We start from the raw sequence: 144,179 nt of genomic DNA, 5'->3' as shown, positions 1-144,179 counted from the left end.
TATTTAAGGATCATGAGATGAGACCGAAATTGAACCTTTTGGCCTACATCACCCATAGTGAAACATGGTGGTAGCAGCATCATGCTGTGGGGACTCTTTTCTTCATGTCCTCCGAACAATTGATCTGAGTTGATGAGAAAATGTTAGAGCCAAATACAAGAGAAGAAAAAACAAACAAACTAGTCACAGGTTGGAAAAAAAAGTCAGATTGGGACAGAGGTTCATCTTCCAGCAGAACAACACAAAACATAAGCCACAGTTGCAATGCAGATGCATCTTTTTTCTTCTTCTAAATGCTGCATGTGCATGAAAAAAAATTATGTGTTTCAATGGCTAAGTCAATGGAGACCGAAATTAAATTCAGAATCTGTGACAGTGTTGTGTAATTAATGAAGGTAAACAATGCAGTTGGACGTTAATGGTTATGTGAGTTAAGTTGAAGAGACAGCAGATTTACACTGTTACACAAGCTGTACACTGACTGCTTTAGACTGTATTAAAGTGTCAGTGCTATGCTATGAAAAGATAGGACACAATGTTTACAAAAAACATGAGGGGTGTTGCCTACTCATGTTTATCTCTTTAATTCCTCTACAAATGTATACTCTATTTCTCATGATCTACTAAATCCCAATAAAATGTGTCATTTAATGTAACAAAATATGAAAACAGTCCAGTGAGAAGAAAAATAGAGAAGGCAGCATGTTGTTATGCATGGGAAAGGATTAATTTCACATCTTCTAAGCTCATTTCTGAAAATAGGAATATTAGGATAAAAATCAGGTTTAACATCCTTTAGCTACAAAATCAAACAAAACAAATCAAAATTTGACTTAAGTATAAAAGTAAATGATTTATAAAGAACATGTTAATTCCTCAATCAAACCTTTCGACCTATTGACAAAGCACTACTTTAATACCTCTTAGATGGAAATGTCGTAGACCTAAGATAGTTTATGACAGGTCACTGAATTGAAGAAACATTTTAAAGAAGATTGGAACAATATTTCTCCTCTCCTTATTTAGCAGCAATCCTCTGATTCATTGTTGCTAAATGTTGTTCTAAAAGCTACTCAATCAATGGTTGGAGCATATTTTCCCCCCCATTCTGGCTCTGTTCCTTTGTTGACTGCTGTAGGGGAACGATCTTCATGTGGCCAGGTTCTGAGGGGAGCACTTGTTCCTCTGTGTGCTAAGGATCACAGTTTACAGAGAAGAGATTGGATTTTGTCTTTCCATTTGGGCCACCAGAGATTAGATGAATCTATGTCTGAGGTTTTAATCCTTGTAGGAAGGAGCACCAAGTTGCATGAGGCGAGCTTGTATCCATGTACACACACACACGAGCACATATGTGCACACACACAAACCTACAGACTCACAATTAAGGATCCAGATGCATCTTTTTTTTTTTTTCTAAATGCTGCATCTGCAGGGAAGCATGTGGCCCTCATGGCGCAGGCCCAAGCTGCTTATTGATGGGCAGATTTTAGCCTCCATTTATTTCAGTTAGGCGTTCAATTGTCAGGCCCTCTTTACCTCTCCCTCAGCATATAGAGAGATATATTATAACATGTTTAAAAATATTAAAATACTAATTTTTTTATTCCACTGTTTCTGGTCTTCTTACAGAATTTTATACTGAATATAGACTGAATTAATTGACCGTATTATGCATATTAGTTCATATTTGGCTGCATTAATCTGCCTGAAACAGAAGGACGGAGGGATTTTAGCATAATAATTCAGTTTCTCTACTGTACATTAATATTCATATTTCAAAACTCTGACAATTTGCACCTGCCAGACATCTGTGTCAAAGCAGTAGCCTGTGTGTCATTGCACTTTTCTTTCCTTAACAGACCTGGGTATTTTTCCAAAGATATGCAGAGGTTTTGGTGCACCATTTCAAAATAAATGCTTATCTTTGACAAGCACTAAGTGTAAAAGCTAAGATCAGCAGAGGCGTTTTATTGACCCCAATCTTTATTATTTGGTTCATTCAATTGAGGTAACTTTACCATTTTTTCCGGCTGTAGTTTAGATGGATAACTGATTTAATAGTTCTCTAAAACTGGAGAGTTTCTAGCACACGTTGCATTTTGTATGTAAAGAACGTCACATTAAATTAGAATTTCAAGGAGTGACTACTCATTTATAGATAATTCTTATAGTAGTCAAATGGAGGCAGTTTGCTGGAATTATGTAAAAAATATATATTTATCAAAGAACTGATGCACATAAGAAGCTTCCTGAGAGAGAGGACTTATTTTTTTAATGGAAAAAAAATGTCTGTAGAGATCAACCAAAACCGCAAAGGTATAAAATGACAAAGCAGTGAAATGCTCGGCACCCCACCAGTTCTTACTTCAGGTGTTTGTTTGTTTTTAAAATCTCACACATCTGATTTTTCAAGGCCTCTGATTTGGCTTCACTAATTTCAAACTTTGGTCTGTCTGCCAGAACATGTTTTAAACCTGTCCAGAGACCCAAGGTGCAATATTTTACATGCAGCTTTTCTATTTTCACTATTTGTGATCGTCTTTTCTCCTGGGCAGACAGCATACAAAAAGCTGCAGCAGAAAAATCCTGTGATGTCCACCATGGGAGAGAGCAAGGGCCCTGTTTTTGTCATTTAACTAGGAAGCAAAACCAAAAGGGGGCCGTTGCAGAGTTAAAACTGGGGAGAGACAGAAACAGCAGGGGATTCAGAATATCATCAGAGGTAGAGAGGAAGAAAAGCTGTTTTATGGGGTTTGCAGATGAACAAAGTCTGTATTTACTTTACCATGTGGAGTTTTTGTCCCCAAACAATCATATTTTGTCCATGTTTTGATCATCGCCGGTTCTCCACGGATGGCGGCGGATCTCTGCAATTCTCGATGTCTGTCTGAGATTGTGCACTTTATTGTGCAATGGTGAAAAATAGTTCTCTGCATAGACGGCTCGCTCGTCCTCAGAGGTTGTGTGTCGTGCAATTAGTATGCAACTGAGATGCCTCAATGTGGCTGCAATCTGAATGGAGAAAATGAAAGTTATAGGAAATATGATGTGTTTTCGGAGCCTTGGGACAAAAGGAGCTAATATGCATGTCAGTCAATCCCGCTGGCTGTAGATAAAGCCCGGCAACCACTTTATGCCCGAGTATGACTAAGATATTGGTGTGAACTAAGTGGCCGGCTGCTGTTTTCAGAGTCACTGACCTCCAAAGAGAGATTTATGCAGAGTTGGGAAATGTGAGAGGAGCGAATTGGGATTTTCATTTGAACTAGATGTCATTCAAATGGAGAATAGAGTGACACTTCAATTAACTCTCTGTCCTCAACAAAGTTTACCTTGGTCCTCCGAAAGGCGTAGTGTTTCAGTTCACCCGGCAGGATTAGCTGCTCATACTTCCAATCTCCGACCTGTCAGCACAGTGTCACTGCACTGCAGCTGCTGTTCAAAATGACTGCCTCTGTTTTCTTCTCCTGTATTTCCCTCAGACTTCCACTGTGGCGTGCAACGCCTTCACTGCAGTTACCTTGAAGCGTCCTTTGCCCATATTTACTTATACTAAATTGAGTGTTTTAAGCTCGCCAGCATTAGACAGCTGCACCTCTTTACGGCGCCAGGAAAAAGTATTTGGCCGCTTGCAGACCTCCAACATTTTTTTCATTTGATCAAAATTGATTCTTTCAGATCATGGAACAAATGTTGTTGTGAGACAAAAGATACACAGCAAAAATGCAGAATGCTGTGTTTTTTAAAAAAATTTCTATATTGAGGGAAAAAATTATTTTAACCAACTTGGGATGATGTGAAAAGTAATTGACCTCTTAACCTAACAATTGCTTGTAACATCCTGGCATTGACTGGCCTGGCTATTAAAGGTCATGCCTAAGCACCGATTTAAGTCTGATTTTTATAGTACCTAGATTTTTATTATTTTTTTTCAGCCAGTTTGGTGGACCTTGGATTATCCAAGCTTGCTTGACAAACTCATTACCAAACAACCTTTTTTCAGGATTTCCAGGTAGACAGCAGAATTTATGGTAGTGTGAGTTTTAAGTCCATTTTCTGAAAAACTGTGCATGTTTTACTCCAAAAGTAATGTGATGCATGCCTTCCAACAACTTTGTTTGAAATCTTATCAGTCCAAAGAACATTTTCCAAAGAGTCTTGGCAATCCTCAAGGTGATTTTATTTTGTTGTTGTTGCTAAAACCAGGCCCTGTTGCTTCTGTGTCTCCTACATTTTATAAATACTGGCTCTCAAAGTGGTTTACTGGAAACCCTAGAAATGGCTTTGCAAGCCTTCCCATGCTAATAAATACCATTTGCTTTTCTCCTCCCTGATCAGTTTTATTAACTTTCTTACCTAAGGGCAAGATATGTTGCTTTTTAAGCTCTTGTAGCCTGCTTTATGTTGTCAGACAAGTTCTATTCAAGTAAGCAGACTTGTGCAAGGTTAGTGACAGTGTTCAAAAAACTGCAATCAATTACAGTCAATTCACAAAATAACAAGGAAATACAGAAGTAATCCTTTTTAAAAAAAATTTTTAAGGGGTGAGTACTTTTCACAGTAGGCTTCTGTGAATCAGTCCATTTTATTTAATCAGTTTTTTAGAAATGCAGCCTAGTTACTTTTGCAGGTTTCCAGAATATTGGACATTTTTTTCCTCAGAGTAATTTTCTTTTTTCCAGCATTCCGTCCCTGGGCTGGGTCACACCAGTGGTTTCTGTCTGAATCACAGATGATGTTGGCCCCAGTCAGCCTGCAGCAGAAATACCCCTGGCGCAAGACCAAAGCTTTGTGTCCACAAAGCTTCCTCCACAGCTTCTGGATTAGGTTCTGAAAGCACAGGGACTTCAGGCCAGCTCTTTTCACCCTGGCAGGGTAGGAAAAAAATGGTTTAATAAAAGTTCAAAAAATATAAATGTAAAGGTGGATATTGCAGAATTAGAAGTGGGAGAGGAAAGAAACAACAGAGGATTGAGGATATTCTTTGGACTTCAGTGGAACAGCAGTGTAGCAGAACCAGTGAAAACTGACATTGTTCCAGATGTTGTAGCAGGACTGCTTTGGCTGCCTCCATCTGCTTCTCCCACTGCTGCTGGAATGAAGCACCAACAGACAACTAAAGAATGCGGACAGATGTTTAGCATTATTAAATATAGGCCTACTTTCGCTCAGCAGCATGTTGGAAGCCATCATGGCTGATCTAATCTGCATCTGCAGCCATAGATGCAGTGCGTTCTTTGTTGCTTGAAAAATGTACTGTCACACGTCCACTTTTGGCATCAAAAAAAATTTCTTGTCATCCTTTTTTCATATTTGTTCACTAGTTGCTAACATCAACTTGCTAACAATTCAAAACAATATTTCCTATATGATTTCTCCAGCTGGAAGGAACCTGTCATGCACATTTTTCATGTTTCAATTCCTCCTGCAACATTTCAGTGGAATGGAGGTCTGTGCAGATTCTAATCCTGCTCAGCTTCAACTTAGCTTCACATTTCAGACCAGAACAATTCATTATTATAAAATAGACAAACCAATGCCAATCATTTCAAAAGTTGAATCCAAAATTATTAGGCATCCCAGAAATTGAATAATTTAGCATCAGCTTGTTGTGCTTGTGTTACTTTATACAGGGTTTGTCAAATCCAAGCCAGCGTCTTGCAACCTTTAAATAGGTTTCAGCTTCAGCACACCTGAGTCAAAGAATCATGTGCTTAGCACCTGGACAACTTGACTGCATACTTTGGAGATAATTCCGTCTTTTGATTCAGGTGTGTAGGGCCAAGGGCAATTTTACCCAAAATTCATTTGATGGATGTTCATGAGACGTTTTTGCTTAAAAATGCATCAGTAACTAAACAAAATTCTAGCTTTTGAATTTTAAATAAAAGTAATTTGATCATGCTATACTTTTTTGTTTTCAGTGTTTGTGTGAATGAAGTGGACTTTGACTGTCTTTGACTCAAGAGTATCCGGCTTTGAGGATCTCATACTGGCCCATCCCCAAATATGTGAAATGTGCCGAGGAAAAAAGCTTGAACAAGTCTCCGCTGGGATGTTTTGAGTTATTTACGGATTCTGAAAGTGTGGATTCTAGATTATGTCAAACACATGGAAATAAAAAATGCAAAATGAAGACAATATGATCTTGTGAATGGTGGTACTCAGGAAACCAGATTTCCGAGACAATGGAAAAAATGTGGATTTAACTCATCTACACGTACCGTAGTTTAATTCTAGCTTTCTAGAGCTGAATGTTCCAGAGGTTCGATGCTGCATATGAAATGTTTAGCAGAAATAGTAAATTAGAACAAAAGTGTTGTCAGATGTGATATTTTTCCTGTTCTCACGCTCCACAATTGTTTCCATTATTTTTTTTCCAGTCTTCTTGTCTCCTCCTCTTTTCAGTTGCTTTTGGAAGGAGCAATAAAATCTAACACAGCAAACAATTTCCTAAATGTACTGATAACAAAATGCATGGCGCTTGCAAGACAGCATGCACTGCTTTAATATAAAATTATTGCTCATGTGGCTCAGCATCCATATCTCATATTTATCACTGAATAATACTGACTTTTTGACATGAGTATTGCATCACACGTGTAACCAGAAGATCAAAAACCAGACTGCAAGTGACAAATCCAATACATTTCTTTTTCTTTTGCTCTGAGTCAAAGTGCCATCCTGTATGCAGAAGAGACTCATTCCAGCTGATGCAAACTAACATGTTATATCCTCCTCAGCCTTGTGCAGCAGGACGTAACTCCTCTGTCATACATCTTTAAAATGGCAGTCATACCCATAAATATGGATTCAGTACTCTGAATGAAATGGACCTCAATAGTAACCACTAATAGGCATATTTATACTGAATACCAGTTATGACATGCATGAGTAAATATACCTAAGTGCTGCTGTTGAAAAGTAAATGAAGATGATTCACTGGAGAAAAGTCCCTACATTAGGTGAGGTCTCTCTTGTTTCTGCTGTCTAATCGCAAATGAACAAAATCATCTAGACGTAACTTGCAACTTTGGTTTCTATCTATTTCTATAAGCTTAACTGGTGAGGAGGAGTGACTTCAGTTTTTACTGTAGCTCTTATAGCAATCTGAAGATATTATATTATCGTCAAATTTAAAACACGGGGAGAGGGAAACATCAGAAATAACAACGTAAAGACATAAAGACTGCATGACAGATTAACTACACCTGTGCTGCCAAAGTCAGAAACACTTACCACACTTTGACCATAAGGAAACATTTTGTGGCCCTGCGACATACTGCTGACCTGTCTAGGGTGACCCCGCCTCTCGCCCGGAACGTTATTTGGAGATAGGCACCAGCAGCCCTCCCGACCACACTAGGGACAAGGGTGTAAGAAAACGGATGGATGGAATATTTTATGTGTTAAAATTTTAAAATAGTACTCTACTATCGCCATGAGGAAGCAAGATGTATTGATTCTTTTTTGTTTACAATGTCCATTGTATTTGGCTTGAAAATAACACAATAAAGAGATTCAACAGCATGAAGATGATTCACTGGAGAAAAGTCCCTACATTTTAAACCTTAAGATGCTATTGAGGTTTGGTTATCATTAATAAGCAAAATAAGCTTGTTTGCAGAAAAGAAGCAAAGAATCAAATGTAGGTATCTGATAGTGACCTATTTTCAATAACAACCTTTCTATGGTGTGTCTGTTTCTGCTTTTAAAGAGTCTTTACCACCTTTGATCTGCTGGATTTTTTTCTTATGTCTAAGACTATAAAATAGATTCTTTAAAAGCATTAAAATATTCAAAATGCATCCAAAATAAAAGCTAGAAAAACAAGTGCCAAATTCAGAATCACCAGTGGCAGATTAGAAATGGGTAACATGGCTCACTGCCCAGTGCAGCCATTTACCAGTGGCAGACATCCACAGAAGTCAATCAGATGGATAAATCAAAGCTTGAACAACTTTCCAGATCAAGGTCTTCTCATAAAAATTAAACAGGCCTCAGTTTGATTTTTATGATATTCTTGGTCACTTGTGTTCTTGTAGTCTGTCAAACTCAATGAACATTATCAGAATCCAAATTTGAGTCTAACAATGCTAATTTGCTGAACAGTCATGCCACCTGATCAATTTAAGAATCGTGCTGTAGTATTGTCCTGAAATCCTAGCATAAACCCTGCAGCCCCATCAGTGATTAGTTGACACATAATATACTTTATATTTTTCATGCTTTATAATCAGTGTCATAAAATTGTCACTGAAAGAAAATTCAGCAATGGTTAGGATCTTGACATCAAAACTTCCTTTGGAATGCCAACTTTTTACCAACAATATTTCCTGTAACAAGATAGGAATGCACCTGTTGGGGATGAACACCTAATACTAAATAAGGAGTATTAAATTAGCAATGACAAATTGCCAGTTTCAACCATTTTTGACATGGAAACACTTGAAGCATTGTGAAAAGTTACTGAACAGTTTTAATATCCAAGAATATCTGTGGATAAATATGGAGAGAAAATCTGTTCATTTCCTTCTAATCCCATCATGTTGTCACATTCAGACTCAATTATATGCAGGACAATTTGATCCTAATTATATTACAGTATAAATAACAAAAATTTTAATTCAATAACATTTTAGAATAAATAGTGTCGTCAATTGGGTACATAGTTTCCATGTATTACAGCCCCAGTAAAAATGTGCTAAAGGCCTTAAAACAAATGTGTCATTTTAAGAACAACTCTGAACAGTGAGCTTTGACCTTTTTTTTACCTCTCTAAAATATAAAAAATGAGGACTCAACTGAGGATGAGTCTTCATTCTCTATTGTTTGTTACAGTTACAGTTTTAAAGTTTTTAATTTTATTTGAAATAAAATATTATGGACAAATTTGGGAAAGTAGCTGTTCTTGTAGTTAGTTCCTAATAGATATTGATGGATATGAAACCTCCATGTCCTTTTGGTTTTTTTTCCCACTTTAAAGATGGGAGTGGTTAAACTCATTTCCTTATGTCAAGTCAAATTTATACATATGGACGTGATGAACAGAGAAAGTTAGATGCATTTTTTTAGCCAAAGGGAAACAGGAAGTCATGAATTACTAAATAAGTCACTTAACATTCTGGTCAGCTTAAAAATGAAATTGCAAAGGAATTGCTGAGGATTTCTCACATTTTTAACTTTTGCAATTAAAATTCACTTTGCACTACTTTCTATACATGTCAGAAAATGAGCAATGAGCTCTGTATGTGGACAATTTAGATTCAGAACATGCGTAGTCTGACTCTAAAGATGCTGTTTAAATACAACAACTACTGAAACTGTACTGTCAAGCGACCATTAAAAAATGAGTAATTCATTGCGTTGGGCTGACAAAAAAAATTGAGCTATGGTATTTCCTTTGCCTGTAGGTTATTGATCATCCTCAAACTATTCCAAGTGGCAGCTCACATATTCCTCCTCCTTTTGCAGAGTATCAGTCTCTATCACATCTAAGTGAATAAGCTCAACACCGCTGACCTTCCCTGAGCTAATGACCCCTGTCATCACGATGGCTCCACAGCAGCACTTTTACACCAGGGGGACAGTATAAACATCCGCTCCACTTGAGTGACCCTCAATCACCGCTCCATAATGGCGGTTACCTTGGCACGCTGATATCCGTCATCATCAGTTGGCATTAATTTATCATAAGGGATGAAGCATTAGAATGTGCAGAGGGACAAAGAATAGTACAGCAGTGACAGGAGCTCCCTCTGGTGTGATGATAAAGAGCAGTCAGTGCCTCATGCTGGGCTGGACAAAGCTGGTCTTTTTTGTTTCTTGCCATTTGTTTGTTTTTTAGAAGAATCATAAGACAACACTTTACTTACGTATACATTCCCGGCTTATTTGTATTTCTTCTCTATGTATTGTAATTTATGATAATAAGCCGTCACCATTATAGACTGCAGATGTTTTTCCTCTTAGTACACCTTGTGGGTTTTCAGTTAGTTCAGAGAAGATGTGAGGTTTTCAGGGCAGATGGTTGCCTTGGTGTGAGGGCTTCATGGCAAAACCTCTTACCCCTTAACCCCCCTTTTTTATCTGTCACTGTGGCATCATGCAGCTCCTTGGTGGAGGGCAGCTGACAACCATTCATCCACTCATCAGCGCACACATCATGTCGCAGCTTGTTCTTGGTGTAGGGGCAGGCAGATTAGACCAAGCGTTTGCTCTCGGATTTTCAGATGTTTTTTTCTCCATAATTAAAAACAAAAACAACAGAGAGAGATTGGTTGGGGATAACGCAGGGCTTCTAAATGCATAGAATGAACATGTTGCTTTGGTTTGTTTTGAATCTGGACAGGTTTCCACAATCCTCTATGGCTGAGACTGTGCAGTTAATTGAGGGATTTGGAAAGATGGCATTTCTCATTTAGCAGAAAAAAGTTTACAAGTGATATTAGACAATTACCAAAAATACACATGCATATGAATTTTGAATTAGTCAAGGAGAATCCTTCAAAAATATTTGCTGTTCATGTGCCAAGCAAGGGCAGAGTGGTTAGTACAGCTGCCTGAGAAACAGTGCTGGTTTTAAATCTTGGCAAGGTGTTTGCATGTTCTCTCCATGGCTGCGACGGTTTTCTCTGTTTAATTTGGCTTTATACCAAACACATCCATGACAGGGACACTCACAGTCGTGTCTCTTCAAACTTTGCTATGCATTTGGTGAGATCACATTTAACTCAAACTGCATAAAGTTTTCATGAAGCTGTTGTGAAATTTTAAGACAAATCATTTTTTAAGACTCATCGTGTCAGGATCCATTGGAATTGATTTAGTTATTCTGATGCTTCAGTGCCTTAGAAGGTTTCTGATGTTTTGTTCTTTAATGTGTCATTTGCCATTGCCTTAGTTTTTCACCTTCTCAGCTGTGCTCATTTAGAGTCATTCTCCAGTCAATCACACCAGTTTGTTCTAACTTCCTGCTTCTGCCAACAGTTGATCAGACTCATGTGTTTCACATCGTGATCTACCCTCCCCAAAATTTAGCAATGACCTGTAATGCAGGAGATCAATGCAATCAATTAAGCGAATTCAATGCACATATTATTGTTGTTTGCCGGTATTAATACAAAAGCATAAATCTCAACAATGTGAGAAAATCTTATTTTTGTATTTCTGATGCTACCTATGTATTTATCCTCTTGATATCTCGCATAACTATCATGAAATTGAAATCGGTTCTAGCCATGCAGACAATATTTTACCAAAGCCATAAGTAAGTACAGATAACATGCACATTGTTTAGCAACAATAAAAGCCTGGTGTGAGAGATACCATGGTAAAAACAAAGCTTGTATTGCTTAGAAAATCAAGTCTATACTCTGTCGTTTTAGGGTTTTTTCAAATTAAAGTTGATCAGATAAATTTAGACACGCTAACCTCAAGTTTGATTTAGTAATGCGGTCGGCGGCCTGCTTGACCAGAAGAGAGTGATGCTACTTCTGTTAATCTGTGCTTTACTAGACTTTCCATGCTGCCTATACCTCAGTAATTTAAATTCAAGTACCCACAATGAAATTGTAAAGCATAATTTATCATCCACTCTTTGTTGGTTTCTCTATTGTTCCCTATTAGTTTCAGGTTCCCTCTTGTGGGTTTTCTATCTCCTTTGATTCTTGGTTTTATAAGTTTTGGGCTGTGACTATTTTACACCTGTGTTTGGGTCCTCCACCTCATCAAGATATGACACTTCATTGGAAAAGAATCAAACTCATCTTCATGGGATGGTTTATGTGGCAATTTAATTACAATCAGTGTCTAAAACAGCAAAGTTTTTTCCAACTGGAGGAAAAACTTCAAGAAAACCTACACCATTTAATCTTCCATCTTCTGAGTTTCACAATAAAGGTCTAATGATTTGTTTTATCATATCAAGAAATAATCATTCCACCTTGTAGTTGTAGAAATAAAATACAGATAATTATTTGGTAAATTCTAAATTAAAAAGTTTTTAAAATGTCATCTTTGTTTAAAAATAAAATCAAAAGTGTTTTTTTTTTTAAATCTATATGATTTTAATGTGCAATCCTTTGTTTCCAAAGAGGCGACAGTCCTTCTTGTTTGATCTCCACATGTTGATCTGTCTCGATCACATGGTAGCACCACCTGTTTCCCCATCCTATAAAGGCATTTCCTCTGTGTGATGAGACACTTCCTCTTCCTGTGATCATACTTGGTCAGATAATGCTGTAATCCTCATGTTTTTCATCATATGTCTGTTTCCTTCTACTCACTACTCTCAATAAAGCCATACGTGTTCAGACTTAGAGAAATACATTTGATCTGATTTATAATATGCTCGGCCTGTGTCCTTTAAAAAAAAAAAAAAACTCTGTTGTCTTATTAACCTTTATTGACATCCATAAGCAGCTTTACGTCTCTGTACCTCCATAGCAGGCTTCACTCTGCTTGGTTGATCCAAAACGCTCTGCCCCTTCCGTGGCCTCCAGCCTGTGTCCCTCCTGCTTTTTGACAATGGAGAGAGAGGAGGTCACTTGATGCCTCTTAGAAAGTCAGTTCTTCTCTTTTTTACCTCCCTCATATTCCCTAATATTTTCTACTCCAGTGTCAGTGTTTTTTTTGTTTTTGATTTTTTTTGCTTCCCTCTACTCCCGCCACTTTGCTGCTCTCCCATCTCTTCCAGTTGTCTGTGCAGCCCTCTGGGTGAGGTTGTCCTACCACAATGTAACTAAGCTTGCTCTTCCACTCAGCACCCGCATTATTAAGTACACTGGTTCAAATGCTCGCTAACACAAACAGTAAATTAGCCGATCCCGTGGCACACAACCCAAACTATTTGTAGATGTGGCAAGGACAACTTGCAGAAGTTCAATCATATTGGCTAGAAAGGTTATTTAAGGGACTTTGAATGTTCCCTGCTTATTGTTGCCAGGCAGGCTGGTTTGAATATAATGAAAATGGTGATTTACTGTGATTTTGAATCACAACCAACTCTCCAGTTTACTTGATTAGTCCAAAAAAGGAGAAAACATTCAGTGAGCAGATGTTATGTTGATGGGAATAACTTGTTGATGACAGGAAAGACTGGGCAGATTTGTTGGACATAAAAGAAAGGCAACCCTTGCGTAAATCAACCAAGAACATATGGAAGACCACACTGGCTGCCATTGCTGCCTGTTATGGACAGGAAATTGAATCTATAATTCACCCAGAGTCTCCAAAATTGGACAGAAGAGTCTTTCTTGCTCCAGCTATGGATTCTGCTGTGGCATTCAGATTGTAGTCAGAATTTGCCTTGATTTGCCTGTGATCAATTACAAATTTATTGATGGAACTTGACTTAATGATTGATTTTGTATTGTATTGTGTTTCTGTATTTGTAATGATGTAAAGCACTTTGAAATGCCTTGCTGCTGAAATGTGCTATACAAATAAAATTTGATTGATTGATTGACCAATGTGAAACTCATCATCATCCTGCTTTGTATTAATGATCCAGGCTTTTGTCCAGCAGGATACTACACCATGCCAAAAAGGTTCAAATACTTTCAAAGCTATGTCTTAAACATTACAATGAGTTTTCTCTACTCCAGTGGTTTCCACGGCCACCAGATCTCCATCTAATGGGCAGAGGCACAAATTAAGATTTATTATTAAGATTTATTATTTATCATAGGCAGTGCACTGACACTAATTTCATGACTAAGTTGGTCACTATTGACAGGGATTGTGAAGAGAACATTCATTATGTTCCTCAAAATACAGTTGGGTGGAATTTCACCTCTTGCAGAGACTCCAGTTTCTGAGGGAAGTGAAAGAAGCACCTCCCCCTAGCACAGCATTATTCAGAGTTGTGGTTCAGAGATCATGGCACATAGTTTCTTATTGTAGTACTCCAGCTGCAACATGGCAGAAGGAGAGTCCTGCAGAGGTTAGTGAGGGGAGCTGAGATGGGCCCTACCTTCTGTTCAGAGTCTACTTCCCTGCGGGATCAGGGGTCTAAACTTTCTCTGAAGGCCGCCATGTCCTCTCTATGAACCTGTTTAAACTCCTCCAGTTCTATTTCTCATAGAAACACTGTTTTGTTTCCCTGCAGCTACACCATATTCAACTCTATTATCAGAAATATGCGATGTTCAAATCCTGGGAAACTGTTTTAATAGAATAGCTTGCAGTAAATATCCAGAACTTTTCAGAAAAAATAAGTTTTACGCTTGCGGTTGTACTGCACAAAATGTTAACAAGTAGACACAGTTATCTGCTTCAGACACAGAAAATAGCTAAATTTTCCCTGTTATATTGCGAAAAGGTTCTCTACAAAACCTATGAATCAACTAGTTTAACACATCCATAACCCTCCAAACATCTGTGAGTTTAATTTAAAGCATACCTACTAGGCTCAAGCTCCATAAATCAGCAGGGGAGCTTACCTGATAGAGTCTGAAAAAAAAGTCGGAGTTAGGTATAGGAACACCTAAGATGTGAAACATGAGTGGTCTTAATGGCTGGATCCATAGATTGTTACAGTGTCTTAACCACTGTCCCTGAGCTCATTCCATGTTGTCAAACATAACATTGGAGCAGAGTTTTATTGCATGGCAGCAGAAACACTCTCGCCGGCCAATTTTTGTATCCAGTCAGTTAACTGTTATAATACTGCAAATATTGATAGTGTGGTTTGATATACTGTGAATCTTTATATCATAGATAGTCATCACTGATAAATGCGTGTTATACCCTCAAGCCATTAAGAAAGGTTCTTTAAAGTCTTTTTTTTTTTGTTTAGAATCCATTCCAGGATTTTTTGTTTAGAATCCCGGCCTACAGGCCAGGAGTTTCTGTCATGATGTTTTCATATGTTAGACATCCATCCATCCATCCATCCATCTTCTTCCGCTTATCCGAGGTCGGGTCGCGGGGGTAGCAGCTTCAGAAGGGAGGCCCAGACTTCCCTCTCCCCAGCCACTTCTTCTAGCTCCTCCGGGGGAATCCCGAGGCGTTCCCAGGCCAGCCGAGAGACATAGTCCCTCCAGCGTGTCCTGGGTCTTCCCCGGGGCCTCCTCCCGGTGGGACGTGCCCGGAACACCTCACCAGGGAGGCGTCCAGGAGGCATCCTGACCAGATGCCCGAGCCACCTCAACTGGCTCCTCTCGATGTGAAGGAGCAGCGGCTCTACTCTGAGTCCCTCCCGGATGACTGAGCTTCTCACCCTATCTCTAAGGGAGAGCCCAGCCACCCTACGGAAAAAACCCATTTCGGCCGCTTGTATCCGCGATCTCGTTCTTTCGGTCATGACCCAAAGCTCATGACCATAGATGAGGGTGGGAACGTAGATCGACCGGTAAATCGAGAGCTTCGCTTTTTGGCTCAGCTCTCTCTTCACCACGACGGACCGGTACAGCGCCCGCTTGACAGCAGACGCTGCGCCAATCCGCCTGTCGATCTCCCGCTCCCCTCTTCCCCCATTCGTGAACAAGATCCCGAGATACTTAAACTCCTCCACTTGGGGCAGGACACCCCCCCTGACCCGGAGAAGGCACTCTACCCTTTTCCGGCTCAAGACCATGGCCTCGGATTTGGAGGCACTGATCCCCATCCCGGCCGCTTCACACTCGGCTGCGAACCGCTCCAGCGAGAGCTGCAGATCACGATCTGATGAAGCCAAAAGGACCACATCGTCTGCGAAAAGCAGAGATGAGATCCTAAGGCCACCAAATCGGACCCCCTCAACACCTTGGCTGCGCCTAGAAATTCTGTCCATGAAAGTGATGAACAGAATCGGTGACAAAGGGCAGCCCTGGCGGAGTCCAACTCTCACCGGAAACGAGCCCGACTTACTGCCGGCAATGCGGACCAGACTCTGACACCGGTCATACAGGGACCTGACAGCCCGTATCAAAGGGCCCGGTACCCCATACTCCCGGAGAACCTCCCACAGGGCTCCCCGAGGGACACGGTCGAACGCCTTCTCCAAGTCCACAAAACACATGTAGACTGGTTGGGCGAACTCCCATGCACCCTCCAGGACCCTGCCGAGGGTTAGACATGCTTCATCAATTTCCCCAACGACTTCAACCTGCTGAAGAAAGGTCACACCACAGCATTACGCTGCCACCACCACAGCCGTGGATCTTGGAAATAAAACCCACTTCTTCTAAGTGTGATCTCTTTAATTTGGCAGCAATGGACAGGAAAGGTGTAAGAAACATAGCTAGAATCCACTTTCTATGCTTTATACCAAACTTGAATTACTTTCCTCAACAGTAAATCAGACAAAATTTACAGTCAAAATCTATGTAAGACTTTAGATCATTTATATAGATGCTACAGGTGACCTTGTCCTGTGACCAGTTTGCTAGATGTGACTTGCTGTTGCTCCAGTCGGAAAAACAGCATTATGCCAAGGTTCAAGGTTCAAACTGAACTGAATCACACTGAATCAGGTGTGCTGGCCTCCACAGGGTTGTTTTCATGGGCTGGAGGTAACTGTCTGCTGTTAGAGACAGGCTGTGGATTAGAGGTGGAAGGAAGGTTGGGCGTGGCATTTCTTTTTTACAATTTTTAATCACACAATCGAGCCCACATGTTTCACAGTGGGGATGGTGTGTGTAAAAGGTGATGCATTAAAGTCACACTTCTGGTCTGGACATGCTTGCAGCTCACTGCACTGTGTGCACCTCAGCGTTTGTCCTCTTAACATCTCAGCCATCCTAGAGCAGATGCATCAGACGCCAGCAGCTCCATAAGTTGCATGTGGAGTCAGCAGAAGAACCAGCCATCAGTTCCTGCTCAAGCTCCCCTCAACCGGCCTCCCCCTCCTCCTGCTCCCGCTCTTCCTCATCCGGTTCTGGACCTTGCTGGCAGCCAAGATGAATGATTCATTCCCCAAGTGAAAAGAGCTGACTCATTCCTGCATCTCGGCTCCATATTTCCAAAGTGGATAGAAGCTAAATGGATTTACCAATAGCGTTTTCCCCTCTTGCAAGCTAGTGCAAACTTCTTGATCTGCTGCTGAATGTGCAGGAAGCAGAGGACGGAAATATACTGCTGCAGCTTTTTGCCAAAAGGGGCAGCGGTTAATTATTAGATAAGACGTAATTGTTCACTGAATACAGCTTTATCTAAATTGCTTTGACTTATTTGGTTATTCCCAATTTTTAAAAAAAGATGTGATCATTTAGTAAAGACGCCATTTTAAAGACTTTGCTAAATAGCCAGAGATCTGTTTGTTTTTGTCCTCCAAGATGTTTCGCTTGGAGACTTGGTGCACACAAATACTCACACACTCAGACTCACAGTGTGACATTCTAAGATGAAGGACATTTTAGTTGTGCTCTGCTGCATTGGGCTAATGGTCAATAACAAATTTATTTTCATCACAGTGTGTCAGAGTGTGTATGTGTGAGTCCTTCACTTCCTTCTCTGGCAGTTATTATGGACATTTGAAATTCTGTGCCAGCTTCCAGATTGAGCAGGGGGGGATTACTCATCTGTCTCAGATATTGTGCTCCTTGGTTGTGTCTGGGTTTGCAGCTGACTTAATGAGAGTCGAAGGCTTTGTTGTTGCGAATTTCTCTATTCATCCAAAAAAGAGGAAGAGGAGGTGGTCCACTGAGGAGGGAAGAAGAAAATAAGGTAGCTGCTCTCAGCTCCTCTTCCTGGTGAAAAGCAATGACAACTAATACCTGAGGGCACTTCCTTATCTTCAGCCTGTCAACACAGACAGACCACATCTTTCAGCACAAGCTTTTCTCATCGGGGGGAGAAGAAAAAGAATCAACCATCTACCAATGGGAGTAAGCCCTTTCCCTGAAGACTGTGATGCTCTATCTCCGTCTGTGCCTCTGTAACCTTTATCATACAGTGTTTATGGAAGAATGGTTCCTCGTGCTGCCAAATGCTTAGACCTTCTTTCATTTCCGCATTTCAAAGAAAGGCTGAGATGTTCTCGGCTTAGAGGAAACAGGATGAGGTGAAGAGAGGAAGCACATTGTGAGACAAAAATGAGATTATGGGGGGTGAGAAGAGAAGGCCAGGTACAGATTTAAAAGATGTGCTGACCGTAGGTATGGAGTTATTAGCGCGTGCACATAAGTATGTGTCTCTCTCTCTCAGATATTTTCCAGAGTTCTTTGTAAAAGATCAGATGATGCAATTCTCTGCAGTTCTCACGAGAAGGGTGCCACTCCCAAAAAGAAAAAAAAAGTTTGGATTTATAAAGATAAGATTAAAGAGAGAGAGTGTGCACCCTTGATCATGTGTTCACACCTCAAATAGTCTGCACTCAACAGCAACTCTGAAAAAGACGAGCATTTCTCAACTACAGTCAAATAGTGTGTTGCAGACTGAATTATCCAATCAGTTATGGACAAATTCTTATACACTGCCTGTCATGCATTTGCATAAATCGCAATTTTATGGCATTTAGTCATTTCTTTCATTCAAAACAAGCATTTAAAAACTTTATAGACATGATTTCCATTATTTCTCACGTTACAACCACAAACATTTGCCTCCATCTCCATGGAGTCAATACCTCTAGCTGCAATTCCACCTGCATCTCTGTTTTGGTATGTCACCACAAATTTTCTAGATGTGGTGTTCACTTTGGCTGTATGTCTAGTCTTGGGTCATTGTCCTGCTGTAGGGTTAACCCCCACTCAAGTCTTTTGCATCCTTCAGCAACAATTATAGTCAAGTACAACTAATTTCCCTGTTCTTGAAAAGCATCCCTCATCCTGTTGCTGCCACCACTTTGGTACAGATTGTGTGTAGTGGTGTTAGTCTTCCCACATCTTACATATTGCATTTTGCACATGAAAAAAATGCTTAATTTTGGATGTATATAACCACTGGCCCTTATGTTATACATTTACTTATGTGGCTTTACCCTCTGGGTATTTATCATAACTTGAAGTTCGTGCTATCTGGTGACTGATGTGTAAAACAAGAAAGTGCACATTTTAACTTATCCCTGTAATTGCTAGCTAAGATAAGAGGGATGCTTATGCTTAACCACTTTCCAGATGTCTATCCAGAGCGACTTATGAAATGAAATAAAGAAGGAAGTGTTTGTCAGGTTCTGTCAGAGGTGACAGTGATGAAAATAAAGAGATAGAATGAAAGCATAGAGGAATAATGACATACTGCAGTAGAGCGTGTAGAGAGGTATGGTACAGGTGCTGAGGTAGGAGATGCTCTCTGAAGACTTGGGACTCCAAGAGTTTCTTGAAGACAAACAAAGACACCGCAATTCTGGGGAGTCACCATTGTGGAAAAACGTGAAAAGTGTCTGGATTGTCTTGTGTGCACTACTGGCCTACAATCTGTTGACACTTTGAGAGGCTGAATTGTGATATGAGCTTTAAAAGTTTGCCCTGGTCTGCTCATACTCTTAACTCTCAGATAGTAGTACTCAGTGAGATGCTTCAAGCTTTATAACCCAACACTGCTTTAAGCTTTTTTCCCCAATCTGTTCGTTGTGGTTCCTCAGTCCTCATGCTGTTTGTTTGCACTGAATTGTATTCATAAAGGGGTATCAGGGTAAAAGAGGTCTAAAAAACTTCTAAGGAACAATTAAAAAAAGAAAGTTGAATTTTGCTTCTACTTCACACTTATACACTATGTGTTTTCCATTGCATAACACTCACATGACACATGGGTGTTGGGGTTTCTGTAAGAAAAAAAAGCATTTAATGGATTATGAATAGTATTGTAAAGCTCTACATGTGTTCAAATATAATATTATCTGACATGAATAAACATTGTCTTTCATACATTCTCATAGCTATTTGACCTATTATAACCTAATGTTCAAAGATGCTTCCACATTTGATTTATTCAGCCCAGATAGTCAAAACAAATTAATATCAACGATATTAATTTGTTTCTTCAATAAAACCTTTAAGGATGGTTCCAACTTTTGGACCAATCGCATAGCATTGAGCTAACTGGGGCAAATAATATTCTATACGAGGACAGGACAAAAGCACAAAGAAAATTTTAAAAATCAATACATTGTAAAAAATAAATTATTAAAAAAAAACAAAGATTTAGTCAGATTTAGTCTGAAGCCATCAGAATATGCAGAATCATGATGCTGAACATTTTATGAATCTACCTTTCAGCTCATCTCATCTTCCATTATGAAATCATGCATACTCTCTCTAAACAGAGTTGCAGAGCTCTACGTCCCTCTGCAATTTTGCCTCATAATCTGACTGAGACGGTAAATTGAAGAAATCTTTGTTTTCCACATCTGAAAATCTATTGCCACTATTATAATATAAACTGTGGATGGAACACTGATTTGTGGAAAACGAAATCTAGTTGAGCTGTACTTTAGATCTGAAGTTGGCGCTACCAGCTGCAGCATCATTAAAAACTGCTTCACAGCACACATGAAATAAACCTGGTTTGTATTCTTCATCCATTAAAAAAAAACAAAAAAACACACACACACATATACTCTATACAGCCCATCTCATTGTCTGGTACAAGTTGACAATGAAAGGTTGTTTTGGGGAACCTTGTTAAAAGGGAGTAGGTGAGGGGGAAGGGCATACACTAGTGAACATGTACTTTTAGTCATACGTTTAACCCCTGAATGAAACCACCAAACCACATCCGGGAAATAACCACCAAACCCACATCCGCCTGAGTAGAGAATGGTTGCTCTTTGCATGCTCGCTCCTTTCTTCTTAATTTACTGAAAAACATTATTGTAAATGAAAATCTATACTTACTACACTGTGCTGTGTTAGTTTCCAGGTGAAATATAATGCCGCCTCTTATACAGACACATAAAAGGTTTCCCAAGAAGAAATCGATGACGTGCTGCAGTGTCAATACGCCACAATTAAATACACTGCACACAAAACAGACTTCTGCTGGCAGATGGGGTAAAAGGAAGAAAAATGAAGACACAAAACATGTAGTTCCAGCATTGCTCTGGCCTGCACGAGTATGAGTCAAAACGTCAAAGACAGAGTGAACCGCTCACACGTTCAAGGAATGAATACTTTTGCACAGTATCTTTGTGACCCTGTTTTGCATTTTGCTTCTTCCACTTCACTGACAGCCACTTCTCATGACAACATAGACCTTATGGACTACATCTCACAGCAAGTATTCTGTCTCCAGAGTTCTGAGTGGCTCACATCCTCTTGAATCCCACTCTAATATGATTGGCCGCGGAGTTAATTGTGGAGGTCACAGATGGATGGGGAATTGAAATGTTTCCTTGGAGGCCACAAAAACTAGATCACTGACATGGAGACAGCATTGCTAAAACTGAACTGTTGTCATGATATAAAGACCATTTTTTTGTCCTCTGAAGAAGACCATACGATGATTCAAAATGTCGATATAACTAATCTGTTTTTATTCATACAAAAGGCAAATGAGTGACAGATTTTCTAAACGATTTGTTGTTTGCATTAGTTGTAGTTTACCTCTTAATTTACGTTTGATAATTTGTCTTCATTGTCTTTATTATCCCTCCTCCACAGGAGCCACGAGATTTATTCTTGCTACTGACAAATTCTCAGAAAATAAAACTTTTCTCAGAATTTAACACAAAGTATTAGTCTTACTTCAGCTCTTCATATTTCCCGTGTAGAAGCACCATTGTTCCGAAATCTGTTAAATGATAAAGTTTGCTTGCCTAATGCAGGACAAAGGCACCGGACGGAGCGAGAGGTCATAGTTTGTGTTTTTTATTTTATTTTATTTTTAAATCATGTTTAGACTTCTGCATTCCTTTCCAGAGAGAGGTGAGTCTCATTGCCATGATGAGCTGAAGTAACAGATGGTTGCTGGAGCAAGTCAGGCTTTTCCCCATCTCTCTTTGCTCACAATAACCCCACTGCTGTTCTCATGGTAACACTATCTGCCAAGTCTAAAGGATTGGATTTTCTGCAGGACACATGAGCTCCGAGCTGCAACCATTGGTGGACCCTCTTCTCTCCTGCACCTTCATCCTTCTCTCTGTCTGAGCTGAATGTATTATTTCATCCTTCTAGCTGCCCTCTTTGTCTCCTTTATCAGGCCCCTCCTGTCCTCAGCTCGTCTGTCGACACCGCTTGTTGAGTCAACAGTTCCTTCTCCTCAGTCGCAATTTGTTTCATCATCCAGAAATCCAAACTGTGACCGAGTTTTATCAGTTTGCATGTGTAAATCCAGTTTGGATCTAATCTGCTCCATCTACTGTGCCATTGTTCCTCTCTTTTAGATTCACTCCATCCTCTGCGGGTCGCCTTTGTTGTATCAAGTTCTCCAGGCTGTGCTGATAGTCTTATCACATGACGGATGGTTTCAACTGGAAATCTGAGCTTTCATGGTTCACAGCGGTGATTCTTGCGTGCTTGGTTCCCTGGTCAAACTCTGCAGTCAACCAAACACCCATTTATTAAATAAGAAGCAAAAAATAAAAAAACTTTAAAAAAAAAACATGTTTTGCCTGTAATTTATCAGACATTGAGGAAATTCAGAAACTTCCATGTATGGGAAGATTATTCATGTCATAAACTGCAGGATGGAAAAGAGGTATGATTACATAAGTCAAACTTCATCAGGTGCCTTTTTAGTCTCACAGTTACAAGACAGGTTGTGTATTTGCATATATTTGAGTATGAAAATTTGGTAATAGGATATTGTATTTACACTTACAAAATAGGAATGTTCTTCTTTTATTTTGTTTTGTCAGTGAAATGTCTCTCTGAAATAAAAAAATCCTCATCAAAGGCTTCACAGATCACAAACTGTGTTTAAAGGAATCCATGATCAAGGGATTCATTTAATGTTTGACCAGTCGATAGGTGTGCTTTTTATGCTTGTGACAATCGTAGAACTTCTGAATACCAAGAAAGCATGAAAAAAAAAATAGCTACTGACTTGAAGATTGACATGACGTAATATTAAATAAATATCTAATTTTGAACTAAAGACGGACAAACACAGCCATCACTCTTCAAAAGCACATTATCCTGATGTGTGTTTAAAGTTGGACCGAAATGCTGACAGGAGTTTGAAATGATCGTGATGAAATAAAGCAAACAAAAACTTACAGATGATTCACGAGGAGAGCAGAAACATGGAGCGTGGAAACAGACACAAAAACAAGAAGATCCAATAATGAACAATAAAACCAGTGAAGAAGAAGAAGAGGAGGAAGACGTTGGATGCAGGTGAGGTGACTTAGAATAAACTAAGAAAGTGGATGCAAAGGAATGATTGTATACGGAAAGACCTCTGAAACAATAATGGGAACTGAAAAGATTATGGCAAGAACTAAAGAAGAAAATCAAGACAACGATCAAACAGCAAACACCTTTGAAATTTGCCTTTAATTTGGCAATGTAGAGACTTTTATTTTGGCGCTAAGCTACAAACTTTAAACCAGACAAGTATTACAGCCCCAGGAGGGAGCACAGTCCTATTGACTGGACATGCAAAGTACAGAAAATTACTTCAATGTAAGCCCTACCTGATGTTGTTTAGGTCCATTTCATTTAGTAATGAGTTTTAAAATTTTGGGATGTTTTTTTTTCTTCCTTTTTTTCTTGTGTCGTTGACAAAATAACTATTTCTTGGCTTTACGACCCATCAACAAGCCTTAGACAACTTTCCCTCCCACATCAAAAAACCACCACTGGTGGCTTACGGTTCTTGCACTGCAGCTAGTGTTGCTTGGGGAAAACGTCAGCCACACACCACACTGACTCATACAAACGTTGTTTTTAAGGATATTTGATTCAAACAGACTCAGCGTGGAGTAAAAGACAACCAGCTGTTCTTTGGAGCAACTTAGATCTGGAAACAGTGGCCATCTGTGACACGGTGATTGAACGGGGCGGGGGGTAGTGGGGTAGGGAGGGGGTGACCCATTCCGAATTCAAAACATCTCCAAATCAAATGCGGACCCACACGCTCGTGCCTCTGCCCATCCCCTGCTCCATCAAAGGAGAAATTCAAATGGCGCGAGCTAAGAAGGCAAGCCGGCTCTCTCTGTGCGTCCTGCCATCCAAAGACGTGAGCTCACCCAACCTTTTTTCCCCCCTCTTTCTTCTACTGACGGCATTGTAAATGGAATGAGTCTGGTTGCATTGCTGTATTACGGTGGGATAAAGTATCAGTCCTGGTAATCTTCCGTGGATTAATGGCTTCTTCTTTATCTGCTGCGGCTGCTCCTCTCAGATGTCTGGCCGGGGCCAGGAGCCTCCTGCTGGAATACTAATGACAGACAGGCAGTTCCAGCTCTCCCTGTCCCCAGCTCCAACCCAGTCCACAGGATGTGTGTGTTTTGTGACAGTGTATGTGGAAAAAAAAAAAAAGGGTGTGGGGGGGAGCACATGTGTGAAGTGCATATGCATGTAGATGGAGAAGAGAGGAGACACAGAAGGGGACTACATGCAGTGTAGGAGAGTGAGCGCTCTTGCCCCCCAAGACCCTGTTGGCTTCTTTGTGAGGTTGCTGCTGTCCTCCTTGTCTTGGTTGACACCTGCTTTGCATATGGGAGGGACCAGGAGAGGGGGCACGGTGTTGAAATGAGGGTCCCCGAGGATGTGTGAGAGAAGGATGAGTGATACACATGGGGCTGAGGAGAAAGAGAACAGGATGAGAAGAGAAGGGGAAAAAACATGGAAAACATGGAGATGTCCCAGCATCTGGACCACACAATGTTTCCATTTCCATGTAAGTTGACAGATATTTGGACTTGAGAAAAAAAAGAAAAGGAAAGGAAGAGGGGAGTGGGGGGGGGGGCAGAACGGTGGAGTTATCTCCAACTAAATCTATTCCCTGAGCAAGGTCACATTTACCCCATGCAGTTCCTGAGCTAAGAATATCGAACAGGCCCTTTTTTTGAAAAGGGAAATAACCAACAGTAAATGCCATCTGCTTCCTCAGAGAAGGAAGAAAAGAAAGAGGAGGAGGAAAGAGAAAGGAGGAGGGGTGGTGAGCGACTGAAGCACACCATGTACCAACTACTGGCCATGCCTGTGACAGGAGAAACACAGAGGAGAACAAAGGCTGCACACCATGAGTCTTTATTCATTTCATCTGTTCTCTCGATGGTTCATCGAGAGAACAGAGCCACCAAGAGAATAGTAGTAGTAGTAGAAGTAAAAGTCCAAATTCAGCTAGCTTTCCAAGGTGATATCATAAGCTTCTTGATGATGTTCTCCAAAGATCATCAAACCAGGCCAATGCATTATTTACACACACCTCTAGTTTCAGGACTTTGTATCTTGTACCTCTTGAACTTTTTCCATATTTTCACATGTTCCAATCACAAACGTCCATGTCCTATTTCTTTTCCACTACATGAGTTAAACCAACACAAAGTAGCCCACCATTGTCCAGTAGGAGGATAATGATAGATGCTTTTTATTTTACTCTGATACTTGTAAATAAAATCCAGTGCAACCAATTGGAGGGCAAATGGGATCCAACTGTGTGTCATTTAAGAGTATAAATGAAGCTGTTTTGGGAGGGATCCACATGTTCATTAGATAGGTGAAGGTTATGACACAGAAACACCAACCTATAAACATCTCACGGCACAACTAAGACATGTTGGGGGCGGTGGGTGGTACCTTAGTCAGAAGCAGCCAAGAGGCCTGTACAAAAGACTGTTAATTATTTGTTTTCAGCCCTCTAGTTTAGGTTTTCTTCGTCAAAGTATTTTAGGTGCAGTAATTTATTTCAGCCACTGGGTGGCTTCATGTTCAATTTGTTACAGCTTGTTTATGGATCTGAGTAGAGTGGTGCGGTTCTCAAGGCTGACTTCGTTCATAACTTCTTTCTATTGTGTGCGTCCATTGAATGTAAGTAATACTGTTGCTGATTTAGTTCGGTTTCGTCAATGTCTAAGAGCTGTAGTTGTGCTTTGTTCCGTTGAGTATTATAGTCGTTTGGTGTATTTTACTTGTATTGTTGAGAGCTAAAGTTAGCCGTTTAGCATCAAGCTATTAAGCTCGGTTAATTAGTTGCAGCTGTTAATTGTGACCATGTGCAATTGAAATGCGTTATTTCTCTTGTATGTTTACCGTGTGACACTATTATTTGCAGGGTTTATTATTACTATGTATGTATAATTATTATTTACATTCTCATAGTCAGACATTAACACATTTATTCATTTGTGGAAATTAGGTTTATTTGTGAAAGGGTTTACAGACAAATTCTCATAATTTGTATTTGTTTATCTTTATAGGAAACCACACACACACACACGCCACACACACACCTGTGCCCTTATATGTATAGCTGAACCTCCAGAGCTAATTAAAACCCAAGTAAAGCTCAATTCTGGACTTGGACATTCTCTTCTTTCACTAACTCACCTGAACATATATATCAGCTGTTCTAACCCGACACCCTGGAGTGATTGTTTATCCACAACTGAACCAGCTTCAGTCTTCATTACAAGGCCCATGGTAACAGTGAATGAGCTGTACAAAACCCTGGTCTATTTTCTAGTTTAAATATTGCTGTACACTTGAAATAAGATAAAATTAACTTACTAGTAACCTTTTAGCAAGATATATGAGCTGGTTTTACCTAAATGATTTAATAGTGATGAAAAAGTACTGGTTCCATTGACAGATTATTTCCCTTATAACATGGAAAAATGTATTGTAAGTGAAATTCACTATCCTAGAGGTGAGGCATGATGGTGTCAGCATCATGCTGTGGGAATGCTTCTCTTCAAATGGACTGGCAAGTGTTTACAGGATAACAGAGGCAAAATATGTTTGAATTCCATGATTTTCAGCTTTGAGAAAAAAAAAAGATTGATCTCATTAGAAAAATAAAATACTCTTGGGTTGCAACATTAGAAAATGTGAGGGTTTGTGAACACTTCTGAGCTGTTTTTAAACAGTGATGCTTAACACCAGTGCTTTGAAATACAGATGCAAAGACCTATTTGATTCTCACAGTCTCTGTGCAGTAAAGAACTACTGTAAAAACTGAATGCATATGACAGAACTCTGATCCAAAGACCTTACATGTCTTTCTGCGAACAGATTTATGTTTTCATTAAGTTCACAAAACTAAACACTTTCAAATGTTCTCTGAAGCAAAAGCACATGCCTTACTCAATATGTCCTCACAAATCAGATCGGCAGCTCCAAGAAACCCTTCCAGCCAATAAAAAAAACTAATGGATGACTGACAAGGAAATGATGCTTTATTAAAGCCGAGGCAGAAACTTTGAGATACATATGAATGACTCCTATTAAATGAGTTGACCTGATAAACCTGAGCTCAAACCTCCCTGCATGTTGAAGGGAGGCCCTCTGCAGTGTCTCATCTAGTACCTGACATTTGTAGATTTATGGAATTTTATTTTAAAGTTGTTGCTTTACAATTGGTGGAAAAGTTACTGATACTGTGCCACAATCAGCCTGAAATTACTGCCATATATACGACGTACCCAGGTCACAGCATGGGCAGTTTAGTTTGGACTACAGCTTTTCTCCCCCTGTCCTCTCAGACATCTGCTTTTTCATAGACATGTATGTACACCGAAAGTAACTACACAGATCCAATCCTTCTTCTGGAAGGAGGCTTTGTAAAATGATGCTGTGCTTAAATAAACTTCACTAAGCTTGAATAAAATCTCCCACAAGGTCTGTCTCCTGCTTCTCCTTGAGTGGCTGTAAATAAAAAGCAGAGTTTACTGGAAAGCTTTTCATTAACAGATTGAAATATATATTTTTTATATAATTTTTTTCTGACAGACATAAGAGAAAAACATGAATAAGGAGGAGCTTCATTAGGAATTTGACTAAAATCATAAACAGCATTATGTGAACACAAAAAAGTAAAAAAAATATTAAATGCACAAGTTGTTCTGCTGTGAGCTTTGATTTCAGTTCTAAGTTTTCATGTGCTAAACTATGACTAAAGTTCGAACTAGTCTTTGGACTTTGAGCTTCTTCTGGAGGTTGAACTTGCACAACACTGTCTGTTTGCCTCATGATTTACTGGATTCCATTCATTGTGAAGCTCAGACTTCCCCTTTCTTTAAACACCTGAATTTAACATATTCCCTCCACTTATAAATCTGAACCTTGTTGTGGGGCACCAAGAGACTGGTGCCCCACAACTGGTGTTGAGTTTGATGGTGGGAGAACACTGGGGTTGCCAGTGATAAAAAAAAAACATGGGAACTCCATGTAGAAAGGCTCTTGGATGAGATTGAAACTAGGGACTTATTCCTGCAAGGCAACAGAGCCAACAACTGTGCCACTGTTCAGCTCAATTTCAAATCTATCCATCTGTTCTGTGAAATCCTCAGGGGTTTGTTAGCACACATTAATGAAGGAAACCAAGGAACATGCAAGACAGGTCAAGGATACATTTGGGAAGAATGTGGTAATAAAAGCAAAGCTTCAAAAATCAACAAAGAAAACCAGTATTAATCAGAGAAGCAACTAAGAGGCTCGTGGTATTCAATAAGATCTCCACAGCGCAGATGAGAAAATCATGACAAAATAAAAATAACTAAGGTTATTTATCATCAGCTCCACAAATCTGGCCTTTATGAAGTGAAAAGGTGAAAAAGACAGAAGTGTTGTTTAAAGTTTGCCACAAGATATGTAAGAACAAACAAAACTGAACTGTAAGCAAAATGGAAACTTGAAATTTGAAGAAGGGATTTTCTCTATCCAGCCTGACTGAGTTAGCAGGACTTTAGTGGTACGAAGGAAAATATTCCCAAAACTGCAATGTCACACTCACGCTTAACAGAAGCAAGAAGTCCCGTCAGTTAGAAAAAAAAAAACAATAACATTTTTGTTGTTGGATGAAACATTCTCCATGTTTTTTCAAAGTTTCTATTTTTCATTTCTTCCACAGAAAGACCCAAGGAGCCAGCATGCAATTCACATTACAGTAGCTTCATTTTTTTCGTCGATCTCCTTGCAGCTGTTCTTTAGAAGTCACATCATGAATAGTGGGAAGCTATTTCATCTGCCGTTCAGTTGGAGCGGCATGAAGAGACTTCTCTGTTTGCTCTTGTGTGCCTCAGCGACTGAGAGAAACATTTGTAAGAGAGAGAGATGTCGGATGCTCCTCATTCTCCCTTCACTTTTATCCCTTCCCCAGTTTGTGTTACTTTCTGCTTCTTTTCTTGCCCTCTATCCACTCTTCTCCTTCCTTCTCCCTGACTTCCCTGAGCCTTATCCTGTGTGGTCCCAGTCAGCCGCCTTCATCTCTTTCATCTCAGTTTTAGAAATAATGAGTTTGATTGCATCACCCGCTGAGTAATTTGTCATAACTTTGACTTTAAAAAACATTTACTTTGATCCCCAGATCCCAAAAGGAAAAGTTGTCAGTGTGAAAATAATTGGCGGGTTTACCGCTGCGGATGACTTACAGTATAAAATCCCTTAGTGCATCAGTTGACATGACATCTATGAGGAGCATGAGGTCAGGACAAGACAGATGCACACAATACAACCAAAGATAACATCAGTGCAAGGTAGAGGGAAAAGCAGCACTCAGCTGCTATTGCTGCAGAGCAGGTGCACAGCTACCAGCTAGAGACAGCAGCTTGTAGAACGGATTCAGTCAATTTTCATGTTGTCACAATAAGTCCAGTAACGGACTGGATTCATAAGCGAGTGTGTGCCAATTATAAAAAACACAGTACTTCATAAATGTATTAATTTCACATAAACATTCTTCTAAGTCAGCAAAACCACAGACTTCAATGTATTTCAATGGGAATTTATGTTTTAGCCCAAAACAAAATAGTGCCCAATTGTGTTGTGTAAGGACTTTTAACCTGAAAATCTGAAAGGTGTTGGTGTTCACTTCTCTAGTTTTAATTATTTCCATTTTCAATTCCATTCAACAACCACAAATTCACAATAAATATCAAGGCACTTTATAACAAGAAAAGGCATTTCAATCCAATTATACAGACAGATTCAAAGTCACTTGCATACTTTCCAGCTTGGTCTTAGTGATAAAATGTTGCTGAGGTCAGTTTATTATTCAGATAGTAAAAAAGGTTTTCTTTCTAAAGAAAACAGACTGATTGAATTGAGTCACTGCCTTTCAGCAGCGGTTCTCCTGGACCAGACTATAGTGACAGTGAACAATTGTAATGAAGCATTAACTTTACCGTAATCCCTCATAGATACTGCAACAGAGGAAAAGGAAACTGACCTACTTTTAGTTATTTTGGGAATGTCTTTAAAGGCTTTGTACATAAAAACTGACATTTATGTCTATTCTTCTGCAGATCTACCTCAGTCAGATTGGCTGGAGAGCACAACCTTGAACTCTTGCTACATATTCTCCTTGGATTTGTTCTAGACTTTGAACAGATCAATCTGACATATGAAATATATTTTAGTCTAAACCACAGACAACAACAACCCTGTTGTTGTTGTCTGTGTGTTTAGGCCCTGTTGGTGAACCTCTGCCCCAATTGCAAGTCTTTGCAACCTCTAAGTTCAACTTTAAGGGTATTTTTATAGCATGTTTCAAAAACAACTGTTATTGGCTAAAGTTGTGTATATAAGGTAGCAGAATAACAACAAACTCAGACAGATACCTATTAGAGTGTCTATTCAGTGCTTTACAGATCACCACTAAACTTTAAAATCAATTCCAAAAACAAACAGGGAGCCAGTGAAGAGAAGCAAGTACAGGAGAAATATGTTCATGGTTTTCAGTTTGTGTCAGAAAACGGCCGGGTTGCAGCATTCTGGATTGATTGAAACATGGCAAGTGTGAGTGAAACCAATACATAAAGTTGAAATATTTAAGTTGGGATGTAATAAACTGTGTATAATCTGTTTGAAGCCTTTACAGGACAAAATATAAGTGTGGCATAAAAAACACGAAAGGCTTTCTATGTTACAGTATATTGGAAGTGCTTTGGTTGTCACCTGGTCCGAAAACATGAAGATAGATCAAAGTATTGTATACATATAAATGAAAATAGATGTCATATTCTGTGGCGATTATATCTAAAGGCAGGTTGTAAATAGAAAATGAAATAGGGCCAACAGTAGAGCTCTGAGGAACTCCACCAGTGAGATGGACTGGCGAAGAAACAGCTAAGACCTGAAGAACTCTGGTATTGTTTCCTTTTACCGCCACAATGCTCAAGATGCTGGGGTCAACAGTGTCAAACAGACGTAAGGTCAGAAAACAAAACAGCAAGCTTAATATCCCTTCACAATTCTTCACTTTCTGTTGGTTTTCACATAAAATCCTAAAAATACTTGAAAGTTGGTGCTTGTACATAGACAAATGTATGAAACCTGAAGAAATATAAGAACAATGGGGAGCTGTGATGGTGCAGTGGTAAAGTACAACCCACATAAGGAGGCCTCAGTCAGTGATGTGGACGTCACAGGTTTGATTCCTGGCCTGATGACCTTTGCCGCCTGTCTTCCCCCTGTCTCATGACCTACTTTCCTGTCTAACTGATCTCAAATAAAGGCCACCAGAGTCTATAAAACCTTTAATAAAAGGGAGCACAAATACAATTGGAAAGTATTGTAAAATAGATTGATGAAAGGTTATGTTTACACTTTTGAAGAGTCAAAATGCTTAAGATGTGAGATCAGAATTAAACTTTGGCCTTAGATTCTGTTACTCAAAGATCAACAATGTTTCCAGGCCAGACCTGTTCTTTAAAAGGCGGTAATGCAAGTTTCTGGGATGTGTTCAAATACCCGATAAGTTAGGTTTTATGGGATATTTTCTTAATAAAATTGAAACTGTCTGTATATATAAAATATATAGCAGTATATATATACAGTATATATATATATATACAGAGTATATATATACACTGCTCAAAAAAATAAAGGGAACTACCTCAGGCTACCTCTGGTGAGCACATGGAGGGCTGTGCCGCCCACCAAAGAAATGCCACCCCACACCATTACTGACCCACTGCCAAACCGGTCATGCTGAAGGAAGTTGCAGGCAGCAGACCGCTCTCCACGGCGTCTCCAGACTCTGTCACGTCTGTCACATGTGCTCAGTGTGAACCTGCTTTCATCTGTGAAGAGCACAAGGCGCCAGTGGCGAATTTGCCAATCCTGGTGTTCTCTGGCAAATGCCAAGTGTCCTGCACGGTGTTGGGCTGTGAGCACAACCCCCATCTGTGGACGTCGGGCCCTCATACCATCCTCATGGAGTCGGTTTCTAACCGTTTGTGCAGACACATGCACATTTGTGGCCTGCTGGAGGTCATTTTGCAGGGCTCTGGCAGTGCTCCTCCTGTCCTTCTTGCACAAAGGCGGAGGTAGCGGTCCTGCTGCTGGGTTGTTGCCCTCCTACGGCCTCCTCCACGTCTCCTGGTGTACTGGCCTGTCTCCTGGTAGCGCCTCCAGCCTCTGGACACTACGCTGACAGACACAGCAAACCTTCTTGCCACAGCTCGCATTGATGTGCCATCCTGGATGAGCTGCACTACCTGAGCCACTTGTGTGGGTTGTGGAGTCCGTCTCATGCTACCACGAGTGTGAAAGCACCACCAACATTCAAAACTGACCAAAACATCAGCCAGACAGCATATTGAGTGTGTCTTGCTAACTGCCAATAATTTTCACCTGTTGTCTATTCCATTTGCACAACAGCAGGTGAAATTGATTGTCAATCAGTGTTGCTACCTAAGTGGACAGTTTGATTTCACAGAAGTTTGATTTACTTTTGGAGTGGAGGAGTTATATTGTGTTGTTTAAGTGTTCCCTTTATTTTTTGAGCAGTGTATATATATATATATATATATATGTATATATATATATATATATATATATATATATATATAATATTAAAAGATGAAAGTAACAAAAATGATCAATAAATTAATTTTAGAGCAAACCATGCCCCAGAAACTAAATTACTCTGAATATATTCTCTCTTCTGAAACACTTAGAGTCTAACTGTGACAGCTAATATGCCCATTTTTCAGTTTTCACTCTGTAGTCTGCTATTTTTTGAGCTTCTACAATGTTATTATATGTCCTCACAGGCCGAGCTAAACCAGATCACGCACACAGACACACACGCCAGCGCACATGCACACACACTGACAGACTTCGCTGGCTCTGCAGACACAGTCCCCTCCTGTCGCCATCCTTTTCTTGCCTGCAGCTGGTAGCCAGCCTGTCAGTTCCCAGTCATCAAGCCTTCAGAGATGACGCCTCCTCACGCCACCAAGTGGTAATCACCTGTCCTGCACATCTCAGACACAGAAACACTGTTATGCACTCAGAGAGTAAAGGTGCTGAAGAATCTGTTTCTCATGTTGTTGTTTTTTTTTTGTTGTTGTTGTTATTTAAATCTTCACCAGTTGGATTTTGCAACAAAAACTAAAACTGTTCATAATAAAAAAAAGCTGTGATGTTATAAGGTTTTGGTTATGAATATCTAAGTTATAGTTTCACAAGGAGTAAATTAACTAATAATCATAGTGAAATAAAAAAAAAAAGATTTTCATTGTAACTTAGAGTGCATACATATTTTTGCAAGACACCGCCACCGCAAATGAACTAAAACGACTAACTTTGGATGCAAATGTCTTAAATTTGAGGGAAATGTAACGAAGTGCCATGTTGCTATGAATATAAAAATTCCAGTTAACACTTCCACTGTTGTGGGCCTGACAGATAACAAAATACAGTTGAAGTGCAGGACATGCACTACTGTCAACTGATCAGGCTTTGCATAGCCTCAGATCTCAACCTCAGATTATAAAGTGTTGACAGCACACATGTCCTGGGAACTTATTTAAATTGTTAAAACAAGGTTACAGAGTTCAACAAGTCATTTGCATCCCTAACTTTAGACAGCTATGTAGGTATAGCTACCTACAGCTTGTGTTGAGCTCAACACAAGCAACACAAGCAACAATAGTGCCTGAATTCACTAACAAAAGGTCACTTTTAATTGACTGGCATCATCTATAGGTTTGCTGTTATTAAACAGAAGAGGTATTACACAATAGAGATGAGGGAAAAAAAATCACAATTTTGTTTTGAAAATATCGTCAAAAAACAGCATGTTAGTCTGTAGACCAGGGGTCTCAAACTCAATTTACCCGGGGGCCGCTGGAGGTAGAGTCTGGGTGAGCCTGGGCCGCATTCACACACACGGTCTCCTCAGTCGAACCTTTCTGATTGCCTATTACCATATTTGGCCGTAGTCAGGCGCTGTAACAGCCGTAATTGTGTAGTGTCTCTTTAAGATACTCTAGTATTGCTAATGATGTCAGAAGTATGCGCCACGGCTTCTCTGTAGAGAGCGTGGGAGAAACGTGCTAGACGGACATGTTAGCTCCCTAACTTTTTAGTAATGTTACGGGTTGTTTGGACGCTGCTCAATTTTCATGTCTGATAATATAGCAGCCGTTCAACCGGCTTTGTAAGGTTGGTGAAGAGCGTATTTATTAAAGGACAACACTGTGGAATTCCAAGTACCAGTGTGGTTGTGAGTTTTTGACCGTCCTGACGAATCTGCCGCCTCCTCTCCTCCCTTAAAACACAACCCAAGCGTTACAGCGCCTAACCTTAATTACGTTACACTGATCAGCAACTTCCGGGTCTAGACTGGATGCTAAAGCACGTGAAGCGGGAGCGGCAGCGGAAATTGCGCATGTACCGCATGCAAATAATGACAAATAGAAAATGCAAATAGGCCCGGCCGATGTCCCGCCCCCAAGAGCAATATACTCCACCGTGATTGGTAAGTTCGTTCAGCTCCACACACAACACTGAAAAGTGCCAATTATATCAAACTCGCGGGCCGCACTAACATTAAACTTTCATATTAAGGCGGGGGCCACAAACTATCGTCCCGAGGGCCGCAGTTGGCCCACGGGCCGCGAGTTTGAGACCCCTGCTGTAGACAAAGCTTGTGTATTAAATGTAGCCTTAGATTTATAAGTATATTTCCACACCCTGATTTTAAGTAGTTACATCTGATTAAGTCTGAATTTAGGAGATTTTGCAGTAACTGAAAAGCACAACATAAATAAACTCAGTGACAGGATTCAAATCAGAAACTTCAGTTAGAGGAATGGTTTTGGCATTATCAGTCCAAAACCAATGCCTGTCGTAACATTTTGTACTTCTAGTAAATATGATAAAGACAGATGTAAGTCTCAGAAGATTGTCATTAACCTATAACTTGTAGGGCAAAGAACATCCAAGTACAGAAACATCCAGATCTGAATCCAGTAAAAAAATTGTAAAGGGAATGTGAAGAAGAAAGTTCTTGCAAGAAAATTAAAAATCTCCCATTAACGGATGTCAGATGGCGATATTATACAAGTTTTGTTTTGTTGGGGGTTTTTTGTGAATAGATAATTTTAGGTTATTCACAAAGAATATACAAAATTGTCCCTCTTGGAAAAGCTTCTCAGTGTGATACAAACAGAGACTCTGTATTCTGTCGGTAAATTTAAAAGAAAAGACTGGAAGATGTTTACTTGAATATGATAAAAGCCTGACCTTTTTGAGTGAATGTGATGTCCTCAGATGACATCAGGTCATGGCGATGACAAAAGAAAAACAAAAAGCAAAGAAGATAGCGGAACAAACGGTCAAGCTCCCAGTGTCACATTTCTCCTGATGGCTTCCAGACAGCAGCTTTCACCGTTTGTGGGTCTGTTTGTTTGTGATCGGGTTGGTTGTAGTTGGTATTCCATGGGCCTAGTATGTCAGCGACCTTTGGTAGGAATTCACAGACAGTTTGCAATATCATTGCACTGATAAAACCTTCATGTAAAAACAATGTGATTTCATCAACTTTTAAGAAAGACCTAGAAGTGCTAATGGAAGGATATGTGAATGAACAACCATATGCTTAAACCTTGGCACATCTATGTTTCAGAATGGAAAACAGGGAACAAAGAGCTGATGAGAAAAAAAAAAACAAAAAAGCAAGGGGTCTTCAGTGATGGGTGGGCCGCTTTGTTCATTGAGTAATTGATGTGTGTTGGGGGGAGACTGCGTGAGGGTTTTATGCAAGTCAGGATTTCATTAAGACAACTGCATCATAACATTTAGGCTCTGAGCTGTGTAATGACATAATTGTTCTGGTTGTAAAAAGCAGTGAATAAAAATATGTGTCCTTTTATTCAATTAGTTCAACATTAAGGAAGATTAAGAAAGGACACCACAACAAAAACCCAGCAGCCAACAGTAAAATCCAAGCCTCTAACTTACACACACACCCACCCCCACCCACGCACACATACACATGACATATGCGGACATTTTAAAAGCAGGTACATCACCTCCACCAGTATCGCTTTTGATCTTCTTCTCTTTTCTTCTCAACACCCACCCTCGGTTTTTAATTTGCATTCGCAGAAGGGAGAGGGTAGAGGGGTGGGCCGTTCCAACGTTTGAGGTTACGCAGAATTGGGGGTTGGGGGGGGAGGGATTTGGGGGATTTCTCTCCAGCAGCTTTTCAGAGAGGGTGAGGTATCAATCAGGTGCTGATGTTACGATGATGCAAGGTTTCAGTCTACTAAGAAAAGTTACTTCTGAGGATTTGTATCAACTTAAGAGCAGTTAAAAGTCGCTATGAGTTGTTTGCTGACACATGCATGCAGCTGTTAGGAGGATGTCTGATGTTGCATTAATGAGACGTCTTGTAAAAGTATTTAAGAGAACTTGATGTCTTCTGGGTTTAAAAAACTGGAGACAGTATCTAAAATGTCGGGCAGAATCAAGAAATCAAATCATAGAAATAATTAGCTTGAATCAACCCATTTATTCTCATGCGCTTAGTCTACATTCAAGCCAGAAAGGTGTGAATGCATTGCATTTCTCAAATATATATTACATTCAATAGTGCCGCTGATTTGTATAAATATAATACAACATCAGAGTGTCATCAAATATAATTTCTTTTAAAAAGTGTAAAACTGAGGTGCTGTGGTGGCGCAGGGGCAAGGCACGGCCCACATATTGAGGCCTTAGTCCTCGTGGCGGCGGTCGCAGGTTCGATTCCCAGCCCGGCGACATTTGCCACATGTCTTCCCCCTCTCTGATTACTCTGTTTCCTTTCAAATTGAAGCCACTAGAGCCAACAAACCCTTTTTTTTTTTTTTTAAGTGTAAAATAAAAAAATTGAGCAAAATATACAGAAATTCTCAACAGCTGTACAACATTGGTCCCAAAGCTTTGGAATATATAAACTTTTCATTTCTAAAATAAATATTTTAAAATAAAGAAGCTATACTCTGTACTGCAAGTGTGCAATCAGCCAAAGGATAGTGTTTCTTTCACCTCCAACAGCATGCATTTCACTGTTCTTTAAGGAGGGGGTAATTAACCCACAGAAACCCAGAGGTTGCTTAACTCATCTCTTATTGAATGTCTTCTTTCTTTTATAGCTAAAATCCTGAGAAATACATAAGAAATACTTTAGGAAAATATATATTTTCAAGCATGACTACTAAAACATTTTTTCTCAAACGGAGAAAAACGGAACATAAAGTCTAGGTCAACATTCAATGTGACAAATCTGAACCGTAAAGGATTCAGATAAAAAGGTGCTACGAGGCAAAGGCTGTTTATTTGTATTTTTTGGAGTCTTTAGCGTCTGACTCGTCTTTGGCTCTGCGCGTGCCTCTGTCACCCCTAACAGGAGAAGGACAGTTGTGTCTGCACTCTTTGGTTGACCCACGAGTGGTGATCCTGCCTCTGTTTGATGTGCCGTTATCCATGATGATGGTTCCACATATCCGTCTCAGGGTGAGAGCGCCGTAGGAGAAACGTCCCGTAAAGAGCACCTCAAACAGGAGCCACTCGATGGGAGCGAAGGGGAAGGAGGAGGAGCCAGTCAGCATCATATAGGACTGAAGAAAAGCAAAGAAAAAAAAAAATCAGATGAGAGAAGTTGCCCAAATAGTTCATTACTGCTCAACCGGACCGAAAAAAATAAAACTGTAAACGGTAAAACACTGAAATTCTAATTTCTAAGAAGATAAAAAGAAAACACAGCAAAATTTCAAATAGCACAAACACTAAAGGAAAATAACATTAGAATAGAAATTGCTTGGAAGTTCTGTCAACAATAGCAAGTTTACTTTAACAATTTGGACCTTTTTGTTCTGACCACAATCTGGGTTTGATTCGAACCCAGACTATGGACGTTTCGTACCCGCCTTGACACGCCAGTCTTTTCTTGGTTTTATTTATAAAGTTGACCAGCCAAAACAGGAATTGGAACAAAAATATCTGCAAATAGGATGTAACATAACATCTCAAAAAATGTCATAAAAATATTACTTCAATGCAATAGACTAACAAATGTATCAACAAGTGAAATTGGAGCGTTTTATGATTTGTTTTGTCCACAATTCATCAAAAACGCTTAACAGATACAATATGTTTGTTCAAGGGACAAAACTAGACATAACCAGGTATCAAATCAACCTGCAAACTAGTATAGGAGCCAATCTGACCCAAGATTGTTTTACTATTTATTTTGAGTCTTTTCTGAACTTTTTCAAATGTTACAATTTTGTATCTATCTTTTTGTATCTTACGTTCTTCTGACTTCAGTTACATATTTTTTATCTTTCTGTTTATTTATTTTTTGAGGAAAATGCTTTTGGTACGGTATTTGTTATTGGGTTTGTCGCAAATGCTACATATAACAAACATATATACAGTATATACTGTATATATATATATATATATATATATACAGTATATACAGCAAAAAATTGCTTTAATTAATTAAAGCAATTTCCATTTACAGTGGTTTTGATCCACTGTAGGTTCAGGAGGCTCTAATTAATATGAGAATCTATCAGGCATGATTGCACAACTATAAAGGACCTTTTGTTTATAAGTCAGGCAATTATTATTTGGAGACATAGCTACATTTTCTAACAGTTAATCTATACATAGACCTTAGGAAATTAGTGTAAATGACTGGTTGTCAAAGTGGGTTCAAAACACCCAACTGTACAAGTTACAGAACAGTCTGTTGATTTCAATTACACTACATATCTGGAAAGATTGAGAATAGAAACGTCTAAACTGCAGACACTTCTCTCAAATCGATGTATTTAGAATATGATTCCGTATTTTAACTAAACACTGCAGATCATATGACGGTCTCATAAAATTATGTCAATTTATAAAAAAGCAGACTGCTATCTCTTCTATATCCAAATACTAAACAAACTAACTTTAGAAAATGCACAAATTATCATCACATTCAAACAGCATAAAGGCAGACTTGAAATATATGTCTGTGTAAAGTATTAAAACCTTATAAACGATCAAGGGGTATTTTTTCAGCAAGAACATGATGGCTGCTTAAAAAGCATAAAAGCACATATTAGTGGTTAATTTCCATTAGTGAATGACTGCGTAAAGTATATGCCATTAGAAACAAAATAATAAACATCAGGCCTGGACACAGCTCTTAAATCTGATGAAACGGGCTGCTGGTAATTTGACGGATCAGTCAGTGGGAGCTAACTGGAGCAAAAGTTGAAAGAAGATGTGATAGATTTATCTGTGTCTGAGTCATGAGCACAAGTTTCCCAGAGAAGAGAAAAGTGGGTGATGCAAGCTGATGAAAATGATGCAAAAGCTCCAGCCCTGGGGTAATACGCAGCTAATGTGAGTCACCGCAGTAAAAACCTCAAAAAAAACAGCAAAGGGAGCAAGGTCATTTAAAAGACAAAACATCAAAGATCTGGCTGGAGCTGTGGCTGTGGCAAACAAAACATTTGCCATATCAAAGGTTTGCTTCAATTAATAAAAAGGAGACTGTCAAATTGCTGTTATTAGACACATCTCCCTGTTCTGCATATGACTCTCAGGGTTGAATTCCAGTAGTGTGAATACAGTCCAAGACACTGACCTTGTTGACAACAGTAAAGACGGTGTAGAAAAGCATCAGGTGGTGTTTCTCCACAGGCAGGTACTGAGTCTCCTCCAGAGCAAACAGCACCGCCCCTATCAGGGTGATCTTTGTAGGACTGAAATTGACAAAACATCAGAAAGAATATTCTAATAAACAAGAAAAAAACAACACATCAAAATATTTATTATCTCAACAGCAAAGCCTGCCGACACTTTAAATATATCTGGAGACACCCGAGACGTTCTGCATGCAAAATGGTTGCAAAATTACAAAAGTCCAAATCAAACACTTTGTTTACAGGCTGCCTCTTGGCTCTGCATCATCATGCAGAACATTATCTATAACTAGAGAGTGGCAAAAGCTGGTGCTGCAGCATGAATGATGAGAAAGGACGTATTAAACACTGAACAGAACCCTCTCACAAAATCATAAACCTGTGAGCATAATTAGAGCTCATTAAGACACATAAGCACTAATGTGCATTATCGCTCTTAGCTCGATTGCTGTAAGACACTTTCAAATAAATTACAGCACCGTATTGGAAAAATGATCATTTCCATTTCTACTCATTCCTCAAATGAGACGATTGGTACAGTAAGCTACAACATTCAGGCATAACATCATGGTCACCTGCCTGATGCTGTTTGTTGGTCCTGCTTTGCACTAAAGCTTTGAGACATGGCATTTTATATAAGTAGCGCGTTTCAGAGATAAACATCATAATGTGCTGTACACAGAGGGAAACGTTAAAAACATGGTTCCCATATAATGCACTCCATGGAAACCAGGTGGGTATTTATCAAAAATCTTAGGCTGATCCAGAACAGAAATCAGTCATAACTCTTTAAAGGATTGTGCAATTAATTGGCTGAAAGGAGTCCAAGCTGTGCTTCTTAAGAACTAGAACCCCGGAAGGTGTGCTGTGGTGTCTGGCAGTCAGATGTCAGCAGCAGATCCTTTCACTCTGGCCCAACTAAAAACCTAGGTCTCAGTTCAATTAAAGTGATCTCTGGTGAGGTTCGAATGGATAAGTGGATGCCAATCGGACCGGACACCGTTCCGAAATCAGAAAGCAAACTATAGCGCAGGGCAATCTGAATAAATGTGCGTGTCAAGCGATAGAGGGAGAAATGGCTTGTAGTCTTTTACCAAAGACAAAAAAGTAATTCTGCAATCGCAAAAATATTACACCACTCCATTTTTGTTTACATTTTTGCGAAGAAGGAAGTCGCGCTCATGTCTTCTTTAGACGCTTTCATGTCGCTTGATTCACAGGTTCTTAATGCTGCACCACCACATGCGAGGAAGTAAACAAGTTTTTCAAATGGTTTGGATTGTTTGACACAGTATCAAAGACACAGTATCAAGACAAGTGTGAAAGCGAACCACACCAGCTGAAAATGTAACAAGCAATTTTCCTTCCCAATCGAAAGAAGTCTACCAGACTATCAGGTGTGAAAACACTCCAAGTTAGCTATGTGTGGAAACTATCACTGATTTGCACATCATCCTGCCAGCATATTGTTATTAATGTTGACTGATTGCTCTCATCATCTTAATACTTGCTTCCTTTAATGAACTAGTTTAACCCTGGTAATGAATTTAGGAATAGTTTTCCAACCTGAAAGAAGATATTTTTGCGATTTAGCAGGATGTGTTATTCTACAAAGATGCACTATGTATTTTAACATCTTTCTCTGAGATGTAGCATAAACCTCAGCAATTTAACTACTACTCACATGTGAATGTGTTAGATTGGGCTACACAGATCAGCCTTTCATCCCCACATGCATCAGCTCACATAGGTTGGACAACTTCTGACAGATATTGACCACTGCAGAGTGCCTACAACTCATAAAGACTGCAGTTTTGGAGATGCCCTAACCTATTACTACAACTACCCTTGTCAAACGCGCTTAAATGCATCTGGTGCCCTAAAACACCAGCTTTGTTTATTGCACCTACTAACAGATGAACAGATAATCCATGTTATTCCGCTGTAGTGGTCATAGCTGTGTGAGCTACATTCTTGTCAGAACTCCAGGGGTGAGTGTATGGTAGTAAAACAAGTCTGATTTGTTTCTCCACTCAGGAAACATGTAAACACCGACCGCAATGCAAACCTGCTGGAGAAGACTTACTAGGACATCCTAATTAGCTCGTTGGTTTCTGGCCTCCATATACCCCGGACAAGCTGCTCAAAATTACTGATGAGGCCACCTCCAGCACCTGCAAAGAACAGCCATGCCTTTAAAACACATAAACAAGTACACAATTTACCTGATTTATAGTGACTTAAAAGCTAAATAATGTTTTCATATCTATCACATAAAAACAATGCATAACTCAGATCACTTACTGACCTTTCGCCCACCCGATGGCGATCATAATCAGCAGGTTGTCCTCGTACTTGTCTTGTGCCTGAGCAATGCCTCCAAGGATCTTCCAGGTCCTGGTCACCTCCTTCATTGCTGACAGCACCACCCTGATGGGCGTCAGAGTAGTGAAGCTGTAGACCCAGTCCATGGGGCAATAAAATATCAAGTACCTGTAGAGACAAAAAAAGCTCTGATAACTTCCAGTTCTGGTCAAAACATTACACATACTTACCATGGCAATGCATGTCTTAATAATTTTGGCTTCTTAATAATGCATTTAAACAGTTCTTTTTCCAAGATGGAAATTGAATAAAGAACCAAACATTTTTTGTAGCCATAAACAAGTTACAATTAGCAGCGTACCTCTGGGTGGGTGGATGGATGATCTTGCTACTTGGCTGAAATTTGTTAGTTTTTGAAAATTAAATTGTCAGACTTTTAAAAGAACAATAGGACAAAAATCTAATCAGAGTTATATCTTGAATCCCGGGTGTAGGGATTCAAGAAGCTATCTGTGCAACTTGTTAAAAAAATATTTATCGTATTAGTTTGGGTATATGTCTGCAAATGTTAATGGAGAGTGAAGAGTGCCGAATTACATTAAATAGATAACACATGTAATAATTATTTGTATTCTTAAAAAATCTGAAATAAATGCAGAAATAGTATTAAAAATGTAATTAATTATTTGTGCCTCAATTAAGTGTGCTGATTTTATTTTAAAAACAGATACAATCACCATCTAATAAGTCAAGTCAAAACAACTTCTTCAAAGTTTGCCATGTCTCAACATCTTCACTCTCAATATATATTTGAGGCATCATGTACAATTTAGAGGTAAGGTTATCTGCTTGCTTACCTTTTAAGCAGGTAAGTAAAAACACACAATAAATTCCAACTTACATGATGACTGCCGGATTATAAAAAATAACTAAGTTGTAGCATGTTGTATAATTATATAAGTTGTAAAAAGAACTTCCAAATGCATTGTCAAAAGCCCAAAATTACTTACTTTTATGGTCACGAGTGTAAACGTCTGACTAATCTGTGTAAAGTGAAGTGTTTTTACCCTGCTGTGTCAGTGAAGTACCTCTCTTTACCAGCAGAGTGCTAGATATGTGTTAAGGTGTAATTTTATAGTAAACCAGCAGAGGGAACCAAAGACTTTGTTTTCAAAGTCAGGAGACCTGCTGTGTCTTCCACTTGTCAGGCTCTCCCTGACTTAAAAAAAAAAAAAGCAAGTTCACCAATAGTTATATTTGTGTGTCACCTTTATCTGTCAACATAAACTTTTTTATTTCTTCCTCTTTGCTCTTCTCTCTGAACTTGCTTTGGACACATCTAGACAGACAAAAGACCGTTCTATGCACTGTTCCAGCCTCTGTCATTTACCAGATGATTGATGCAAGCAGAATATTGTCGCTGTTGGACAAAGGTCCTATTGGTGGCTCAGCCAGCATGATCCCTGTCAGTACTGCTCCCCCGAAGCAGTGCAGCATGGAGCTGAACCAACAGGCCAGGGGGCTGATTCTGGACAGAACTAGAGCTCCTGTGTAAGAAACATGAGTATTAAAGTGATTAGTGTCTCTGTTGATTAAATATTTCAACACCTTCACGAACATTTGCAAAAGTGTAAATGTCTGAGAACACCATATATTTGTTTGCAACAAATCAAGTTTAGAGCAATGTAATACTTTGGTTTCTTCGCGGCCAGATATTTGTGCCTCAAACGTCTTAGCTGCATAAATATTAACTAGCTTATATTCCACAGGCACAGAGAACAGAGGAAGGGAAAGGTTTGTCAAACACATCCGCAGACTTTGCTCTGCAGTTTACATTTCGAAGTGCAGAGCAGAGAAATGACCTATATAGATAATGACACTTCCTCAAAGATAAAAAAACCATCAGCTTTCTGAGTAATTCCAGCCTGATTAGACAGAACCGTGCAGTTTTGCTTTTTTCACCTGCAATCATTCACACAATACCTGCTTGACAAGACCAGCAATGAACTCAAGATTAACATATGCAAACATAGAAGCCTGGGAACTGCTCTACAGCATGCCACAACGCATTCTGATTTCCATAATCATAGTCAAGAAAAGTAAGATATTATGCAGTATGCCTTACATTTAGAATATACCGATGTCATTATAATATGATTTGTATAATACATTCATAGATCATTAGTCACTGATCTATTTAGTTTAATGAAAACAAATCAAGCCCAGAAATCAACACATTTAGACCTCAGACAGGTAGCCCCGTCCAGAGTCTCTACAACCATACAGCTTTACTTGGGACTACAACGTTAATCTGAGGATTAGAGACTGACTGTAGACTCCAGGAGAGGGATATGGAGAATTTAAATCTGTTTTTCTCCCCTGAAGACTACTTTGGACTCAGTATGATTGCTTTTTAACCCTCTACTAACAATTATCAATCAAGAGAGGCCTTTCCAGTGTGCTCCAGTAGGTGCAATAGGACAACTTTGCTTGAGTTCAAGGTCCTAAATTGATGGCCAGACATTCTTCCTCGGGGTTTTCTGTTAGGGAGCATGGTTCCACCTATTCCACCATTGCTGGTCTTCCAAAGTCCAGAAGTAGCTCCAGAACATCACACTACCAGCACCATGTTTGACTCTATGTGTTATGTTCTTTTAGCTTTGGACTAGATGTAACAGAGATCATAGGATCCACAGAGTTCCACTGTTGTTTCTCATTAGTCTACAGAATAGTCTCAATAAGTCTGGATATTCATCAAGATGTTTTTAGGGAAACAGAAAAGGGGCATTTGCGATTTGTGACTTTTTTATCTTCTTTTTTTCTGAAGATATATCAACTCTCAGTTAGAGGCAAAATGTTTTCAAGAATGGCTTTAGAGGCTTTTAGAGAAGAAATCCAGTTGCCTTCTACCTAAGTACTCAGGAATGTCCTGGAGGACTGAGAACTCATACCAGCATATTACTCCTGATGTTTTCTCTGCAGGTCAATAATGGTTCACAGGAGATCAGTGGCTTGCAACCCTGTCCATGCTGATAGGGGTCATTGACTTACTTTCTCATCTGCTCTTGAATTTCTTTTGATTTTGACATAATTTGTTGCTTTTAGAGATCTTTAAGCCTACATTGTGTTGTCAGACAACTATTTAAGTTATTTCTTTCTTGAGCCTACAAGTCAGACAGAGTTCAACATTTTGTTTGGATGGAAAAACTGAGCTTTGTGGGAAAAGGTGGGTAATCACAGGTAATTCAGGATTTAACAAGCGGGGTAATTACAGTTTCACACAGGGCCAGAGCAGTTTGGATAGCTTTTTTTCCTTTAACGAATAAAATCATAGCTAGATAACTAGCATTTACATGTGTTTACTCTGACATCCCTCACAGTAAACACTAAAAAGTGGGTGTGCTTGGCCTGGTGGGAGTCTTGGTGCAGAGTGTAGCATTGTGTTTACACAGTTAACAGCCATGACGCTTTGTCACCACCTTTAGATGTGAAGCAAATGTAAATTATGCTGTCAGTGCTAGAGTCTGACTGAGCAGACAATCAGAAAATCATGATTAGCACTAAAACTGCTGGGTGCGGCAAGATCAACTCAATACAAACACCACAAAATGACTGTTGTTTATATTTTCAGCTGATGTAAACTTAAAGAGCTCTGATCGGCAGGTTCACCTCAACTAGATCCTCTCTTTTGCTTAGTAGGAAACACATTTCCAAGGCAAATGAGCTATCAGGCCAACCACACTGCTGCTACCATGATATGCTTCCCCTAGTTTGTTTATCCTTTTCCTTGGCTGGAAAGAAGAGACAGAATTGTCTCTTTTCTTCATTCACTACTCGTTGTTTTGTTTGAAAGTTGGTTTGTCATCAAAACAAATACATATAATTTCTTCCATCTGAGAAGATCTTTTTTTTCTTTCCTCTTTACAATTATGTAGTACTTTGTGTTGGTCTAACACATAAAGATAAATGTTAATATTTGTGCTTTTTCAAAATGTTGAAAATGTTCAAACAGTATAAATAGTCTTGTCATGTCTTATAGTTATCATCCAAGATCTGTACCACTCATCTAAAGACACTACAATGAATCAACTAACAGGAAGACACCCCTAAACTAAACATGTCCGATCTGCACCCAAACAGGAGCTTTCTCCTCCACCTGTGACATCAGTCTAAACTGATTTCTCTTCATCCATCTCTCTTTCTTCACTCACATGATCAGACTGATCCTGAACTCATGACTTCCATGGCCTAAGTGGTCTGTCTTTACAGCCATTAATGGATTGATAAAAAATAAAAAAAATCTTGTTTCTATTTCTGGCTTGAAGCAGAAATTGCTGACAGACAAATAACCACTGTTGGTCCTCCATGTCTCTGCCTCCTGCTTCCCAAACAATCCACATGTGGAAGTGAGTATAGCTTTTGAGTTTAAAATAACTCCATAATGAGATACAGTCTTAGGAGGAACTCTTGTGCTCTTTTAGAGAAAGCTTGTGTGCGTTTCTAGCAGTGTCTAGAAAATGTCCTTTATAACCTTAAATAACAACTTTCTTCCTCTTACTGTTACTTAAGAAAAAGAAAGTGATTTAAGGCAGGAAAGAGGACAGGCATGAAGGGCTGGAAAAGTTTATAGCATTCCATTCCTTTTATGGGAGTTAAGACCAATAGAACCTGAAAACCAAATCAAACTTTTAGGAGATGCTGTTCAAACCAGCTTACTATTTTCAGAACTTTTTCCACTAGAAATCACAGAACACAGATGTACGAGCACATTTCCCAGAGGCACCTCATATGAATTGTTTGCTTATATCTCTACACTCTGTATCTTCCCACCACTTTGAGACGGCCTGATGCCAGGAGATGAGGACAATGGGTTAAAATGTCACAGCGACTCAGATGCTTTGCAAGGCAAGTTCAGAAATAGATCTGCTCTGTACTACAATGGCTTGCGTCTATGTTCTTGAATGTTCGTGTGTTGAAAGTCAAACGCTGGAGCAATTAGAAGCCCACCTGTCACTATAGCCATAACAGAAACAAACCCTGGCACAAGGCCTGACTTTGCTCTGTGTTGCTATAATACAGTTTGACTGGCACAAGGTTAATATTAAAGTCATCTTAGAGAGTTTTATTTCTGTTTGAGCTCGGCAAAACACCTGAACAAGCCTAATTCAAACACTTGAGGAGAAGCAGTAACTCTCTTTTTTCTTCTATTTTCCAAGTATCAACATGTGTTTGTTACTATGATCTGCTACTGTTGTCAATCAGTCACTTAAAAAAATAATCAATATAATTGTTAGAGGATAAGTAGTAGTTAGGCCTTGGACTAGATGTAGGATCAAGCCTGTATAAGCCTACTAATTAGTCTTACAGATGTTAGATGGCCTCTAAAGCTTGGTTCAAAATATATTTAATGTCACAGATTAAAAAGCAAGACTGCTTGAATGCTCCTTAAAAGTCTAAAAAGTGCCTTCAACACTTCAAGATGGTCATGTTGGATTTCAACGGGATTTAAACCTGTCAGTGCAGAACGGTGGTTCTGTGGAGGCTGTTTGATGTGTGCATGTATGGTCCTCATAAAAATAATGTTTTATTTCTCTTTCTGGACTGGCACACTGTCAGGAGTACTGTAAGAATCCAAACCTTAAATGAACAAAAGTGCAGCCATGCCTCCCTCAGCATAGACACCCAAGGAAGCTGAAACTATAAAGCTGACAAACCAGCTGGGTGGGTTCATAAATTTGGAGCAGGCCAGTCTTATCTGACATACCCCAGCTGCTGCTGTGATGTTTAACACACGACTAAAGAAACCGTTGAATTACAAAAATAAAACAACACATATCCCTGGAGATAACCCAGAGAGGTGTCTTCACCTTTGACCAAAAATAATTTTTAATAAGGGAAACATGATGTCTTTTTATCTTTTTTTTTTTATCTCTTCACTTTATAGTAGAGTTACTGCATGAACCTAAAACAAGTATAAAACAATATAAAACAGTATAAAACAATACTGTTTTATATACACTAAAGAATGTAAATGAAAGGCAAAGCTTCTATCACATCTATAGCTCTACAAGTGGCCATTGTAAACACATAAATGCAGAAATATGAAGGTGAATTTACAACTTGCAACGCATTTGGGAATCTTATCATTAAAATCTCACAGTGTCATCGCAAAATTAAATAATAATCAATTACCGACCAATTACCGAAAATATCTGATTCTAACACGAACATTACCAGATTATCATTTGTTATCTATTTCTTCATTCCTGTTCATGACAGAGCTGGTGCTAACTGCTAACATTTTGATCTGCCAAAACGCTACATAATTTACCTGAAGACAAGGGGAATTTTTTGTCAACTTTATGGCCTATTAGGTGATGTTTTTAACAAGCAATATACCCAAAAGAACTACTGATCTGATATCAGGGAGATTACGAATTAGCTCGCGAACCACCTGGATTCCATCACAAATTACAAAAATAAACTAGAAATAATAGATAAAAACTAATTTAGCAATATGATTGCATTTTTAAAGGGTAACTGTTTATTCTTGTAGTGTGTAATTCTTCAATGTTTTTAAGGTTAAAAAGAGGAATTTTTACAGTCAAGCTGCACAATATATTGAACTGCTGATGTCAGCGCAACATCAATCTGTGCAATGTTACAACTGCAAAAGATGAAATATTTTGTAGGCTTTAAAATTGTAAGTGCCATATATTCAAACTGTGCATGTCAATAACATATTTGGTAAGCTATGTTACCAAAAATAATGTACTTTCCTTTTATGGAAAGGATGTACTTTCCTTTTATGCTTATAATCTGATTTTGGCATGGGTGACTAAGAACCTCATTCTCAGAGAGATTTCTGGCAACTCTCATGAGCGAAAAAAGAAAAGCTATTGTCAATGCAGATATTGTAAACACAGTATTCAAAAATATGTTTGGAGTCTAATACCATGCAGGTCTGTTCAACAGCAACAACCTTACTTTTTGGCTCAATAAAAATACTATTACAAGTCACTTAATTTGCATTATTTCTAACCACTAGACAAAACACTGAGTAAACACAATTACTGAATTTGAACTATTAATATCAACATTTTAAAATATTTTACAAACTAAGCATGTTTTTATGATTTCACAATTACATATTTTACAAGTTGTAGTACAAACAAAGGAACATAAATCACAATGTAATTTCAGCTTATAAACGTTACTGCAATATTATTTCTAAACTCCACATGCATGACCTATCGTTGGTATCTCTGGAAAGTTATATTTAACCTCTTTCAGAGCAAGTCATATGTTTTTACAGATCATTCGAACATTTTGCTAACATACATGTACCTCCAGCCCACTAAATACAGATTTTCTGCTAGTAAAGGCCTTCATCATAAAGATGCAATCAAAAAAATAAAATAAAATAAAATAAATAAATGAATAAATAAAAAATATCCTAGAAATCTATGGGAGATAAATGGAACAAAATATTTAGTCATTCCAATAGCTGGAATAATAAACTTTGTAAGAGAGACCGGAAGTTCTTTTCCAGTTTAAGATTGAAAAATAACAAAAAAGTTAAATATTCTCCTTTTTTTCTATAAGCTTCATAAGATAAAACCAACGAGACATAAACATGAAAAATAAATATTAAATACTTATTAAACGTGCACACTGCACAATGAGGGTGATTAAAATAAATAATAGTCAGTCCGCATTCTAACTGCCACAACACCCGCTGTGTTTGCTTACGTTGTTGCAACACTGAACGTTCAACGTTAACATGTTACAGCTGTTACACTTTAACTTATAAACTATTTAAGTATCAACACAAGGACAACTATAGTTTCCAAACTTTATAAATTATGCAGACGCTCGAACTTTTCACTCACCTGGCTGCTCCCTCAAAGCCATCACCGACACGATATAGTGCGCGATCTCAAAATAAGGAAACATGGACAAGTTTGCCAGTCCATCTGACAGTTCGTCCAAGGATGACATGTCGAAGAAACTCATCTTTGTTGCCTGGTCGAGAGCACTACGCTATGCTAGTTAGTTAGTCTGACCCTCGGGTGGAGAAAAGGCACGGGTCCAACTGAGAGCATCAAGGTATTAACACTTCATCCACGGTCTAAGAGGTTTGACACAAGCCAGGTGGCACACAACAGCTGTGTGTTGAGGATACGCTTCTGCCGAGTGGCTCACAGCTGGCTAGCTGAGTTATGGGATCACCGCTGGTCGCTGGGCAACAGCTTGGCGTTGCCACGGGACGGTCATCAGCGACGCTGTCATCCGCGCATAGACGGAATTCCTGCTTCGTTCTCCGCCATGCTAGTGATGTGGCGGGCGGAGCCACGGCGGATTGTCATTGGAGGATTACAGCCAATCAGCTGCCAGAGGGTGGCTTTGCGAGGTGATGGAACAGGATATGAAAGCATTCTGTGCCTGTTGTGTTTATTCCCACCTGCAGTTGCTTGGCGTTACGATAATCTTATTCAAACTATAATCAGTGTGACATGATTTTCTATTAGTGATACAAAACTACTTTGTGTACGGTAAGACCATTACAAGACGATGGTTATAAAAGCTTGAAAAATAACTATATGGACAGGCCGGGTGCATGTCACATAAGTCATGAAGTGGAACTAATGGCTGCTATTAAAATTAAAATGGACAAATGAAAACTGGATAAAACATGTAGCTAATACAATAAAAAAGCATTTAGAAGAAATTGCCTTCAGTTGAGAATTTCAGGATTTACTTTGCTATATTTAACTGTTATAATCTATAGTTTAGATAGTGTTCTTTTATTAGTAGCATACTAATAATTTCAGGATGTACTGTCAGATGGGACAGGTTCCTTTAGAGTGTTATATTAGATTTGCTTCAGAAAAGGGGCAAATTGCATTGGCCTTTTCTTGTGTTTTTCTTGTACGTATATGTAAGGTTCTAAGTGTGGTGGGGAAACTAATACCATGAACACACCATGTCCACCAAGTGGTGACATTACAATAATGCTGCAACCATAAACATTCTTTGGAATGGCTTCACTAAAAACATATTAATGAGTTAGAACAGCCTACACATGAATAAAAATTGATGATCTCATAGATGACCTTGATCAATTTTTAATAGGAGAGTTGGTGCAAATCTCAGTTTATAGAAGTAAATACAAATGCATGCCACAGGTTTCAGCTTCTTTTGTGCAAAAAGAGGTAGAAGAGCTGTCTCAATTTCCTTGGATTTCACAATTGTGCAGCATTTTGTGTTGATCTGTGTTGACAGAATATGTTTATTTGCGATTGGCATCTACCAAAATGTGTAAAACATAATATGGTATTCATATAGGCCTACACACACAAATAAATAAATTAATTAATAAGAAAGCAACAAAACAAGAATGTTTACTGCATCTAGAGTCATAAAAGTAGCATTTAAAATTCCCCTGCAAGCTTTCTTGTGTGTCAGTAATTTATATATTTTGTGTACGTTTAAAAAATAACCAATTACTGTTCACTGAAAGCATTAGACAACTTTCTATCAGAGGATGTATCACCCTGAAATTGAAAACAAAAATAGCATTTTAGTTGAAATACACAGCAGTCTGCTTTTGGCCTAGGGCAGCTTTGGATAGACCAAATAAAAGAACAAAGCAGGATATAACATGTTTTAGGTGCAGCTGTAGCTCAATCTTCTTGGATGACTAATTTTGACAAATAGAAACTATGCTATCCCAAACCCTCAAATGTTTATGTTTAATTTGTATTAATCTCGAAAGCAATTGAAAATTGGAAAAATAACAAGGCCTTTAAAAATAGGTTTTACTCTGTGGTTTCACATTAGTTCTCTTCATTTAACAGTGCAGAGAAAAGAAGAGCTGACGTAGCATTTCTGAAACCAAGCTGACCCACTTGTTTTGGGGCTCCAGCTCTAAAGAAAGTACTTTCTTGTGTTTTTCTGCACAATCATAGTGAATGCAGTTAGGATTTACTGCAGCACCAAACCTTCACCTCATAATCAAACAAATAGAAGTTGCAGGATGAGAATCGTAATAGGCAGAATTGTGAAATTGTAGACATGCCATACTGCATGCACACATCTGTGGTGATTCTGATGTCACGTTATAGCCATGGGTTAAATGCTACAGAGCTATTATGAACTGCACTATTAGTGTAAAATCTGCACTCTAATTTACTTTGTGAGCGAGCATGACACCTACTGGTGAATCTGCCTGGAAGCACATTTTGAAACCTGCAAAATATTTGACATCCTGTAATTCGAGGTACATTTTTACAGGCAGAAGAAAAATAATTAACTTATTGCTCAATAAAGCAATAAGTTTCTATGAACCCTCAGTGTAATCTCATTCACTGCTTGCAAAGTTTACACATTTTGTTTTCTAATATTTAACATGGTTCCTTGAGTTTATTGCAGATAGACTATATGATATTATAATTATTTAGAAAAATCTTACACTTAAACATTTTACATTTTAAAATGTATCATTAAAGCATCCAACTGTATACATTTGCACCAGATGATAGAGGCTCATCTGTGTGCATCTTTATTGACAGTTAATTATTAATCATCAGAAACATTTGATGTTTTTTTAAGCATTTAGAAAATACTTTATTACTTAAAATAAACTGTAACAATTAAAAGGGGTTAGATATTTTTAGTGCAATCTGCAATTTGAGTAACACTCCAGAAGAGGGCAGCACTGCACAATCCTTTATGTCACTTACTGTCGCTGTCCACTTTTGCTGTAGATAATTACACTGAAAAATATCCATCCATCACCGGCAGCTGTCAACGAGGGAGTAATTTCCTATCTCATGCTCTCTTATTAAAAAGATAAATCAAGAGAGAAAATAATGCACACAGGAAATTAGAAAAAAAAAACTAATTGATAAGTTGTAGTTATGAAACTTTGATCTTCCCCGAGTTCTGAACCCACAGCAGAAGCAGGTGGTCATTTTGGTTTCTATCTTGTAACAGTGCCATCTTATTAAAGGATGTAATGAAGCTTTCCCTATGGATACTAAAAAGTGCTTCCAAACTGAAAATTACGTTAACGGGGACTAATGGAAATATTACTGACACACAATGGAAAAAGAGAGTGTACTAACATGACCAGGTGATGAAGTAATCTCATACTTAAGATTGTCTTGAAGAGAGAAACTCCACCCAAAACCACTCCTGTGTTTGGAACCAGCACAACTCAGAGATCTGTATCGTCTTGTTAAGTCTCACTGCATGCCGTCACCGGAAGCATTACAGATGGCATAGAAATCAGACCAGACACCTTCTAGTAATATTTTATAAGACCATACGTTTGTCAGAGCCAAGGCTCAGTACTTGTAAGTCCTTTCAACACCTTTACACACACATACACACACAATCCACTTCCATTAAATCCAGGGATTCTGATCTGTATTCTTTGAAGAAAGCTCTCTCCACAGCACATGTTCTGCCACCGATTCATTTGGACTTTTCAGTCCTGTCAAACTAGGCCTGTCAATCCGTCGTTACTCCCTTTGTTTCTAGACTGAATGCTGCCTTCCTTGAGGAAGCCAGGCAGGGCTTGGGCTGGTCACTCCTGGTATTAGAACAGCTCATTTCACATTTCTCAAACAATTGAAGGTCAAAGAAAGCTATTCACTTGAATGTTCTAAAAAATAACTTTGTGCATGTGCAGGAATGTAAACTACTGTCTTTTGATAGGTGTACTCACATCCTATTCACTCAAAAGCATTATAAACAAGTTAAAATGTGCCACTGGAATCATTAATTTTAGCACAGCTTTGTCAAACTCTATTTCATTTTCTTTTAGTCGATCAGTCGGTCGGTTAGACAGCGGGACGGATGGACAGAGACAGACAGACAACACTGATTAATGAATTGTGCTGTTTGTGATAAAGGATTCAGCTTAAAACTGCAGTATGTAACTTTTACAAAAATATGTTTTTTTACATATTTGGTTAAATGTCACCATGTTGTGACAAGACACATAATCTGTGATAAGACTGAGCTCATACACCTCCTCCCAGTGCTATTATTGGCGTCTGCAGAAATGCCCTGCTCCCAGTCAAAAACAACCAATCAGAGCCAGAAAGAAGGTCTTAGCGCTGTAAGTCAAGCTCATGTGCATGCTGCTAAATATGTTAATGGTGAAACAAGTTACCGTTCCAGGAAAACCATTTATCCACCATTATCAGTAACCATTCTCACTAGCCTGAGCTTTCATGCCATACTTTGTTGTAGTGAATCAGCTGTAGCATTGCAGAGAGAAAGGGGAAGAGGATGAGCAGCACATACACAAATTTGATTGTCAGCACTAAGACCCTCCTCCGGACCCTAACTGGTTGTTTCGGACGGAACAGTGAACATTTTATAAAGTAAAATTTCTTTTATTCTTTTGAGATAAGGTTGGAGAGGAAAAATAAAAATGTAAGGTATGCTAGCGATTGCAAGCATTACTTACACTCGCTCATTCTGACTGTTACTAAAGCTTTGACGCCAGCTTTATAAGCTTTATGTGATTACTTGGAGTATACATGAAAAACTTTCCAGTGACCCTTTGCATATCTGCATTTTTGATAAAGCATTTTCAGTTTTGCACAAGCAGCCTTCACAATCTAAACAATGACATCTGTTAGCATCAGTATCTATCTCAGGCGCTGTGACATCACACCATCTCTTGAGAATCCCCAGCAACACCGCCTAAAAGTGAATCTTAGACCACAACACTCTGAAATAACTGGTCGCATTTTGTGGTTTACTAAATACGTCAAGTGATAGAAACATAAACCCAGTCTCATGGGGTTACAACATTAAAGGGTACATGACTGGGAAAGTTCAGTAGGCATTTACCTGACTGTTTTCAATAGAAATGTATATATGAACACTTAAGAAAATCCCAGCAAAGATCAGAAACAATGATCAATCCAAAACTTTAAAAATAATCTCATGCCCAAATAAATTATGTTTAATGTAATTTTTTTCTGAAAAACTAGATTATTTTCTTCCAACTTTTGGAGTCTCACAAATGAGATTCCTTAGCTGGCACAACGATCTGTCTGTCTTCATCTGTACTGTTCACATGAGAACAACTAAAAGGTAGGACAGCACAACAACCAGCAGCACATAATCCCTGCAATTAGTTTCAATCCCACAAGCAGATGTTGTATCCATCAGTACTGCGGTGATCTAAAATCCTTTATAGGATCTGCAAACAATAAACAGCTACTAACAAACCATGGGGTTTGTTAGCAAAACAAACCCAAGGATGGGTAATAATGCTGTTCTTGGTGAAACAACATACAATAGGAATTTTTCAACACAACTATACTGAAGTATACACCAGGCTAATGTTGTGCTAATGTCTTCAGTTTTCTTGAATTCTGTGAGCTCACTTAGTGTGAGCATGATAAATTTTAGTTTAATGTTAGAAATATGCATGATTTGAATAAGATTCAACACAATGGCAATTACTTAGGTCTGCTCTTAGCAAATATGTATGGTTGCTACAGTATGCAGGCATTTGATACTATAGGAAAATAGCTCACTGGGGAGTGTGTGAACTAAAATAATGACTGTTTCTTATGAGAATGGTCAAAAATCTACAGAGTGAAAACTGAGTGTATTTTTTTCACAGATTAAGCAAATAGTTAGTTCACTTACAAGCCAAAACTACTTAGCGCCTTTAATAATTGATGTAAAGCTGCATGCTAAATCCTAGACACTAACAGGTACCATAGAATTGAACAAAAATCCGTGAGGGACGGCGGAGTCCCTGCTCGAAATTCCGTGAAAGAGCCTTGTGCCAGAAGCCCATTAAAATGCTGTCTACATCGTTTTAAACTGTGTGATTGTGAGCGTGAGTGGGAATAAAAATAGCAATAGGTATTTTGATCCATATAACATAGTAGGAGTGTAACAGCTCAACCTTTTATGGATGCAAACTCGACTAAAAACCCACCTGTTTAGGATTGCATTTGAAACGTAATCAATTACAAATTTATTGATGGAACCTGACTTAATGTCGTGTTTTGATTGTTGATTCTATGTTGCATTGTGTTTTTGTGTTTGATATGATGTAAAGCACTTTGAAATGCCTTGCTGCTGAAATGTGCTATACAAATAAAATTTGATTGATTGGTTGATTGATTGATGTGTGGCAACAGTTTCATCAGCAAGTCACATGTGCTCAATATTACAGTTCATCGACTAACTGTCAGATGGGATTAAGATTGCTGCCTCCAAGAGAATAAACCTCTGAGAAGGGAAAGTGCGTGAGTATCATTAAAACAAGTCAATCCCTTCAAACTAAACAAAACAAAGTAAAAGAGTAACAGTAAATGCTGGAGTTTCTTGAGCAGTGTATAAGACAGAGGAAATGAAAGCCATTTTTACTCATGAACTGCACAAATGAAACCAGAAGCCCTGAAGAGCCTGGTTCTGGTATTTACTTCATCAAATTGGACGATATAAGTCCCAACTTTATTAGCTTTTGGATTATTAAGTTAGTCTAAAGTCAGCTGCTGGGGAAGAAGTTGAGCAGTTTTAACCAAAGATTAGACCAAAAATTGCACCCAGGTTATTGAGTTAGAAGGAAGATGAGAAAAATCCTCATTACTCCTCAAAGATCAGTGATCACCCTTCACTGAATCCCCTCCATGGTAAAGGAATTATACTTGGACTCAGTTATGCTAGAAAGTGATTTTCATGTCTATGAGTTGTGCTAGTGCCTTCAGTTTTCTTGAGTTCTGTGAGTTCACTTAGAATAGTAAGAGCCATATTCCTGCTAACTAGTTAACTCAGGTTAATGCCATAATGCTAGCATAGTTGAGCATAAATAGTTGGTCATAAAGTCACCACAGACAGGGAAAGATTATGCAGAATGACTCTGTTAGTCCAGTTTCACTTGTGCCTTTAATATAATTTAATTGATTAAGTTTTAATACAGAATTAAACTTGAAATAACAAAAACATTCATTAAATATTCCAGATATTTCTAGTATAAAAATTCAGGTTATAGGTTATTCTATTCAGCTCACTCTTCAGTAGTCTTAACAGAGGACGTAAATCATTTAACCCAATTTTTGGTTAAAAACCTATCTTAGAATTCTGGGTCAAACTCATTAGCTAACCATGTTGTATTAAATCAACCCAGTGCTAAATTATTTTAGGTTTGGCCCAGATCTGGGTTATCAAAAATAATCTATACTTGTCAAAGGAATGTTTTTTTTTTTGTCTGTTTGTGTCTATAATTGAAAAAGGACACAGTGTCTTTATCCCAAATCATGTTTATTTGTTTTGTTGTTTTTTTTAAAAATAAAAATCTCAATAGCTTTTGTTAGACCTACAAAGAAGTTGTTTATTAAGGTGTTTATTGCTGGTGACTGACAACAAACCTGAACTGTGTAAACCTATTAGTCTGCTATTCTGCTTAATTATTTGTCTCAAGGCTGAATGTCTATGTCTCACCAGGCAATAATCTTAACATTCACAAACATTACAGCAGACAGAATTAAATGTGTTTTTGCTGAATTTGTCAGAAAACTGAAAGTCACTGGGAGTTTTTCAAAGTACAAAAACATGAATTGTTGTCCTCATGACAGAAGCTCTTCACTTAATCCACTTACTTTAGTACCATCTCCACAGTAGTATTTTCGAAAAGCCTACAAAAGTGACAGACTATTGACTTCTTTTACTTTTCACCGGATAGGGCTTGAAATTAATCGAACAACTTAAAAGCGTGACCGATGGGGCAACGTGGTCGGCAGCCTATTAAATGTCCACAGAAGGTCAGTCAGTGAGTCAGCTTGTAGCTTCCTTCCTCAGGGGGCTCTGCGTATGTGGGACATTGACTGCCTTCGGGTCGGGCTGGAAAAGCCTCTCGCCCGCCAGATATTTCCACAGAGCTCTCAACTACCAAATGCACACGCACAATTAAACACAAAAATCCACTAAACTCTGTCTATAGTATCTCCGTCTCTGTGTGTGAGCTGGGGTGTGGGCCTCAGTGTCAGCCTGGCCACACAGCTATGCAGGGGAGTGCGTCACCCTGTGGTAAATTAGAAGTTGTGGCATAAACAGATTCTTTTAGACTCTCATTACATGTGTACCAAATGATGGCTTAGCCCAATCAACGAGGACTCTGCCCAAACCCTCCTTTTTTGATTGGAGCTCTTGCCAGTAATTATTACTCTGGCTCAGTATGGCGAGTGGATAAAGATATTAGAAAGGTAAGGTAAAATGACATTGTGCATGCAAGGCTTTAGGTACCAAGGATCTTGAGAACATTACTTTCTTCGCCTTCAGCTGAAGGTCTTTATCCCTGAACATTACAAACTACAGTACATTAATTATTATTCTCAAGATTTAATCTCAATTTCCTTCCTCATTTTCCACCGGATGCAGCTGTCTGTTTCGTGTTGCTTGGAAATTAGGTGGGTAAAAATGCTGTGCTCGATGTAACAACATCCAATAAGGAGTTTTCAACACAACTTTTGTGAGGCATTCACCAGAATATCAAAATAAGCCATGTTTTAGAGATAGCAGGAGAAAGGGCGGAGGCTGAACTGCAACAAGTTTAAACTCCAAACCATCTATCTGTTTTTGATAAATATGCAAACGTTTCCGCAGGTTTGCCTCTCTCTACCAGAATCAACCATGTAATTTCAGTTCAGCCGAAGCTGGGTGTCGCCTTTTCTCTGGTGAAATCATGCCACGTGGAGAATTAGAGGGCATAGTGAGGAAATACCTAACAGTTGGGTGGAAACACACATGACTTTTTGCAAAAATTCTTGAACAAAAATGTGATGTGGTTTCTTCTCTTCAGTATCTGTTTACGCCTTTGTGGATGTGTACTATTGCACCTCCACACTTCACATGCTAAATTTATTACCAAATATCAATTTAGCTATTTTGGGGGGAATGGGGAAGAGCTGGTGCAAATCCATTTATCTGGTCCTTAATACATACAAAATGAAGGAGATGCTTATTGGCTTCCAAAGGCCACATTCTAAGTTCGCACCCCTCTGCATCAACAACTGTGGAGTACAGAACATGGAAAGTATTAATTTTTTCAGAGTTAAGTTGTCAGATCACCTCAACCTGGTAAAGAACAGGGTTAGGACTGTGAAATGAGCTCAGTAGAGACTGCACTTTCAATACCTACCAGCATTCATACAGCATTAAATGTTGGTTTGCATGTGCAATTTGGTAGTCATGCAGTCATGCAGAAGATAGGGAAGAAAAAGAAAAAAAATACTGTCTCAGCTTTTCTCCCACAAATATAAACTTTAAGGTAGTTTATTGTGTTATGATATTGCCCCATTCTTTGCAGCTGTACAACTTCAGGATTGTGAGCATTCACAATCCTGGATCAAGATTGTGCATGTGGCAAATTTGTTTCATTCTTCTGGCACCACATTTATGAGATTAGACACTGCTGTTGGATGAGATGACCTGTCAAGTTCTTCAACACCAAACTTGCACATGCATTTCTTTATGGACCCTGCACTGTACACATTAGTGCTCAGCCATGTTGGAAAAGTAAGTAGCCATCTTCAAACTGTTACTAATTTGGGAGATTGAAATTGTCCAAATTCCCCCATAGTCTTTCATTAAAACTGAGGTGTTAAGTCCAAATACTGAAAACCAAATTCACATCCTAATTCTCTTTGGACCAAACATTACAATTTACACAGTCCAGTACTTAATGCCACTGCATCCAATCGTTTGTATTTTACTTGGTGACATAAGGCTTAGATGCAGTTGCTTGGTCATGAAAACCAAAGCTCTTGACACAGCTATTTAACTAATCTGAACATGGAATATCAGCAGCTATTGATTCTGTAGAAAACTGGCATTCTTTGTGCACTATATTCTTCATCTGCTGATGACCCCAAGCTGAAATTTTACCCAGCCTAGCACTTCATAAATGAGATGCTGTCAAACTCAATCACTTCCACTTTCTTGTAATACCATTATCTGTTGTTTGTGGGATAGTTAGCTGTGAGGAAAATTATTGAAGGGACTTATTGCACAAGTGGCATCTTACCACAGTACCATGTTGGAATGTACTGAGCTCCTGAAGGGATCTGCTTTTTATAAATGTTTGTATAACCAGCCTATAGTCAAATTCCAGACTAATAAAGAATGGAGCTGGTCTTCATTTGTTCTTAAGTGGCAGGCAAAAAGAGGTGCTGGGTTCATCATTCAGTGTTTGCAACAATCCACTGTGGGAAAACTGGCAGTGTTTTGCATATTAGTGAAAAGATAGAGCCCTCTGGGTTGATGCCATAGCCAAGTTCTTTCTGATGCTCTCAAAGTGCACTCCGGCTTAATTATTTCTGCTCCTATGTGAGAGATACAAGCATGTTTATGATGAATCTGTGACTGCTATGAAATAGCAGAAAACATGCTGCACTTGTTCATAATGAAACGCGATTCAGGATTCAGCATAATTTCAAGTCAAGCCCTTTAAAAATCACTTAATTGCAGTTTTTGGTGTTCTCCCTAATTCTCCACAGTGCTTCATACTTACATTTGGATTAATCAAGGCTGACTTGAGCAGTTGTCATGCTGAGGGAGGAATGCTCCTCTCGACTCCCTTCATTTTTGAGGATAATTGGTGCTGATTACCACCTCTTACTGTGTCTATTCACTGCTTGCAGATGAGGAAATTGGCTCATGAGCAAAGATGCTCGCAAGCTTGCTTTTGTGAGCTCAAAATTCCAGGGCAAGACAACGACTTGTGCGTGCAGATACAGAGCAATTCCCTCATTATCTGCAGCAGTTTGTACCTGTAGAGAAGAAAACGTGTTTATTTGAGCTGCTATGTCTCTTAGAGACATTCCACAGAGGCTTTCCCACGCTGAGGGTAGTGCTGGTAGCTGAGGGCGGAGGTGAATGGGCTTAAGGCTGAAGACCTCTTGGGCTTTGTTGGACCATGAACTACTGAAACATACCATACCTCTGAGACAAGTCCAGGCAAGTTAGAGACCAACTGAGGTCAAAGGCATTTTCTCATACAGTTACAGGGCCTTGCAAAAAAATATTCAAACCTTTGAACTTTTACTCTTTTTGTCACACTACATCTCCAATCTTCTATTGATTTTATTGATATTTTTGCGGCAGATCGGCATGAGATAGCAAATAATAGTCAAAAGGATGGAAATTAACACATTTTCTTACAAGTACAAATCTAAAAAGTGTGGCATGCATTCGCATTTGGCCTGCCTGAGTCAATACTACGTAGAATCACCTTTTGCTGCATTTAGGTACCCCGGAAAGTTTTGTGGAAAGTATTTTGACCAGCATCACTCATTTAGAAATTGAAATGTCATGTAAACTTACAGGGTTATGGCAACACCAACATGTTTTGCTATTGGGATGTGCAGTGATAGTTTCCCACCACAAATAGTGATGATTTGAATGATCTTTGTTGAGATGTTCAAAGCCTGGGATGTTGTTTTATAACCTAGAATTGTATAACCTGCTTTAGACCAAATATTGACCCAGAGTTGTTTTGGTCTTCATGATGTTGTTTGTTCTCCAGTAAAGGTTACCAAACCTCGAAGATCCTCACCAATCAGTTTATTTCAAATTAAAATTTAACAACATACTGGTGGACTCTGTTTACTATAATTAGTTTATTTCTGAGGGCAAGATATCACTAGATTTTATTTTGGAAAGGTGTTTAAATACAATCAAACACCTTTAATTTTCACATCTTTTATTTATCTTATATATATATATAAATACATACTGTATATATATATAGTACAAGAAGTATTGTGTGTGAACACCAGATACTTCACAATTCTGAAGTATCTGGTGTTGGTTTATCACCTGTAGAGGATTGAAACATGCTGAAATTTTTGTGCTGTTTTAAAAAGTAACAAAGATAAAGTGTTATGAATTAAGTCAGTAAGACAGAACCTATTGAGTAAAGGAAAGACGGGGTGAGCATGTGTATGTGTATCTTTGGACAAAGTCGGTATAAACGGTGCAGGATTATTCTTGGCCTTCATTTTTGGTGTTGAAGTCAACACAGTCCTGCTATTAAAAACACAACGACTTGGTTTACAGAGTGCAGCAACAGCTAAGCTCTGAAGTCATACCTCAGTCTGTTCCATCATTAGATGCAGATTTAAAACTGCAGATAGTAACAGAGCCATGGAATTACCCTGAACCGTATGGCTCCAAGATAGATCTTATCAGAGTGACTGCTGCTTCCAGACAAGGAGTGTTGAAATACAACAGTTTGCTCTATTTCTGAAAAAAACTGTTATATATAACACACACTGAAACACACTCTCCACTGTGAATGCCTAATGTTGCATCCCTAAAGCTCCCACTGTCTGCATAAATCAGCATCATATTTGGTGAAACTGGAGTCCACTGGATATTGGAGGGACACAGAAACAGGGTACAGAGGAGGGGACAGGAGGGGGTGCTCCCGTCCATTTTCTCCCTCTCAACCAGCTGCCACCAAGGGGCAAGTCTGTGTCCCCCGTAACTGATTTACACCCCGCAGGTGTTTTGCATGTTCATGTGCAGGCATGCATGCATAAGTTCATGCACGTGCAACGGCTCCCTTCACCGTATATAGGCTTTTAGTTAAGGTTGTGAAGTGAAACAAAGAGATGAATGCTTCAGACTGTGGCCTGCGTCATTAATTCTGCATGGTTAAACACTTCCTTTAAAAACTCTTTCTGATGGGTAATAACAAGCAGATTCGGTGTCTGCTTTTTGCCTGTGAAGAATTCTTACAGATAGAGACATACAATGGATTTTATTTGTCATTGGATATCAAACATTAAGATTGTTCTAACAGTGTTTCCAAAAAAGATAACTTAAAAACCTTTAAATCTATAGTGTGCGACAGGTTTTCCAAAGCCACAAATATTTACGGCACGTTTCTTGCTCTTAGCTTTGTGAACGATAGTAATAAGTCCTTTTTTTGTTTTTGAAGGTTACCCTAAATCCTTTTGTGCATACTCCTTTAAAGAAAATATATTTTGCTCCTCACCCATATCTACTAAAACCTGACAGACACTGAGTCTGTACATGTCTGTGTGTCTGTTAAGCTCCCAGAATGTACAGACTGAGTGCTGTTGGGCTGTTTATACAGGAGGGAAACATACAACCAGTTTCATGTTAAAAGTTCTTTTGTTGCTATTTATAAGAACTGTTCTTCTTTGGAATGCTTCACAATGTCTATGCTGGACGTTTTAAGACTAGTCACAACCACCTCTTCTACCATACTAATTGCATTTCAGAATCTTCAAAATGTTCATCTTTTCATGGCCTCAAGATGTTTTATGCTCAAAAAAGTTTTTCTTTTCAATATGCCTGTCAGTATATCTCAAAGTTCATCAATTATGTATGGTCTTACTTAGCTAATTTAGAAATTTAGAACAGCTTTTGAAATGAGCTATGATTCATGATGAGATTAATATGTTAATCTATGAATGTAAATTTGTCTTTTTTTATCCACAATCATGGGCCTCACAAAAATGTACAGAACTAATATTCCATTTTACCTGTCTGATCAACCCAACAAGCTTTGTTTGCAATATGTTTTGGTTTGCCTCATACACCTATCAACGTTTATTTTATCTTTGTTTAAGGGTTGTGCAAGATTTTTATTTTTATTTTTTATTTTTGTGTCATCAAATCCAAACTGGGGAACCACCATGACATCCAACTTATTGAGCCAACACAGGTCACGGTGACAGAAACAAAACGTGCATGAGTCTAAACATCGGTCACTGAATTTTGTGAAGTTCAAAGTTCATGACGATGGAAAACATTCCTTTCTGCAAGTTTCATCGACACACCACTAACTGGAACAGCACTGAAATGTGCAATGTGCAGCAACTACAAACATCAACATAAAGAGTACCCATGCTAGAACTAGCACTCTGAGTCTGCTCAGCAAGAAAATATCAGCAGGTGCAAGACATGAGTTGATCAGCTATCTGTGTCGAGTCAAATGTATGTCCAGAAGCAAGTTGCGTATGTTATACATGTTTTCCAAATATTTTAATTGCTTCCTTAGTTGAGTTAGCCCTACGTTAAATGCCCAATCTTGGATGACTTTGATTGCATTACAGACAAAAAAAGTCCTTATCTGAAAGATTTTAATTGAAAAATACAAAAACTTCACTGGTTCCTTCCTGGTTAGTAGACCTCATATGGCTCTCCTTTTTTAATATTCCCACACCTGATTGAAGGTATAGTATCAATGGAGATGAAGTGGAAAAGGATGGAGTGATAAGAAAGATAGGCTGCAGGATGGGCAGTGGAGTGTTGAGGGGGGTCAGGTTAATGCAGAATGCTGATTTAGTGCTTTCCTGCACACTCTATTCTAGAATTTCCTGAGGGATCAGTTATGTTCTCATGGCTGCTCTCTTTATAACGGGAACACTCATCAGTCAGCCAGCACTTTGTTATGAGGATCAAATTACTAGTGTGAGGCAATATGTGGCAAAAACACTCACAAAACAACTTACAACAATAGCTTCAAGTAATAAAACTCAAAGCCTTAGCTTCATGAATGAGAATGGCTGCTTGTTTTTAGTGTCATTAAATAGTGTTGCTTTCATTCGTCCCACTGGGAATGTATAAAAAAGTTACATAAACCTATAGACAATGGAGTGTCCCTCCACATCTGTCAAAACAACACTGCTGGTCCTTGGTTCTTTTTCCCCTCAAGCTGTCCCATGATTTGGCCCATGCAATGCTTCTGATAGCGAAACAATAGGGAAATATGTCTGGTAGGTCAAAGATGTCATGGGTATCACAGATTAGCCAGCTGAAGCTGCAGTGTAGCCTAGAAACTTAAACATAGATGTCTAATTGGTTGACAGGAAGGAAGCAAGATGAATACAAGGAAACAAGGTTCACTGACCAAACGCCCACCATGACCTCGTTTGCTAGTTGCATGAAATGTCCAAAAGTTTCCTGAGTCTGCTTCAGCCTGTTTGCTGTTTCTAAGCAACAGTGATTACGTTTAATCACTGGGGAACTTTTATCTTCCCTTGACTGCAAATTTTGCCTCTTCCTCCAGAAAAGGTCATCTCCTGTATGCAGAGTTATGATAGGCTGATTTATATCTGAGTACTGTGACAATTACTAGCTAACCTAATCAGCAATGTGAGTCAATAGTGGGGAAATAGTTTATCGCGTTGAGCTGCTATTCTGGTCACACTGAAATTGCTGAGAGCTTAATAATTGTAAAGAAAAAAAATCCAAGTAAAAATCTTTTCTATAGTGCATTCTCACTAGATTCAATGTTTAGGTTTTTAGACTGATTACTGTGACACCAGCTGCTAATTAAACCTGCTGCATTATTCACTGAAATGTAAATAAGTGGTATTTTCCACTGAAATGTAAATAAGTGGTATTTTACTGTAAAGTTCCCTGTAGACGTTCAAGGATAAAAATTTTAAAAAATCTATTTATTTTTTTTCTGCTCCTGCTTGGTTAAACACTTCCTTCCATTGACTTCAATTACAGTAGTAAATGAAAATGAGTCTGTTTGATACTGTACAAGTGTCTGGTTTACTGTAGGATTAACACAGAAACACCTATTCATGGACACTAACACCATTAGTGTCCATGAATAGGACACTAATGGTGTATTTGATGTATTTGTATCAAACAAATACATTTAGATCTTGGCACCCCAATGAGTAGACTTTTAAACCGGGTTTCTCATCGAGTTGAATGCATGCACTTTTCTGAATTTTCTGATCTCACCGAGATGTTACATTACAACCATAGCCACCTGACCATTGCAACAACTGGAGGATGGATTCTGCCCTCTTTAAAAGTAAGGGAGCAAACATCTGTAATGCATAAACAACTTTACACATCATTAGATTATTCAGATCAAGGTTGCAGGCTGCTCAGACATATTAGTCTTCAGCAGGGAAAAGTAAGCATTGCAGGTTTTGGGCATATCTGTGTCTGTTGTTATGAGACTTTCCATCACTCTATAGAAAGAGCATGCCAGTGACTATTTTCTCATCAATCTAGACATAAACTAGCTCAAAATTGAGAGCAAAAACTGCCAAAAATGTTATATTCTAAAAGAATGACATTACTACATGAGCTGTGAGGTTAGAAGTTCACAACTAATTCACATACACATTAAATAAATGTAAATAAAGGTAAGTCTGTTTAGACATTTTTTTAAAACAAATAGTGAATAACCCATTTAGATTCATATCATCCTGAGCTACCAAGTTACCACATGTGCAAAGACTGCCATGTGGCAGCCACTCAATGTAGTTGGACCTCTAGATGTGATGACTTGCTGAAGTTCAAACCAAGCATCTGGATGGGTGAAAAAAGGGGAGCTTAATTGACTTTGAACTAGGCATGGTTTTTGGTGCCAGATGTCGGGTCTTTGTATTTTGAAAACCGATTATCTACCGGATAAGTTCTCTGGTTTACAGATAATGGTCCGAATAGAGATGAAATACAGAGTGAGGGTTGACTGTGTGCATGAAATTGCCTTGGTGACGTCAGAGGTGATTAAAAGCTCTAAATGTTCTTGTTACAGCCAAGGCTTGTAACATATGATGAGGCTACAGTGTGCACAGAAAATGTCCGGCTGGAAAAATGCTGCCTGGTCAAATTAGGCTTCTGGATTAAGTTGGTCAGAATTTGCTGTAAGTAACATAAAAGCATGGGTCCATCCTGCTGGTAGATTTGGTTCATGAATGTGTAGCCAACAAATCTGCACCAGCTGCATCACGTCAACAAGTCAAAATGTTCTGAAGTCTAATAAATGTTTCAGAGAGGGTTTATTCATGCCCTAAGAGCTCAAAGCAGTTTTGCAGGCAAATAGCTGTCCAACCAAATATCTTAGTGCTCTTGCAGAAAATGTCTCTAAATTTTTCAGCGAGAGTAGATATCCTACACAGAGGACTTAATATTTATTGATGTGAGATTATTCCTTATAGGTGCTCACTTGTGGTGTTCTTCTGATTCATGTTACTATTTAATATCTGAAATTGCTCTGTAGGTCACTTGACAACATGCACTTTAGCCTTTGGGCAAATATTTCATTAACAAGTTTCTGTGCACAGTTAAAGCCATTGTTTTCTTTCCAACACAGGCTACCACAAAGATTTGTCACACCGCTACTAAGTGTCAACAAAAAAAAAAAAAAAAAAATGCACATTTAACAAAGCCACAGTGTGACCCAGAACAAAAAGAGACAGCTAACAAAACTTTGGTAGTTGTTAGTCAAACCAGGGAGACAGATGGCAGGAAGTGCATCTGTGTCTTTCTCTCTTAGACAGCTGTAGCTGTCATGCAGGTTTGACGCAGACCCTTCCCAGGTGTTGCCTCCTGGGCTCCACCGAGGGAGGCACCGGGCACTCCAACCCATCTGAGGGGAAACCGATGTCTTTCATGAGTGCGTGTGCCATTCTAGCAACGGCTTCAGTCCCAGAACACTTTTACAAGTATACATGTCATGTCCTGCCTCCGTCAGAGCAACTAATGTGTCATGCTGTGCCTCAAAGCGGCTGGCACGGGGTGAGACAAAGAGAATTTACTTTAAGCTGAAGCACCTTTCATGTGCACATTCTTCTCATGCCAAAACACAGTCAACACCTAGATTAAACAAAGGAAAGGTATCGTTTTCCCAACTGTGTGTTTGCTCAGGAAGTCTCTCTGAGACAGAGATCAACAGATTTAGACAGAAATAAAGGATGCATTTAAAAATGCTGCCCACATGAGAAACATTCAGGCGATAATGACTCCTGGCTTACCTGATTGCCGGGTTCAGGAATGCCTTTTCTCACTAATGTTTTTACATGAGCTCATAATGCTTCTTTTTTAAAATAGCGTATGCTAATAATTTGGCTTTTTCTTATGGCGCTAATCTATTTGGATATGTGATGTAATGATTTTCTTGTTGTTCAGGATCGAAATGCTTACAAGAAGCAGGCGAGATTAATTGCAGTGGAGTTTAATGAATAAGCTGATGGAAAATACTGTCTTAAGGAGCTGTAGGTGACAGAGAAAAATAACGACAGGGACCAAAACCGCAAAGACACCTTAAGGTTACAATCCGACAGCTGTTAGGTCAAACTTATGACTACACTTTTGGTAAAATTCATGACTAAAATCCTGGTCATGGCATGAGAAGAATGGAGTTTGGCCTCATGGGTGTGATGTGTCTGTACATTGGAGAAGCAGCTGCCACCTTCTAGCATCACACAGACAGGAAGCAGCTCGCTGACCGATCGCGTTTCATTTCCTCCTGCCAGCTGAAAGGCAGGAAGTCAGACTGATAAGCAAGAGTGACCAAAGACAAGGAACTGTGTAAACTGCCAGAGACCAAAACCTACGCTTTCACACACTGCTCAGAATGACTAATTTGTAACTGTGTATGTAATTATTTAAAGAGATTCCCAAACAAAGGAACGCCTGCACTCTTCTCCCTTTTGTGCAGCATGCTGAGTGGGCTTATTGTTTCCCACTATTGTCTGAAAGGGCAAAAAACTACTGTGTCAGCAGAATCTCTGGAATGCCTGAAATTTGTCCTATCAATTTTATTCATTCACAAAAGAGCTTGAAGGAAACAAAGCACCGGGAAAAACATTCTCTGCGAAAGCAACTTCAGTTTTAAGTATTTGGTAGAAAAGTGAAAAGAAAAGAGCCAGAAACAGCATTGATCTCAACTAGAGTGTTGGGTGGTATTTTTGAACAATGAGCACTTGTCATGTTTTCTTTCCTTGAGTTAAAATGAGCGAATTAGCTATAGCCTGCTGTTTGTGAAGGTTTATTGCTACATTACGAGGTTAGCATATAATTACAAGTCGACCTATGGAGAAGAGAGGTCACTTTCATGTGTCTAATTAGCAGATTAGTATGTTCTTCAGAATGTATTCATCCCTTTCATGTGTCCATTTTATCCAGGTCCATTTCATGACCTTCATATGTGCTATTGAAATTTGCCCCAACCCAAAGGTTTCTGCAGAGGAAGGTGGTGTTCTCACAAGAAGTCACAAAAAATGGTGCATGGCTTAATTAATTATTTCCAGAGACAGAATGAGGTAAAATCAAATAGACTAAAGCAGTTTAATTTCATCAGGACACAATTATTCCTATTTTCTATCGAGTGTTCTTCGCAGATGTAACTCTTACTGGTTGGCCACCCATTCAGCTTAATCTTGACACACATATCACACTCTTCTCAGTACACCAAACATTGCACAGTCAGTTGAGCAAGATGACCAGGAAAGCTTGGGTTTACTGGAGGCACACAAAAGGCTTTTGTATTTCTACCCCAAACTGACACACAATGGTTGAATGTATGGGAAAAAATTTTAACAATGCATACATTACTGTTTGGACAGCACCAACAATGTGCTTATGTGATTCACACTTTTGCTGCACCTTTCTACATTTTCACACTGCATCGCCATGAACCAATTATTTAAAAGACCGAAGCCACAGGGACTGATATGCATCAAACCCTCAGAGGACAGAGGCTTACGTTTGTCATTCAAAGGAGAGATTTGTAATGATTTTTTTTTCTCCTCCCTTCATTTAAAAGACAGGCAGCAGGGAAAGAGTGAAAAGGAGCATTCTGAAGCAGCTCTGGAGAAAATTAAGTGTTGGTTAAAGTGAGAAAACTGTGAGGCACAGAAGGAAAAAAGGGAAATGGAGATTAAGGCAGGGAGGAAACAGCAAGGACAAAGACTGATCCCTCACAGTTAAAAAGAGGGAGAGAAAGAGAGTGGGACAATGTTGTTAAGGCTGGAAAAAATAATTGTGGAAAAAGAGAATGAAGGGACAATAGTAAGAAAAGGGAGGCAGAACAGAAGAATGGGTCTATCATCCAGACAGACAAGAGATAAATGAATTAGAACATTAATGATAATTTACTATATTGTGTGTTCTTTGGAAAGCAATAAAACTCACTGGGGTAAACTTGTCTTGGATTTTTCCCATTTGATTTCAGTTTGTTTGTTTTTGTGTGTGTATGTGTGTGTGTGCGTGTGTGTGTGTGTGTGCGTGGGTGTGTGTGTGTGTGTGTGAGTGTGAGTGAATTCTTATATAAAATCTTTACCTAAGAATTATAATACACCCATTGTCATTGTCATCGTCTTTTGCATATAATCTGCACACTTTTTGTCAGGTGAATAGAGCACACTAAAACAATATTCTTGTTGTTTCTGGTGGCATTGCATCCAGCCTTTGGTGAATGTTCACTCGCCAAATGCATATATGCATGGTTGCACACAGGCAGAAACAAGTACACGTGGACATGCATACCAATGAAGAGTTATCATGATCCCCTCTCAGCCCCTTCTCAAACATCAATATCGCCCTCTCATCTGTGCAGGATTGTATATAAAACTGAATAATTCAGCAGCAAGAAGAGTTGCACTTCTTTATCCTATCACATGCACAAGCCAACATGCATAAACACACGGCATGGTTAGATCAATACGCAAGGTCAAATGTATCTGTAAACGATATAACAGCAGAACAGGCTTAGTGAACTTTGATGTACGCACATAAAAGGACTCAACATAATGTGTTTTCTGTCATGACAGGAAACAAAGTAAATAGAAAAAATGAAATGGAGATACAGAAGAGGAGTCAAGGTAAGGACAGAAGCCTTTAAACTGAAAGGATTTTTAATTAATATCGTAATTAATTACAATTCATGCCGTTTCTGCTTCTGCGTGTGTGTGCTTTATTATTATTTTATAAGAACGTTTAAGTTTCAAAAGATAAAAGCATACTTAGATATCAGATGTCACTTAATATTTTATATGTACTATCTCACTACCACGTTTCAGCTCTGAGAGCCACTGCAGCAACCTGCTGGAGAGCTGAGCTGTGGCTGACTGCAGGATTCACTAAAGGTGGGGATTTTATAACCTTTTTTTTTTTAGACATGCAGCCATGTGTAAAAGCAGATATGTAAACGGTATTATAATAACCTGATCCAATATATTAACATTCCAGGTGAACAAGGAGGTGCATGAGACTATGTAATGTTTTATAATTCAGGGGATCTTCTGTTCAATCATTTAAACATGGATCCTACACAGTGTAATATAACAAGGGCCTGGCAGCATGAAATGTCAAATAAAGTAACACAAAGCCTAGTCAAAAGGAAACAAATTCACCAACATGAGCCAGACATAGCCTCAGGTGTTATAACTGACATTTTTAAATGTTCTGTGTTGCAGTCAAGCAAGAAGGAATATTTTGAGAAAAATAAAAGATCTACTGCTTCAGGTAGCGTGTTGTAAAACCGCCACACTCAAAATGTTGAAGATATTTTAGCCTAGGGCTTCATAACTGTTTTCTATGTATTCATTATCTTTAAAACACCCCCTTTTTTAACACTTTCAAGTTTCTCACTGCATAACAAATTTATTTTCTATATTGTGATTTTGATCATAATGACAAGTTTTGAAATCAAATTTGCTTTTAATTTTAGCAGATTCAGCATGTTGACAGTCCATGCTTATCTGAGTGAAGCTGCCCAATCAGAGTGCAGTGATTGTTTTGTTTGTTTCGTTTTACAAACAAACAAAACAAAAAAAACTATTTTTTGCAGGCGTTTTTGTCTGCAAGTGTAAAAATATATAAGCGTGATTTATTTTTATCTGAAAATTTTAAAAGTAACATGGTATCAATAAAATAGTTAAATGTCTGGGGAAACTTGTTTAATTCTTTAACATTCTGTCTTTCAGTATGTGTGCTATAGACATGCATACTAAGGAAATGTATTTAGTTGTTTTTACCTCAATTATTTACAAACCCAAATGTCCATTTTTATGATAAAGCTTCATTCGTTTTATATCTAAAAATATGTCTATATTATTAACCGCGCTTGGCAAATGTATGAGGTCTAAAGAGGAATTTGATTTGGGAACCCTTCACCGCCACTGGAAACATTTCAATAGAGATTTGGTGGAATCTAGGATATGGAACCAGGTGTAATTAGCTAATTATTACTAATTAAGTTAAAAGCAATAATGATTAATTGGTTATTATTTGAGTTGTGTTGTTGAACACATTAAGATCAAACACAAAGAAAAGATTAAAGATCACCGTATTAGATGGTAACAACGTTAACACAACAATAAAACAACAAAGATTGGTTTTTGCACTTCTATAAAGAGAGCTAACAATTTTAAACATTATTCATTTTCAATAAACAAATGTAAAATCTTTGACCTATATTAAAATTTAAGCATTTATTGTAGGTCCCTGTTGTTTTGAGGACTGTAAATGGCAACATGAGTTTGCCAATGCCTTGCTCAGATCATCAAGGAAAGAAAAAAATAATAAATTTAAACTTCACAGCAAACATGTTCATATACTTCCCTTTATGTTTATGTAACATTGATTTACCATTTCCATTTGGATCTGGGAGGGATGCTGGAACTGGATTCTTCAAGCCCTGGATCCACAGGGGTATTGATGGGAAAAGGTTATGACCTTGAGGGTTGCTGGCTCATTGTCTCCCTCCTTGTTGAATATGGCAACACCATTGTGGAATACAGATTTAATCACCACTGGGAGAATTCATCCACATTCCATGAATCTGTGCTTTAAAATAGAAACAATAGGAGAAGCATGGTAGTTATTTTAGTAGAAGTTGCAGGTGTTCTTCATTTCTAAATAGAGAACTTAAATCTCAAGCAGGAAAGGGTCCAATGAGATTTATAAGCCGTTTGGTCCACAGGATTTTCATTGTTTTTCTTTTCCTCTTTAGATTTTGTAGAATATTTGAAAGGATGAAGGACAGAGAGGTGACCTGTCCGTCACAGAGAAAGCAGGCGTCAGAAAACAGCTATGGCCTACAGCCATTTTAAATTAACCTACAAGAAAGGACCACAGGGAGAGAACCTGAACACTGGAACTGGAAGACATACAAATACACATGCAGAGTTTAAAAATGAAAAGGCCAGATCAGACCACTTCTCCAATCTCCCACCTCACAGCCAAAATAGTGTATTTAAAGGATATTCTAGATGGGGGCTTTTTAAATATTAAAATTCAAGTCCAAACTCTACATTTCATGTTGTGTAATTTTTTGTCTTTGTCTCTTTGTTTTGTGCTGGTGCAAAAATGACAATTTATTATCAGTGTTGTGATTTTCCTTATTTAGCCAATAAGGAAAAGAACTCCAACATTTTCATGGGTAATAGGACGTTTTTTTTTCATTGCTACTCCATGAATTCATGTGTTATTAATGTGTACGTTAATACAAGCTGCACTGGTGTTCACGTAGTTCAAAATAAATTATTTATCCTCTCACACTCATTCAGTTTTTGTCACTACATATTGCTGAGGTTTTGATAAAACACCACACATGATGCACCAGTAACAATCATAAAGGAATAAAAATACACAGATTGTAATTTAGTGCCCAATTTTTAAGTTTTTGTAAAGCTTTGTGATTGCATTATTTTTTTTAAACAATCACTAAATGATTAGAGTTAATATTTAAGGTGCTCTTTAGTATATTATATTAGAGATTACAAATGAGGGCTAGTATCACAAAACAGTACTCATTTCACACCTCAACTCTGAGATTTCCAAACAGTTGTCAGCATTTCCACGTCCAAATCTTCTAATGACCAGCAGACATGCTTTCTTTCAAATGGTTTCTTACATTTCTGTGTTTCCTCAAATTATCAATTACTGATCAGAAGAATTAAGCTGAGAATTGGATTCATTCAGCACCAAGTTCTCGGTGTTTCTCCAAGGTTGGAAAATAGTTATCAGTGGTCACATTTATCTCTCAACAGTTTGATGATTTAAACGTAGGCAGAACCATGACCAGATCTCCGATCTGGAGAAAAAGCTAAAACATTAAATAATTTTTATCTGAGTAAGAAAACAAAATTAAGATCAGACTCTTTTTTTAGGATTCAGTTTACTCTCTTCTACATACTAAAAATGCATTTCCCTGGCAACCTAAGACAAATTGTACTTTGCAATAGAGCCAGTCATACACCACACCAGTAGTTCACAGCCAAGATTTTTAAGTTGAACATTAATCATTTTCATGACTTTGTAATGCAGCCAAATGTTTATGGTATATAGTTCAGATCGCTTCTAATGTATCTGTAAGTCTGTCTGTATAAGTAATAAAAAGCCACTCAAATATGTTATGGTATTACGGTTATAATCAATTGGCCGATTAATTTACAGCTGTAAAGCCTGAGGATGAGACTGTTGAGGTAGTGTTGAGACTGAACATCAAACAGAAGAGTCCCCCAAAGGTCCGAATGAGATCATAAACCCTGTCTTATTCCTCCTGTTAAACTATTTACAGTAATTGTAAGACTGTAGAGTCGCTGTCAGCACTATCAAGAGAAGGGTTTTATTTCAGCACCTATGCTCACAGCGGCAAAATAATAAACAAATATAGAGAAAATTGTTTCTCCATGAAAGATGGATCTAAGAATACATTTAAAAAATTCCAACACCATCTGTTCAGTCACTGAAAGGGTCATGGAGACCTACTGACAAAGAGCAACCTATCTTAGAAAAAAAAATGGTAAAAATGTCAATGCATTTTTTCATCCATGAGTTGTTGTAGCAATTAAGGAGATTTTTTTCTCCCCCTTATCCCTTCTTGCTGGAGGGCTGTGTAATTGCACAGAGGCCATTTTCTGATTCAGCAATTCCAACATGTCAGAAAACCAATCAGAAACATCCTGCAGCAATCTGACTTTATTGCTCCACTTGGTCCATCATTTTTTTAGATGATCTAAAGTAGACCATCGCTCAGTTACAGTATGTGGCACAACGGGGACAATGTGTGTGTGCGTGTGTGTTTGTAAAAAACAGCTTACTGGTGAGGTTTCCACAGTATTAAGAAGCTTTTGTGTCAATGCTCCAGATAATTTCAGAAAATATTATATAAGTTATATTCCCATTATTTGCTTATTTAACGTCAGTATAAATACTTTTATTTCAATTGCCTATTGTTTAACTTTAGCTATCGCCCGTCGCTGAATTACTGAACAGGAAAAACCAGCATCTGTAGCTGTTTCACGATAAATGTCAGGTAATCAGTAATGTCGCCGTGAGGTTTCAACACACAAACACAGACAGATACCAGACAAGAATTTTCTGATTTTCTGCCCAGACAGGTGCTTATTAACTCTGCAAATCCCTCTTTTCTTCTCGCGTTTAAGCCCCGCTCAGCTCGAAGGTCAAGACGATGAAAATGAGAGAAAATGGCAGATGGAGGACAGAAGAAGGTGAGGACTTTTCACCCCGACCACCCACCATCCTCACAACCTCTGTCTGTGTTTTCTTTCCCCATTGATAATCAGGGAGGTGAGACATGCTGCCACATGGTCGCCTCTTTGTTTGCCAGCTGTTTGCACCACAAACTCTATACTCCTCTGTTCAGGATAAGTAAGCTGTAAATGTGTTTTTCTTTAATATTTGTGAGATGAACAGAGATTAAAAAAAGGGGGGGAGGCTTTGTCACTTCTAGGTGTTTCATGGGAAACCGGTTTTGAATTCTCAAACAGACAGAGGGAAATCTGTTTCAATATCAAGCCGTTTGAACAAGAAACCCTCCAAACTGTTTCGTTTCACTTCTTTTCTTCACGGCCCATATACATAAGATGCCTGTTCCACTTTTATATTTCATGACCAAGCAGCTTGTGTCCCATTCTCAGCAGTAATGTTACTCTGTGCTCTCCTACATCCTGCTGAGCGCAGCAGTTTGGAGTAAACTTTGCTTTTAATATTCCTGCCATTGTTATGGCTCTCCACGTCCGCTCCATGCTAACAAGAAAGCCATGTGATATGTGAGGCCGAGCGCGTTCTGGGGGTTTCATGTGGTGAGTGGAGCTGGGGAATGGTCGGTGCTTTATGAATCATGGATCAGAGAGATTGTGTTGGAGCAACGCCAGCATTTCCTCAGCATGTGGATAGGAAGTTCACCTCATTGCTCATTCGGATTTTTTCCATCCTTATATGTGAGACTGATAGTGGGTTGGGACAGAAATCTTTCTTTATTTGTTGCAAAGTTAAAGAAACTGGGATTCTGTTGCCTCAAGTTCACAGTTTTACCAACAATAGGGAATTTATATTTTATTTTTTTGATCGGACTCCGTAGAACAGCTTTGAGCATTTAGTCTTTCACCTGCAGTTGGCATTCAAGTCTGGAAAATCTGGGAGAAATACTCATTGGGGGGTATTAAAGAGTCAGACTTGCCAACTAAAATAAAAGTTAAACAAATTAATAACAAATTGAATAAACTTTTGCATTTACATAATTACTTACACTGTTAATGTTGATTTACACGCAAAAATGTGTTGCAAGAATGCTGATCTCTACAAAGTAACTCCCTGAAGTAAAAGTAATGGGATCTAAAATAAAAAGGAAAATGTAATATATAAACTGATGCAAAATGTTTAGCTCCAACCTGATAAGCTTTTTGCTCAACGTCCCCATTGTGGTTTTTTCTAAGTTTTTCCTAATTGAAAATATCTGGAGTGACGTCTCAGATAATATTTGCATTTGATAAAATTCAATATATACCCTTTATAACATTGCACTTTTATTTAGCAGCAGAAAACTACTAGTTTAAGATGATTAAAAGAAATTGGTCTGCCACAGTGAAATTCTGTGGAATGATAGATCTTTGCTGCTTTTCTTTCACAGAAAAAGCCTGCACAGAGTTATTACTTCTACTAAATCCCCTTCTCTTGAGAAGTATCTACATATTTGTTGGGGTTTTTTTTCCCAGAAACTTGCAGAGGTCATGGAGACTCATTAAATGCAGCTTTCATATTATGCCTCAGGAAATTACAGATATTTTCAGTGGTAGACTGCTAAATATCTCATCTTTTTAGCTCACAAACATGAGTCTCACACATAGTAAAATCCATGTGCCATGAAGATTTGACAGTGAAAATGTATTAATCTTAGCACCAACTTAATTCTATACACTGTACAAATTGATTAAAGTATAACAGATCTTATTTTAGAGCTGAACTCACTGATGACCTCCATTCAGTTGTGAAGGTTTCTCCATTATCTTGTGTGATCCTCTACTATAATGAAGCTTATTTCAAGTCTTAAAATGTAACCGATTCTGAATGACTGGCAGGTCATTCGTTCTAGTAATTACTAATTAAATTAATACAACAGTTTTTAATACTTCCTTGTGTTCTTTCTCTTTCCTTACAAAAGTTTTTCATAGGAATTTTTCTCCAGAATTCATTTTCATCCTGCCCAGATTTGTTAACTTGCTGCATAAAACCACAAACTGCAATCAGCTTCTTGATCTTATCTGGCCCAAAATGGCAGGAATTACAACAACGTTTCCTATCTCGGAAAATAAATAATACCCCCACTAAAATCTCCAAGTGTGCAAGATAATCTTAGCTCATGTCTGGTCAGTCCATTAGCAGCGCGGAGGCTGTGAGTGCCAGATGTGCCTGATACATAATGGATGATCAGGAAGGCAAACATAAGGTCTGCATACAGTCATCAGATCAATGACCTTTCCTGATGTCGCCTACATAACTTAAAATCTGCTCCATCATGATAGTTCAATCTGCACTATTTGATAATGTAATTATGCCTTATGTGAAATAGTAGCATTTGAAAAAATAAATATTGCTTAGTTTAATTTAAGCAACAACAACATGCATTTAGTTCGCAGTGGCATGATCCGCATTTGACTTTTCTCTTCGGTGAGTCACTTAAATGATAAAATCCCAAATTAAACAAAAGCATAACACCAAGCAATTTAAACTGAATTCACCTTACAGTGTCAAAAGGTTTAAATGTGATATCACAAATGAAAGAAATATCAACTTTTTAAACTTAAAAATACATTTTCATTGTGTTCTTGTCCCTCCTCTTTAAAATGGTGGTGTGGGTGCAGGGGGGCTTCATAGACCCTTCTTCTCCTTGGGGAGTCCACAGGACTGCTCCTTGACATTAAAAATTAATTGTGATTAATGCACATGAAGAAAGAAAATTGCATGCATCATGCCTACTTCAATGAAATAAGTGAGCATAACTTGATTTTTGCTTTGAATACACCTTTAGGTGCGTAGATGTAAATAGCGAAGGTTAACCAATATGAAGATCGTGATTTAATCATTAAAAATTGCCCTCAGATGACTTAGAGATCACATGCTCTACTGGTAAAAAGCAATAATGTTGATATTTTTCAATGATTGTTCTCAGATATGTCTAAATATTTATAATGTCATTGTTAGCATAAGTAAATCAATGTTCCTATATGTATATAAATGTTTTTTGGGGGATTTTTTTACAGGAATTTAAATTATATTAATATGGTCCTGAATTTTGTTTTGATGTTGTGAAAGAAAGTGAAAAATAATACGTGCTTTCACTTGTGTCTGCTGCTCTTTGTGTTATTGCAGCATGCTGCAGAGCAGTACCAGGGCTCCCACATTGATTTCCTGTAAATTTAGTTCATATCAATGCATGTGTGAGCAGTGTGAATGCAAGGCCTCTCTATCTTTTTGGGTCATGCAGCAGTTTGCTTTGGCAGTGTGGTCTGTTTTAACAGTTAGATGTTACACACTGTTGCAAACATGTTTTTTATTATTATTATTTTGTTTGAAAAGCCATTTAAAATACATTTTTAATATATTTTCTGCAACTTGACCTCAGAGAGCAGTGCAAAAGGAAGACACTACCTGTCTTCAGAGATGGCGTCACAGATCTTAAGAATAGGCACACAAACAAAGACTTTCTCAGCTCGCACAGACATGACTACACCCGATGCCTTTTGTTTCTGGTTCTAGTTCAACAGAAATGTCATTGTATGAGGAATCAGTGGACAGACAAGTTTTCTGCAACTCGACCCGACTTTGACAAACCTGTGTGGAATTTCAAGCTTTTGTGATCAAATTACTTTGGAGACTTTCATGAGTTATGAAATGTTGCACGTTGCCTAAACTGACCTCAGAGATACAGAATGAGAGAATATGTGGAACCACAATCTAAGTTTCAAACGTATTAGAGAGTCAGTGCAAGACGACTGGCATCTTGAAAAACATTCCCATGTTAAAACAGTAAAGAAAGCTGGAGCAACTGATGCATAACAATTGTTTTCCTAACATACAGTGCAGTTATAAGTTCATTTAGAATCACAGAGGGGGAAAAAAGTTACTGCTGGGAAAAAATAGACATAAAACCTCAATGCACTCTGATAGAGGTATAAAGTTACAGGATAAACACAGCACTAAACCACAGCCTTTAAATAAAAGGAGAAGTAAAGCCATCAAATTATCCTATTTTCATCACGGTTTCCCAGACAGGCAGAAGTTATTTCTGAAAACATGCCTCGGCTATTTTTACAAACTGAAAATGTCTTGTTTACCGTTTCTTTATCCCACTTCACTGCATACTCTAATCTCTTACACACCTTGTCTTTCTGCCACACCAGAGATTTACAAAAAAAAAGATCAAAACAGATTGGAATGCCACCCAAAGTGTGAGTCAATAAGAAGTGCTTTTTTTCCACTTGTTTCTACAACAGTTTCTGCTCCTATTAAACCGTCCTCTTTGTGTCTTATGACCTTCAGATTGCCTGTCTTCTTGATAAGCACCAGTCTCCTTTCTGCTACACTAGGATGTATTGCTTAGTTTTTTGTTGCAGACAGCCAAAGCATTGGACAAGGAACACTTCAGTTATTATTATTGTATCAGAAAATATGTGTCTGGATCAGTGCTTTCTGAAATAACTCTTTAGTTCAGGTAGATCTTCTCTTCTGCAGCTTTCTGCAACAGCTGGTTTCTGAATAAGGCAAAAGGTTTATACTAACATTAAAACAACATTAACATTAAGCAAATTCTATGCAACATGTCGTTTGTACTCACAAAAAAACATCAAACTTCATAAATTAAGTTTTGAAATTATAAAATGCTACAGGGCAAAAGATCATTATCATAAAGCCTAAAAATAAAATCATGAAATTATGACACAGAAAAATCCTATTTGGCTTTCCACTGTTTTTCAAAGGAAAGAAATCATTTTAATTTTCTTTTTCCAACACAAAATATAGACCATGGAAGCAAGCATCTCCTTTTAAGCCCAAAATGAATGATCACATATGGATGATAATGTTTTCAATGTTTGTTGCAAACAGAGAACAAACTGATTTCTCTCTTTCCAACTGCAACATGTCAGCTATTTCACCACTTATGGGGGAAAAGTGTTGGAAAATGTGTACGAGAAAACAGAGAGACGCTTTTTGCTTTGGGGTTATGAAATAATTTCAGTCTTGGGCAGCTACAAGCTGAGGCGGAATGTCAACAACACAACACAGTTCATACTACGGCATGAGCAGTGAATAAGCTGCTAGGCTCTCTAGGCGACTGGCAGTGTTGTCTCTGAATATAAAGCTTCCCAGGTAAGCAAAAGTGTTATTTTCCTATTGTTTGCCTTTTTTATTTGCCTTTTAGTAGAAAGTCGCTGCTGATGTCAACCAGGCATTTAACAAATTAATAACTACTCTCAGCAAACATGCTACCACTGTAGCCATTTGCTGCTTTTAGTTTCAAACACCACAGATATACAATCATCTTTTTGGGGGAAAATGGGAGTTCCAACACATCCCAGCGAATATCATACAGACAATACTTATCTGAATAAGAGCCACCCTGAATGCTGCCAGAATGTTAGTTTCTCTAATAAAATAATTAGTCGTAAGCAGTCAATTGGCTTACCGTTCCATTTGTGTGTCCACGTCTGCCTTGTGGTCGCCTTTTCCCTTCATCTATTTGTGTAAATTCCTTGACTTTGAAAATGCAAATTCAAATAGCAGCTGCAAGATACAAGCCTAAGCACATTTGAAAAAGAAAAGTTATAAAAGTTGTGATGCGACACCCTTAAATATACAAGGTTTTCAGATTTTTGCTAAAGTAAGGCAACAACAGCATCCCAGTGAGCAACTTTAAATGTTTTTATTCTGACGTTGTGGACTGAGGTGTCATTCTACTAACATTTCCCGACAAAAGCGATTCAATCAAGATTAGAATGCTCTAATGTTGTCTGGCTCTCACCCACAGCCTTCTATTATTGCCCAAATTCTGCACTAATTCACCAAAAATCGGCAGAGTAAACAAATATTTCCCAGTAAAAACAAACAGATGTCTCCTTTTTACTCGCAGCTTTTGAATTTTTAGCATTTCACGTGATACAAAGGCAGATTGACCTCTTCGAGGTCATCAGAGACTGAAGCAACGAGGCAAACAGGAGGGGGAGGTGAAATGTCGAGCTAACGTGCGTCTGGGAACCAAGCGTGATTCACACACTGTTCATCCCATCCAGCTCAGTTCTATACTCAGCCTCAGGAACTTCACTGAGAAGAGGCCTTTGTTTGGTCTCTTCTGAGTGTTTGCAAGTGAGAGTTTAAAAAAAAACTTTGAAACAAATGAACGTTTTATTCCTTCTAACCAATAAATCCTTCAACATCTAGTCACTCGACCTTTGTTCAGCTCAAGAAGTTAGCAAGGGGAGTTAGAGTTGCTTGATTCCAGCTTTGGCTTTGCAGTTTGTTTGGTTTCACTTTTTTGATTTATTCCCTCAGTTGACACAAAGTTGGCAAGTGTAACAGTCTGTAAAGCATTATTACTACAGACAAAAGAATCAATTAGAGCCCCAGTTTTCAATGTCTTGTTGAGGATCTGACAAGGAAAACGCACCTAACCAAGCTAAATAGCCCCAATGGTAAACATCCCATTCACAAGTTGAAATCGAATGAAGCGTTTTTCTGGCTAAATCATTTCTGTTCAAACCCTGACAACTTTATTTGCCAGTTCTTTTTTTTTAAGTTTGTATTTTTGCGTTGAACATTCTTGTCAAGAAATAAATCTCGATAAGATTCTGGTTACATTTAACTGATTCAGCTTCAGTGGTTGTAGATTTTTGAGAAAAATAAAACACCTTCCACCTGAGGGTTTTTCAACCCTCCTCCATCAAACCAACACAGTCTGAGCAACAACATCCATTCAAATGATTTGCAACTCCGATGTGTTTTCGAAACACTCTTTGTTGGCTAAAAACAGTGTTTGCAGACTTGCTTTTATACTTTACATTAGGAAAGTTACATATCGACCCTGTGGGACACAAAAATGTCCTTTTAAAATGTGGAAACAGTGTTTATTATTTTTAAATAAAAATAAACTAACATTAATTGGAATTCACTTTTTTTTAGACTAACAAGCTCAAATATATTACAGTACCATCTTCTTTAACAATCTTCATTGACAATACACAATGTGTGCGTGTTCCTACTTGACTGTACTATAGAGATTAAGTGTAGGTTCTTTGACTGAAAAGAAAGTGTTTTCTGTTGCCCGTATCAAATCCAGTAAAACACAGGTCCTGCTTTAGCACAAACAGACTAATCTGCCCAAACGTCTGCTGGTCCTACAATTATTTGTGCATGCAAATGTGTGTAACAGCCACCTCTGACAACAGATCGGCTTTAACAGCAACAACAGCCCACTCCCAGAGCAAACAGGTCAGTGGTGTGGTGCAGGTGTTGGATTTAGGTGTGTTTGATGGGTAAACAGTTTAAACACTATGGGCAACTGAAATGGTGGCAAAACTTGTGCAGATCTATCCTTTCCAGATCTGTAGCTTTAACCACAGTTTTCTTTGTAGTTCTCTGAGTGCTGATAGTCTCAGTGTTACGAAAAATGGCAAAGTATGCATGTATTTATGTGTTGAGGGTGAATACATTGATGTGAATTAAACGAGTGTGGACAAAACTTAAGGAGTACCAGGCAGATTTTATCCGTGACAAGTATAGAACATCCTGCCTGTATAATTTTAAGTTATTTATATTGGATTAAAAATCATTACACAACTTGCAAAAGTAGATTTCTTTTTGTTCTTGTTTTCAAATTAACATGTGATATTTTATCTTTTTTACTTGAGTCCAAACTAAATTTTTTGAGTCCAAACTTGTCCCAGCAACCAAGTGACACGCAAGTTGAACCAAGTGAAACACAACGCCATGTGATTCACTATTTAGTTATTTTGGGGGGATTTTTTTTTATCATGGGAAACAGAAAATATATTTTTTGGAATTGTTCCTGGTAAGTTGACAGTATTCTAAAGTCATGTTGGAAAACCTGTAAAAATTTCCTCACAGTTTGTGCGCTAAGAAACAGACAGGCTACCATTAGAAACAGAAAAACCATCCCGCTGCACTACAGCAACATATTTACTGATTCACCTTTGACCTTTACTCTGAGTGCACGCGATTTGACGATTTGCAGTGGAAATGTAAGCAAACATTTAATTACCGTCAGGCAGATGTCAGAAGTCTAATTCAAAGTTTGTGACTTTCCAGTTGGGTTTCTGAAGTGGAACTGGAAAGTTCCAAATGTCAAAGTTAAAATGGAGCACTAATATGGGGTTGTAAAACGTTTTACAACAGGAATATTCAGCATATTTTAGCCAATTGTTTCATTTACCAGAAAACATGTTGTGACTGATTAAATGAATACATTCATTTGGTCTTCTTTTTGTCGATTTGTTGTTTTTAGGTCAGCTGGGCATGTTGGAAATTTGCCAACATACAGCAATTGCCCAGAGAAGGAAGTAGAGTATGTAGTAAAATCCAAACTCAAGTAAATGCCACCACCACATTGTGAAATGAGTTTTTTCTGCTAAGTATTTCTTACATTTTGAGCATAATTAGTGATTTAATACAAAATGTTATTATTAGGTCCAAAAATGGCATTCTATCACAGAAAGAAACGTAAAATTAAAGAAAGGAATGGAAAGAGGAAAGCTAGCTTTTATTGTGAGTTGCCCGTTGTGACTTCCTGAATTTCTGTTGAGAGAGGAATTTACTGCACTTGGCAGCTGTTTGTAAGACTTCAACTTCCCACTTAGCAAAGGAACATCCTTTTTTATTCATTTATGATAATAAAAAAAAGCAAATTCATATTCCAACACGGTGAACTTTCTAGTGAGATATTTTAACATATTGTAACTGCAGCGCTTTTGTCTAAAAACACTGCTATTCTCTTCGTATTCAAGAATTCAGAACCCGTAAAACTGTCAGAGACACAAACATTAGAACTAATGCTCTCATTAAATATGGAAACTATTTGATTATTTGTTTACATTTAGTCTTTCTTTTTTTGTTTTTTTAATCTATGCTCTGATGCATCACGTCAAATATGACTCAAGTGTCTTTACGTCACCTATAAAGAGCTGGGTGGTGGTTCTAACAACAAGTTCACAAACACACATTAAAAAGACGTTTTCACAGCAGGATGTACTTCCACCTCCGATGTGGGTCGGAAGTGGAAAGACAAACAAAAGACAAGGAGAACTCTTCTTCTGCTCACACAATGATGTTCAAATGTGTTTTGATGGCTGAAACTGACCTGGTTTTTAATCCACCAGAAAGGAATATGCAACGTCCTGTAAGGATGGGGATTAAATTCAAAGGGATAGTTGATGATTTTGTTGAAAGGGGATGAGCACTTAATGTGTTGCCAGCAGTAGGCAACTCCCTTGATGTCTTCTATAAGTTAAATCCAGATTAGTCGGTCCTAGAAGCCAAAGATCATTTCTGGTACGATAGGGGCCAAGAACAAAGAAGACGTCTTAAAACAACTCAAATCTTAAAAACAATTAAACTGTTTTTTTTTTTTCATGCTTCACATGTTTGTATTAGAAAGATATTTACAGAAAAGCCACTTTATGCAGTCAATAAAGGTCAGTTATTTAAAAAAAAAAAGCATCTAAACAATGTCTTAATTATCTTCAGATGTCTAAGCAAAAGTTGGTGTGTATTTGATCTAAAACTGAAGGCTTTTGCAACTTGCTTTAAGACATTCAATTAAAGTCTAAATGTAGACTTAGTTTAACCAAGACAAGCATGAGAGCAAATGATCTAGGCACAAACGAAGAATCCCTTGACCACAAAGACACCACCTTTACTACATGAGCTTTGCGAACACACACTTCAGCTCCACAAAATCAAGACTTTTATGTGTACGAGTCATGGGGTTGGTTGTTATTGCTTGAGAATGATTGTCTTCTTTTTATCAAGACAAATTAAACTCTGTTTCTCATCCACTTCAGAGATTTTTATTTAGCACTGTGGTCACAGAAGAGCTCCCACTGCATATGAGCATATAGTGTTTGCTGTAGAGCTTTTTTTTGTTTGTTTTAGTACACTTTGGATTTGAAGCAAAAACATGTTGTTTAAATCCATGAGTACAAATGTGTAAATATAGTTGTCAGATTGTGGTACATTTACTATTTTGTGCTAAATTTTTAGGTATCAGATAAACAAAACTTTATCAAGTCAGAGGACTCCAAAGCACTTTACACTACAATCAGTTATTAATTCAGGGATGGTGGTTAGCTACATCGTAGCCAGGATAATTTGCTTAGCCTAACTCTTGATTAAATGTATAGGTGTAAATCAGGTTGAGACCTGTGTAGCTTCAACATTAAAATCTGGTCAGTTCCTTTAACATACTGAGGAGATAAAATTTAAGGCATTTTTGGTTAGAATAACCTAAAAAAAAGCAAGTCAGTGTTAAAATAAAAGCACACTTAAACTTCAATATTTTTTTTTATTTGCACTTCCTTTATTTTTATATCTGATACTCTGATATTCCATTCTCAGTGCATGTTTCACTCAAGAAGACCATTGGCAGCACACTACCTTTATTTTTAGTGCAAAAAGTAATTAGTCATTCACTTATTTACAAAGTTATTTACGTTACTTGTGAGAATTTAAAGTTTCACAAGATTGCATTTGTATAAATTTGTGTGAGATTGGAGTCTTTTGGACTAGCTGATAGCCTAAAAATCCAACTAACTTACACTATGTGATAATACAGAGAGAGTTTTGTACGCCAGCAAAAATAGTAACTCCTTTTAAACTTTCTCTTCAAAAATACTGAAGTTTTCCATTAAGTGATGATCAAAAGCTTTTTGTTTTATTATTATTATTATTATTAATCAAGATAAACATTACATAAGATGTACCCTTGTTCTCCGTCAAGGAATGCTAAGGAGAGCATAAATGTGTCAGCGTATGCTGAGTTTCATAATCACGGGTCGAGCCTGCAGGGACAGGTATAGGAATGCAAAAATGGAGACTCAGCTGACAAACTGCATCATCCGAGGCAACAAAGAGGGCTGGAAATCATAGAGTGGGTCTGTGTTTTCTATGTGAGGTGTGGCTCTGTTCTGCTTTATCTTTGCATTCCTGACCACCCCAACTCCTCTACATCAGACTAGCACTCTCCCTCTAACACACACACACACACGCCCCCACACACACACACACAACTATGTACATGGTGCCAGGCTCTCAGAGGCATATGGTTTCACGAGGTGGTTATCTTTGAATGCTTAGGTTTTAAGAGGGACAACCTGGGGAGACCAAAGTGAGTCCTGAGGGATCTGCTGAATGTTCGGTGCTTGTCGTTCTTTGTAGTGTTTCCGACCAGCAGTAAACAGACTGTCTGCAAACAGCACTTCCTCTGCTCTTTCATCTTTCATTTCAGACACCTGTTGGAAATGTTCAGATTTCCCTTTTTTGTGTGTGGTTACAGAGCGTAGGAGAACCTGAGAAAAGCACATGGTTTCAAATTAAAAGTCTAATGTCTCCGATGACTAAAGAGTATTCTTAACATGCAGGCCAAACTCAAACAAAGACCTTTTGGTGTTGTGGCAGGAAATCCTTTATGGTCTCCTGTAGTAGGGGGAAGTTACACTCAGGCCGAAACCTGAGCAACACAGTACCTGGTTTGTCAATTAGCCCAAACAAACAGAGAAAAAGGGCAAAAGTTTCCCTTTGGCTAAGAGTTTGGTAAGTTTAAAAAGGTCCTATAGTTAAAAACAGTAATGACCATTCAAAATTAAGGTTTTCATGCCTTTTGACTTTCTAAATGAAACTGTTCACCTACAAAATTGATGTGGGTGATTAGTTTCTTTGCCATGTCATAACTTTGGAGTCTTGCGATCTTTGGATGTTTCACATTAACACGGCCCTCACCAGAGATTTGTATAACCTACATCACAAACTGATCTAACAAGGCGTTCCCTTCATTTTTGTATGATTGTTTCTATGTCAGGAAAATTCATGAAGCAAAGTCTGAAAGTATTTAAGAACTTGAACTTCTTGTTGGACTTGTACAGAGGATTAGTCTGTGAATTTGGATAAGTCATGTGAAGATTTGGCTTGTAAACAAAAACGCTCAAAGAAGTCAAAGAGTCATGGTTTGTTTGCCCTTTTGACATTTTTGGTATGAAGGAAACTGATACATTTGCTGTGGAGACCTTTTGTGTTGAGTCAAGTTTTAGGAACACTTTTTTAATCTTGTACAAAAATAGTTTTTTGTTTCAAAAAAATAATTTTTGCTGGATTGCCTGTTTGCTTCCATAGAGCTCATGCACATAGCAGAGATGATTTTTGTAACAAAAGTACTCACTATGTCTTTTTGTGTATCCCCAATAAGCAGCAAAATATCCAAGTAACATGTTTCTATTAGAAACCTTTTTTGTTTTTTTACAGAGAGGTTGATAGGCTTTCCGCTGTCTTTCTGTTTTTGAGGACAAAACTGAAATGGCTCAGTTTGATTAAAAGAAAGGTTTTTAATCAAACTTATAATCTGCATATTATGAATGCATATATCAATCTGCATATATCAATGCAGATTATAAGTTATTTATGTGCTAAACTTTCAAAAGCTTCCGTTTTCTGCCTCTAAACTGAAACAATATTGGCTGTCGAAGACCATACTAGGCTATAAGAATCCTCTAGTACATCATGCTCAAAGTGAACATTGCTATGGTGTGGCAGTCACACAAATAACCTTATGGACACAAATAAAATGGTCCTTTGAACTCAGAAATATCCTATGTATAAGCAGGACAGAAATTTCCTATGTATAAGCAGGTACTAGAATCAAGCCACATAAACAAACTGTTATGTATTGCAAGGGACAGCAATTCCTGTGAACGTCAACAGCCACGAAGGGCTCCCCACCGTCTGAGAGTACCCAGCTCTACCCAGAATGAGGCAAAATGGTGTGACACAACTGTGTGGTGACTGGTTAACACACAAAAAAACCACAGGCATATATTCTGTTACTGTGGCGTTGCTATTGATGGCGCAAATGAAAACAGAAAGAAAACCTGTGTGGCTCAGGGGAAGATCCTACATTTATTATGCCGAGGAAGTCACCAGAACAGTTTAGTGGAAAATCCCAGAAATTCTCCTGACAGAGTAGTTTCAGATATCACAGTAAACAGGTGCACAAGAAGTCCCACTAAAAACAGGGAAACAGTACTGGGCTAGTCATGTCCTGCACATTTAATCTCCCTTCCATAAATAATAAATATGATTGCTCGTTTTATCTGATACCAGTCGAGCCGTCAGTCATGAAGAGAAGCCCCATCTTTTTGTTGCAAGCTTTATATCTAAGCCCATTTATCTCCCGACTGAATTTAATCTCAGATGATTGCCCCTTTTAATAATTCACAAGCAAAAGGAGCAGGTAGAGAAGGGTGACTGCTGGCAAAGCAGTGTTCCCATGTTGGAGCAGAATGATTGTCTAGAAAACCTGAATGTATGAATCACTGGGCAACAGGAATTTGTTGTTGTTGTTATGAAATTATTTTCCATTAAGTACCTGTAATGTTTGAGGAGTACAAAGACATGTGACACATAATTTACCATCCTGACGCTGTATCTGAGCCCAGCGCAACTTGTGCTTGGCTCCTTTGAGACAGCATCCTCATGTTGCAGTCTGCAGGGAGGTTAACTCCAGTCTGCCTCTCGGTCTCACGTCCAACCCTACAGCAGCATGCAGCACGGCAACAAACTGCTAAATCATCAATGTGCTCGTCCTGGCAGAGGCTTTTGTTGCCAGCGACATTTTGTTAGCTTGCTTGGTAAGAGCCAGGTGCAAGGAGCTTGAGCAGCTCAAAAGGCTGCATGGCTCTTTATTTTTTGTTTCGTCACGGTTTAGTAAAACTACGTAACGCATGCAGGGACTATGCGTACACTGCAGCAGTTTGCAAATTAGATTTTCTCATGAATGTTTGCTTGATGAAAAAAAACCCTCTACATTAGGGTTAGAGTAAAAGGCTTCTTAACCAAGTTTGTTCATAATATTTACACACCATCTCAGTTTTATTTGACAGACCCACCCTTACAGAATGAAAAGGCACGTAGATGATCAGGGGTTCTCTCAGCACAGACACCATCCACCACCTAAATCAGAAGCTGATATTTCCAACAGTAAAATTAGAAAATGACCCCCTAAAAAAGCAAGAAATTTAGCATTAAGAGTTATGTCTTCTTTCAAAATACATCTAAAAGCTTTCAAGGTCTCAACCTGCCTTTTATCTGCAAAGCGAGAACTGCTAGAATCATCCCATTAGCAGAATTATGACAAGCTTTTCCTTTCCCAAAAATAGATGAAGCGCAACAAGCCCCTAATCCTCTTGAGAGGGCTGCAGCCATCTCTAGATTCAACAGGTGGTCTTGTAAAGGATAGCACTTTTCCTGGATCCAGTCTCTGTTGTGCTACTTATGCTGATTGTCTCAGCTCTGCTATAAATCTTTAAGCAACGTCCAGGAAACCGGCGTTACTGTGTCCAATCGATTTATGCGCGTCGAATCGGACCGTACGCAAGAAAGCAGACTGCATGGGATCTTTGATTTTGTAGGGTTAGGAGATCTAAAGGGTTATGTTTTTTTCTAACCCTTTTAACACTCAAAAATGATGAAAACAGATCTTTAAACAATGCTTTGTAAAAGTATTCATATGGGTAGAGTTTTTTTCAGGTTTTATCACCAACAAATTCTAAGGGTTTCCATAGCTTTTATGAACACCAAGCAAGACAAACTTATATAGAGTTTAAAAGCAGATTTGGGTTACAAAACAGTATCCAAGCTTTGAACATCTCCTGGAGCATTGTCTATCATCTGAAAATAGAAAGAGTCTGGCATCCAGTTAATCAGGAAGATCATGAAAAAGCCAGCAAAAATGTGGAAGACTGTGCTATGGTCATATAAAGCTAAACTTTGTGACATAAAACTTGCAATGCATGTCATCCTGAACCCAGGGGAGTTAGGCAGAGCTGATGAAAACATGGATGGGGCAAAACACAGGGCTCTTCTGGAGGAAAAACTGCTGCAGCGAAACAGTCCTGAACACCTGAACATACATCCAGAGCAACAAGAATATGGCATATATAAAAGCTCATTTGTTTGCTTGAATGGCCTTGTCAAAGTCTAGACCTAATTCAACCTGAGGATCTGTAGCCAGAAAATGGAAAATGATGCTCTCCATCCTATCTGCGTGAGCTAGAGCTGTTCTGGAACGAAATCTCACTCTGGGTGTGCAAACTTGGTAGACACATACCCTCAAAAAAAAAAAAAAGACTTGAAGCTGCGATTGCATTTTAATTCAGTGACAAATAAGGTGCATCAATACTTTTGCATTGCACTCAGTCGTTGTATCACAATCAAAGTCAAATGTCTAATCTCTGCAGATGACTGGTTCTCCCGCGTTTGTCCCTCCCCGAGTTCTGCCTCTCCCTTTTGCTGACCGTAATGGAGACCAGCAGGGGGTCCAGACTGGCTCTGAAGCGGTGGCAGCGTTCCTCCCCATCACTGTCACCCAGAAACAGGAGCAGTCCCGGGGGAAAGAGGGGCACTTCAAATTCTGCCCACTTCAAAGAGCCCTCTGACCAAGATTGATTGCCTGCAGGAGAAACAAAACAAAACTTAAACGGATACATTATGGTTGTATTAGATTTCCTCAACAGTCTAAATTTTCCGTCTGTAATATTTTAAGTAACCTGGTTGCGTGCTGAACATTAATGACAGCAAAGCAACGCAGGAGGTTTAACGAGGATCGGTGAGTGTGGCCGCTTGCCAGACTGCATGGCTGGTTGAAGGAGCTCCTCCCACCTTCTTCTGCTCTCCCCCGGACGCTGCAGCAGAGGACTTCAGCTGTTCTCTAGCAGCATTTCACCTCTGCACAGATTAGCGACAGCAGCAGCACCAGAGGCATGCAGGGCAGGAGAGCAAGCCAGCCCGTAGCAACGCACTCTACCCCGGCTCTGTAGCCGCAGGGAAACCCGTAAGGACACTGGAAAATCAAAGGACCATTTATCATTGGACACGTTTTCTCTTATTTTTTATTTTATTTTTATTTTCTCACGGTAAAGCTTTTTGTGTTGCCAGGGAGGAGAAAGTCCGAGCAGGTAAGCAGCAGCCAGCAGACAATATAACCTTGAGCGCTCGATTATGTTGCAGCTGCATTTTGTTTATTTATTTATTTGTTTTTGCTCGTTTATTTCCTCCAGTATACCTGGCTTACTGAACCACACTCTTTATTCTGCTTTGATTTGATGTGATAAAGATGAAGACAAAAAAAAAAAACGTATCAAAAATTTTCTGTTCTAAGTAATGAGAAGGGGGGCTAATTTACCAATTTCCTCGTTGGTAAAACAAAGCAATTTTTTCTAAAACCTCATTTTTCAGAACCTTAACACGTGTAGTGTGTTCATCGCATACCTAAGAGAAATTTAGTCAGATACTGAATAGATAAAGACAGCTCAGAGTTGGAAGTTTTTGAGAAGTTTTGGCGGACCCCCCCCCCCCCCCCCCTCTCTCTCTCTCTCTCTGACTATAAGCAGAAGAACAGGTTGCGCGCCCCCTCCCTCCCTTTTCTTGGTGAATGAAGGGGCTGCTGTGTGGGTGAGCAGGCGTGACGAATGCAGCGCCCGTTCAAAGTGAGTGTGTGCACACACTGCCGTGACCTGGTTATCAGACTGGAACATAGACAAATGGACGTCCAATTATTGTGATCATGTATGATTGATGAATGAATGACTAGACTGTTTTTTTGTTTTTTTCAGATTGTGATGTCCAATTAAACTTCTTGGACACTGCAGCACATAGACTGTAAGGCTCAGAAAATGACCCCCAGGGTCTAGTGCATGCATGATTTCTGGTGCAGACAGATTTATTATTTAGATAAGGTGTAACTTTACCTGTTTTTAGAGCGTTACTGTAAGACACCTCACTGCCACATCTTGTTTTTAAAGTGCACACATTTAGCTTAGAGCAATGCATACAATGCAAGACCCGAAACCCTCATGAGGAATGAGGATGATCACTTCAAGGTTCATAATGTCTGCCGCAGGTTGCACCAAAAGCTTTAAATTCCACATCCACCCTCCAGCCAGTGACTCCTGACATACTAGCGAAAAATTTACTTTTTTTTTTTTTTTTGACTCAGGGCTTGTTGCAAGGCTGGTATTTTGTTTTTCTCCGTTTCTGTGTGTGCTTTATACGAGGAAGTGAGAAATGCTGGACCTTGAGCTTGAGAAGGTGTGGGGAATAAGGGGTCTATCATTGATCAAAGAAGGACCGACCACGGTCAACAAGCAGCAGGAACACCATTCGTTAACGTTTTAGTCTTGTGTGGCTGCATTTCAGACAACTTGTAAGAGATTGTCAAGTCCAGAACGCCCGCTAGGTCTATCAGCTCTTTGTGATAGTGTTCTGAAAACATTTGAGTCTCTAGACAGCCATCTCATCGCATGACTAGTGGACAACACCACGAGATCTTGGGCAATGCTCTGCTTCCTCTGTTGTCGCAGGAACGGTTAAACAAACAGTGAGCTGGTGGGTGCTTTCCTGCTCAGACTAAGTCAGAAAGAACAAAGAAAATGTAAACAGGCATTATCTTTACCAACAGAGAAACTCCTTATGACTACTATAGGATTAGTAGATCTCAAGATTGTTCTGCTGGTGCCGTAATATCATTTTTTAAAAATCACAAAACACTTAACTGTATTATTTTAACATGTATTACTTTTTATGTAAATGTGCATTAAATGCATTTTTACAGCTTTCTTTCAGAAAGGTCTTGCTTATTGCCTCCCTTACTCAAATATTCAGCATCTGAATAATGAGCTGATGTTGGCATGAGTTGTGATAGCACCTTGTTGAGAAGTTCTTGTACTGTGTTAAGATCATTAAAAGACCCCCCGTTACAAAAAGACAAACAAGTCCTCTGAAATGTTCTTCTTCGCCTCACTGTCAGACCAGTCAAACAGGACATGACCAGTCAGAAGGAGGGGGTGTGTGGCTCCGTTTTGTTTGTTAGCAAGGGAGGACGCATGTGGATTTGGAGGGGTGGGTGTGTGTTGTTGCACATTGGCGGGGGAAGGGAGCTTGTTCTGGGTGTAAGATTCACCCTAGTGAGACTTGTGCCTTTAGACATTCCTGACATTCCGACCTCTGGGATGTTTGAGGCTCCTCCGTCTTCTTCTTGCTTGTCGGGGGGCTACTGAGGACTCTTTGTAGGGCTTTCATGTTACTGGGCTCACTTCGGCAAGCCTTTTGGTTGAATGGAGACCACATGCCCTCTAATTTAGGAGGCCATGGGAACATATAGCATAGCACATATTTGGTCATCTTGAGTTACATCTCGGGATGACCCTTAAGTTCTTATGGCTTGGCTGTCGTGGTGCTTCTTTCAGTGAATTTCTTTTATCACTGGAGTCTTTGTTCTAAACCTGACATTTAGACTTTTTTTGTAAACTTGAAGCGTTATTAGCTACAAAATGTAAAGAATGAGCTGATAGTTTGTTCTGGCACTCAAAATAAAAACTATCTAATTTGATCTCTTGGTTAATTATGTTTCTTTCTTCCACCATCTTCTCCTAGCCAGCCATGAGAGCTTATCATCTGTCCGGAAGATTCCTTCGCCACCTCCTCTGACCAAATCCGACTCTCAGCAAACCAAAGATGTCAGCCTGTGGTGACTTTGCAGAACACGTGTGGAAACCTGGCTCTTGCAAGAACTGCTTCCACCCGCTCAGTGCACACAAGACTCGCGTCTCTGATGACAACGTCCCGCCAGCTTGTTTGAAGAGCAGCTTGGGAGGTGATGAGGAGGGTGGAGTGACTGCACCTTCGCCCTACAGCAAGCCGACCATTGCTGTCAAACCCACCATGATGAGCTTTGACACAAGTGAGATGAAAGATGTGAATATGAACATAGAACAGGTGAGCTTCTTAAATGATTGCCTGTACTTCGCTTTCTGACTTTTTTTTCCTGGCTTTTAATGAGGTCTCATTTTTTTTGGAGCAGGACAACCCAAAGAGTCCAAGTGAGCGAATGGGTCTAAAGAAGCTCCAAAACATGTCACCACTCTACATTGATGATAATAATGGTTGCAACAAGGCCCATAAAGAGGCGGGTCTTCCAAGCCCTAATGCCAAGATTGACTACAACAGCTGCCTCTCCTTGTCCCCCAGTATCCTGCCCAAAGACTCTCTCTTCATTAGTAATGTTTATGTCAGCCAGGAGGAAGGAAGAGGTTCAAAGAGTTTCAAGAAAAATGCCAATGGAGACTCATGCTGGCAGCAGAATAATGCACCAGTTATTGGACCAAAGAGCACTTACAATGAAAGGAGTAATTTTAGGGAGTCCAGTGAATCAACAGTGGAGATCCCTTTGTCAGTGGATGGTGTTCCTTCTGAACATACCACAGTTCATCACAACCCTTTATGCAGTAGTGGCATCAACACAAAAATGCCCAGCACTTCCACTGCCTACACCACAGTTTCAAGTGTGGAATCTACAAATCACATTAGTCCAACATCCCTCAGTCCCATTCCTGCTCTGTCTAAACAGAACAGCTTCTCAGACTCTCCTTCTTCCTATCACAGCAGTACTGATTCCCTTCCTGGGCCTGATGGATCAGTAGAACAACAGAATGGGCTCGGGATACACCAAAGTCCATCAGCCACAGGTAGCCCAGAGTCAACTCCAAGCTCTCCAAGTGTTCAGGAAGACTCTGAACCAATATACGCTGAAAGCACCAAGAGGAAGCCTAAGCCACTAGGAAATGGACTGCTTTCCTGTCCCGAGTCCCAAAACCAGATTAAGCAATCCAAGTCCTCGGAGTCTGAACGTTCTGGAGAGAGTCAGCGCGCCACCATCACCGTAATGGCTGCTCACACAGAGAACAACAGAACTTTTTTCCTAAGCAGCCCAGATTCAGGTGTTGGCACCCAGTGCCACTTTAGCCCTACAGCATGCAAAGATCCCAGTAGCCCAGCCTTCCGTTGGCCCAGTCCCAGCTACAGTGCACCTTCTCTTGGCAGAGAACCTTCTTTGTCCCCCAACCTGCACCCAAAGCCCCAGTCTAGCCCACCCATTCCTCCCAAGAGAAGTTCTCGCTCCCCAAAACTAGGTACCTCTAGCCTTTCACCATCCATGTCTTCTCCGATCCTCCTTCCTGAATTCCCTAAACTTGGCACATCTAGCCTCTCGGCATCCTTGTCCTCCCCTATCCCGCTCCCAGAACTCCCCATGCTCTTCCTCGTCTCTGCGAGAGAAGGACACTTCAAGGGCCCCACAGACAACCAGTGTGCAACATCCGAACGCTTGCACAAGTCCAGCCACCACAGCCCTGGCTGGAACTGCCGCATTGAGGAAGAAGAAGAGGAGGAGGAAGACCAGAAAGGGATGGAGAAGAAGAAGAAGCAAGTTGCCGCTAGTTTGGGAATAACCTCCCAGGGGACTGGACCCATCAATGGTGCTGCTGTCTGGAAGGAGGCCAATGACTGTAAGATCCACAGCAGTCCCCCTCCGATGACAGAGCCAGGCACGGCCCCCCCGGCTGCCTCCAACAATGATGCCTGTCAGCGGGAAACCGAGGGCACCAGCACAGAGGAGGAGGGCAAGCATAACGAGAGCATGCCGACCAAGCAACCGTTGCATGGAGGCTCGACAGAGCTGCTGGCAGAGGGGAAAGGAGTTCCCAACCTTGACCTCAACCCACCACCTCCCCCACCTAAAAAACTGCACAGGTAAGAATAACAAAGATCTTGTTTGGATTTATGCTCTGGGTCAATAACATTCAAACTAGAATGCCCAAACAAATGGCGTCTTATTTTTTATTAAATTTCGTAAATCCAAAAGCAATATAATTAGCTGATTCACCTTTTAAAAAAAAAGTATAATGTTGACTGGCAAGTAGAAGTCAGCAGAGGCAGAATGGAGTGAAAACTATAAAGATAATGACTTTAATGTTTAAAGTACAATTTTAGATGTTTGTACTCCGAAAATAATCTGTACTTTTAGGAAAATTTGGGTTTTCCATTCCTCAAACTTTTGTTGCAGTATAAACAGTCTTTATCCACATGGAGGGCAAATTGCATCAAAAACTCAGACATCTTAAGCAGCAGTGAGTCTAAATTATTATTTACATTCAGACAGCGGCATTATCGAAAATCCGCTAGCTGTTTAAACACAATTTGGATGTCATTGCCTATTTGAGCCCATTTTATTCCACTCTGGCATGCACAAGTCTAGAAAATGGTCTTAACAGATAATTTAGCCCTTTCCCCATGCAGTAGGTCTAAATTCAGATATGGGATTTGCTCCCATGTCTGGTGTGTATATATAGCTGCATTGCTGCTACAGTGCACACTCTCACTTCTTGCATTTAAATGCACCTTACTGCAGTCATCTCCATGTGAAACCTTCAGTGCCTTCTCCTTTCATAGCATCATTATTCAGCCTTGAATTGGCCTCCATTCTGACGCTGTGTGATCATTCAAACCATTGGGGCATAATCCTCAATGCATGCCTTGTTCTGTTCCTACTGGTATTGTGACTTCTTCAGTTCTAATTAATGCACAAAATAGGCCTGCTGGATAGTCCACTGCTGTGTCACGTTGCTATAAACTGTTTTGGCTACTGAACAATACGTCTCATTGTCAAATAAACTGGCTTTTTATTCTTTCTTTGTTGTTCATCATACACAGACAAAGCTTTTTTTAAAAACATTTGTTTACAGCCTTTCAATATTAACCAACATATTTGCACTGTAGCCACACTTCATGTTCGTGAAGTCCACATCTGTTTTTTTTCCACTTAACATTTGTAATTTTGCCCAGCTACCACGTGAATAAGAATACATTCTGCAGTCTGAGTCAGCAATCCACAGCAGAAAAAGAGAAGGGGCCGTCAGTTTGGTATTTAAAAGAGATGATTCCCCTAAAATAGACTTTTCTTTGTCTGGGCTGGTGAAGATGAGGTGTAACTCACCTCCTACCAACTTTCTTTTAATAATAAGTTTTGTCCACTTGAATCAGACACACCAAAAGTCTGCTATTGTCAAAAATGGCTGATCAGGTTCTGTGGAGAAGAGGGAGGAAGGAGGAGGAATATCATTTTGACCTTTAAAGCAGCAATTATAAAAGGGCACAAGTTAATACAAATTAATAGGAACTGTTGCAAATACATTACTAGCCACTTTGAATTTCTTGAACTGCTTTATCATAGATTCAACAAGGTGTTGGAAACCTTTTTTTAGAGCCTTTGGTCCCATCTTGGCATGATGGCAATACACGGTTGCTGCAGGTTTGTTGGATCATCCATGATACAAATCTCTTGTTCCAACACACCTTAGTGGTGCTCTTTTCGATTGAGATCTGGTGATTGGTGAAGCTGAAGTATAGGGGACTCCACAAGATGTTCAAGAACCCAGTTTGAAATAATTTGAGCTTTATGACAGAGGGCATAAAACCTCCCACCAATCTGCTTTAGGGTTCATGTGCTTTCAGAAATGCTATTCTGCCAACCTTGAGGGTAGCAACCTTGAAATCAAAGGCATTTTTGCACACACAACTGCCTCTCTGTGAATATTTTCTCTCTTTCTTTTTTTTTTTATACCATTTCTTTCTGACCCTGAGAAATGACTGCGCATGTAAATCCCACCTGGTCAGCAGTTTCTGAAACGTACAGACCTGCCCATCTTGGCAATAGTAATTCTACATTCTAAGTGACTTAAATGTGCCACCATCCTCATTCTGGTGCTTGATTTTAACTTCAACAGCCTATCTTCACCACTAAATATCAAAAGGCATGAGTTGCTGCCACAAGCAATTGAAGAGCTTTGCCAAATAAAGTGATTGTGGAATGTAGTTTGGGTTATTTTATATCTTAGTGTTTCAGTATCCATTATGATTTCTAGTTTGAAGTGTTCCACACTTGATGTCATTCTTGATTATTGTTGGTCAGCAGAAAAAAAACTATTCAAATATTTCAATTTGAAATATTTAACAGTCTTAACTATACATTATGTAGCTTGGTGCACACCAATATAATTGATATTTTTTCAGTTTTCCCCCCCCCAAGTAAAAAAAATATAATAAAACTATAAATAAACTGTCACAAGATCCAAAATGCAAAAAGGCATCGCAATTTCTTCAATGTATCTGATAATAGATGCATTACCCTAACATAAAATGTTACTGTACTAAGTACATTCAATTTTGAGATATTGACATTTATGAAGTCCCTCTAATCATTAACATCGCTTAAGTATATTTGAAGATTTCTTCTTATTCTCTACCATTTTGTAATTTTAAATTTGATCTTTTAAATTTGGTGAGCATATTGGCAACATATTCTATTAGATCTAAATGCTTTTTAAATCAAATAAAATGGACAGATTTTTCACCTGGGTAGATCTTGTGTTACAGTTTTGAGAAACATAAAACATTTTGATTTATAAGTCTGCAGGATTCATAAATAGTTGACCACATTTACATAGGAAACTGAGAACAGATGATGCACCAGCTTCTTGAAGGAGTGTCCCATTTCTCAGTGGGATATCTAACCCCCCTACCTGAATTAAGTGCCAATGAATACAGAGAGGTGTGAGAATGGCCTTAGGACATGGAAATAATATTCAGCCTTTACTTTGGTTAAATAACAAGGGTGTTTATCAGAACAATAAATCATAGAATATCATTTTTGTCTTTTTATATTATTTTTTTTCAAATTTTATTGGCAGAAGTTGTATTAATATTTGTTTAATGAATGGAAAAAACCACCACACAAAGTCACGTGTACATTCTGTCTTGTGAGGGAACATTTTGATTCTCTGAATCATTTAAAAGCCACAGATGGCTTGAAGAATCTGCCTCCCAGAGTCTTTTATCATGGTTGCAAATGGCACATTGTTGTCTTTTTTTATCTATTATATCCAGCACCGTACTGCATAGTGAGTCAGACTAAGACGACTGTGTTTGTACCTGTGCCCTATGTCCTAAGTAGTTTTAATAACAAAGAAGGTGTGTCAGCTGGCCATTGATTGCTGCCATGAGGCGGGGCTTAAGTGAGCAGATTGTTGCCCCTGGCAGCTCCCAAACTGTTCCCGCTTGGATATCAATTACAACCAGTAGAAGTAGAATTTATAGACCAGCCTCCTGGTTTCAAGTCCACTGAGTTGGACTTGGGTTTGAGCTGCTTCCTACTCAGTAAACACATGTTCCAAGATGCTCTGCCCCTCCCTTCACAGAGCCACCCTTGTTTTATGTGTTATTTTTTTTCTGCAGCACAACAGATAGCATCCTGTTGGTGCCGGACACACTTAAAGTTTACTCCACACTGGTAGCTGAACAAGAGAATGCTAAATATAAGAAACAAGGGCTTATATTCCACACATCTAACGGATGCAGTTGCTTTTCCTGCTGAGACACTTTAAATATCCTCATGACTCGTGTGGAACCAGAGTTGTGTTACTACACATGACAGGGCTTTAGAGAGCCACCAGTCTGATCCAGGGACCAATTTTGTGTGCCTGCCGACCCGGCAAGGACCTCTGCTTCGGCAGCATGAGGTAAGCACCTGATAGCTGATTTTTTTTTTTCTTATGTTTTACAGTTAGAGATGGAAATTTACAGGACTTTTTTTATGAGCAGTCTCATGATGGGAAATGGTGATGTTCTTGTGGTTCAGTATTGGCTTTAAAAAAAACCCCAAAAAAAACTCTACACTAAACCACCTTTTTCCAGAAGCATCTGCATTTTCACACCTTTATCAACAGGTTGGTTACCAAAGTAGAAGTGCTGCTTTGACTTTTGTTTTCACAACCTTCATGTGTGTTAAGGTAGCTGTAAGTTGAAGAAAACTTGAAAGGTAACATAGGTACTTTTGCACTTATAGATGAGAAGTGACAAAGGAAATGTACAGAAAAGCCTTAGAGTGCCGTTAAAAAGTAGACGTTTGACTGAGGGGGGCGATAACAAGCCAGACTGGAGCCATGTACAAAAGATAACATGGATTTGTGTCAAACATTAATGGGTCTTTGGTTTATATGACTAGATAGCCATAGTAACTCTACTACAGTCAAAGCAAAGAAACAATCGGTTTCTTTCTTCTCTGGACTATATTGTAATGTACGGGAATTCCACAACAAGGGTAAAATGTAATCCAACACAGAAGATAATAAACTTCGTAATTCAAGATTAAAATTGATAGCAGAACAAAACAAAGTTCAATACTGATTAAGCATTTGAACTGAACAATCTTAGTGTTTAAGTATCACTGCAGAAGCAACGCTTTGCCTCTTATGGTAGGTTTTGTTTGGAATCTGCCTATCCCTACTTCAAGCTGTCAAGCCAAAACCTCAACACAGTGGTGCAGGAAAAGCAATGTTAGAATTCACAGAATCTTTTATTTTTTATCGTCCTTCTTTTGTGCTTGTGATTCTGCCTATCTTGGGCCATGATGCATTATTATAACAGCTCTTATTTTGCAGCTGTGGAAATAATATTTGTGTTTGTATTTTAATTGAAAGCAATCAGGTCATGTTCTACATTTTTACCTTAGGTTTTTATATTACTATTGTTGTCCCTGAAACCATTATAATTTTACTCAAGGCTGGCCTACTCTGAGAATCTCAAACCAGCCCTTGGATAGATCATACAAATCTCCAATGTATATAAATTTAAGATTATTATTCTAATATAAAATCCTTAGTTAATTACTGTTTGTTAGGGGATGGTGGGATATTAGAAAATGATTCAATTATGTTGTGACAAATCCACATTTGGTGCAAATGTGCTTCCAACTCTCAGTGATCTTTAGTATCATGGTACATCCAATAGACTGGATATGTTATTGCCATGCAAAGTCAGTTCAACATATCATGCAGGCAATTTGTGTTTTAATAACAGATGAGTTGCTGAACTTTTGCGCACTTTACCAAATGTGAGGAACGTGCTTCTTTGATGGTGTCACGTCATTTGTTTTACCACAAATAGGGCCTCTAATTTCAATACAGGAAGTGAAACCAGTTGACTGAGTCACAACAACACCATGGCTCCTGCTTTAGTCTGTCTCTCCTTTAACCCAGAAGGCTAGCTGCAGCCAGCTGCATGTAACTCCACTCTGGTCTGTTTTTAAAGTCAAGCAGCCTCCTGTTGCCCTGCTTTTTTTAAAGACGTCAGGACTCGGTGTGTGTAAACAGACGGAGGCTGCCATGCACCGTAAGGGTATCTGTTGATATTTAGAGTCTGTGTGGCTTCTGGGTTGATAAGTGGAGACACCTCGCTTGACAAGTTTATCACAGTACTTCATGCCGGCAGGAAGGATGATTAAATCTATGGAGAGGAAATGGGCAGTAGGATGTTTAGGCTAAAAGTGAGCATTCCATTCGTGGGAATGAACGTGAAATCCACCGGCAAACCGGAACGTTTTGAGAATACTTATCAATCTTTGCACATGTTTGTACACAGCAAAGAATGACGATTTTTTTTCATGCATGTTTTGAATACAAATTTGCTCAGCTTGAGAGATAAATGCAGAGACACACTCATGGACTTGCAATCCGTACATTCATTACCATTTGTCCCGTGCCTCAGCACTTCCCCTGCCTTTCATCACACCTCTTTTGTCTACAAAACGACAGCGGATCCTCTAGCTAGCACACTGGCCACTGAGCGAATACCTCACCCTTTGTCTCCCCCAGTGCACTCAACTCCTCCTGTCCTCCTCTTCTGTTTGTTCTGCTGATTTATGTAGGAATTGAAGTCATGGAGGAGTCATTTTGAAATGACAGAGAGGAACGATTATGATAAAGGAGAGGAACGGGTTCTAGCCCTCCACCCCTCCAGCCATTTAGGTGTATAATGAGACGAGTGAATGGCTGTCAGTCGGCCTAATTGGTCAGCTTCTGGATTAAAACTCCGCTCATGGAGCCTTTTCGTTGGCATTGTGAGAGGCCATCATGTCAGTCAGGAAGTAAAAAGGAGGAAGGAAATGCTTCTCCCTCAAATATGAAAAGGAATAAGTCTTACTGTTTTAAAGATTTGGGTGGTGTTTTATGTCATACTTGCGATTATGAACCAAAAGCTCTGTATCTACAAGGTTGAATGTTTTCCCACAAAAACCAGAGCTTTTTATGGGTATTTTATGTGCAATGTACATGGTAAATGGCTTGTACTTAGTGCTTCATTCACACACACACATCCATACGCTGATGGTGGCAAGCAGAGTGGCCACAGCTGTGAAGAAGGAAAATGTGGCTGGCTTTCAGAGTTTTTTATAATTTTTGTTTGTTTTGTTTTTACAAACAAAAATCTGCAAAATATTTGCATTAGCATTGAGCCACTTTTACTCTGGTACACCTAAAAAAAATTCCAGTACAACCCATTGTCTTCTTGCTTATGTTTCTTTTAATTAATTGTAAAATTGCCTTTCATTTTTCTCATGCAATGAGATGCTTCATGTTTAGAATGTCAGGACATTGCAAGCATCACTTTTGTTTTTGAAGTCTACTTGTGGCCGAGGTTCCAGAGCTTCAACTAGTCACACGCTGCAGTTTTTATAAGTTTGTAAACACCTTATTCCTGAGGATCATTCTGTTTCAGCAATAAATAAGCTCAGAATAAAGAAGTGTACCTCACTATGAGGAAGTGGAACTACTCCTGACCATTTAAAGTAAAAACAAATGTACTCTTTTGCCTAGATTTATCAGCACCAAAACACAGATTTAAAAAAAAACAACAAAAAAACAGCCAAGAGGAAGTGAATCGGTTCCACATTTACAAACGGTCACATCAAAACATTACTATTTCTTCAGCAAAAGTGCAGATACTGTGGTCGGCCTTCCTGACAGTTTCCCCTAACCAATCATTTTGAAATTAGTTCACAAGCATTTTTTTTTTCCCTTGTTACTTTAATTTGCTACGTTGTCTCTTATAGGGTGAGTGGTAAGATGAGCGGCAGCACTGTGGAGTTGAACTGCAGCAGCCAGGGAGGGTCAGCAGAGAGCCCCGTGTCGTCTGTTCGGAGCCTGGGCAGCATTAGCCTACCAGCTGCATCCACTGACAACCTGACAGCTGACACCGGTAAGTCAGTCACAACAAATCACGTCCAGCTAAGAGGATTTACTCCAACAGGGACATGCACAGAGAATCCAAAGCATTGTCTCCTGTTTATAGGGGTTAGTTGCATTGCTGCTCCCTCACATTCAACCCACCAAAAGAGGAAATGTTTCGCTGCAAGGTTATGTTTTCCCACTTATCTCTTGCCTTCCTTATTTTGTTATGACTGGGTGTGTTTGAGATTTCTAAAGTCTTCAAACATGTGACGTGGCTCGCACAGTGAGTGGCATTTGTCCTTGGCGTATCGGCTTTAAACCTTGGTGGCTCTCAGACGCTTGTAATTGCTGCAACTTCCTGTGCAATGCTGTTTGAAGAGATAATTATGGACTCTGATAACGAGGAAAAAAAAGGGTTTGGCTACATCCTACAGAGTACGTCTTTTTTTTCTGCCTTTACGCGTCTCCCCTCACTGTGAAAGCAGTTATTGAAGACTGCACAGCGCAATTACCTTGTCGTCTGCCTCCTCGAGTGTAATGCGAAGCCTTTAATTGAATTGAATGGATCATAATCTGGTGGAAGATGTCTTGAGTGTTGACTTGAATCAGAGGTTGTGGAAATTTCCAGCTCTTCTGAGGAAACGAGGTATGTGTTTATAGCTAAGCAGTTAGATAAGGGGGTTGGATGGTCTAACGAGGTTTACAGTAAGAAATATATGAATCAGTCAGATTTAGGCTCTAAGAAATAGGAATAATACTTAGAATTCAGCTTGTTTTCTAGGTTGTCAAGGTATTCCTGGGTGATCTGACAGAACATGTAATTCTTTTTCATTTTTTATTGCAAAGACACTCCAAAAAAAAAATTGGTAATATAAAAAAAAACACTTAATCAGACCAAGATCATACCAGAAGCCACTAATGTAATTTTTTTTTCCTCCTTAGGGTCTCGAGATGCTACGCGAATGTCTTGTTCTTCACCGTTTCCCAGAACTCCTGTAGCATCAGCTCCTGGTTCTCCTCACTTGTCCTCCTTCAGCAGCTTAAGCACCCAACCGCCTCCTCTGCCAGAGAAGAAAATGGTCAACCGCACCGTGTCAGCTCCAGACACCGCCAATGGGAAACCCTTCATCCGAGCCTACCCGCGCTTTCCGTTCGCCGGCTCAGAGAGCAATGTGTGTCGCTCCACTGATGCCGCTTCCCGCACCAGCCTGCCATCGAGTCCTGTTGACCCCCGGCCTGTTTTCTCCTCCAACGAGTCCCTGGAGCGCTGCCACCTCCCTCTGGCTAGGCCCTCGAGGTCCCGGACTCTGGATGAGCAGCAAAAGACCCAGGGGCGATTAGGCGTGCACTGCCGAACCAGCATCACCTGCTTGTCCTCGCCACAGCTTAGCGCGCCCTTTTCGGCCTCAGAAGCCGGCTCGGCGCCAAACCTTGGCTCGAGCATGCAGCTCCAGACTCTTCTGAGCAACATCGACAGCAGGGAAGGGGTGTACTCCAAACTGGGCGGCCTATATGCGGAGTCCCTACGACGCTTGGCCCTGAAATGTGAAGATCACTTTACTCGCTCCCAGAAGAATCCGCTTAGGTTTGACGAGAGCAACTGGTCGCTATTCAGGCTTACTTCCAACAAGCCGAGCTGCAATGCAGGAGATGCTGTGTACTACTCTGCTGCCTGCGCCTCGGACCCCAGGAACTCCTACGCTGTGAAGGTAATCCTTAAATCCTGAAACAAAATAGTATTACTTCTATACGCTTGGTTCAACTGACAACTGAACAGCTAGTGAACTGTCTGAGAATTTACAATGAAAAAGAGTTTTATTTAATTACAAAGCAATCAGAACATAGTTTGCATTTGGGTTGTCCCGATTCGATATTGATATCGGAAATTGGTCCGATATCAACCAAAAAAGGAGTATTGGATTATATCATGCATCCAAAATCTCCGATATAAACCTGCCGACAAAAGCTCTCCGCTCTAGTCTGCCCCAGCATTTCTCTTCTGCAGTGCTTGTATCTTGCATGCAGACCCATTGGATAATAATAAATGGGTCAGTTGTGCGCTTACCTATTGTTGTTGACTATTGTTTTCTGTTCTAGTACTGTGACGTGATCAAGGCATTTTTAACACCACACTACAAAATAAGTAACATAATTACGTATGAGCCATATTGGTGTCGTATTGAGTCAATATTGGTATTGGCCAACAGTGAAAGCTGCAATATTGGTATTGTATCGAAAGTGAAAAAGTCTTATCGCCTGTAATTTGCGAGTTTTTAAAAAAAAATCTTCTTAAATATAAATTTTTTTACACCTTGAAAAGTTTTACTAAATTAGTAACTTAATACAGAAGTTTTCAAACTGTTTTAGCGCCAGAATTAAAAAGAGAACCTCCTACCCCGGCTATCCCCTAGATAGAAACTATGATAATCTTGCCAATAATTAACTAACTTATAATTTTATCATGAAACAAATTAGCAAAAAAAAGGTTTCTTGAGACCTTAATTCAGGCGTGAAAGTTACATGTTTTAACACCCAGCAGCAGAGGGAGTTAGTGATCTGGATCAGTAATGTTTGTCCATGATCTGGTGTTCAGTCTGCAGTGTAGCAAACTCCAAGTAACCACTAACTGAACAAAGTACTTTCACTACTGCTTTGGGTTTTGAAACAAACCACAGCATCGGGATCGATGTTTGCTTGGGGTTAAGAGCTCCATCATCCTGGGTCAGCCTGCAGCAGAGTTAATGTTTCTCAAGAATTAAAAGGAGTCAGATGAGGTGTTTCTGGTATCAGGATACCTAATTCAAGTCACCCTTTGAAGATTTCCTGGACACATTCAACTGAAAAAACATCGGGGAGTTTGAAGACTAAGCTTCCCCCTGCTACTCCTGTGAGAAATGTATATAAGCACAATAAATAGAAGTAAAAGGCAGTCTTGTCTCAGCAGCAATATCTGTCTCATCAATGAATGCTTCTGAGGAAATGCTTAAATAATCTGGTCTCACAGTCTGATGTAGCAATAGGGGACGCTTTAAAGTGGTGAGAAATTCTTTTTTAAAAATTATAATCCTTTTTTATTCACATCAATAGTTTTTGATGTGAATTCAAAGGCTATTGACAAGATTACAGGAAGTTAAAACAGAGAACAATGAATGAAGCATTAGAAAGTTAATTGCTGTGTCGTGCCTATTCACTCCCCTTACCTTAGCAATTGTCTAGTGGGTGTGAATTTATAAAACGGTTTGAGAGTTTAAAGAAAAGCTCTAGAAATGAAAAACATGTGGTTGCAGTGTTGTTGGTCTACAGATGGGATGGTTCCCATTGCTGTTCAAACCTTCAGACCCCAGAAAGTAAACAAGCGGCGAGCAGGGCGTGGATTCAGTCTCACTGATCTTTGTGCTCTAGTCTTTTTTGCAGTACAAAGCAGCAGCTCTTTGTGCTGCATGTGTTACACCACAGGCTAGCCTCCCAGACTGTTGCTTAATATCTCCAGCCACAATTAATCTTTACATTCCAGAAAGGATTTACAGTCAGACAAACCACTGTTGTCAAGGCCACCCCTCACACACACACACGCACACACAATGCAGCATGAGAGCATCCTTCAGAACTGCTGATGATATATATTTCTGCAGCCACTTTGTGTTTAATAGGCTGTCTGTGGTGTTTAATTATTTTTATGTTTCAGACATGTTGATTCTTAAAATCTGTTCCCAATAAATGTTTTTAGGAGAGATTAGCAATCCAACCGTAGCCACAATAAAAAACATTGTTAACATTTTATGAGAATGGTTTTTGGTGGTGTTGAGTGTTTCCCATGACAGTCTTTTATAATACTTAAAGAGATGGTCCAGGATTTTTATTTTTATTTTGTTTTAAAAAATGCGAGCAGTTAATAACTTGCCTATAAAGAAAAAAAATTAGGTTCAAGCTAATGGCTGGTCTGCGGAGGCGAAGACCGAAGCAGACTTCAGTCAACAACGCCGATCTGAAAAACATTGTTGTGGTTTCTACACCATGACCACCATCATGTTTGCACTGAATGATTATTTACAAAGGAGAAGAATATTTTGAACAAAGAAAATTAATCTAGGAGTCAGTGCACCACCAAAATTCTTCCTGTGTGAAACTAACAGAATAGAGATTCTGAAGAGAAACTTCTCTGAAACAACTTCAGTTGCCAGTATTATTTGCGATGCTAAGCTAGTAGCTACTACATAGCTGAAGACCAAAGTGGACTTCAGCAACCTTAAACAATTCCGATCTCAAAATTATTCCGGTTTATTTAATGCTATTTTGTGAACCTTTAAATACTCCATTACGATTGCATTGGGAGGTTTATTAAGAAGCAAAGGGTTATTTACATGTGGAAATGGAGGTTGGAGGCAGTACACCACCAATAGTCTTCCTGTGTGAAATGAATACTGAGAAACGAACATGCAGAGTTTAATAGAAAAGTGAGACAGTGTACAAAAAAACAAATGAACAACAAAATCACCTGGAGTTTAACATGTAACAGCATCGCTTTTACCCCAGCTTTACTATTATGTTAATTGGTTTACATGTTTCATTTTTTATGGTTCACAGGAAGTGGTACATCACCTCCACCCTTCTTTTCTCAAGTAAATAATCATTAGCTTATTTGTTAATCACAACCTAATGGATATACGACAGTTGTTCATAGGTATATTAAACATTGTTTGCTAAAACTGATTTGATTTTTTTTTTCTCTCTGGGCTTCTAAAAGTCTACTTTGGAGACAAGTTTCAACCTTTGGGTCCAAATGTGTATTTAGTGTTAATTCAGTGGTGCTCAAGTCCAGTCCTCGAGAGTTACCATCCTGCAACTTTCAGATGTTTCCCTGCTCCAACACACCTGAATCAAATGAATGGCTTGTTAGCAGGCCTGTTCAGAGCTGATCCTGGTCTGTTTTAGTGAGAATGCATCTAAAAGTTGCAGGATGGTAGGTCTCAAGGGTGCTTCAATTAGAGCACTCCTGCTCTAATTGAAGGTACAGAGCGAAGACTAGCAACCCGTCCAGGGTCTCAACCAATGATTGTAGACTGCAGTCCCCATTCCCCAAAGATAAGCAGAAATAGACAATGAATGACTTCTATAGGTAACCTACTGCAATCAAAATATTGTGTATATATAAATCAAAAACTGGGGGCGGGGGGGTTCTTTTATTTCCATTAACAAATATTTTTTGTTATTATCAAGAACATACGTTTACCTTTTTACATGCAATCTGTTTTTGTCCTTTCTCACTTCTGCCTTATGTTGCTTGCTCCACAGATCTGTAAGAGTTCATCCAATGATGCCAAACAGGGTCATCTCTACGGTCTGACAGTGCAGCAGAGCATCCCTCCTCACTTTAACATCCAGCAGGATTGTGGTCACTTCCTCGCCTGTGTTCCTCAGAGCATGCTGCCTTCAAATGAAGTCTCTCTGCCTGCTGCGCTGGCTCCTACATCACCCCACTGCGCAGCATCTGCTCAGGGTCAGCAAGCAGAGCAAGAGAGAGTGGTGGTCATCACGCCTGAGATTCCCCATCAGACCACTGCTGACTTCGTTCGGGAGTGGGAGGCATTCCATAAGACTCAGCCCGAGGTCTACGAGCGCCGTGTTTGCTTCCTGCTTCTGCAACTCTGCAATGGCCTTGAGCACCTGAAGGAACATGGGGTCACGCACCGTGACCTGTGTTTAGAAAACCTGCTGTTGATCCCTCACCAACAAAGGCCAGCCCACCTAACTCAGCAGAGCGCCGCTGATGGCAGTGCCTGTAACGGTGCAGCTGCTGGAGACGTTCAGCGCCACCTTCCCCGTCTCCTCATCAGCAACTTCGCCAAGGCCAAGCGGCGCTCGTCAGAGGACGCTGCTTCGACGAACGGGGACCCTCGCATCAAGCGTGACCACGCCAGACTGGCGCCCGAGATTGTCTCTGCTGCTCAGTATCGTAAATTTGACGAGTTCCAGGCTGGCATCTTGATCTACGAGCTTCTCCACCTGCCCAACCCATTTGAGGTGAGTCCAGCGCTGAGGGAACAGGACTACCGCTGCGAGGACTTGCCTCCTGTGCCCCCTATATCCATTTACTCCGTGGGCCTCCAGAAGCTCGCACAGCTCCTCCTGCAACCCGACCCCATCAAGCGCATCCACATCCAGGAGGCTAAGCGGATACTACAGAGCCTGCTTTGGGGACCCCGGAAAGACCTGATGGAGCAGCAGTGGGAACGGCACAGGCGAGGCGGGGGCTTTGTTGACGGGTCCCGAAACGAAGGCCTGCTCAACTGGCTGGATGTGAAACGGGCCCTGCTGATGATGAAGTTCGCCGAGCGCTCGCTGGAGCCAGAGAGGAACGCCGAGCTGGAGGACTGGCTGTGCTGTCAGTACTTTTCCACAGCTCACCCTCTGTCTCTCTGCCACACAGCTGAACTGCTCTACTCCCTAAAGTGACAGCTCATGTGTGCGAGCCGCATTAAAATCATGTGTGAACTTGTGAACGTGCGAATGAGAGTCCTAGATAATATCCAGACACTATGCACTGAACTGTGAACCTGATAATGTTACTTCTGCGTGCATGAGAGCCATAAATCAAACCATCTACACACTCTGTGCTGGAGTTTCTTCACCAATGGCAGCCCCCATGAAGACAGGATAAGAGGACCCTAAAGAAGGAGAGATGCACCAATCAAAATTTGGGGCCTAATTTACAAAATCTGTTTTTTTAAAAGGCTTGGACCTGTTGAAAGGGATTTCTCTTAAGACCAGAAAATAGAAGATCAGTATTCTGCCATGAGTGTTTAATCCTTTATATTGGGAGTAAAGGCTACATCTGTTGGTGTGTGTGTGAGTGTGAGGGACAAATTGCTGCAAACCAGGTTTACTGTCATCTGAGAAAAGGGTTACATAGTTAACATTTTCTACCAGCATTAGCATCATATATTGGTGAACAGGCACAGCTGACACTGCTGTTTCCATGGTTATTTATACATAATCTGGGTCCTGACGTTAGCTCTGAGGTTGCCAAAGTTTCCAAATGCAGCATTTTCTACAACAGGTAGAAGTTAAAAGCTTGAAAGGATAAACCACTGCAACTTTGTTGTAACTCAATTAGTGTCCCGGTTATCTGCTCTCTTGCAGCCTAGATGAAACCATATTGTAGAAAGTTTGAACATTCTTCACATCTTTGTTTCCCCTGATTATAGTTACCACGTTGATACAAAGAATGGCTAACTGTGAGATGACTTCCACCAGTAATGACTTCCTCAGAAAATAGTGTGGTCAGCATATCCTGGTATCTTCTGTTGTGGTGTATTCACTGATCAGGCTGGTCATTGGTCAAAGCCGATCAAACTTTCAGCCAACTTTCTAGGTGCATCACTAGAAAAAAGTGATTGACAAAGTACCATTACCAAAGTTTCTTATTTAACATCCTGTGTATTTAATAAATAGATGTGGAGGCACTGTGGAAGCTTATTAACTTATAACCTGATAATGTGTCTGTCTATAACACTTAGTTGTCTAAACATACAGCTCATTTTTCTCCATTTACATCTAGTTTCTTCTCAAAATAAGATGTTGATTGTCAATTTGAACTTGTCGTATCTTCTCCTCCACACTTTTAAGCCGCAGGCACATAGTGCTGTACTGTGAAAGCAACTGGTTACTGGTTTACTGGCCAAAACTATCAAACACACCTGCTTCTGTATTGACTGACAAAGTTTTCCCAAGCCCTACTGCCGGGGAGTCAAACTCCAGTCCTCGAGGGCCGCAGTCCTGCAACTTTTAGATGAGCCTCTGCTGCACCACGCCTGAATGGAATAATTAGGTCATTAGCAAGGCTCTGGAGAACCGATCTACACAAGGAGGAGGAAATTAAGCCATTTCATTCCAGTGTTTTGTACCTGTGGCACATCTAAAAACTGCAGGAAAAAGTGCAAGGACAGTCCTTGAGGACTGGAGTTTGACACCTGTGCCCTACTGACTTCCATCACACATTTAAACGTTTTGACTTTTGTTGAGGTGCCTTTTGTTCTTTGTATGTGTTTCAGTGATTTGAACCAAGTGTAAATATATTTCATTTGTCTTTTGTGAAACTGGCCTTTCACAGAATGTTCCGGTAACAACTTTGTACAGTTATTTGTAAATGATTTTCAAAAGCAAACGTGAGCCCAAGCAGGTCTTAAAAAGCCATGAATATGAACAGCAGGTGTTATTTATGACGTATTTTTGTTTTCCTACGCAAGTCACTGGAAGTTTTTCTGAGTTCACTGTCTTTTTTTTTTTTTATATGTACATTTCCTTTTGTGACTATTGTTGGGTGCAGAAAAAGGCTCAAATGATCTTTTTTCTGTATTTTTTTTATCCCCAATAAAAATATTCAAATAAACTGTTTGGTAAACAGCCTGCATGCAGGTGTTTGCCCACAACTAATTTAAATTTCTAACAAGAAACATGCTCTGAACTAGTGCATAATGGATTTGATTTTCTTTTGTGTGTGTGTGTGTGTGTCTGTTTGTCCTATTTGCATCGCTCAATAAACTGTGCATATATTTTCCCACAGTTATATTCTGTGTTTTGGCACTTTTTGTACGTCTCCAAGTTAATGGATATTTTAAAAATGGGCATTGGTGTAGGAATGTCTGTGGTGCAGCCCCACCTCGTGGTGCTGAAGATTATTGCAACTGAAGAGTATTCTCATACAAACCGTGGCAAAGATCATAATTTTTTACAAATCAGAGCGAAATGATACGTGTAGTACTTTCACAAAGTACCTTAAGATATAAGCTGAATTTTCACTTATTTATTCTGTTTATGCACAATAAAGTGTAAGCAGAGCATCACTTTAGCTGCTACTGGAAGTATAACAAGTAGCAAGAATAGATGCTTAAAACAATGTTTTTATTCAATTTAATATCTTTCTATTGCAGCCATTATGATAATTTAAATAAGTGCGTTTTTGTATATTGTTGCCAATGCTGTTACTTTAATTTTGGCCAACATAATAAACATGCGTCCAACAATGAACTATATTCTGTCAGTGTTGGTAGAAAGTGACTGTGAAAAGCTAATGCAGCTGAGTCATATAAATATGTACATAGCTTTTTTGTTTTATCATAAATTAGAGTTTATAAAGTGAACATTTTAGTTCAGGTCCTCCTTAGAAACAGAATTTTATAAGGGTATGTTTTACACAGACACACATTAAAAAAAAACTATGTAAAAGTTGTATATTAATGACTAAATTGAAGATATGTTCTTGAATTAGTAAAAAGATGCTAAAATTTCTGAATAAAAATTTTAAGGTGAAACAAATGTAAAAAAAAAAAAAAAAAAGTAGCATTTTCACAGTGGAAATGTTTGCTGTTGTGAAAGACGCAGGTGCATCACCCGTTAACCCTTCAACCTATAACAGGTTGGTCGTGTTGAGGAATCTCAATTGGAGTTTGGAGCCTCAGGCCAAAACAGCTCTGCCCTATGCCCCCACCCATGTGTCTCCTCCGTGCTGCCACTGACTCCCCCTCACACCGGCCCACCCCACAGCTTTCTGCTTCACATCACTCCTTCAAACCACCGGGTGCTCCTCTGTCATAGGTGGAACCATGTTGCTAGGGTGTTTTGGCCAATGGAGTGGCATTTCCAGGAACACTGCTGGTCTCTGTCTCCCACACACACACTCCCACCAAGTAAAGGAGTCTGTCAAGTATCCAACTAACCCACCAGAAACCCCACCCACCCACCTTTTGGACATTGTGCACCCCATTACTCCTGGCATAAAACTTACAGAACTACAAAAAGAGATCATGTTGCCAATGAAACATGGAGGTGATGTCCTGGGATGCACTTGAACTTAAGGTCATGCAGCATCCAAAAAGTCAACAAATACTGTATAAATATTATGAGGTTTTCAAGGGGTTCAGTAAAAAACTGGCCTCAATCTAAATTGAGAAAATGTAGAATTACCTAAATGTAGCATTGCTTGAATAGCTGTGAATAAATTAAAGCAACAGGGCTAACATTCCTCCACATAATTGTCAAAGACCAGTTTTCAGAAACATTAAATGTTTGATGCCTTTCATACAAAGGATGGGACAGCCAGTGACATTTAGGAAGCAGCCATTACCTTTTCCACATCATAGAGCCAGGTTGATTTGTGTCACTTCCCCTCACGTCCTTTAAGGAAATCATTTCAAAACTCCATTTTATACTTTTGAACCTGAAATATTTTTGGGCAACAAAACATGCAAAAATAGAATTAGCTTGTAAAGGGCCAAACACTTATTCACAGCTAATCTCAATATTCCTACTCCAGTTCAATTTTTAGGGCCGTTTCCTTGGCATATGAAAGTGCCTCCAAGTTATGGCTAAATATTTAAACAGAAAATGTGAACTTTTTTTTATATGGCAATAAAAATATGTAAGTCTATAATTCCTACACTTCAGTCATAGATGTGATGATTTTTCTGTGTGTATCTGTGTAAAGATTTTTTTTCAATCGTCATCCACTCCGATATAGAAATCAGACTCGCTTCCATGCTTGGATGACACACATCTACAGCTTCCTTTGGATGTTTCCTCTCCCTTAAAGGAATTGTAGCTTTTCCTGTTTCTGCAGCAAAACTTGCCTACTAGCCAACTGCAGCAGAATTACACAACCTCATCAGTTAAAACACGGCCGCCTCAACCTCCAGCAGCCTTTACATCAAACACTTGCATTTCAATTACACTTTTGCTGTGGGAACAGCCTTTAATTGGATGAGAAAAAAATTCTGCCAACCATCCAGTCATTCATTCCAATTGAATATTGTTTTTTTGAGCTTCATTGTTTTTTTTTTAATACATGATTACTTTTAAGGCCCTTTTTTAATGTATTATCTGATTTTTTCCTCTCCTTCTTTTTTTTGTGTGGAGCAAATAAGAAGCCTTGCAATTGAGTTGGACCACCCAAAAGCATTTTGATCTTATTCTGCCACCTGGTGGATCACATTTGTCATAACATTCAAGATTTCAGATTTTGAATATTAAAACAAAGTTTGTTCTACAAAGTAAATAACACCCCATAAGTATTAATTTTACAAATGAACATGCGAGTATTATTTTTGCTCTGAAATCTTAAAACCTGACATCATAAACTGCTAAACTTTATTTAGCATTAAAACATTTCAAGCACGGTATTAACATCCACCAAGTTGTCCTAAAAGTGTGAAGAAAAAAAAAAGATGCAGTCAAGCACTTGTGGTTTTACAACATGCTCAGATCTGAAAGTTAGACTTGTTTGATCATGAAAAATGAGTTAGCCTCTGAATGACTTACCACCGTCATGCTAAAAGCCTAAAAGGTGAAAGAAATTTACTGAGAAAAAAAATGCATTCAATCATGTTTGTTTACATTAAGTTTTACAGATGACCCGTTCGTACGCAGCCTGTGGTACAGTCGATCACCAGGTCCTCGGGCGGGACGCAGGTGAGATCAGCCCAGGTAAGGAAGAGGATTGGAGAAGAGAAGTGGGATATTTGGCTGGGTGGGATGGGAGATGGGTACAGGAATAAGGATTTCTTGGAAGAGAGTTCCAAGAAATCCTTGGAAAGGATTCAGGGTTAAATTAGGGGACACATATGGGGATGGGGAGGGCTGATTTCGAGGCTTTGTGTTCATTTCGTCTTCGGTTTGGCCTCTAGGGGTTGCCCAATATCTTTCCCACGCAGCTTTCGGCCTGACAGAAAAAAAGAAAAAATTAAAAATAAGAAATGAAAAAGACAGAAAACCTAATACTGAACAGAAGATATTTTTTCATATTCATTGAACAGGCTATAACTAATAATTTACAGCCTCTACTTTCATTAACACGGTACAAGATTTTTCTGGATTCAGTAAGTTTATTATCAAATATAACAGGCAAACAACCCATTTACACATTCAGTTCTGGACCCAATACCAATGCAACGTGTCTAATGATTTCAACTAATGCTTCAACATTAAAATGAAAAAAAAGGGTTCAGATAGCAATTTTGTTCACCTTTTCAATGCCAGTCTTCCAGTAAGTAACCCATTATTAAAACTCCATGTATTTCTTTCCTACATTATGTGTACTATATGCAGTGTTCTCGTGTTTATGTGTATCAAGAGCCTTTCTTACCAATGACTCGCTCAATTTTTCCCATGACCTGGTTGTTGGGTATCGCCTTTCCGCTTTCGTAGTCGGCAATCACTTGAGGCTTCTCGTTAATTTTCTGAGTGTAAAAACAGGTTAGAAAACATGCTTAAACAAGTCAAAACTAAGACAATGTGTTTAACTCCTATATCTACAAGTGTATTTATCAGTGAACGTCAGTAAAACATTACAAGTTGCCACAGAAGGTCAGTATGCAAAGTGTGTATACTCACTGTGGCGAGGTCTTTCTGGGTCATTCCCTTCTCCTGTCTGCCTTGCTGAATGACCTTGCCCACCTCCAAAGGAACCCTCTCGTGGTGCAGCTCCTCTGTCTCCCTGTCCAGTTTGGCAGTATTTTTGGTCACAAGGTGCTGCTTATTCTGTCCTGCAGACCCTGTGTGACAAGGACCGGTTCGAGGCACTTAGACATGCAAATGCAGCTTTTGAGTTTATCTAGAGCAAGGGTCTCAAACTCCAGGCCTCGAGGGCCGCAGTCCTGCAGTTTTTAGATGTGCCACAGATACAAAACACTGGAATGAAATGACTTAATGACTTCCTCCTTGTGCAGATCAGTTTTCCAGAGCCTTAATGACCTAATTATTCTGTTCAGGTGTGGTGCAGCAGAGGCACATCTAAAAGTTGCAGGACTGCGGCCCTCAAGGTCTGGAGTTTGAGACCCCTGATCTAGAGCCAATTTTGATCAGCGAAAAATAATGAGTTCATAAACGTTATTTAAAGCTGTTAAAAACTTGTCTTTTTGTAACGAGTTACATTTTTTAGTCGTCTCAACATCCTCCCCACGTCTCTGAGCAGCAGTGATTGCCTGGAGGAAAAACATAAACAAAGGAGGAAGGGTGAACAATAAGTCTCCAAACTAATTGCTGTTTTATTGGAGGTAAAATTTAATTATGACTATGTTTGTGGTGAGCTCTATCTGCTTTTGTTTGTCACTTCCAAGAATGAGGCTAATAAATGAGTCTGCTTATCTTTGTGTATTGACGCAACAAAATGGCACCATGGTCACCAACATTGCCTCAATGCAATCTGGCATTTATACCCAGTCAGCATGATCTCTCAGCTCACTCAACACAAAAAATATTTCCACATTAGAGAAATCAGTGTCACCTGTCATTTTGGCAGAGATGTATGCCTATAACTGTTTACAGTTTAAATAGCATTTTAGTGATAATTACGGTGCTTTGAAATGTATTTAGATCCACGTCACGTGATTCACATTTTGTCATATTATAACTACAAACTTTTGTGACCAAGCTCAGTCTAATTCTTTGGACACTTCCTTTTCAAACCTAGCAACAGACTTTCAACTGAATTTAAGCCAGAAATCTGGTCGTTGTCTCCAGAACTATGACTTATGTACCAATAATAACGTTTTGTGAACCGTTTAATGTGTCTAAGACTTAAAAACGAAACGGCACTGCTTGTACTTTCACTTCCAAACTTCACATATGTCAAAGATTAATCTGTGTTGGCCAAGCCTGTCAGCTGTTAAGCAAAAGAAACACTTCTATCAGCAACATTAATATCAACATTATGTTGCCCCTGTGGAGCAACATAAAACGGTCGCATCTGTTGTCTTTAAACCGCACCACGCGATGCAGAAGTCGGACACATAAACAAGAAAAACGCCAGTTTCCACGACAACAAACGCAGACAACCAGAGTGCGCCATTTTAATGTCTCGCAGGAAAACGATTCAAGGGGGGGGGACACAAACCAAACAAACGGTTTTACGCGTACTTATACTGACCTGTTTGGACTTGGCCTGGGCAGCAGTAGGGCCCTTCTTCCTCAACACAGTCACCGTATCCCAGTCGCTTTCGGCCATGTTTTCAAGGTTTCAGTCGGCTTTTGTGATATTTGTGAATCGTTAAAAAAGTTCAAATGCACTCAGTCTGTCTGGAAGTGAACCTTTTAAATAAGACAATGTACTAGTAGTACTTAAGCGACTCAGTTCCTTCCAGAAATATCACCCCACGCGTACTGCCAAACCTTTATTTATAACAGACGGTTAACAGCGGCATAATGGTGGGTCAACAACAGCGCCCTCTTCTGCTTGAGCTCAGTAATGCTTGTGTATGGCAGATCATTAGAACATATAATCAAGCACTAGTCCCATATATTTATTTAAGACATAGATGACATTTCTCCGACAAAATGGCTTTCGTAATGAACGGAAATGTACTTAATATCAGTAGGATTACAGATATCTATGCTTACTTCTTTTTAAACCCACAATGGGCTTTTTTGTTTGTTGTATTGTTGTGTTTATGTTTATTATTTATTATTATTTATTGCTACAGACTATGCTTTTACCCTCAGATCTATCCCCAAGCCATCTCTCTGCCGAATACAATCTATATCTCCAAGGCAGGGTAGTCAATTACTCAGCTTAAACAATAGACAGTTTTGCTTGTTTTGTTTTGTTTATTGCATGTTTCATTACAATGCCAGTTACAGAAACCGACGTCAAATTTTTTATTAGTGCCCAAAAACGTAGCAAATTAAGTTGATTCTGATTCTTTGGTGCATCTATAAAATCTAATGTCCTGCAACATTTTAAACTTAAAATTCTGTTAGTACCAAACTTACCAAAAGTCAGTCATTTTATATGCGAGCACAGACTCTTTCAGCCCCACAATATTTTGTGACTGGGGTTTTAAAATATTGATGCTCTCTTAATTATAACTTCAATATAGGATCTCATTATAAGTTGAAATTTTTCAAATGAAATTGTCTATTTTTCTATTCCTCAAATTATGCACGCTACAACAGCTGTTTACTTTCCATAATAAGTAGCTTGCATACTTATTATGCAAGCTGTTGAAAGTAAACAGCACTGGACTTTTCCATAGTACATTGGACTTTTTCCATAGTCCAATGTAATAGACTGCTAATAAGCTTTCGTTGTTGGTCTGATATCCCTGTTAGACCTTTCATGTACAATTATGTTCCAGTCAGCCTTTTTTTCATTGGCCCATTGATTATATGGGAAAGTTGATTGCCACTTTTAAATATAGTTTAATATTTAAAAGTGAACATTACAACAGAAAGGGGGAAAAAAACTTCTACTTATCTCATTGCTACAAAATTATTAATGACAGTATGTATATTTATTTGCTGCATTCCGAATAAATCCAACAGAACATAATTTGAAAAACTAACTTGTTTTATTTTGTAGGATTAAACAGTAAGTATACAGCAACACTTTCGGAAATCTAATACTATTAAAGTGGGACATTGTTAACGTACAGCTGAAGACAGCAGCAATGGAAGTGATTGTAGTAACCATATGCAGGTGCTCTAAAATTCAGGTATGCTACTTGTAGGCACACTGCCCTGCCTGCTTCAGCACACCTGATTTCTACTGATGACTGATTAATAGGTTTTTGCTGAACTGTAATCATCTGAATCAGGCGTGTTAAAGCAGGGAAACATCTAAAGAAATGCAGTGTGCCTCAAAGACCAGGGTTGGGAAACACCATGCTGACTGATGAAGGCAGGGCTTTTTACTTTAAGTAAAAAACAAAAAAAGGGGAAATTTTTTCTGAAAAAGCAGGGAGCCTAACGAAAATATTAGTTAAATCCTAATTCTACTTTTGGATTACATTGGTCCCTTGGTATGTAAAAAATTCAAGGTTCTCTTTCACCAATTACAGGACATTTCTGAGGCAGCATCACTGTTACGCCGCATACGAACTGGGGACCAGCCGAACTCAGACAGAGCATCGTCCGCCTGGTGACGTCCCAGTCGGAAACTTTGTCTTGAACCCCGTCTGGATGTCCACGCCCGAGGTTTTGGATTCATCTGGAAACATTGAGAGAAATTCATAAATAAAAGAAGAAAAAGCACAATGCACCTGGCTGCAGATAGATCTACAAGCAAGAAGGTATTCACAGAATACAAGCTCCCAAAAAGAATGTAATAATCTGCTTCCTACCTGAACGAAAACTGCTGTGTTCATGTGAAGAGTCTCAACTCGATCAGATAAGTGATTTAACCATTCCAAATGGTCACTGATAGACTGGCTCAGATCACTGTTGCTCTGTTTTAGGAGAGAGAAAAAAGCATCACATGGAATACAAACATGAATTTAGCTAAATTTATTTGTTAAAAATGAGTATTCATAGAAACGCACCCCAGACAAGTTGTCTTTCACTTCAACTGCAGCAAGACGAATGTGCTCAAGTTTGTCAATTTGTTCTTTCAGCCGATCATCAAGCTCCTGCATCATCATCAGGCCCTCGTCCGCTCTGACAGAACTCTTAGCGGCCATCCTGGGTCTGGGACAAATGAGTGGTTATTTAGAAAGATCACAACCTGCTCTTATATATATATATAATTTTGCTGCCAAGTTGTTATATACCTAAATGGTGGGCATATTTTGCTCAGAAATACATTGGTAAACATCTGACCTTATGTCTCACTCAACTCATTAACAAGTTAAAGAAGCAGCATAGCAACTCCAGAGAGAAGCAAGTTTCTTTAGTAAAAGACCTTTGCCAAGAAAATTTACTTAGGCAACATTTTCATGTTATTCAGAAGGACATTTTGCTATGCAATATACTAACAATTAATTGTGTAGAAGTGGATCACAATGACCTGCGACAGACTGGCGACCTGTCCAGGGTCTACCCCGCCTCTCACCTGAAACGTTTGCTGGAGATAGGCACCAGCAACCCTCCTGACCCCAGTAGGGACAAGGGTGTACAGACAATGAATGAATGAATGAATGAATGGATGGATGGATGGATGGATGGATGGATGGATGGATGGATGGATGACAATGACCCTGAATCTGATACTGGTGGCTGCTAATGTGTCCCATCTGGATGTTAAAATGATATTAAACTTAATTTAACCAGCTTCAAGTTCAAAATTAGAATATCACCTTACAGATGTTTAAAGCACAAAGAAAGCTATGGGGTGAGAAATAACCTGTTAGATGACTGTTTGATGTAAAATGGTCACCAAAACACAACATAGTGAAAACAAACTGATCAGTGTTCCAAAATCAATAAAGAAGTATGTATCCCCAGCCTATGAGCTGCCGAGCTATGCTTAGTACTTACTTTGAAGCTATTATGGAGACTGCATCGGTAGTTCATTCACAACATCTCAAGTGAGACCTCTAATTTTGAGTTTTGACCGTAGCTAAAACCGGCCATTTTTAAACCCATCGCTTTATTTGCACGCGCACCTAAACATCAAATACAATGGCGCGGCAGAATATCGACAACCGCGAGGAAAATTAGTATTAAATAAAAACCCAATTACCTTTTTGTTCTTGAGGTAAACACACTCAGAATGCTTGGAGGTAGATCACTAACAATACAGGGGTTGCAGAAGAATGCCCCTTTTCCGCATTCCCGAAGAGAAAAACTTTCTTCCTCCCGCCTACATGCCTCATGAACTCTTCAGAATATTTTTTATGGAAAGTGGAGTATGTGAAAAATAGTACGAGCATGGACTGCGTTATCCTAAGTATGCAATGATGATATATCTTCGGATATATTAGAATAAAAGCTAGATTCATCTTTTTCTTGTGAAGAACACATTTGTTTCCCCTCCTTACAAATTTCTGTCTAACCGTGTGGTGGCAGTGTTGCACCTATGACATGGTTTGCCAACTGGTGTAAATAAACACAGAGGAAGATTCGGGGAAATAAGTCCCAGCAGAGCGCGCACTCTCTCCAATAACCTGCAACGAGAAATAGCGCTTCATATTATGCGATTATTTTTTACAGCTGCTAAGAAACTGGGGTTTTTTTATGAGCCTGCTAAATTCTCAGAAGTACATGTTTTGTTTTTCGAACATAATTTCATTAAATTATTCCGATGACGTAATAAAAACTTGAAATTATGGCAAAATTTGAAAATATGTTTGCACCTTTATTAATTTTTATCAGAAAATGTAGCAATCTTTTAATAGCTTTCTTGCTAAATTCAGGAATAAGAAGTTAAGCGGAACAGAAAATGAGTAATTATTTGCATTTTGTACCAGACTCCACAAAGGACCACAACCATTTCCATTTCCTGCCATGCCTCAAGGTAGACATGTTTCAAGACTGGAGAAGCACCGATCGGGTTTTTGTTGGCCGATTCCGATTGTAGGGAAAAACAACCACCATCATAAAGCAAAACTTCTTGAATTTCAAAACTATTTTAGTATTTTTCTGAGGCAGTATTGAGTTTGTGAAGGGAATATTCAAAGCAAGTGACAGTGAATTTCCCACAGGTTATAGATGGAACAAAAAACCTTATAATAAAGGTACAAAATATATAACCATATTGTACTCTTTTTCATCCTGGGTGCAGGACATTTTGCTAAATTGATTTTCATTCTTGAAAGTTCATATAATCAACAATACATTTAAGAAACCACAACTGCTTTATTTTTCTTTCAATAAGCTGTTTTTTCAAATCAAGGGAAAGTACTGACCAAATATCTGAAAAGATAGCGATAAAATGTTGCAGTGGTCCTCTGACAAAGAAAGAAAAAGAAAAAAACAATGTATCACTTAAGTACAAAAACAGTCAGGGCAGCATCTTTAAGATACAATGATGAAAAAAGGTGAATTTTTGCAGATATCTATGAAAACACTCCAAGCCCAACAGATCCAAAGGAAAGCAGTTCATGTTAAGAACAGTGACTTGCTGACCATCAAATCCTTTATCGTGCCACAATGTTTAAAATAAAACTTGAGTTTTGGCCTGTACCCCAGTTAATAAAGCATGACTGTACAGTTAAGTATGCATTTAAATAAAAAACAGTGAAACTTTGTAGCAAAGATAAACATTTTGTAGTGTCACGGAGCATGATAGCAACATCTAACCAGTGATCACATTGGTACAGAGTTCCAAAGTGCCGATTCTCACCTAAAAAAAAAAGAAAAAGAAACCTTTGAAATCCCCTGGAACAGCTGAGCTCACACATAAAACATTAAAAGAAGCAAAACACAAATACTTTACTTTCCTGAAGAAAGCAATGCTTGATGCCCCTTGCAGCAAGTTTAAAAAGAAAGGAAAGAGTAGTAGTCTAAATGGCCCCCCTGATTGTGATTACAGTTAGATGAGGGTTTTTTTTTTTTTTTCTTTATTGCTAGAGCCACTTCAGAGACCAGATGCTAATTAATTTAACTGCTTCTTCACAATTCCCTACTGGGTTGTTCAATAGAATCTCAATTCTAGTTTAAGAAATATTTCCCAGAAGCCTAAAAAAACACTCTAAGGAAAGTTCAGCTAATCTCCAGCCTGAGGGATGTAGAGAAAATAATCATTTCATGTAGACAAGCGAGTTCATTATAACCAAAGCAAAGCAACAGGGAAGTTATTTCACTGAGCTATTGGAGGGTTTCTTACATCAACTTTGAGCCCTTTCTGAAAAATACTGTTGCCAGATGCTGGATGAGTCCTGCAATATCACACACGGTCAGCTCATCACATGCACACGCCGTTAATGTCAGTGACGTTTCCATGGAAGAAATATGATTTTGTCAAAAGTCCGACCTTTTCCTTTAATTTCACAAATAGAGCAGAGTGAGCAACAGAATGTAAAAACCAAATAACAGTTTTATGAAAAGAAGGGTTTTTTTCTACTAACCTAAGCAGTTCTGACAACTTTATGGGGTTTGTTATGTGCCTCCATAGATGCAATTCTGGGATGATGCACAATGTTGACATGCAAGGAATACATTTGTTTTTTTAAAATAATGAATTAATAAAACAAGTCTTTCACAAGTGGCTTGAACGGGTGGTCATGAAGGTAACCTTTATTTACTAGCAAACTCTGAAAGGAAATGACAAAAAAAAAAAAGTGCCCTGCTGCATTTCAAAGTTGTTAAATAGGAAGTAACAGACTTTGCTTCTTACAGTAGGTTATGTTATCAAGTGTCCGGTCTGTTCTGTAGGGCTACAGTTCATATACAGGAAGCAAATACAGTTTGGCAAAACAGCATGAAAAGTGAACCATCTGAGTTAGCCGTCTTTCTTTTTCCACACTTACCAAGAAAAACACAAAACAAGTATATATATATATTTTTTTCCCCAAACCAGTCTCTCCTTAGAAGGGTCTAATAATAAGTTAAAGTGGACCTTGGAGAGATCAGTTTAAAAGATGGTCTGTGTGTATGTATAATATATATTCATATTTATATATATCTCTATAATTGGTGTGAAATAATAGTGTCCAGTTCCAGAAGTCCATGGTTAATTCATTGTAACTGCATGTTTACCCCCCCCTATGCTTCGGAGCCATGGGATAATGAGGGTGTTTCAAAGGCTCGCACGTTTCGTCGAGGATCTTTGAGTTGGCAGGCTTGGCGGCGATGAGGATCTTCAAGGTCCATTGTTATGCCTTGCCCTCTTCTACTTTGACAGCGTGGGGTTTAATGGCTCCAGTGCGTGCTGGTTTGGTTTGACCCGTAGAGTGTAAGGGTTCTTGGAGTTTGCTGGTCATGCCCCCAGGATGAGGTGGTGATTTGCCCTCCCCCACCGCTTTGCGCACTTCTCGCAATGCTTTGCTCTACACAAGAAAAAAAAAAAAAAAGAAAGAAAAAAATAATCGCAGTGATGTAACCTCTGCTCCTAATATAATTACTAGTCAATAGCACAATGTCTCCTAAATGTAAAGGCTGCTTTATGTTAAGTGAAATGTATAATTTAACACATCTGGAGTTTCATGAGTTTTTCACCATCAAACTAACTTGGACAGAGCTTAAGTTCAATATGAAATGATCCTGTAGAAAAAAAAATATATATTTTTGTGAAATGGTGTGAGTCCATGTTTAAAAGTGTCCAAAAATATATGAAGTCAGTCATAAAAGATAACTGATGTAGTTTATCTGACTTAATTATCCAAACTGGATGATTTTCTCATTAATTTAATTATTAACGCATTAAATGTTCAATCTTGGAAGCATAAAAAACATCCTAAATGTTATTTAAATTTCTCAAAAGGAAATCAAGAGCTATCCAACACCAGTATCACATAACAGAAATAGCACAGAAATGTTAAAAGCCAGGAACTCAAACACAAAAAACATCAGTGCTTCTCTACCGACAAAATAAATCTAGGTTTGGTTTAGTCAATCACAACTAACATGACACAAATGAACTGTTCAGAAATTCTTCACCGCAAACCTAGTGAATCAAGGAGGTTTAATCAAAAGCAGGAACAAAAAAGCTGTTTAGATACAAAACTACGACATCTCATCAAATCTTAACCACGCACAGGCATTCCTTACATCAGATTATTTTTTTTAAATCATTAGCTAGTAGCATTTAATTTAAATTAAAAAAAAATTCTTACAAAGGGAGAAAAAGTTAAAAATTGAGCACAATCATAATAACTTAGACAAGTTACTAGTATTAATATGAACACAAGAAAATTATACCATGCTAATAAAAACTGGTCATTATTTCAGGTCAAAAGGAAGTAAAATACAAAAAGCATTGAGAACAGAGAATAGAGAAAAAGAAAATGAATTAAAATAAATTACCTATATTTATAGTGGGTGGCTCACCTTCATGCCATCCTCTGGCCCCTTGACTGTGGGCTCAGGGACTGAAGGAGGGGTGGAATGGGAGGGGTCGCGGCCAGGGTTAGGGTAAGGGGGGGAGCGGATGATGACGGGTTTGTTGACCTGCATGACAGGTCTCTGAATGGGACTGGGGAAAGGGCCGGTGGGGGGAGGCCGCATGTGCATGACCATGCTGCCTTGAGCAGGCGACACCTGGTAATTATGAAAGAATGAGGGCAGGGGAAAAATAGATTAGCGGTGGGAAATAAAAAGCATATATTTACCATTTCATTAGAGAACTGCACACTACATCATCAGATATATCTATTCTGTATATACTTTCTCTATTTTAAATACAAAATATAACCTTTAGGACTTTCGAAGTTTAAAAAATATGATATGGACACAAAAGCATCTGAACAATAACATAAAAAAAATAAAAATACACACCTGCTGAGTAAAAAGCGTAGGCAGAGGGCCGACAGGCCCACCAGGACCAGAAGGCTTTCCACTGGGGCTCGCAGATCCAGGCCTGACAAGGATAGACGCTTATTAAGAGCAATATGATGCAATTTATATGCATTCTTACTTCTATCACAATATACAGTTCAGTACAATAAGAATAATTTTTAAAAAACTTCTAATCACCTGTAGGAACCTCCAGATAAACCTGGGGAATGATTGGGCTTCTCAGAGAACTGGAATCCTTTCATTTCCATCTGTGAGCCCTGATGAAAACAACACAACAATAAAAAAAAAAAGATTAAAAGGTGATTAAAAAAAAAAAGAACGGAAGGATGCAAAACAAAAATCAAGAAAGACTCGCCTCTCTGCTTCCTGTCATGACTGCAGCCTGGGAGCCTGGTGGTAGCATCCGGCGTGGCCCTCCCACCGACAGGTTCTGTCCCTGTTGCAACTGGATGGACTGGGGAAGGATGAGGTGCTGCTGAGCTTGACCGTAACGCAGCTGCGAGCCAGGAAGGGGCATCGTCACCTGGTGACATAAAACAATGGGGCATGTCATTAACAACAAACCAATGTTTAACACGTCTTTAAAGTAAAGCTGCAGCACCTTGTACATGTTTTCAGCTTACAATCACAAAAAGCAATGCATTTTATCTGACACGAGTAGCGCATAATGACAAAATGGAAGGAAAGTTTTACATTATTTCTAAGTAAAGGTCCAAAAATGTTGGTGTGCACTTGTATTTCTGATATCATAAGTAAATTCAATTGTATTTTTTAGACCTTGTGACGTTTGTTCACCAATGTTCTCCAACAGACCTAATACTTCATACACTTTTCTCCACAGTAAAATTCAGGCATTTTCAAGGTAAATTTTCAAACTTTTCCAGCACCACATCTTCGAGTCAAAAACAATACAAATAAACTAATGAAGACAACTTCAATTCAGGATTTTATGCTATCATTTATTACTGTTATTAACACCGTCTTGTGATAGAAATGTACAGCAGGGACAATGTAACCTAAAATTTTATGTTTTGAAATGTCTCTAACCCACCTTACAAATGACTGGTCTAAAAACATTACAAAAAAATATTCTCGCCAGGTTTTCTGGCATTTAGCAAATACAAATAATTTTGGTAATTCCAACTGACCTAAAACACAAATTTGGTCTGATTTAACTTCAGATAGCAAATGTTGGATAGCATTTTTTTTCTCCTTTTTACAAAATTGCATAGTTTGAATATCAAGCACATCCAAGGACTTTTTACAGAAAGCAAGTATTTTCCAAACCTTGAAAGATTCAAGAATTTTCAAAGATTTCAAGCACTTGTACAAACAATGCATAACTACCTATGTAATTATACTGAGATTAAATAAAACATAGATGGATAATTTTTACTACCTAAAGATCTGAAGGCAACCGGTTAAATTTTATTTAGTAGTATCAGAATAAAAGTAGGTGAATACAAATCTATGTTACGTCAAAATCTTAAATTCATCAAAGTATATCTGTTTGCTAAGGTGTTACCAAACAGAGTTCACCTGGATGAGTTGGGAGTCCATCAGTTGTGAGGAACCCATACCAGGCCCCTGGTTCATCTGACCGTCGTAAACAAGCTGCTGGTTGCCGTTCATAGGCTGATAGTGTGAGCCCGACTGGGATTTCACCATATCTGACGGCTGCATGCCAGGAAAAGCAGAATAAGGACCCTTAAGGGGGGCCCCACCAGACAGCACCATGGGGTTGGGCTGCGACAGGTTGGGGTGCATGTAAACCTGGGACCTGAACCAAGGAAGGAAGATGACCATCATCAAACTTGCATGGCATACCAGAGAAGGTTATGATAAATGAATGAGTGGTGGTCAATGAAACGCTTCAGCTTCCAATACCTGAAGGGGGGGATGGAGTTAAACATGTCTTGCGACTGAGAGACAGGCAGACCTCCACGAAGCCCCAGCTGAGCCTGAGCCTGAAGAGATGTGTGCAAAGAGATGGGAATCTGCTGAGCTGCTGCGGCCTGAATGGGTGAGAAAGTGCAACATTACAGCAATGTGTTGATGCACAGGTGTGTGTGTGGTTTGTTTTTTATTTTTTATTTTTTACCTGTGGATAGGTCTGCTGCTGGGTCATGGTGGGAGGAACGAGGCGTGGCTGACTCGGAAACACATGACCGTCCATATACAACGGAGGAATAGGATTGCCTATATTAAGGTTAGGAAGCACACAGTTCTGAGTTCAGCACTGACCTAGCCACTGGGGAATAATTAAACTTATAAAATCATACCTTGCATGGACATGGAAGGTGCCACTGACGCAACAGGCATTGGAGGCATGGAAACCCCGAAAGAGCTGTAGCTGACTCCGGAGGATGACCCAACACTGCAGGGAGGCTGAGCGCCTGAAGCACTACCACTGGGGGAGCCCTGCTCCGGGAGAGACTGCGAATTCTCCCAGGCTTTACGTGCCGACTCCATCTGCGGAGAAAAGAAGCAAAGTAGAATTTCACACATAATTAGCTTTAGCTTTTCTAGTATAATCCAACAAATCTACATGGCAGAAACGGTACTGCAGAAACAGACTGATTTTTGTAATCAATTACTCTATGTATTATTATGCTGATTAATTGGATAAATAAATTGTCACATTCAGCAATTTTTTTATTTAACCACTTCAGATTGTGTTGTTTCAATAATCGATTCATCACAATTATTCCAATGAGTTGTTTCAGCCCCACAAAATATACACGTTGCTTTGTCTTTACACAAATCAAATTCAGATACCTTGAGAGTGAGGTCGGCAGTGGGGAAGATGGTATTGAGGCTGATGCCAGGCTGCAGGTGGTTAGAACGCAGCATTGGGATGCTCTGATTTAGAGATGTCTGTTTTGGAAAATTTTAGATTTAATTAATTTGCACCTTCATAAAAACCCACACACAAAAAATCACAGTTGCACATTTTATTTTTTCCTGAATTTCTCACTCTTTGGTATGTATTGTGTCACGTTACTCACATCCGTGCTAAGCGTATCCTGAAGCTTGTTAACAGGATTGGAGACGGGTACTGGGGTAGAGCCAGGCGGCAGGTTGAAATCAGAGTCTTTGGCACTGACACCGAACTCAATTGGAGGCACAGGAAGTACACTGTCCACATGGAGATCCACACCGTTGACTGGTGTTATCGGGCCACCTTCCAGTCTGTCCACACCTTCTGAGCCCTTGCGGTTCTTCAGGGAACGTTCATTCCCGATGGGTCCTGGTTTGTGCTGTTCTTTACTCTGTTCTGGACCAGCATCGGAATCCTGGTGGAGGAGGTGATGTTATATTTACATTTCTTCGAGTGAGATTTATCCTAAAAATGCTCTATTAGTTGATAAACAGCCACAAACACCAGAAACAACTAATTAACATTCTAATAACTGTATTCAACAGCGGAAAACACAGAGTTTCATGCATGCTACCTCAGAGTTGGGTTCACTCCCAGTGTAAGACACCTGTTTAGTCCATGAGTCTCCCCCTGAAGACTGCACAGAGAGAGCTACAAAAAAAAACAGGAACACAGGAAATTATTGGTGAAGACTAAAAAATACAAACAAATTTTAACATTGTATTTTGTCTCCTCGTTCAAAATAATATTTGCAGATCAGATGAAAATATGAATGTCATTATAATGGCAAACAAACAAATATTACCTGAACTGTTGGTCTCCCAGATTTCTGTTCCTAGATTGTTCGGTGAAGAAATTGCTTCCTCTGTTTGCTCGAGGCTCATGCTTCCCTGCTTTTTGATGAAGCGTGGCGGTATCTTGGAAGAGGCCGTTCTGTTCTTGACCTGCACCTAACAACAACAAAAAAAAAAGAAACAGGAAATTGTTTAAAGCTAGGCAATATCCTAAATTTCAGCATAATAACTATTGCAACCAAACTGATTTATTGTGCTTGTTTGACTTTTCACAGACCTCTATTATAGGCACAAATAAGCCCGACAGAGGCTAGAACGCAGAAAACAATGCTTGAGGTTATTATGAAAAAGCCTAATAGACTTTTTCTTCCCAGCAGAAGCCTGTCAGGATGAGCAGTAAAGTATGCTAGTGTGGGCTTTACAGTTGGGTTGCGGAAAATATCCTACATAAAAGAGTTTTCTGTATGTATTATGGACTAAATCAGAGTGGATTTTAGATGTGTGGGCAATTTAGGGTTCAGTAACTACAAGTGTTATTGACAACTGGATCACTGGCTCGGATCAATTATTCATAAAATATATTTGATAATGAATACGGACAGCTGCTTTTAACAATACAGAGATTGCAAAAGAACAACATGTAAAATGCCTTTCTACAAACATAACTTTTATATTACCTTACTGTAATCATTTCTTAGGAAATTGTTAAAAAATGCTTAAAGCTATGTTCAGCTTGAATTACTATTACAGTACTCAACTTAATCTTAGTTCTCTTGGTAGAATGTTTTCACCCAGATAAATAGCCTTTTCCACACTAATTGGACTGTATATTGATGGAAAATTTACTTCTAAAACATAGCCTAATTCACCAAAAATATTTATTAACCAGTGACAATTTTCTCTTTAAAAAAACAAAACTGTAATGTATTGTCTCCAACCATTTTTCTTAGCATTTGTTTAACTTACAGAAGGTCCCTGATCTTTTCTCCGCCTTTCATCCTCCTGAGGACGTCTTTGCTTTTTTGACAAGGCATCCTGGTATCCATCTGGGTCCACGTTTTGTCCCACTGCATCAGCATCAACTATTAAAAGAAAAGAGGTTGGCAGTCAGTGCAAAGTTATCTGATGACAAGAAACTACTTCTGTTCATTAACACCTATGCTTTTAGTATGTAAGAAACAAGCAAAAGCAGACCATGGATCTGACCTAAAGCACAGCTTTAACAAGCGTTGCTTTATTTCAATCAACATAAGACAAAAAAAACTCACTGGGGTAGCTGCTGAGTTCATATTGCGTGAGCGGTTCAACAATGTCCGTCTTGATCGATCCAGGTTTCATTTCTTTGTCTAATTTCTTCCCTGTAAGCTCACTGGGCTCCCTGTCCTCTGTTGGGGGTTCTAAACTATAGACTGGACCAGTCTCATCTGGGCTCCTGCTGATGTATAAACAGAGGCAATAAAGAAGTATTTTAACTGATTCCAGTGACAATCAAAAATGTAAAAGCATTACATAAAACCAAACAAAAGATGGCATAACTAGAATTTGCCTCACCTCTTGCAAGAAGTCCCTCCGTTCTGCCAACTGTCACTCCTGTTAGATGAGGAAGAGGAGGGATTTTCAGATGTGCGTACCATCTTGCTTGCCTCTAGCAGGGAAGGCTCTCCTTTTCTGTTCTGTCGCTCGACCAGCGGTCTCTGACTAGAGAAGCTTCTCTTTGAAAGCTCCCTCTTCTCACCAGAGCCGGGTTCACTGTGACCAGAGTCTGAGGGAATGTCAACATGTCCCTGCACAGCTAGATTCCCGCTCCCACCTTGCTTCCCTCTCCAGTCACCAAAGTCGCTGTTGTCTGATCCCGTCTCCCATTCTTCAGTCTGACCAGGCTGGCTGGAGCGTCCTGAGAAATGACCACCGGGCCAGTGGTCATCTCCGCTGCCTTTGGAGCGAGTAGGCCAGGGATTCGCAAAGTCTCCATTGACGTACTCATCGCTCGTCCACTGATTTGAACCGGGTTCCCGTTCTTGTCGTAAGCGTCGGAAACGGGGAGGCTTGTCTTGACGCGGGGGACGCCGCCGTCTCAGGATCTGTCTGTCAGGGTTGTCGTTCTCAAAGTAGTATTCTCCTTCACGGACCTCGCCACCATTTTCTGTGAAAGAGCCTGAAAATTTCGGAGTGTACTTGAGAGCATCGCGTTCCACTGGAGGTCTGCGGGAATAAGCGACCTCAGCTCCAGGTCCATAACCGTTCTCTTGCATCGAGCTGTTGAATTGGGGTCCTCTGCCCCTCCAGGAAGAAATGTCCCTCGACCCTCCAAAGGTTCGATTGTAACTGTTGGTTGTATTCAGTCTGGGAGGCAGAACACGACCTCCAAAACCCCTCATCCTTGCCTTTTCTCTGTTATCTGAGGCTGTCTGGTCATCAGTGTACACCTTGTTGGACCTCCAAGAGTCTCTATCGGCCTTACGAACCTCACCGGACTCTGTGTAACCTTCTCTGTTTTCCGCTTCCTTCTGGCGCCGCCTCTTGGGAAGTTCTTCATACTCCGATGCTTCGCTCAAGGTCTCACTGACATTTCGTCTGCGAGGTTTGCCTCTCTGGAACTCGTCAACCTTCAGGAGGTCTCTGGGAGGTCCTCGACCTCTAGCAGCTCTCGGAGCACCACCGCTGTTGTTGTTATATCCTCCTCTGAGGTTATCCCCACCTCGGCCACCACGGGTTCCACCTCTGGAGCTAAATTCCCTGAAGCCTCGACTGCGACCTCTACCTCCTCCTCTGACGGAACTAAACGCTTGTTCTTCATCGATGAATATCCAGTTATTGCGCCGGGGGGCCTGAGGATCTCGGTTATTTTCCTGGCCCTCTCTAAGTAACTGGCTCCTGCCACTGCCCAGGTGGGTTTCCTTAGGGAAGTCATCACTGTGAGTGCTAAGAGGCCGGTCCGTTTTGCTAAGAGCCGGTGACTGCCGCAGCCTCTCCTCAGGCTGTTTCTCAACAACAGGTGATGCTGGACGCCTGTTACTGGCAGGCTGGTTATCTTTCTTCAAATCATAAACATTAGTGAGAACTTCCTTCTCCAGACGATAGGGGACAGGCTTCTCTTCAGGTTCAGGCTTAGGCTTTTCATTTTCCTTGTCTTCCAATTTGAGAGCCTTAAGGACCGGCTTCTTGATGGGCCCAGTTCTACGAATCAATGTACGACCACTGGTCTCAGATGTCTGGTTGACACTATTGTTAGAACTAGCTTCGGGCCACTGGCTTGGGGAACTGAGACCTCCTCCATCTCTTTTCCAGTTGTCCTTGGACCCATCTAAGGTGTCATAAGAATCAAGAGCATCTTTCAGGTGTTTGTCTCTTGGGTCCTGCTTTGTGCCTTCACTCTTCTGGCAGAGGTTTTGCGCGGTGGTGAGAAGGCCGGTGTCATGGTGTTTGCGTTCTTTATCAGACTCTCGGCTATAGTAAGCATTATGGGGATGATCATCACTATTATGCGTCAAGCTCTGATTGGTCCCATCTTCAAAAGAGTCCCGTTGTGAAGGGGCAATATGACCTCTATAAAAAAAAGGGGAGACAAAAGCAAGCAAAATCAATAATCACTTTTTTCTTTTTAATTAGAAACAATGTTCTCACTGTAATTCTGTTATTTAGTTTTCCAGATTCCAATTGTCATTACTGTCAATCCTTTGTAGCCCATTTCTGAAGGAGTGAGGGAGGAATTGATGCATGGGCCAACAAACTGACGAATTAGATTGAGGTATTTTCAGCTTATAGAACTATTAAAAAGCAAAATACTACATGAACAAATATTTGCCTTTACCAGCTGTTAGTTTCAATTCAAAACTGTGTAGCAGTATTCTTTCGAACTTTTATTTTTAAACCCTGATTAAACATAGAAGACCAGTTATTTCTACCTTGACTGTTTTCTAGAAATTGCACAGTCCTCATATGTTAATTTAAGCATTTTACAATTTACAAGATTTTATATATTTTTTAAACACATCAACTAACCTTTCCCCTGACAGGTCACTATCAGAAGTTTCATGCTGTCTCTGATAGGGTGGAGTGAAGCTGCGTAGAGGGTAGCCATCTTGACTCCAAACTGGATAAGGCTCAGTAGACGGGGTCCGTCTCTCTTGATGTAGGTTGGAATGACATCCCTCATCAGAGCTAGGACTGTTCAGGTGGTCTTGATGCACAATGGGTTTTACCATTCCTGATACACCAATGAAAAGTTTAAATACTATTTTAGTACAGTTGCAATATATCCATGAGATCAACATCAATTGCTCGTGAGATTCTTCTAAAGTTCAGTGGCCAATAGCTAATTTTACAACATTGCTAATCCATCACACAACATAGATTTTTAAACCACTTTATTTGTTTACCTGAAGACTGAATAGGACCAGGGTAGTAGTCTACCGGAGAGCGGCCTTGTGTCATGCGTGGATCCATGAAAGGTGGCATCATCATCCAGCGGGGATCAAACCCGAGCACATGTTGGGGATAATAGCCCCGCTGGCTATGACTTGAGCTTGAAGGATGACTGGACTGCTGCCAGTTCTGCATTTTGGGGGCTTGTTCCTACAGAGTGTGCAGAACACACAAAGTGTTGAGAAATGTTCCAAGTATTAAAGCTTTTCAAAGTTTGATGAATTCTCTGCCAAAATAAGACTCAGAAAAAAAATCTCATTTTGAAAAGAAAACATTTTATTATTCAATGGAGATAAATCTGGTTCGGACCTGCTGCTGGTGGTGCTGTAGCTGCTTTTGAAAGCGGGGTGGAACTGGTTTGGGCGCTTGGCGTCCACTGTAGTCGTCTGAAGGGGAGGAAGGTTCCGGGGCATCATCATCACTGCTACGATGGTGCTCTTCACGATAGCTATGGCCAAAGGAGCTGACTGGCAGACACTCACTTCCTTCTGCAGATCATCAAATGACAAAAGACAATCCTCAACACCTGGTAACCTTTCATGATTTTGTTTTTATTTGGATTTTTATGTTTGTTCCACCTTTTGTGCTATACTGCCAGTTTTCATTATGGCCTTTACTGTGTTCCCGGTTAGGAGAAAGTGGGGCTTCTTTCCCCTCGGCCTCCTTCGGAATATCTTCAGTCTTTGATGCAGGTCTTTCAGACTTCCCAAACTTCTCGTCTAACTTTTTGAGTTTCTCAGCACAGGCAGCTAGTCGCTCTTCCCGAACACGCCTCTCCTCCTCCTCTCGCCGTCTCCGGGCTCTCTCAACAGCCTCGGATACTTCAGGGGACAGGTATTTTGCTCTGGCTGGTGCTTGACTTTGAGACCGCTGGTGATCGTCTGAGTCAGTTGGTGGTTCGCTGTGGTTTTTCTGCAGGGCAAAAACAGTTGAAAGCTGATCATTCGGGCTTCCTTGTTTGAATTTTCTACATTTGACAAATTCCTCAAGTGCATACAAAACTGGTTATGATTAAATGACAAACTTTCTTCTTTTTAATTCTGCATTATGAAATTACTGTACCCAGCAAACAACCAAACATGACCTCTTATTTCACAATTATAGTTAACATTTTACTTTTTCCTTAAGCTTTATAGTGCTCCATTATTCAGTCATTAAAAAGAAACTAATAGAAACCTTTTTTTAAATAAGATCACACAGAATGAATCTCAAAAGAGTTACATCAAAGTAGGGAGAATGCTGTATTGTGAGTAGTTACCTGACTGTCAGTAGAGAGATATCTGCTGATGGGTTTCCTATGGGACTCATGGTGATGATGTTGGGAAGAATAATTGTCATCTGCGCCCTCCTGAGAGTAAGTTGCTTCTCCTGTACTAAGAGAGGACTGGCAGTCTCGCTGGTTTTCTTTCTCTCTCTCCCACTCAGCCCTAAGATACAAAAGTTTAACCAAAAACTTATGAATAAGGTTGTGGCTATACATCAGAGCAATACTAAGCAATGGAGCAAGAGCTCATACCACATTTTATTTTTATCACTACAGGCGTGTTCTTCTTCATCATCGCTGAACTTGAGCTTCTCGCTGTAGTCAACTTCTTCGTGAAGACCTGAAGGGAAAAGTAAAACCAGAAAAAAAGCAACCATGTCAGATAATTCATGATACGTCAATGATTTCAATTTATATCAAGTATAAATTAATTATTTAAAGCAAGAGCATCTAAACTAATGGCTATTATTTTTTACAGTTCGACATTAAATCAGATTAAGCATTTCCTACTTTGTGTCTATTAAGACTACAAAACATATTTTTGGGTAAATCCCAGAATCATAAAAATCTTATAAACCTTATGACCCAATACAGAAAAAGATAGGTCTGAATTAATGTCAAGCAGGTAGAATAAAAGAGAGGATGATTTTGTACAGTGTATCCAGCTTTTAGTTTTTTCTAGATAAGACTAACAAGTGCTTTTTATAATACAAAACATTGTAAATCATAAACAAGAATCTATTTCACAGAGAGGATAATTACACCTCCAATAATAGGAAAAACAACAGCAATAAATTAGTAGAAGAAATACTGACCGGCCCATCCGTCCTCACAATCGTTGTCGAGGTCATCCAGATCCTTCAGGTCCTCTGGGTTAATAATGGCTGGACGCGCTGGTCTGTCGCTGGGCCTGCGGATGGGCTGAGAAGATGGACGAGCTGGAGCACGGACAAAGCGGTTCTCTCTTCTTAAATCGCCGCTGTAATCACAAATTGAAAAATATGTAATTAACAATAGCTCATCTAGTATAAAGAAATAATCTTTACAGTTTACATATTGTACTTACTTGACAAGTTCTGGTTTGGCATAGCTTGGTCTAAAAGTGGGTTTGCTGTCAAATCGTGCTGGGGTTGCTGCGGTGGTAGTAACATTGTCAGCAGTTGGCGTTTCACGCGTCTCTTTAGCACACATCTGAAAATGTCAAATTGAATATATTGCGTCCGTCAGTCACCAAGTTCTTTGTGAGTCTGTCCACAAAGGCCTAGAAAGTCTAGGACAAAAAAGTACTTACAAATGCAGGCAACATGTCGTGGTAGACAGCGGTTGAAGTGTGATGAAGCTGATACTGGAGGGCAGTAGGGACGGCTGGTCTGCGGACTGGCTGGGCGGGTCTGAGGGAAGGCTCCTTGGGGTCGATGCTCGGTAACTGAGCGGTCACTGCAGTAGCAGAGGTGGTGCCGGTGGCAGAGGAAGGGTGCAGTGAGGCCGGCGGAGAGCCAGTCTCACCCAGGGCAGTGGTCTTACCCTCAGGATCTGCTGGCAGGCTGAGGGTCAGGGAGGAGGGCTGAAGGTTCCTGCCACCACCTTCCCTCCAACTTGTCACATCTTCAAAGCAAGATAAAACCAGAGAGGTTTTTTGGTAGTCGCTTCACCCTCAAAGTCAAAAACAACATGATGTTTCTGATGTTACTCCTTAGGATAATCTTGTTACATAGAGTCATCTATTTCTGAAATGTTCACATATCGATGTCTAACCTTTTATTTGTTGAAAAAGTTACCTTGTTGTCCTTACACAGAAGATAAAAAAACAGATGTGCATTTTATTACAAGTGTTATTATTACAAATTATTACACCCAACCTCCTTTATAATTAGCATTTGGATGTCCAAAGCCTGCTGTAGGACTCATGGAAACACTTTCGGGTTATTGGAAACTTATTTTAGAATCTTGTAGTTTGTTTGGACTGTCAGACATGGGAATGTTGGTAAATGAATTTTCTCCACTTTCCAAGTGGTGGAAAGTTGAGTTCAAAATTATTTTAAAACCTCCTTAGGTCTCTCATGGACTCATGAGTTTCTACATTAAGCTTGTGAATGTTCATGCAGAAGCTGTCTTCAGAAAGAAGCCTTTATACATCAAGTTGAAATAATAGTCTGATCAAGATCTTTTCTTTCTGTAGGTCTAACATCTTTGTTTAAGTAATGCCATTTTAGGAGAGATGTCCTTGCTTACCAAGATATATATATTTTGTAGGGTTTTTGAAAGGATTTATTGGCTCGATCTAAACCCATTTTTTTCTAATAAGTTATATTATTATGTACCTTATAACATATATGGGATCATAAACTCCATCTTGGGCTTTCTGAGCCCAAGATGGAGTTTTAAATGCTGATCTTAGAGGGTCTATAGGCAAAAATGTGACAAGTTTTGAAAATAGTAATCCAAAGCATTGCTTTCCTCAATACATGAGCTTGTTTAGGGTTTGTAAGTAAGAGCTAAACCTACTCTGAGGGCGGAGGCTTGGTCCGGGCCCATACGACGGATCGAAGCCGCTTCTTTCCTTGCCAACTCTGTCCTGTTCTCCAGCTGCCTTCAGGGTGGGAAATTCCTCGTGAGAGAAGGGCTGAAGTCGGTTTAAGGCCCTTGAACCTGAAGTTATCAAAAAAAACATGTGTTAACACAACTCAGCATTATAGATTTCATGGAGGAATGTTTAACAGGAAATGCGACACAAATCTTTAACCGCTGACTGTTCTTCACACCAGAAGAAGTGACGTGTAAATTAAAGCACATCACTTTAATTTACATATATGACCAAGTAAAATTATGCTGCTCACCATCTTGCTCTACTGCCTTTCCATTTAGCTGGGCCCATTGCTTTGGTCCACCTGTGTTTGTGTTCTGTGAAAGAGAATGAAATTAAGCTTTTGGCCCAAGTGTTGATGACTTTGGAGGCAAAGATAGAACATCCTTGAGTCTAAACATCAACCTCTTCTATACTGCATCTCATTTTCCCCAAGAAGTAGGAGCTTGAAAATGACATTATGGCTACATTTTACAGGAATTTTATGAGGAGGCTTGTTGAAATTCCAGTTACCGGAGATATTCCAGTTGATTTTTCTGATATTGAACTCAATACGTCAAAGTTCCTAAGTATAAATGAACTCAGAGAATCAAACCGTGTAAAAGAAAAAAACAAGGTAGAAACTAAAGCAGTTGGTATTAGTTTAAAAGAAAGATAATCAGCCGTAGGTACATACGCACCTCCTGGTTGGCTACTGGTGAGGACTTCTGAAGATTGGAGACAGATTTCTGTAAAGCCGGCTGCGGCTGCGACTCCGGCAGCAGTGGCGTAGATGCACTGGAACTAAAAGGCAAAAATAGAAAAGAACAGTGTTAAAATTCAAGGTGGCAGAACAGACAAAGAGTCAAAAGTCTTTGGACTGGTGTACTGGCCCCAGTTACAAAGTAACCAGGGTAAAATTCAAACCTGGTCTATTCAGATTTTTCTTCTTAAAAAAGAAACTACAGTCTTTAAGTTGAAGCTAATTTGTTAGGAGGTACTAATCTCTTTCAATAAATGGATGTACCTAAATATTAGAAATTTGAAAATTGTAAAATTCCGTTTTCAAATTACAAATCAGACAGCCGCTTAGATCTATTACTAAAATAATTAGAAATAAAACTACTGCTTATGATTTGCTTGACACACGGTGATTTGAGATGCTCGTAACGTTTTGCCCATGTACCTCTTTTGATCGGTTTGTTCCTGCTTGTTCGCCCATCCTGTACCGTCTTTGGGCACTATAATCACGTTGGGATCGTTTCCTTTGTTTTCAGACTTTAGACTAGGCAGGTGAGCGGGTGGGGGCATACGCCGGGCTGCTGCCACTTTGCCAAGACTCTGCAAGCCATGTCGCGTAACTACTGGGAGACAGAGCAGGACCAGATTAAGAAATATAAGATTAAAGACAGCTGTGCTGAGAAAAAAAAAGAAAAACATGCACACAAACCTACCTGTATTTTTCTGAGATTCTATTGATTTTCCCTTGTACTTGTCAAATAGGCTGAGTGAGGAATACTTGCTTTTCCCATCCTTGGACTTGGTTAATTGCCCCAAACGATCGGACATTTCGATGTAATGTCATCGAGTATGAAAATTTTTCTTTGCGCCTCTTCCCAGTGCCTTCTGATTCTGCAAAGAAAAATAGTACCCATTATAGAAATAAATTAAGATTTTTATATTTTTTTAGCAGAGAAGAGTTTATTTAAAAGTCAGATTTTCAACTTTTCAAATACTGAATTTTTTCAAACATTGAATGAAATTTCACTTTGGCTGCGTTCACACTGCAGCCTGAAGTGACCGTATTCAGACTTTTTTGTCAAATCGGATATTATGTGCCATGGCCGTTCGCACTTCCAAATATATGCGACCTGAATGTGTTCTCCAGTGTGAACGGGCAACCGCCATAAAAAGAAGAAGTGCTCAGTGTTTGCGGAAGTAACAATGGATGCTAAAGGTGGAGCATAGTTTATACATTTGAATACAGCATATTAACAACTTAATCCTCATTATAATCTGTCATGGTTGTTGTTTCTCTAACAGCTTGCGCGTATCAGGACAGAGAATAGTAATGTTTGTCGAGCATCAGTGACGTTCAGGTGGCATTCGAAAAGAATCCGACCTGTGTTGTTCAGAATGTCATGAAAAGATCAGATACAGGTCGCATTATGTCAAAAAAATAGGAATTCGGTCATTTCAGGATGCAGTGTGCAGCCTTTCACTCAGGTTTGTATTCGCCGGGCCATCATGTTTGACACGGAGTTGGTGTCAGATTGATGCCATTTTGAAAAAGTAGAACAAGCACACAGTGTTAAAAAAAACACAATATCTAAGTAGGTAAGAGTGCATCCCTTGAATCCCATGCATGACATCTGATGTAGATTTTGTCAATTTACTCCAACACATAACATTGGTCTATGCAGACTTTTGTAGTTATTTGAGTCAAAAACAGCTTAATAGGTGATAAGTGTTGGTCTACATCAGTGTTGGTCATTAGTTCAGTACCTCACAATCAACAATTTGTCATTTAACTTTTACTTTTTGGAATACTGCCGAATAGTAGACATAACTCGATGATGTCACACTTATCTAAACAGATTCAGCATAAATTAAAAACTTGACCTGTCTAAAGAGCAGTAACATATAGACTATTCACAATAAGGACATATCTTTACTTTTGATAGAAAAAAATACGTTATTAATCAATATACAATTTCAATATATTCAAGAATCCTGATACCTTTCAGCAACTAGTATTTACTTTAACCTACAATAAAACTCGTGAACATAAACTACATACATTACATCATGAAATGCATCAGAAAAAATGAGAGACATTTGTGAAAATTTCAAATGCTAATACACACAGGTAGCAAGCCGCCAGCAGATTGGCCCTTTATAGGAGACTAAAATATTCCTGATCCAACTGTAAACATAACGGGACACGATGGCATTTAATCCGAGAATTAGTCAATAACGTGTTGGAGGCCACCAGACTAGACTCCGCATAGGCGTTTCACTGGGACTTAAAACGAAGTACATCCATCCACAAAAAATTTCAATTGTATATTTAAAATTGATAAATGGCGGTGATTTCTCCTACGTAATTTTGTAAATTTTATTTTACAAAAAATATCCACAAATACCAAATTTCAAGCTAGCAGCTGCTTCATTTTTGTAAGTTAGAAACTTCACAGCTAACGCTTTAGATTAAAAAACATATAGATTTCACATTTAAAAAATCACGTAAGCACACACCGGAATATACTATAGCATAACTAATCATAATAACTCCACTTAAGCAATTCGTATCGACTTGTCAGTTGTTTAGCTGGAAGCTAGTACTAATGCTAATGCTAGCATTGAAATCTGACAACAAACACTTAGCTGGAAAAAACCCGAACAATTATTTTTTTAAAGCACAATATTATGTTGAATTATAACCTTAATAGACAAGATAGTATGATATCTAAATACGACACTTAAAATCGATAATAATATTTAAATGTGTAACCGCTAACCTTGGATATGCTATTTTGACGGCTTAATCAGAAACGCTATGTAAACATTAAATGCTAGCGAGTGTCCCTTGTAACTTTAACTATTATTGCAGTTCCATCAATTTTACTGTAACTCTGTTGTCTTTGGTTACATTTATTTTTTTTATAAAGACGAATAGAGCAGAAATTTTGCTTCGGCTAACTGCCTTCGACAGCCGAAGCTTGTTGGGAGGAAAACTAGCAAAACGAAAATCCCGTTAAACTTCCAGCGTACCGCTGCAAATCCAACCCCGTACAGGCCAGAAATTTGACAGTGCATTTCAGTTCAAGAACATATAATTTAATGTGGAGTTTTAGTTTTAGTCACTGTGAAGCCCCTGTATCCAAGTAAAAAATTTCAACCTTTGCTGGGCTTTTTGAACGGGCTGTAGACGGCGACGGGGAATGTAGGACAAGGCGATTAAAAATGGCTGCTGCTCAGAACAAAGCAACCATAAAACTGAGCAGCCGAGAAAAATACGAGGCAGACAATTTGACACAGCTCCGCATTTAGGACTCACCGGATTAAACAATTTAAGAATGTCTTCTGCTCAGGGATAGTGATATAGTTCCACAAAACGTTGTCTATTCGGAGGATGGGTTGCGATTGTAAAGCTCAATCTTCATAGGCTGAACCGATAGAAGAGTTGTTGCTGGGGTCCTACCCGGCCTGAGAATGAAGAACACGGTGTAGGCTGGATTGACTCGGCTAACATCGGCGTCCGTAAACGAAGCAAGTTCAGCGGTTGCCACCTGCTGGTCAATTTTAATCATTACACAAACACCCAACTTGAAATATTAAAAAAACAATAGTTAGGATCAAAATTAAAACTTTATGCTTGATCAAATGATAAAAGGCTTCATGAAAACACGTTTTAAGTAACTCAAGCACCACTGCGACCTCTATTTAATAGCACAAATTATCTGAAGATAATACATTTTTACAAAGATGCATGAATTAGAATTTCATCAATTTTTTTTCAGTAAATCAACTCAAAAAGTACAACTTATATATTAGATTCATTACACTCAGACAGATATACTTATGATTAAATATTTATTTTGTTAATGGTAATTGTGGCTTACAGCCAATTAAAATATTCAACAAAACATTAAACCAATAAAAAAAGACTTTTAATGCAGGGAAGTTATTTTATGCATTTTATGTTTTACATAGTCATGGGGAAGACTACTAACTTCACAGTTGTCACGAATTCAGTCAATGGTACCCTTGTGTTTATTGAGATATAAGTGTATTAACTGAAAGTTAAGTGGAAGGAAAATGTGGTATAAAAAGTTGCACAAGGAAACATATATCTTGAATGGATGATGAAGAGTTTAAAATGTTTTTTTGAGGAGATTTCCATGGTGTGAAAAGAAACTGTTTTGTTTGTTTGTTTTTGTAAGTTTGTCTTATTTGTTCTTATTTTATTAATTTTTTTTCTAGAAACTGAATGTTTGATTTCTATTGAGTAGGGGATGAAATTTGCTAAGATAAAACTGAATGATACTACTAAATTCAACTTTGTGTTAAACACACAGATGCTTCAATTTTATCATTTTGCTTTCTTAATGGAATCCTTAAGAACATCCAAAGATAATTTGTCACTCCCTGAAATACTACTATTTTTATTTTTATTTGTCTTTAAATGCACAAATAATAAAATCAACTCTTTGCTTGGCATCTACTAGAGTGTGTTAACAGCTTAAACACATACATGTTTGAGCAGAAGTGTTGGTAGTTTGAAGAGTAAGAGAAGCTATTACTTTCTTATCATGTGCAACATGAGATAAATGTATAATAATTTAATGACCAAACTTTGCTGTAAAATCAAACTCATAGATTTAGCTTGTCTTTTATTTAAAAAATATATATATATATATGTCATGGTGAGTTTTCCTATTTGTTTTTGCTATTTTGCTTTAAATTTGTTTAATTCAGATTAAATCTAACTTTCCAAAAACAAGTTTTCATGCATCCAGTCCTTTGGTGACATCACTTAAGGCAGAGCTTTTCTGCAGTTTTTTTTCTACATTTGTTATACGTTCCTTATTTATTTAATTTTTTTCATTTTCTGCAGGCTGGAATAGAGAGCTGTCTGACAACATTGCATTCAGACAGCTTTGGCAAAATCTTTTTTTTTATTATTTTTGGATTTTTTTTTTAGCCAGCACTGTTGATATTTTTATGACACAAAAACAACTCCCACTGTCACTGTCCTCCAGAGGTCACTCTCCTCCAACCAGCAAAATTGTAATTTATCTGGAAGCTGTACTGGCATCTAAAATTCAAACAGCTTTTGTAAAACACACAAGGAGTTTTTATTAAACTGTTGTACTTTTATGGATCATATATAACGGAGGACTGATGTTATCATTGGGGATGCTCATTAAGGCTTGTGAAAATAAGGCAAAAAAAATTTAATAGTAACCATAATAACATGCATAGAGCTGCAGATGTGATATGCTCAAAGGTATGAGGCACCTAAAGATTGTTGAGTCTGATCTTACCTCAATCTAACTGAAACACAGCTCAAAATTAGGAGAAAGACACAACAGAGGGACATGTGGGGTCTGTGAACACTGACTGCATGCACAGGGCAGATATAGTCCAGAGGCACAATATTTTGGTTGTACACCAGGCAAGCCTAAAGGCCTTGATTTTGAAGCAACAACTCTTACACATGTTCAGAAACAAACCATTCTGTTGACACAGAGCTGCAAAAATTCTGGCATTTTAGAGCAAATTTGAATTTTAACAAGTTGTTTACAAGTTGCTTATCTTTTTATGTTTTCTTTTAGTTTGGAAGAAACTGTTTGTTGTTCTGGTTTATCTAGGAAATGTTCTCAGTTGTTGGACACTGATGGATCTACTGATCCATCATTGTACACTGATGATCCCCTCAACTATTTTTTGAAAAGATTTTTCAAAAAAGGTTGTTTTGTTGTTGTTTTTTTTTTGTTGTTTTTTTGCTGTAAAACATGTGAGGAAACACTCTGTCTCTTTTGACTCATAACT

At 39.1% G+C, this 144,179-nt stretch overlaps 4 protein-coding genes across 11 annotated transcripts; 1 reads left to right on the top strand and 3 right to left on the bottom strand.

The window, feature by feature from the left end:
- Window positions 1-36,760: 36,760 nt before the first annotated feature.
- Window positions 36,761-50,618, bottom strand: tmem38b (transmembrane protein 38B). The gene is made up of 6 exons (XM_005810068.2): window positions 50,173-50,618; window positions 43,671-43,827; window positions 42,264-42,448; window positions 42,042-42,129; window positions 39,898-40,015; window positions 36,761-37,870 (listed from the first exon to the last, which is right to left on the bottom strand). Exons 1-6 carry the CDS (start codon window positions 50,294-50,296, stop codon window positions 37,586-37,588), a joined length of 957 nt encoding a protein of 318 aa, XP_005810125.1. The 5' UTR covers window positions 50,297-50,618; the 3' UTR covers window positions 36,761-37,585.
- Window positions 50,619-90,836: 40,218 nt separating this feature from the next.
- On the top strand, window positions 90,837-111,356 carry prag1 (PEAK1 related, kinase-activating pseudokinase 1). 5 transcript variants are annotated; one of them, XM_023338445.1, is made up of 8 exons: window positions 90,837-91,593; window positions 92,029-92,124; window positions 92,251-92,296; window positions 94,074-94,411; window positions 94,497-96,223; window positions 103,416-103,561; window positions 104,476-105,242; window positions 108,826-111,356. In XM_023338445.1, exons 4-8 carry the CDS (start codon window positions 94,151-94,153, stop codon window positions 109,984-109,986), a joined length of 4,062 nt encoding a protein of 1,353 aa, XP_023194213.1. In that variant the 5' UTR covers window positions 90,837-91,593; window positions 92,029-92,124; window positions 92,251-92,296; window positions 94,074-94,150; the 3' UTR covers window positions 109,987-111,356. The 5 variants fall into 5 exon arrangements, with proteins under 5 accessions (XP_023194213.1, XP_023194211.1, XP_023194212.1 ...); XM_023338443.1 differs by having other exon boundaries at window positions 94,070-94,411; XM_023338444.1 differs by lacking the exon at window positions 92,251-92,296 and having other exon boundaries at window positions 94,070-94,411.
- Window positions 111,357-114,653: 3,297 nt separating this feature from the next.
- Window positions 114,654-117,708, bottom strand: edf1 (endothelial differentiation related factor 1). The gene is made up of 5 exons (XM_005810060.2): window positions 117,452-117,708; window positions 116,456-116,507; window positions 115,918-116,078; window positions 115,670-115,763; window positions 114,654-115,246 (listed from the first exon to the last, which is right to left on the bottom strand). The coding sequence occupies exons 1-5, from the start codon at window positions 117,527-117,529 to the stop codon at window positions 115,185-115,187; spliced, it is 447 nt and encodes a 148-aa protein (XP_005810117.1). The 5' UTR covers window positions 117,530-117,708; the 3' UTR covers window positions 114,654-115,184.
- A 5,497-nt stretch (window positions 117,709-123,205) lies between these two features.
- On the bottom strand, window positions 123,206-141,855 carry prrc2b (proline rich coiled-coil 2B). Of its 4 annotated transcripts, none has more exons than XM_005810059.2 (31): window positions 141,682-141,855; window positions 139,076-139,253; window positions 138,808-138,985; window positions 138,323-138,425; window positions 137,896-137,959; window positions 137,564-137,707; window positions 136,350-136,663; window positions 136,125-136,249; window positions 135,874-136,037; window positions 135,311-135,398; window positions 135,053-135,221; window positions 134,373-134,706; window positions 134,104-134,282; window positions 133,749-133,944; window positions 133,372-133,576; window positions 130,921-132,915; window positions 130,638-130,804; window positions 130,336-130,451; window positions 129,381-129,525; window positions 129,150-129,226; window positions 128,703-128,990; window positions 128,473-128,571; window positions 127,977-128,166; window positions 127,796-127,893; window positions 127,582-127,709; window positions 127,234-127,474; window positions 126,050-126,217; window positions 125,872-125,951; window positions 125,674-125,755; window positions 125,227-125,436; window positions 123,206-124,226 (listed from the first exon to the last, which is right to left on the bottom strand). In XM_005810059.2, the coding sequence occupies exons 2-31, from the start codon at window positions 139,188-139,190 to the stop codon at window positions 124,053-124,055; spliced, it is 6,636 nt and encodes a 2,211-aa protein (XP_005810116.1). In that variant the 5' UTR covers window positions 139,191-139,253; window positions 141,682-141,855; the 3' UTR covers window positions 123,206-124,052. The 4 variants fall into 4 exon arrangements, with proteins under 4 accessions (XP_005810116.1, XP_023193748.1, XP_023193747.1 ...); XM_023337980.1 differs by having other exon boundaries at window positions 130,638-130,801; XM_023337979.1 differs by having other exon boundaries at window positions 138,808-138,982.
- Window positions 141,856-144,179: the final 2,324 nt, after the last annotated feature.

This window comes from Xiphophorus maculatus, chromosome 8 (genome assembly GCF_002775205.1).
Source record: "Xiphophorus maculatus strain JP 163 A chromosome 8, X_maculatus-5.0-male, whole genome shotgun sequence".
Classification (NCBI taxonomy): Eukaryota; Metazoa; Chordata; class Actinopteri; order Cyprinodontiformes; family Poeciliidae; genus Xiphophorus; species Xiphophorus maculatus.
Note: the sequence above shows the minus strand (reverse complement) of the source record. Positions and strands in the feature narration are given on the sequence as shown.

Coding starts and splice junctions, on each gene's coding strand:
- tmem38b (XM_005810068.2), bottom strand. CDS start 50,296: ATGAGTTTCTTCGACATGTCATCCTTGGACGAACTGTCAGATGGACTG. Junction 43,828..50,172: donor GGCTTTGAGGGAGCAGCCAG/GTGAGTGAAAAG, acceptor TTTCTTACACAG/GAGCTCTAGTTCTGTCCAGA. Junction 42,130..42,263: donor CGCCATCGGGTGGGCGAAAG/GTCAGTAAGTGA, acceptor TGTTCTTTGCAG/GTGCTGGAGGTGGCCTCATC.
- prag1 (XM_023338446.1), top strand. CDS start 94,151: ATGTCAGCCTGTGGTGACTTTGCAGAACACGTGTGGAAACCTGGCTCT. Junction 96,224..103,415: donor CCACCTAAAAAACTGCACAG/GTAAGAATAACA, acceptor TGTCTCTTATAG/GGTGAGTGGTAAGATGAGCG. Junction 105,243..108,825: donor GGAACTCCTACGCTGTGAAG/GTAATCCTTAAA, acceptor CTTGCTCCACAG/ATCTGTAAGAGTTCATCCAA.
- edf1 (XM_005810060.2), bottom strand. CDS start 117,529: ATGGCCGAAAGCGACTGGGATACGGTGACTGTGTTGAGGAAGAAGGGC. Junction 116,508..117,451: donor CCCAGGCCAAGTCCAAACAG/GTCAGTATAAGT, acceptor TTTTTCCTCCAG/GCAATCACTGCTGCTCAGAG. Junction 116,079..116,455: donor TGTTGAGACGACTAAAAAAT/GTAACTCGTTAC, acceptor CTTGTCACACAG/GGTCTGCAGGACAGAATAAG.
- prrc2b (XM_005810059.2), bottom strand. CDS start 139,190: ATGTCCGATCGTTTGGGGCAATTAACCAAGTCCAAGGATGGGAAAAGC. Junction 138,426..138,807: donor GAACAAACCGATCAAAAGAG/GTACATGGGCAA, acceptor TTTGCCTTTTAG/TTCCAGTGCATCTACGCCAC. Junction 132,916..133,371: donor AGTGACCTGTCAGGGGAAAG/GTTAGTTGATGT, acceptor TTTTTTTTATAG/AGGTCATATTGCCCCTTCAC.